The sequence below is a fragment of the Cucumis melo genome, chromosome 5, assembly GCF_025177605.1.
Source record: "Cucumis melo cultivar AY chromosome 5, USDA_Cmelo_AY_1.0, whole genome shotgun sequence".
Taxonomy (NCBI): Eukaryota; Viridiplantae; Streptophyta; class Magnoliopsida; order Cucurbitales; family Cucurbitaceae; genus Cucumis; species Cucumis melo.
In genome coordinates, this window is record NC_066861.1 from 29,707,883 (window position 1) to 29,829,778 (window position 121,896).

Below are 121,896 nucleotides of genomic sequence, written 5' to 3' on the forward strand. Positions count from 1 at the left end.
CGCTATCGTGATAAATGATATTTTGACTATTGAGTCTTCGTCATGTTACTGATATTTTTTTTCAAGTTTGTGACATTGAGAATTTATTTGAAAAATTGATACTTTTTTAATGTTGATTTTTAATAACAGATTATTTAGAAAGTTAGATTTACTTTCAAATTTTCAATTTTACTCGATTGAAATGTTTGTTTAAAATGGATAGAAATTGAAATACCGACGGATTTAGTATAAGTCTAAGAAGGTTCGAATCCCTCTCACATATAAAATAAAAACTATTTAATATTCATGCAATAATCGAGGAGATACAAACCCACGTTTTTTAATGTTAAAAATTATTTTAAATGATAAATCTTTTAAAAATATTTATAAATATAATAAAATATCATAATTTATTTATGATAGATTATTATTTATATATAATTCTATTATAAATCACGATAGTATGCTATATTTTTTAAATATCCTTTTACATTTTCTATACTTAGAAGTTGTTGGTTTAATTATTTTATTTTGTTTTATGCTATAGTCATTATATATTCTTATTTTCAAGGTTTGCGGCTGTCGACGGGAGATATTTTTTCTTCTTCATGTTATATTATTATCTCTTGGGATTCACTACGAGGAGAATAATTGGAGAGGACATAAAGTTGGTATAAAATGTCATTGATTTTCCATTCCTTTTTAAGAATTCCAATTCAATATATCCTATTTGTTGGACCTTATTTATTGTTGTTGTTATGTTATTCTACTACATGCACTCAACCAATAATATATATATCATGAGCTTTTTAACATACAAAATGGAACTATTGATATAGCAAAATTTAGATTCAAATTTTATATATGTGTTTATTATTATTTAGTTATTTGAACCTCAAATCACAAACTATATTATGACTTACCGACAATTATGGTCCACATAAACTACAATAATCATTGATTATAAGGAGATTAAAGCTTGGGTTTAGATATCCATTATCACTTATTTCTCTGGCTAACGTGGAATTTTATTTAGGTTCTTAACAATATGAATAGTAAAAAAAGTGGTGTTATGATAGAAATTAAATCGACAAGCAAAATTGAAGCGTAGATACCAAGATTTACATGATTCACTCAAACAATGATACTTTGTTTTGTGATCATTCAAAACGTCGGCTAATAAATTTCTAAGAAATTTCTCTAACTTTATTAAATTAAAGTAGTATGATAATGTCATAATATATCTAAGTAAACTAATCAAATGACTCATATATCGTACTTTATATATTGTGTGACAACCCTTTCAATAATATATACAAATTTCTTCATACATTTTATACAATGAAGTTGAAGTTAATTAGTGGTCATTTACATTTATTTCATAAATAAAATTTCATTTCAAATGTCGGTAGTTTTTTTGACATAGTACTCTATTGATCTAGCTATATATATATATATATATATATATATATAAAAGCATATAAATTGATCATCCAATCAAAATATGATAAAGTGTCAAACCCTTTCGTGCATTACATATTATTCAAAAGTTTGTCGGACAATTAAAAGTAAAAGCTTTCATCATCACTTTTTGGCTTTTCCTATGATGTAAACATTTTAATCTCCCTTTTAGCATGCTTTGATTCAAACAAAATATGGGCCAAGTAAAATATGACTTTGAGCTTTGCATCGTAATAACAATAAATCTGTAATTTTGAGAAGAAAAAAAACTTGTAAGATAGAAAGAATTAACCTACTGACCGAAGTGTTGGTCGCTACACAAGCTCCGTTACTTCAGTTAGTAGGCAGTAAAAACTATTTTAGCAAGTATAGAAGTTTTGAATGTGAATAAATTTATTTTTCGTTTTCTCTCGGATGTGTCCTTTATTTTCAGTGGTGGTTGATCTGGTTTTATCGTATATTTAGTTTCCATAGTTCACTTCTAAAACTGGGTAACCTTGAGATTTAGCCTCCACTTGGTTTTCTCGTGATCGACCTTGGATTGGACCAGCCCACTTTGCACGCCCCTTCTAGACTTCGGTTGGCTATGAGATTTTTTTTTACTCAAATAGTGTTGCCTTTCGTGAAAAGTTTGTTAAATCTTTATACTTTTGCTCCAATTTTTTTTTAAAATGTTGTCTCATTGAAAAGAAATTATGTAAGACTAAATAAGAAATAGATTATAAATGACTAACTTTTTATAAGTAAAGAATTAGATTTAGTGTACAATAAAACAAAATAAAATGAAAACATGACCGAACAACGTTAAATTCGGACAAATTATGAACAAAATAAAAACAGTTGATGTCAATCAATTCGACAAATTATTATCATTCTTATCTATATACAAATGTGATATATACTTAAAAGAAGAAATCACAATCTATCAAATAAAGTATCCCATGAATTGCTCACATTTTTTTCTTTCATTAATTTCTGGCCACGGACCTCATAAAGTTATTAAGGAATAAAGATAGAGGAAAAGAAAAAATAAACAATAAAATAATGTTAAGATACGTTGCAATCCTTCAATTGTTAATTACTGTCACCAACTAAATTAGCCATGACATGCATATATATATATATAAAAGATACCTGAAGGTGACACCTGCCTCGTTGGCTTCCACCAGACGGACCAATAGGAATGTGCCGACACAGCTCGCGTTCCGTTAACCCGTAATTTATCCATGTGACAAAACCAAAAAGGGCCCTTGTCAAATTGTTTTGCCGTCAGATATCCACGGTCACATCTCGGTGACGATAAGAGAAATAGACTGATTTTGGCGTGGGTGAGGTTGGCCGTTGGGGCTAGAAAGTCAAAAGTTTGACTGTGAGTTAGAGAGGTGTCGGTATAGTATTGGTTGATGGTGTGGTTCTTACTGTGAGGGGCAGCGTAGGGACCCCTGGATTTGCGGCGTCCTCATATGTTGGGATTCTCTTTCTTTTTGTTCTTCTGAACGATTTTTTTTGGTTTTAGATGGTGTCGCACGTGTGACAACTTTGGCTCCCGTGTTTGATTTCTTTCTTTCTTTTTTTTGTAACAACGACTGTCACCTTTATATTTGGAAAATAAATCAAATTTCTATAGGTAAAAAGTAATTGGGATTCTGGGGGAAAAAATGAATAACATTAATTATTACTAAATTATGTACGATTTTGGCAAGAGATAAATTATAATATGATTTTTCTATGGGTGTTGTATCTTAGAGGGTATGTGGCTCACCAAACACGAGTTGGGTTGAGTTGTTAAATATTACTAACTTAATGTTTGACCTACCAACTCTAAATGTAGGTAAAGTTGAGTTTTAGCGACCAAACATTGACTCACCTTAAGCAACGAACTCCACTAAAGACCACATTTGTCGACCAACTCTGACACAACCACACCTAGGTATCCAACCTCGAGATCATCTCAGGGAACCAACTAATAACCAAATCAATCGACCATATGTTAAAAGAAAAACAAAACATAAAAACAGGACTACCAAAAAGTATTTTAAATATAATTTGAAATTATAAATTTAGAGTATTTTACCGATCATCTTTTATAGTAATTTGATATTGAAATGTTTATCATATACATTTAGAAGACGAACTACTTCTTAGTTCGCCGTAGTTTAGGAAGACATGCTGCTTGTGTCTACTGGGTAGAACCGAATAACTTGACTATCCTAATGAACAATATTCTTTATGTATTCATGAAACTGACCTATTAATGAATATGTTCACATATATGTATATGTGGGTTTATGTTAAACTAGCTCAATTAATTTATGTATATACTATTGATTACTGAGTTATTTGTTCAAATTCCTTTCTTCCCACAGAAAGTTTGAAGCCCTATTGGATGTGATCGACTTTGGCAGTCCATTTCCATGGATATAAAATAGCCATACAAGTTGGGATTATGCTGTTTTGGGCTTGCACAATGGAAAGAGAATATTGTTCTGTTGGGCCGGCCCAATGGAGTTTCGGACCAAATTTCCGAATTATACTAATTATAATGGATAATAATTTTTTTTAATAATTATCAAATATATCGGTAATATTTTAAAGAAATTATTAATATAGCCAAATCTATTTGCGATAAACTTCTATGACTGATAGATCATCCTTATCATTTATCATTTGACAAACTTTATTATATTTGTAATTTTTCTAAAAATTGTTCTATATACTTAGTTATTTTGAATATAATTATTATATTTATAACTATCTCTATTAGTTAACTATATAAATGACCTAATTGATCTTTTTAACTAACTGAGATCCTCTTAAACATACCATTGATTCAAACTAAGATCTCAAACATACTATTGATTCAAACTAAATTACTAAACTGTATGACATTCTTAAATTTAAAAACCACGTAAAAATTATATTTATATACAAAACTTGTCTGCGAGTTTTGAAATAATGATGTTGATAGAAATACTGAGATTCTAAGTTTACAAAAATTTGATGGAAATATTGGTAAAATCCATATTTCAATAAATATATGCAAAAAATGAAAAAAAAATAGTAAACAAACATTTCTTTATCTGTAAGTACGTAAACATGTTTATTGTTTATATTATTCGTCATTTTAATACTTATTTGGTATATTTTGTGAAATTTTCTACAATACAGTAAAAAAACCAATTTATTATAACAATATCAAAACTATGAAAACGAAAAAATATCTATAAATATATTGACACGTTGATAAAGGTTTAATACTATGGTTAATCATGTATAGATGTAAACACATAAAAAAGTGAAAAATTAAATAAAGAAAAGGGTAATAATGAGAATTACGGCTCTAGGGCGCGTCAAATGTTGGCTGCTCACGGCTGGGCGCGCGTAAAAATTGCTATATATATAGCGCCTGACTCACAAGTCAAGCCCAATTTTTCGTCTCAGTGAACCCAACTTCTCACTGACGATCATCGAATCAAAATCACTCCTTATTCTTCTTCTTTTCCGACCCTCAGCAACCTCAACTCGCTTTCTTTCATCTCAATCGAGGGCAATAGCCAGAAGCCAGAAACTCACCGTTCTTCTTGACGGAGATCGTCGAATATTACGTGTTTCGGCGTCTATTTCCTAGTTGCAGCTACTAATTCTGTTTCCTCTTCTATCATAGAATTTCAGAGGTTCGTTTTCTTTAAGTTTCACTTTCTTCGCAGTTGATGCATTTTAACCTAGAATCTGTAACTTGATACTGTTATTCTTGTCTCCGTTGGTAGAATTGTTATTTATAATGCTATTAGCTGCTTATTTGCTCTTGCTTCATGTTCGTCTGGAACGGAGAGTTTATCTTAGTATTCTGTAGACGTATTGTTATTTTAGAGTTTATCGAGAATGATTTCTCTATGAATAGTCATTTTGTAGCATATTAATTGCGTTTTTCTTCTCTCATCCTTCATACTTTAGCACTCGGATATTCTATTCGTACTTCAGATTTGGTAAAGAATAATTTCTCTATAAATATGGAGTTATTAAGTTGAATATTAATGATTTTATTCTTGTCTCCGTTGGTGAGAATCGTAATTTACTATGCTATTTGCTGCTTAATTGTTCTTGCTTCATGTTCGTATGGAACGGAGAGCTTATTTTAGTATTCTGAAGATGTATTGTTATTTTAGAGTTCATCGAGAATGATCTCTCTAGAATAGTCATTTTGTAGGATATTCATCGCGTTTTTCTTTTCTCCAACGGAGGATATCAATTTAAATGCTACAAGTTATTTCTTCTCTCTTGCTTCATACTTCAGCACTCAGATGATCTGTTCGTTCTTCAGATATTGTAAAGAGTGACTTCTCTATAAATACGAAGTCAATGAGTTGAATATTGATGGTGTTATTCTTGTCTCCGTTGGTGAAAATTAATTTATTATGCTATTAGCTGCTTCTTTGCTCTTGCTTCAAGTTCGTCTGGAACGGAAAGCTTATTTTAGCATTCTGAAAACGTATTGTTATTTTTGAGTTAATCGAGACTGATCTCTCTAGAGTAGCCATTTTGTAGAATATCGGTTGCATTTTTCTTCTCTCCAACGGTGATGATCTCAATTTTATATGCTACAAGTTATTTCGTCTCTGTTGCTTCACATTTTTTAGCACTCAGATGATCTGTTCGTATCGTACTCCAGACTTGGTAAAATATGATTTCTGTATAATTCCGAATTCTTTGAGTGTGAATATTGATGGTGTTATTCTTGTCTCTAATGGCGAGAATTGTAATTACTTATGCTATAAATCATTTCTTCTTTTTAGAATTTTTAAAGATTAATTTCTCAAATTTGGAATTTTAAGCACTTAAGCTGAACACTGAAAGTTCTGCCAAGGGTTTCTGGTGTTTATTCGACATTGTACTTGATTATCTTGATTTTAAATTTAATGTACTAGTTAATTTGCTTGGTACTGTAGCTTGTAACTAAATTTTATTGGATAAACAATTCTCAGAAATTGGTGGTATTATACGGATCCAAAATTTGGACTAGTTAGATGACTTCCAAGTTTATAGTCACAACTCACCTTGTCACACTTGTTCCAAGTTTTGGATTTCTTTGAAAGTGAATCAATTTGGTAGTTCTTGTTGATAACTTTGTTCTTCTTTTGTGGTTTTTGTTTATAATATCAGCAAAGCGCTGGATGCGAATGGTTATTTGAATTGACCATTGGATTCTTCTTAGCAGACTAACCCCTAGGGTTCGAAACTCAGTACCAAAATACTTTTAATTCGAAGGAATTTATACATGCGCGACGTTGGAAGCAGTTGATTGGAACATTCTATGCAAATATTAAATAACTTAAATTAAATTGGAAATGCCAAAAAAGTTTGCGATTAAGGTAGTATTTCTTGAAATAGATTAAGCTCCCGACGTAGTTTCACCTGTTTTGCGGGCAACTAGAAACAACCTTTTCCCTCTTTCCTCTATAAATTGAAACTTATTGTTCTGGGAACATTTCAGCTTCTTTATGTTATACTTTGGTCAGAGTTCGATGGTTTTTCTTTAATTTAAATCCCCTTATTTGTAAGAGAGATTGATTTCCTCCATATTTCTGCGATAAATAACTCTAATCTGTATTATATTTTAGGTAAAGGTGTGTTAAGTTGATCTTTCATACGTTTTGCTGGGTACTATTAGGTAGCCAACAGTTATGGCAACTCTGAAAGACCTTCTTCCTGCTGTAAAGTCAGCAACTGTGACACACTATGATCACTCAAATGATCCATGGTTCAAGCAGCGGTTTAGTTCATCAGAAGCAGAGCAAACTTCTGTTGTTAAGGCCAATCCCGTGCCGCCTTACTTGAAGCGTAGTGGCTTTGTTCCACGGAGAGTAGAAGATTTTGGAGATGGTGGTGCTTTCCCAGAGATTCACATTGCTCAATACCCACTTGACATGGGTAGAGACAAATCATCAAAGCCTGGATCGAAGATCCTTCCTGTTACGGTGGATGCTCATGGAAATGTTGCATATGATGCTATTGTCAAACAGAATGAAAATTCTAAAAAGATCGTTTATTCACAACACAAAGACCTCATTCCAAAGATCTTGAAAAATGATGAAGAGAGTGATGAAGGTGAAGATCTGCAGAAAGAGATTGAAGAAACAACCGAGGAAACAAAGTCTGCACTTGAAAAGATAGTGAATGTAAGATTGAGTGCAGCTCAGCCTAAAAATGTAGCCAAGCAATCTTCAGATTCAAAATTCATCAAGTATAAACCATCTCAGCAATCAGCAGCTTTTAATTCAGGCGCCAAGGAGAGAATCATTAGAATGGTGGAAATGCCCGTCGATCCACTTGAGCCTCCAAAGTTCAAGCATAAGCGTGTTCCTAAAGCTTCTGGGTCCCCCCCTGTGCCTGTCATGCATTCCCCTCCTCGTCCTGTCACCGTGAAGGATCAACAGGATTGGAAGATACCGCCCTGTATTTCAAATTGGAAGAATCCAAAAGGTTACACAATTCCACTTGACAAGCGCCTTGCAGCCGATGGAAGAGGTCTTCAAGAAGTGCAAATCAACGATAATTTTGCAAAGCTATCCGAAGCTTTGTATGTTGCTGAACAGAAAGCTAGAGAAGCAGTTGCAATGAGATCTAAGGTTCAGAAAGAAATGCTTATGAAGCAAAAGGAGAAGAAGGAGTTGGAGCTTCGAGCCTTAGCTCAAAAGGCTCGGTCTGAGAGAACTGGTGCTGCGCCTCCTTCTGCAGTTCATTATTCATCTGAGAGGAGCACTGTTGATAGAGATACTTCTGAGATAAGCGGGGAGTTCGAGCGTGTTAGAGAAAAAGAGAAGGATTTACCAAAGGAATCAAAGGAAGAAAGGGAAGAGCGGTTGCAGCGTGAGAAGATTCGTGAGGAACGACGTCGAGAGAGGGAAAGGGAAAGAAGGTTGGAGGCGAAAGATGCAGCAATGGGGAAGAAGAGCAAGATTACAAGAGATAGAGATCGCGATATTAGTGAGAAGGTTGCACTTGGTATGGCTTCTACTGGAACAGGTAGAGAAGGAGAAGTTATGTATGATCAAAGGCTATTTAACCAAGATAAAGGAATGGACTCGGGATTTGCCAACGACGACCAGTACAATATATACGACAAGGGTTTATTTACTGCTCAACCCACTCTCTCAACCCTTTACAAACCTAAAAAGGATGCCGATTCCGACATGTATGGAGGCGCAGATGAACAGTTAGACAAGATTACGAAAACCGATCGCTTCAAACCAGACAAGTCATTCTCAGGCACTGCAGAAAGGTCTGGACCTAGAGACAGACCGGTTGAGTTTGAAAGAGAAGTTGAAGAAGCCGATCCATTTGGACTCGATCAGTTCTTGACTGAAGTGAAGAAAGGTAAGAAAGCTATGGATAAAGTTGGCAGTGGTGGGACGATGAGAGCCAGTGGTGGCTCATCGATGCGAGATGGCTACGATGGTGGCTCCGGTAGAACTCGCATTGGATTTGAGAAAGGACATTAGGAGGTACAAATCCAATCAGTTTTATCGTATCTGAATTGTATTACGAGTTGGTTTCTTTAATTTTCAAGTGGCAACCCAAAACTGTGAGTAACATATGGTATTCGTTTGTTTCCGCTTCTATTTTATTGCTACTTTATTCCATATTTTTCTCGAAGATCTCTCATTCATTTAGATTTAATTTCTCTTTGCGACAGGTGGAAAACTTGGCATTCCGATCAGGAGGATACTTTCTCGGAGAAAATTGTGCCAAATTTTCCACATATTTTAGATGCCTTCAGGTGACGCTTTTACTTAATATATTCCTTCTTTTAACATATTCTGTTGATATTCTTATTAACTGATGAATCAGTCACTTCATTATCTTGATTAAGTTAAGTTATTTCTTCTCTGTTTAGCATCGTTCTTTCTTTTCATATTTCCGTTTCCGTTTGTTCCTTTGCCCATAACTTTTTTTTTTCAAAACAAATAAAACCAACTCCTTTAGAAAATTGCTATATTGCGTTGGTCTTACTATCTTAGAAAGTCAGGATGAAAATTGGTAGTGACGTAGAATAAAAATTGGGACCCAACTACTGTTATATTGTTCCATCACTACATCAGTCTCAATTTTTATCCAAATTTTGAAGAAAATTCTCATTTTAAATAGTTTTTGAAACATTGATGAAAGGGAAAATGTATTTTTATTAGGAATATTTTCAAATATGGTAAAATAAACTAAAAAATTCATAAATAATAACAAAATTTTGGATTCTATCAACTTGATGAATTTTTTATCACTGTATCAATATCATTGATAGAAGCTTGATCTGAAATTTTGTTATATTTTGTTACATTTTGTAAATATTTTATCAAATTTACTATTTTTTATAATTGTTTTTATAATTTTTTTTAAATTGAAATTTCTGTGTTTGATTTTCATTTTTGGGATTGCGATACTCCCCCTTGCAGTCCCATGTACTTGCATGCATTTTGTGTTTCCAGAGGATGAGTTAGTGTATGCATCTTCTTTTCGAGGTTTAAAATTGCAACTAAACAAAACCTCTCCACGTAATTTACTGTTGTTAATTACATACAAAAATTTCGTCAATGTGCCTTATTTTCCCTATATTTCATTGAAATTTTCATGCAAACTGATGATTCGTTTCAATCAATTCTGCTTGCAAATTTGGTCATCCTTTAAATTTCTTATTTAGGTATACTATTACTTAAATCTTGATGCTATAAATCTTTTCTTTTTTCCAACCAATTCCACCTAGGATTTCGATTTGAATATCTGTTTTATGATTGGTGATCGATTATCTGTTTATCCTTTGTGTATTTTAATGAACTAACTCTTTCTTTAGGGGACAGTTCGTTATATTGAGTATCGATCAGTTCTTGATTCTTCAATGACGAATTGGATCAACAGAGAAACAACTTCAACCTGTACACGAAGGAAGAAGACATGAAGCAGATTGGGGTGATCTTTATTCTCTTTGTATTGCTCTTTATTGACGAAAATCCTTTTGTTTTTAGCAAAGTAACGAAGCAAAGAAACGATCGATGATTGTCACAACCCATCCCCTATCACACAGTTATAAAATTAATAAACCAGGAGATCAACGGCGAAGATGTAGCCAGGTATTCCCATTCGCCCATACCTTTACATAAAAGACTTTACGTTGAATATTATAGTTATGACAAATATATAATATGTTTATTGCTGCTTTTTGTTCTTTTTTATAATTTTTAAAATATAAATTGTTTGACTGATGTTTAATGACTGGTTCCTTGGTTTTCTGTTGTACCAAAACCTTAAACCACTATGTTTCTTTTTCTTGGAAATGTGAGTAAAATCTAAAAAACAAAGAAATTTTAATGTCTCATTTGACGGAAACTCGATTTTGATTTATTTTTCACATTGATTTTTTTACCGAATTCTGATTTTATGAACATTGGATTCTCTGTCTCGCCTAAAACTGTTTCCTTTCACCTCAAAGTTTGACTTTTATTGTCTTCACTCAACCATCGTATTTTTCATTGAACCCTTTCTTCTTCTCTTTTATTCATCACATTACAGTAACCCATTTGATCATAATCTTAGTTTTAAACTTTTTTAAACACATTGAATCCTTGAAATTATGTGTGTTTTTTTTTTCTTTAATTGTTTTGGATTATATAATTTTGTGTCATTTTCAAATAAGCAAAAAGTTAATACTATTTTCTTCACTAATCATTTAAGTTTTATTTTGCTATATTTTATAAATACTTTTATTTTATTTTATTTTTTTGTTTTGCCTGTATAAAAATTTCTCTATAATTTTTTTATAAAAAATTAGATTCATAAATAAGTTAGTAGTATTTAATTGTGAACTAAATGAATGTTACTTGATAACTAAAACTACTCTATTGTATCTTAACATGCTTTAAAGAGTTTATATGTTATCTATTTCAGTTTTGTTTTTTAAACTTTGAAACTTTGAGGTATAATATCGTTTTCTTTTCTTAATAAACAAAATATATATTTTTCATTCATTTTCTTTTTCTTTATTCTAAAAACAGGTTTCTTATTTAGAAGACAAAATTGAATTAGTTATAAAATCAGTTACCACGATTTTTAGTTTCAATTATTATACAAGATTAAAGTATGCGGATTACATAGGTTCTATTTGATATTTCAATTCCTTAAAATTTTTTATTTTATTTTCTTTTAAAGAAAATGAATCTTTTTAGAAGCTTCTTCTTTTTCTTTTCAATTTTTATTCATAATTTTAAAAATAAGCATCTTGTTTTAAAAAAGTTAATTGATTCTTAAAACACACCTATTTTTCTAAATTTAATTTGCAAAAACAAAAAAACAGAAATGAATTATAAAAACATACTTAAATGAGCCTTATTTTTGAAATGCTTATTTATCTTCAATTCTTAATTCTTCGCTAGGTACAATGGTAGGTTCAACAGGCCACCAATTATCAATATAAATGCCCAAACTGATTTGATATTGTGCATCATGAAGAAGAGCTCTCAATCTTTCTTTTCTTTTCTTTTTCTTTGAGCATAAATATGCATAAAGAATATCATGTTTAAGAGATGAGAATGACCGATGTAAATTCTACAATGTACACGTGAAAAGAAAATAATAGAAAAGAAAAGAATAGGACAAAGGGTAAGATAAAAGCATATAATCTTTGAAGAAATGAAATTTACTTCAAAATTTTGAAATTCCAACTTTCGCATTTTATCTAAGAAGATTTGCCATTAAAATACTTCAATTATGACAAATGTCTTCATTGTTTAATTTTACAAACTTTATATCAGCTAACAGACTCAATATTTTAAAATCTAAAAAATTGCTAAAAATAATTTGTAAATATAAAAATTAGATTTAATTAAACATTTCAAAAGATTGTAAACAAAATTTGTCAAAATCTATCACTACTAAACCTTAGCAAATATTGATCTATTCTTGATAAACTATAGAAGTTTGTTTCATTTTGCTATATTTATAATTTTTAAAAAATATTACCATATACATAATAATTATTCTAAAAATTGTTAATGGACCTTTTTTTTAACTCAAAATTCCAACATTAGATATCATACCCTGAGTGATTAAAAAAACATTTTCAGAAATTTAAAAAGTGATAAATTGATTTTAACCATTTAAAAGAATTAAAAAAAATCTGTAAGTTTTCATTTTTAAAATAAAAAACACTAGCCTAATACAGTTCAAATAGCTATTTGTTTAATTTAAAACATTACTCAGTCAGACACAACTAAGATAAATAAATTAGTCACAAATGCCATGTATTATTTTAACAACTTTTCCAAAGAAAAATGCAGTATATTTTTCAATAAATTTTTAGAAAAATAGAACATAATGTTATGGGATATTTTAAAAAATAGCAAAATCGTCCCTCTCCAATGTTATTTACTTTTGAGAAAATTCATGAGCATAGTTTAAAGTATTAATAACTAATTATTATTCTTAAAACTGATTATAGTCTCGATGAATAATGAAAGAACATTTGTACGTTGTTAAAAGAAAACAGTTGAGTGAATATAAGAGCATTCACCTGAGCAAGAGCAAGACCAAGGTCGAGGTTTGAATTGTCACATTCGACAGCATTCGTAGAACACTTGTACGGTTCTGCCTTGGTTTTACTGCTGCTGCTGCTGTTTTCCTTTGGGTACGGAGGGACAAATATGTCATTTTCAGCTGCCCACTCAAGACAAAAATTTACAAATGCATAGAATAAGACATTAAACAATGGAAACTGACCAAAACTAATTAGGACATCAAAACTTCTATTGACTCTCCAATTTCAAACTTCACAAACAAGTTTTTTCACTCAAATAATATGCAAAATTTGGTTAAATAGTATTTAATTATTCAACACAGAACCTTTAAATAGAGAGCGGGGCAGAAGTCAACAAGGCAGAATAAAGTATCCTTAATCTTGTAATCTCCCTCTCTCTTGTATAACATCATCATCAAGTTTATCCATAATTTACCTGCTGAACCTATCCATAAGAATAAAAACAATTAATAATTTAGATACTCTGTCAATTTGATTGATTTAAGTCTGTTTAGTAATCATGAAATTATAAGAAAATCATTACCAAAGTTGGGCTTTAGTATTCAAATTAAGGAAGTTCCGGTTTCTGTCATTTAGTATAATTTCATGTTAAATGAGTCATACTCATGCTGGAAACATTTACCCAATCTTTTGATTGGTTTTTATATGTGAAAGAGATTTTGTATCCATTTCTGTTAAAATGTTGAACAAAATTAACACAACACGGAACTTTTCAAACATTAGGAGAACAATCTATAATCAAAAGGTAAAACAGAAATCAACTCATTTTTACAAAAATATCCTTAATAAATATAATTGGTTTCCACTTTTCCCATGATGTTTTAACCAATAATACTGAATCTTTTTAAGTTTGTATAGTGCATTTTAATGAACGTACTTAACGGATCTTTTTTAGCAAATTAAATTAAAAGATTGATAAGAAAACAAGTTTTAAAATATTAATTGCATAATTAAGATCAACTAAAACAGCGAAATAATGGATGGTGGAGGCATGTTTACTTGTATATTATGACTGTCCACGAGAACCTGCATTGTGCTCTCATAATTTCGTAAAGATCTCTGAATCAATTTGCTGTATGTTCGGAAAGATCTCTCTTAGTCTGGCACTATAATTTGAAGTCTTCGCCTGCAAACAGACCATCAATTTTTGTTTATAGATATCATGAAAGGAAGTTGAATATGTTTGACAACTTAGACGAAATGCCAATTAGAAAGATCATCATTACTTTCAACCAATGCTTATAAAAAATCAAGCTAAATTGAAAACAAAAAAGGTATCCTCACTTGAAAATGATTTAGGCACCATCTGGTAACTATTAGGTCTTTAAAAATTTCCTATGTAAAACAATTGAATTCTTAGCCAATTTCCAAACACAAAAACTAGCTAAAAGAACTCATAGCATGTAGACAACAAGATGTAGAAACTAATAGACTGAAGTAGTGTTAATAAACTCAATTTTCAAAAAGCAATAAATCAAATTGTTACCAGATGGGACCTTCATTTAAATAAAATAAAATAAAATAGGGGGGGTCTTGTTCCTGAAAATTTCTTTATTTCTACGCATGTTAAAACTATTAGTTTGTAAAGGTTACTAAAATTCATAAGTGTCTGAAAAGAAGAAAACTAAACAAATAATTTTATCCTACAATCCCATATGTCCTTGAGTTCTAAAGTAATTAGTTTCATTCTTTAAAAACAGAAAACTAAAAATAAATTGTTATGAATTGAAGCCTCTACTTATCCCTCTGAAGTTATAGCTGAAATATGGAACATGCAGAAATCTAGACCAAGTGCCAAAGATATCATCACACAAGTGAATCATCCAGAGCTCAGAAGCTAGCAGTCATATCGGATTACCAAGTTGACAGAAAATTTTCTAGTGATGTGAGTATGAAAATGTTAGACCTCCAATCATACTACAGTACAGTAGGAGAAATAAAAGGAAGGCACACGTGTGAATGGGCTCAGCTGCAATATGCTATAGGCTGTTAGTTAGTCTGTTAGTCAGTAGGTCGGTGGGCGCTTGTATAAATAGAAAGTTGTTTGGCGGGAAGGGGAGTTAAGCTTTGAGAGAAGTTTAGTTTTGACTTGTTACTTCTTGAGAGATAGAAGAACAAGAGTGCCGTAGCTATTGAATTGAGTTTTACTCAATTCAATCATATTGTAATCATTACTACATTCATCAATAAAGTCGGAAATTCTATTCTATCGGATCGGGTTCTATCAGAAAACTTACACATGGATTGTTCTCAAGGTATATGGTTGTCAGTTTTTCCCTCGAACCAGCAACATCCTCAGCGATCGTTTCAAGTGATTCAATTTGGTTGTCGTTAAGCCATAAATCTTCTAAACTGCCAACATTGACCCAATGAGAGGACCAGATTATCAGTCTAGAAAAGATAAGCATGTTGAATGAGATGGATCATGGAGCAAGGGAATTTGTAATACCATGTCAGCTTTTGAATGTCACTCACACTCGTTAGCTTATTTGATGAGACATCCAATATCCGTAGATTGACTAAGGTTGAAACACCTTCAATTTTTGAAATTCCATTATGGCTTAGATACAGTTCTTCCAAAGCAACACAGTCCTGATGAGTTAGGAGAAGAATGAGAAAAGTTGTTCAGAGTGAACAGCAATGATTGAATGCACCAGGATGTTTATCTTGCAAATTGAAACAAGAAATACCTATCACATTCAGATATCATACCTCAAATCCTGTCATTGAAGTCAAACGGTTGCTTTGCAAACTAATTTTCTTGAGACATTTCAGTCCACAAAGGTTTACTGCCTTAATTCGGTTACGCCCTAACCATAGCTCTTGTAAATTGGTTAAGTTTTCCATATTCTCCATTACCTGTGAAGCAGTGTAGAAACTTAAATCACAACATTATTATCCAAAGATCTTTGGGAAAAAAAGACTCTAGTGGAGATGAACAAAAAATTTTATTTGTTTAATTCTTCAGAAGAGAATAATCAACTATTATTTTAAAGCTTTTTTGATTCACCATGTGCATTGCGTCTATAATTGCATATAAAGAATACAATAGGAAATAACGCATGAATGACCTACGGAACTTCATACGAACAATTATAATAATGACAGCTCTTTCTAGAAAACACAGATAAAATTCATAAGGTAGACTAATTGATATATGAAATATGTTTAACAAAAGATTTAGAGAGCAAACCCGCAGTCTATTGGAACCAAGCTCAAGAATCTGCAACTGAAGGAAGTGATCTAGCTCTTCCATTTTACTAACTTCATTCTTTGATACATAAAGTTCCTTCAGTGTATTGGAGACCGTCGACAAGCCATGTAACGAAGTGATTTCGTTGAAAGAAACATCAAATACCAAAAGCCTCTTGAATATGCTCGCATCAGGTATCTTCGTCATTTGATTGTCTCTGAGAATAAGTTCCTATAAAACAACGACGATAAATGCAACAAGACTTGTTTCACTTTAACGATCGTCGAGTTACATTTTAGATTATGCGATTAAGTGTGAAAAGTCACCGAGCGACATTAGAATATAGATATAGCTTTGAAACTCTCACTGTACGCATTCACACAGCAAAAACTGCGCGAAAATAGCTCTGTGATAATGTAATGCAAAGAAATATTGTGTCGATTCTGAAATAATTTTCACAAAAACTTGAACACAACGAAGAAGAATGATTGAACACCTCGAGCGACATTAGAATATAGATGTAGCTTTGAAACTCTCACTGTACGCATTCACACAGCAAGAACTACGCGAAAATAGCTCTCTGATATTGTAATGCGAAGACGTCGATTTTGAAATAATTTTAAGAAAGACATGAACACAACAAAGAAGAACGATTGAATACCTCGAGACCTGACAGTGCGTTCCAGCGAGATAGCGATTCAACAGCAGCATTATTGATGAGATTCTGACGAAGAGAGAGCTTCTTCAGGTTCGAGAGCTCTCCAATCCGAGGGTCCAAATTCGTAAGTCGATTCGCAGTCAGGTCCAATTCCGTTAAACTCGAAGGCAACTCGATAGAGTCGAGGTCATGGAGCTGATAGCTGGTGAGATCAAGAACCGTAGAATTAAGATCATCCTCCTTCGATTCCGAAACCGGCGATGGTTCGCTTACGGCGGCCATGCGAAAACTTGAGACGTAGACGGCAAAGAAGCTTGAAGCTGAAGCTTGGTTCGCGGAAAAATGGAGCTTCTGCTTTGCGCTTGATTGATTGGGAAATAGGAATTCTGAATTTGCGTTCTTGAAAGGGAAAAGATCTCTTTTGGTGTCCAACGAAGGAAAGTTAGATGGGCCCGAATTGTCGTGAGGGCCCAATTTATGTAATGGGCTTTCCGAAATCAGATCCAACAAGCTAAGGCCCAGACAATTAGTATGAGAGTTGGAATATAAATTTTGCTCAAGATTTTATTCGTATGTTGCTATATCTCCTGTTTGATGCAAAATTGAGTATCTTCGCAATCTCTTTTGTTCATGTCGAAAAATGGATCAACGATCAAAATTGCATTTTTTTTTTGGAAAACAATCCAAATGTCTTGCAAGACGAAGTGAATCTAATACGAGGGTGGTGTACATTGGTACTCTGATGCTCAATTTAATAAAGAATCAAGATGAATGAAAAAGTAGTAGAAAGTAGTCGTGAGTACTTTCGGCGTATTTTTTATGAATGATTTCGATTTGCTTATATGGAGTAATAGACTTGGTATATTTTGTAACAATTTGACTTCATATTGATCCCATATTAGTTCATGAACCAAATGCTTTAGGAAGTTACATTACCACCATTTATAACAATAATTGACGCCTTATCTACTCACCAAAATTTGCCACAAGGCCTAAAGTCCATCTCCAAACCTATCCCGTGTTTATAACTAATTTTTAAATGGTCAAAATCACTCTGAAAATACTTATTTAATCACGAATAATAAAATAATATTATTAAAGATTTATTTTGAATGATTTAAAATATTTTTCATAATAATTTTAAAAACGATAAAATTGATTTTAACTATTTTAAAAATCACTCACAAATTAAACATGTCAGTAGTATCTATTCTCAATACATCAAGTAGATTGGATAAATGTCACTTGATTCCATACCTATGATTAACATAAATGGATTTCATGCGTATGATTAACATAAAACAACACTAAGAAAAAATAAACGAACGCAATCAATAAAAAAATTGATACGTTTTTTAGAAAAGAATATGTTGTACGTGTCGTTTTATGAAAAGATAGATGACTAGCTATGAACTCGAATAATAATTCGATGGATTCTACTACCTAGGATAGGTCTTAAGCTTTTATTACGTGGATCAAATTACTATTTTGATCTTTATGGTTTGAGCCTTGTTCTAAGTAATGAAACTCTAAGTATAGAATTCACATTACCTTTTATCAAATCAAAATTTGTTACTTAAAATCATATATAGAAAGTAAAATAGGTGAAAATTAGAGAATCGTAATTTGGATCATTCAATCAAACTATCATGCTCATGTTACTTCAATTTGAATTTTCAATGACACGTAATCTTGTTTGAAAATTACATATTTGAATGATATAATGTATGAGTATTTGAATAAACATCGATTGACATATACAAGTGAAAAATACTTAATGAATGGCTTATTGGCCATATAGTACTTAATATGCATTGCAAACATCGTGATTGTTGTAAATTTGAATGACGTGTATAAACTAAAATGATATTCATAACCTCCTCGATGTTTATTTGCTTAATATGATATTTTTAAATCTTCCGTTTTTTTTTTCTCATTCTTTTTGCTAAAAAAATATGACAACTCAATAGAAAATTTGAGGTAAGATTGATGAAGTTTTTGTTTATTTAATTATTATTTTAAAAAAGAAGAAATATGATAAAGATTCAAAACTCTATGCCACTTCCCTCCCCATTTCATCAAGTGGTCGTGCTAGAGACAGAAACAGTCATAGATAATTATGAAGAATTTGAAAATCGACTATTACATCTAGGGGTGAGCATGGTGGGTCGAAAAATCGAAACAAACAACCGAAACCGAAGGAATCGAGGTCGAGGGTTGGAATAGTACAATCGGCGGTCGAGTTTCAGTTCTAGAAACTCAAAAACCGAACTTTCGGTCGGTTGGTTTGAACCGACCCATGTATTTTTTTTAATATATATATATATATAATATTATATAATTATAAGTTTAGGTTTCAAAAAGAAATAAAACAAAATAATGTCATTCTTAATTTTTAAAATCGTCTATCAAAAAAAATTTTGCTCCAACCGTAAACTACAATTCATAATATTTGTAAAAGAAAATTCAAAGCTCGAAGCAAAAAAAAAATTGAAAAACAAAAAAGGAAAAAAGAAAGGAAAGAAAAGAAAAGAAAGTATGAAACATAAACACGAAAAAACGAAGGAGGAAGAAGAAAATCGACCAAAACTGATCGACCAATTGATTGTTGGATCGATCGGTTTTGTTGGAAAGTTTGAGGATGGTTTAGTCGGAAAAACCGACCCCTACCACCCACTACTCACTTCTAATTACATCACCACTAAATAAGAAAAATAAGAAAATGCATTAGTTATTATATTATTAATATTTTGGACACAATTATAATTTTGCTTGTAAGAACTTATTTTTTTTTTTTCTTCCTTAAATGAATAGAAAGCAATTGATAAATCTTTTCCATACGTTTACGTGTCAAGATAAAAGATCGTGGAGATTAGAAACTCATTCAAATATTTGAACACCAACAATTGGCCACATGGCAATCATATAAACTAAATCCCTAAGTTTAAGTTCATCTCGATTGAGAGTTATATAATGAAGTTTTAGACGTTATTGTTTGAGGAAGTTATGAGTGTGGGGAAAAAGTGAAGAATTATTATAGAGAATGACAATGACAAGATTCTTTTTGTCCAGCCAAAAAATTTCTTTCAAAATTTAAAACAAACTTTGTTTCTATTGCAACTTTTTGTTAAGGTTTTTATAACGTTGATTTGATATAACTATTAGTTTAGATTATAATAATCTAAAATTTAGAGTTTAAATTAATATAATCATTAGTCTAAGGTTTAAATTGATATAATCTTAAAATTCAAAATTTAATTTGATATTAATCATACCCACGTAAAAAATAATGTTACATTAATGCCAAATAATTAAGATTGGAAAAGTTACAACTACTTTTACTATGAATTATTCTATAGTATTATATCTAGGTAGGCTTGAAAAATTTTACACTCAATTGCTAAGCTAGAAGACAAAAGGCTAAGAAGAAATAATACTCTTCTTTTACATATAGAATAGAGGTGTGTGTGTTTCACAAGGTATTTAATTATATGATTTCAATCAAAATCTTCGTGATTATTTATGTTTACTTATTAATTTTGAAAGAGTACACCAAATTGGAAGAAAAAGGACTTCAATAAAAACGTTGCATCAAATACTTTCTATTGTGAATTTATTCAATTTATTTTTATTTTTATTTTGGAGTCGGAGAATCGTTGAAAATGACAAAATATTTAAAATATTTATATTTTTGAGCAAAATCAAATATAATAAATTTTTTATTTCGAATTTTTTTAAATAGTTTATTTTTTATTATTATTCCTTAGAAAACAACCGTGCATTTTTTTAAATACATGTTTATTTTAAATAAAAAAAGACAGAGTATGTTATAAAAAATAGTAAAATATTAAAACTATTTATAAGTAATTTTATTATTTATGCTATTTATGATGATTCTTCGTAAAAGATTATATGCTAAACGTTTTCTTTGTCCAAACATTTCAAGTACATAAGAAAAGAAACACGTGGGGAGAAAAAACTACATTTTGTAGCTTATGAAAGATGACAGTAATTTTAAAAATATTTTTCTTTAATGGATTATACAAAATTAAGTCTTTTTTAATATACATATTGAAGATTTTATTCCTCATTTTTGTTATATATACATAAATACATGTAAAAAGCTAAAACACCATTTTCTTCCTATATTTTAGCTACGTGGAAAATTGTATTGAAAAATATTTACTCTTTATAAAAAATATTAAGTGTAATAAATTATGTGTTTTAGTGGTGGAATCGTAAATAGATTTTTTTTTCTATTTATGAGAAATCTCCAGATTACATTATATTTTAGTATTTATGTTTTCAACTAATTAAACTTTGTTTGTATACTTTGATGAATTTTATATCCTAAATTGTCAAAAATAACACAGTGGACAAATTATTTGCACTTGTAACAAAATCAAATTTAGTGAAAGATAATTTGTTTTACCAAAAAAAACAAAAAACCATCATCTAATTTTTGTGCTTTACTAAATCCTCAATTAAGGGGTTCTAAAATAATTTACAACCATTATAATTAATTTAAGAAGCATTATTCAACCATCATAGGAGCACAGATATCAAGAAAAAAGATTTAATTAATTAAAGATAAAAGTGAGATTCATATATAATAATATACCATATTATAATTGATAAGCATAAATCACAAATTTCAATTTTTAAATGTTGGTAAAGTGAAAGGTAAAATTCAAAAAGGAATATCAAATGGTTATTGATTGGTCTCTTTTTATTTTTATTTTTATTTTTATTTTTTGTTTTCCACACCAATTTAATTTATTAGTGAAAAGCTAAGGAATCTCTGGCTAATGGAAATTGCTTTACAAAGAGTTTCTAACAAAAGCTTGACTTTGGGTTCTCCTTTAGAGGCATGCTTAGCTAAGTAATGATTATGTCTCAAATGTGTAACAGTTTTAATTTCACTTTAAACTGAAAAAAGAAACGCTTTAGTGAAAGAGCCCAAGTTGTTATCCAAAGTTGAAATTGCTCAATTATTATATCATAATGTTGCATTAAGGAAAAGAAAAGTGTAATTCTTCATGATGGTTTTTTGTTGTCTTTTGGTTAATTGGTTTTTGATTGGGTTGGCAGGTGGAAGCCAAAATCTTCTTTGGATAATTTTTTTTAAAAAGAAAGATTGATATTTAATACAACAACGTCTTGCCGACTTAGTGTATGTTTGGGAGTAATTTTGAAATGATTGAAATCACTTCGAAATATGGGGTTAATCATTGAATGTCGATTTTGATGATATATGAAAAATTGTATTGTAAAGTGTAAATTAATTTTGAGTGATTAATAATGTGTTTTTTTTAGTGTTCTAAATGTAACAAAAATGAATTTAATTATTTCAAAATTACTCTCAAATATGTATTTAAAATTTGTTAGTGATTGATTTTGAAAAGATAAAATTAAGATCACTTTCTTCGTATTCATGAAAAATCTGTGAGATATATTTTTAAGAATCTACTTATGGTATGAAAATCAGGCATAAAATCAAATAATTGGTTGTTATCGAATGTTTAATCAAATGTTTTAAAAGTAGTTTTTTTAGTTTTCAAATTGCATAAAATTAAATAATTTTTTTTTTTCAAAACTACGTCTGTTAGCTTTTAAATTTTGACTTAGTTTTTCAAACCTGGTAGAATGTAATTTTTGTTTTTAGTTTTTTAAAATCAAATATATAAACTTCCACCTTTAAATTTCTTGTTATGTTATCTACTTTCTACTGGGTTTTTCTAAAACTCAATCAACTCGTGAAGACTAGAAAAAGTAGTTTTGAATTTAGCTAATAATTCAATTTTTTTTAATTGAAAAAAATATATATGTATACATCATGGTGTGAAATTGAGAGGAAATATATTTAATTTTTACAAACAGAAAATAAAAACCAAGTGGTTACCAAATGGGCATATACACATACACACATCACTCACATATTTTCTATAAAAAAATTTATGAAGTCACTAATATATAATTGCTCAAATCTAAGTATGTTTCTATAGAGTTCTACAATATTAATCTACCGAGAAGTAGAGTGTACATTGTTAGTATAAATTACTCACAATTTTTTAAATATTTATTAACCATACTTCCATAGTTTTCTCTTATTTCAATATGATTTCGGTTCATATATGTACTCTCATAGATTCGAATATTTTCCACGAAAACTATGTTTATATATTAAACCTCAAAATAACTAAATTATTATTTCTCACCTAGATATAAATTCATCGGTAGTAAAATTTGTAAACAAAATTACCCCATTTCAAATTGATAGACTTCCCTTCCTTATTCATCTCATAATTTTTTTTTTTGGGTTTTTTCAAAAATAAAAAATTTTGACAAATTATGTACATTCTATAGAACAAAATCACTAAAAAAAACAAATTAATTATACTTCATCTTTTAGTATAAATATTTTTTCAAATGTTTTACTTTTAAAAATTTATAATATATATATATATATATATATATATTATTTTCGTATTTACATGTAAAATTTCATCCTTTTGTATTTCATTGAAGCTTTCTATTTCCGTTAAATGTCTCCAAAAAATAAATGAAATCTTTTAGATTAAAAGAAAAAATACTAACAAAAATAAAGAAAAGCCCTCGGGATCCTTTCCACCACTAATAAAACAAATATTAATTTATTTATGAATATTGAAAATAGGAAAAGAAAAAAAAAACAGACTTTAATAGTGAAAGTGGCCCGCCCACCCAAACGGTCCAGCACCCGTTTTTGCTTTATTATTAAAAATTACCAATATTATTAATATTTAAAAAAGAAATACACATCTTATACTTAGTGGGTGAGAGAAAAATAAAAATGGTTGGTCTCTCTCCACGACTTCATATTCAAAGCCAGCTTTCACTCCCATTATTGTACTAACTTAAAATCAAATTTTCAAATTTTGGCTCTTCTTTCTTATTATTATTATCATTATTATTTATTTATTTATTTATAACATCAATAATAATAATAATAATAATAATAATAATAATAATAATAATAAATTAGTTAGTATTTATTTTGTCTATGAAATAATATACATGGAAACAATATACTACTTAACTTCTCTGAAGTTGACAACTTTATTTATTTCCTTTTTCTTTTAAGGAAAAAAATGGTCTCTTCTCCTTCTCCCCTTCTACACTTCTTTATTCTATTTGTCAAAATTTTAAATGAACTTTTTTTTTTTTAGTTTTGGTTATTGACATTTATGATTAAAATGTTTAAATTGATTAGAAATTATGTTACGAAAATATTGATGAGATGTAGGTATATATAGATATTTTTTAAAAATGTTATAAAATCTTTATTTTAAATTAATATTTTTTATTGATTATACTCGTGTTTTATTTTATGAAATAATAAAAGTGTTGGATTTAGTCTTTATGTCAAAGTTGTACTTGTGAGAGTATGAAGACAATGTTAATGAAAAATGTTGATGTGTCAATAGAAATTTTATTTACAATAAAATTAAGGTAAGTAAACGAGAGTGTACAACAACTTGAAATAGCTTTAGAAGTTAACTTTAAACTAATTTAAATAAAAATGAGTTTTTTAAGTTTTTTTTTTTAAAAAATGACCATTTTAGTCCTCAAGTTCATAACAATAATAGACCTATTTGGTCGTAGAGTTCTCAAAATATATCTTTTTAGTCTACGTTTTAATAAAATGTAGGTTTAAAAGATCCAAAAAGTATTTTATGTTTGATTTTTCTATAAATAATTATATGATATTTAAGTATTTTTAAAAAATATTTTAGAAAGGATATGATTTTTAAAAGTTATTTTGTAATTTAAAATGTCATATAATTATTTAAAATAAAAGTATAAAGTAATTTGAGGGGTCTAGATTTATTTTAAAAACTTAAGGACTAAAAAGATATATTTTGAAAACTCAGTGACCAAATGAGTTTATTCTTATCCTATAAATCTAGATTAAAAATATCTATTTTTAAAACTCAATAACCAAATGCACATATTCATTAAAACTTAAGAACTAAAAGGTAAATTTTCTAATTTTTTTCTTAAGTTAGTCCAAACCGTTCTTTAACTATTTAGAGAAGATAAAGACAATAGATAATTTGAATTTTATTTAGAAGATATAATTTGAAATTCCTTTTATTGACAACAAAGTTCACAACTTTTTAATGGTAAAAAAATAATTTATTTATTTATTTTTCATTCGTAAGAAAAATGATAAATAATTGACCAAAGACTAAATATTACAATATAATTGACGATGAAAATTGATGGGTCTTTATTTTTGTTTTGGTGATCACATATTTGATATATCAACTTTCAATATCGTATAGGCCCCCGGAACTACCAGACACCACGACGTCGTTCCACTAGGCGAAGACTTTGAACTGAAACCACCCACCAAATAGTGATTCATTATTCTTTTTTAATAAAAAATAAGAAGACTATTATAATTTTTTTTTTCTTCGTCAGATTAATTATTAATATTTCTTTCAACGAAGACCTATGTACAAAAATCAATTCTTGTTATTATTGCTGTTGTCTTGTTGCATGGAAATTTCTTGTTGAGAAGTTGATTCTGCTATATTCATTTGTTTACAAATCAATATGTCCATCGACACAATTAATAAGTTATAATAGACTATGGAATTTAGTATGTAATATACTTTAATGAGTATAGAATTAAAATATTGATACCGACAGACATCGATTTAAAATATTGATATCAAATTATTTCGACAATAAATTTATAAAAGTTATTCGGATTAATTAATAGTTAAAGTTTTTTCTACTTCCAATCTAAGTTAGTGATGTTGTTTTTAGTATCTATATTTACATTAGATTAGATGTATGACTTTTTGTGGGTGTGTTTTATGAGGATTTATTAAAAATACGAGAGATATCGATGAATTTTGTGTATTGATGTCGGATCGAATTTTTCGATTTACAAATATATCTCTTGTTGACAGATCTTTTAATCGTTTGTTATAAAAAAACCCATTGTTATTGGAAAAACAGAAACTCTAAAATCACCCTATCAAAATAAGTATACAAGACATATATTCTTGATCATCTTATCTGAAGTTAAAATTATCTCCCTAAAGTTATTATACTAAACCCAAAAAAAGTCTAGAATCATCCAGTAATTATCACCATGCATCTACTACACCTTATTATATTTTCTTTTATTTCTTCTCGAGAGTTCGGTTTTCTTAGTACAACATTTGAATCGATCTTACTTTAGCTTGTTGTAGATTTAAATTAATGCATGTCTTATCAACTATGAGACAATTTTTAAGTCATCACCTACGTATAAATTAATTATGAAGTTTTTTTTAAAGGTAATAATAGCAATAAGATTATACACATTTATGACTTGAGACTTCAATGTGATTTAACCATCCAAATTGATTGATTTTTCTTCTTCTCGATTACATATTTATGTTTTAAACTTTCCAAACTGTTACCTACTTCTAAATTAATTCTAGTTGTAGTCTTATTTGACTACCAATACATTTCATAAAAAGAAAAAAAAAACTTTAAATTTCTAATGATTGACCCAAAAAAAAGATTATTTACATAAAAAAAATTAATTTCTTATCATAATAATTCCAACCTACGAAAACATACATACATACATATATATGTGTGTGTAATTCAAATAAATAATAGTCACGATAATTTAATGAGAATAAACTGATCTTCCCAGATATTTACAAAGCATTAAAATAAAAACAAACTCAAAGCGACAACTTCATAAATAATTCACATAAGGATATATAAGATGAGAGAATTTGAGTACAAAGGTTGTACCTGAACATTTAATACTATTTTAAATAGCAGTAAGGACACATAAGAAGAATAAATTTTATTATGTTTATGCAATTCAATTATTTAAAATAATTGTTTTAAAAAAAATTAAATAATGCCATAAATTATATACAAATTTTGTTGCTGTTTCCTAAAAAAAAAAAGGAAAAAAGCAAAAAACTATAATTTTTGTGAACTTTTAAAATGGGTTTTCAATTTTCATTTTTGCTTCAAATTCGATCAAAAACTTTCAACACGTTACTTTTGATTTTTTCCTTCATTTTAGTCATTAGATTATAATAATAATGATCACTTTAAGTATATATGTACACCGTCTCGTTGAAAACAAGCATGATAAGTACAATAGTCAAAGTGACATTTCTTAAACGTTTTGAACCAAGAACAAACTGCGAGAGCATGCTCTTTTTAATAACAATTTCATCTTTTGTCGTTTCATGTTTTTTTTTCTTCAGAATTTGTTAACTAATCCTGGTAATCCTTTTCTTTTCTTTTTTGTTTGCCCTAATGAAGCACTTTGGCAAATTCTTTTACAACTAATTTTTATTAGTATTCAAAAACATCGCATAATTTTCAAAAATAATTTAGCAAAAAGTAAATAACAATCGAACAATATTTACAAACTTAATTTTGTTACAATAATAATAATAATTATCGAATACGACTGGTTAAAATATACGTATGAAACAAGTTCGTATTTAGACTAGTAAATAGTTATAATAAGTTTAAAATACTAAACCGTCAAAAGATTACCATCTTATCAAAGTAAACCAAACTCAAGCGTTCTTAACTTAATTTTCAATTTCATTAGTTCCGATTTGCAATAATTTGACACGTGTCAATTTATTAGGTAACGAAATTCATTCTGCCAACTTTCTCAAGCTGGCTGCCGAGGACGGCATGTGGTATAAAACGCAGCACAAGAATTTCTCTAAGCTTTAATTCATTCATGCATTTATTTTGTATTCTATTTATTTATTTGTTAAATTTTAAATTCTGTTTGCATTTAAGATGGAAAATGAAAGGAGTTGGGGTCAAGTTTCTTCCCCAATTGAATTTGGATATTAAATTTTGGTTTCTTCGTAAGGTAATTATTCATCCGTAACTTGTAAATCAGTAATATATTTATTCGGGTTGTTATTCAATTTCACATCGATGTTATTAAAAGTGAATTGAAAATGTACATTGCATTTGTTAGTATTTATTGGTTCTTATTTCTCTCGTTTTTCTTTTATTTATTTAGAAATAATTTATTACAACTTTTATTGGTAACACTATAGCAGGATTTTTTGGATAAGAATAATGTTAATTGCTTGATTTTAATCGAGATCGAGTAAAAACAACAGTAAATCACTAATAAATAATGTTAAGTTTTATTTTAATTATTTTTAACATTTACGTGTATTTAATTTGAAAGCTCAAAATTAATTCATATGACATAATTTAATTATATTAACCTTGAAATTTTTATACGACTTGTGTTTTTAAATTTTTTGAACATACAATAATTATGAGAAGAATAATTGAATCTTTAATCTCTAAATAAGAAGACGATATTAATTACCGTAAATGGACACTTATTTTCATTCTTTTATCTGTATTTGAGAGTTGAATTTTGATTGATTTTGAAGTATTTGAATCATTAACAATGTTTATTTTAAAGTAAAAAAATTAGATTCCATTCTCTTCTTAAAATATTTGTATTTTGTTTTTCTCTGAGGTAGAGAAAAAAAATCTATATGAAAAAAGAAAAACAAATTTGCACTTTTTCCATCTTTCGTGTGTAAATTGTCAAAAGACTCAACTACTCTTTTGTCGGATTCGTTTAAATAAAACACAGCCTCCTACTTTAGATATATAAATACTTTTTTTCCTTTCCTCAATAATCCGAATAGTCTCTAGAAAATAGTAAAAGTAAGTTACTATTTTAATAATCTTCTGTTTGAAAATATTTTTCCAATTTTAATCAATCTAATTTTAACTCTTCTACTCATAATGTATATATTTTTTTTATTTGTGATTTTCTAAAATTTAAGTACGTAAACGTCATTTTTCATTTTTATATTTGTTATTTTTTGAGAATATTTGAAAACTAAAAAAAATAGTTTTGAATGTTAAAGTGAAAATAAAAAAACATAATAATTACCGAACATTCTTGCTAGTTATTGTTGATTTTGTTTTTGAATATTTGTTTGTTATATAATAACATCTTTATTTTAAAATTTGAAAACATATTCACACGTGGTATTTGATGGCACGAAAAATATTTTAATTGTTGTTTAGCTTGTTTGATTAAAAATAAAAAAAAGGCTAAATTTAAGATTTATTAAATTTATGGTAACTAGAATTGGACATTTGAAATTATTGTAACTCAATTTTACTTAAACTACGAGACAAATTATAATTTAACCATAAAGTAACTTTTTTGTGGCAATAGTTTAATTTTATAATATTAATTTTGAAAAACGTTCCTATTAACGTGGTAGAATTAAATGTTAAAATGAACTTAATTCAGTGATGTTAAGATGATGTAGCATTTATAGTTTGAAGTTCAATCTTCCTCTCATATTCTACTCAAAAAGATTTATTCTAAAATTCTTACGTCGTAAATTGTTTGAAATTTGAAACCAGACCAAGGGAGTCAAGGTAGGAAAGTGTAATCGACTAAAAACTATTTTAATGAATATTATTCTATCAACCACACTTAACAAGTTTTCTTTAGAAAATATTTCAAGATTAAATAGTCAATTATTTTGGTAACTCTACAACATTAATAAATATTAATATCTACCTATTGTTAGGTAAGAAATAAATACGTGTGAATTGGTCATAGATATATCATCAACTAATTAAAAAGTTAGAGGTTCGAATTCACATTCAACATATTGTTAAAATAAAAAATAATAATAAAACATACCTATAGTATATTTACGCTAAATAATTTAAAAAATAATAAAAAAAAACAACAAGTTGTTTACCTATAATTCTAAAAGAATAAAAACGAGTAATAATTTATGTTAACGATCTATTAAACTTTTGATTTTGCTAATTTAGTTATTACATACATTTTAATTATACGTATAATAAAAGAGTTTAAGTAATATATCATTAAGTGTTTAAATTTACTTCGAATTCAAGAAACAAGAACCGTTTAAAATTGGTTACGAAAACTTTTAAGAATAGAGTTAAAAGTAGATTAAAAGCACGTTGGGAGTGATTCCAAAAATAATTGAAATCACTTTTTAACATTTTTCAAAATCATTCACAAACGTGCTTTTGTAATTTAAAATCAATTTTTAGGGTACATAAGTTTTGGAAAGTTGCTTTTTAACTTATTCTCAAACATACACAGTAAATTGAAGTAATTAAGTCGAAATTTAATTTTAATTTGTGCTTATCTCTAAAATTATAAATTTAATAACGTAAGAAATTTACACATCCGACTCCATGACATATGTGCAATGTTTTTATTAGGCTTTTTTTTTTGTCAAAATTAAGATATTCTCATTAGCTTGACAATTTTTCTTACATTTTTAATCTTTTCTTTTTCTCTTTTTACATTTTTAATCTTTTTTCTTTTTACATTTTAATATTTTTCATTTTTTTAACATTAAAATATTCTCATTAGCTTGACAATTTTTCTTACATTTTTAATCTTTTTTTTTCTTTTTACATTTTAATATTTTTCATTTTTTTAACATTAGCTTGACAATTTTTCTTACATTTTTAATCTTTTTTTTTCTTTTTACATTTTAATATTTTTCATTTTTTTAACATTAAAATATTCTCATTAGCTTGACTATTTTTCTTACATTTTTAATCTTTACTATATTTTTGTCTCATGAGCGGTTGACCCAATCTACTAAACATAAACACGAAATTGGAGCTTAATTTTTTCGTTAAAAATAATTTAAACTATATCTAATAAGTTCATTAAAAAAATACACTAAGTATATTAGAACCTATTATAAACAATGAAAAAAGATTCCTAAACCAAAATTCTATTTTGATTTTTGTAATAATGTATGTTGAACAGGAAATTTTGACCAATTAAATCACGCCACGTCATCACAGCAAAATTGAGATAATTATAATTTGATTGGATTTAGGTAGTCAAGTTTTCTCATACCCAACCTAGTTCAAGGCCCTAAAAAAATTGGGCCAAAGAAATAATGGACCCGAGCTTGCGCAAATAAGTGGGTCGAGTTCGAGCCCACCAAGCAAATGGATCCAAGCCCAAACCGATTGAGCAAATGGGTCCGAGCCTAAGCCTGTCAAGAAAACAGGTCCAAGCTCAAGCCCAACAAGCAAATGGGTCCAAGCCCAAACCCAACAAGCAGATGGGCCCAGGCCTAAGCCCGCCCAATAAGCAAATGGGCCCAGGCCTAAGCCCGCCCAACAAGCAAATGGGCCCAAGCCCACCTAAAGCCCATCGAGATTCTCTATAAATAGAGACCTTCTCATTCATCTTGAGGGGGCACTTTTTGATTGAAGAGAAGAATCGAAGCTCTGAAGAATTGAAGACAAAAACTTCTGAAGACTCTCAAGACGCGCAAGTTATCATCAACCTCAAAATCAACCTTCTGAAAGATCGAAGACTTGGAAGATCAAACTTTCCTTGAATTCCAGAAGATTGAAGCTTGAATTGACTTGTAGTTACGACTTCTTGAAGATCAAAGACCACGAAGTTTTAAATTTTACTTTTTGTATTCGAGAGAAAGAATCAAAGGAGTAAATATTAGAGATTGTATCCACAATACTTAAATCAATACAAAGTTCGATTCCACGAATTAAATTTCTCCTGAAATCTCGTGTGAACAATTTGGCACGCCCAGTGGGACCATCTCTACCTTTCATCTCTTTCTCTTTTCGAAGAACATCCAAAGAAAATCATGACATCTCAAGGCAACACTTCCAAAGCTCTCAGTGACATCGGCAAACGGCCAAACACCCGTAGCCGCTCAAGGGAGATTCAGTCATCTGAAGATATGCCTCCTTTTGAAGTTGCAAAGAATATTTGGGAGCAAATCTCTAAGCCACCAAAAGGTGGAATTGTAATCAAAGAGAATCCTGCGGTTGATGAACACAACTCGTTGTCTGAGTGCGCAAACGAGGAGGTTCCACAGCCAAATATAATGTCAGTTATGGTAACTAACGTGGATACAAGTGAAAATAGAATGGCAGAGCTTGAAAAGAAGGTGAACATGCTCATGAAGGTGGTGGAAGAAAGGGATTATGAGATTGCATTTCTAAAGAATCACATTGAAAGTTGTGATGCTGCTGAATCAAGTCATAAACATACTGTCAAGAATACTGACAAAGGGAAGGCAGTTATGCAAGAAAGTCAACCACAAAATTCGATCTCAATTGCATCGTTGTCTGTTCAACAATTACAGGAGATGATTGCAAGCTCCATCAAAACGCAATATGGTGGACCTGCTCAAACTTTCTCCTTGTACTCCAAACCATATACGAAGAGGATCGACAATCTCAGAATGCCGAATGGATACCAACCTCCCAAGTTCCAACAGTTTGATGGAAAAGGCAACCCAAAACAACATGTTGCTCACTTCATCGAAACATGTGAAACTGCTGGTACGCGAGGAGATTTATTGGTCAAACAGTTCGTTCGAACTCTCAAAGGAAATGCCTTCGACTGGTACATCGATCTGGAACCTGAATCCATTGATAATTGGGAGCAACTTGAGAGGGACTTTCTCAACCGTTTCTATAGCACCCGACGTATCGTCAGCATGATGGAGTTGACAAACACAAGACAACAAAAGGGAGAACTAGTCATCGACTACATCAACCGATGGAGAGCTCTGAGTCTTGACTGTAAGGATCGACTCACCGAACTGTCTGCAGTGGAGATGTGCACCCAAGGCATGCATTGGGGACTTCTTTATATTTTACAGGGAATAAAACCTCGCACGTTTGAAGAGTTGGCGACTCGTGCCCATGATATGGAATTGAGTATCGCCAATAGAGGAGCAAAAGATTTCTTGATTCCAAAATCGAGGAGTGACAAGAATGAACTTGATGACACTAAAAAGATTGCAAATAGTGTCATAAAAGAGTCAATGGTTGTTCATGCAACTCCTTTGAAATCTTTCTCTAAAAGAAAAGAAACAAAAATTGAAAGAAAGCATGATGGCGATGAAAAGCGACAGTCAACTCTTAAAGAAAGACAGGAAAAAGTTTATCCATTTCCTGACTCTGATGTTGCAGACATGTTAGAGCAGTTGCTAGAGAACCAACTTATTCAGCTACCAGAATGCAAACGACCAGAACAAGCAGGAAAAGTAGATGATCCTAACTACTGCAAGTATCATCAGGTCATTAGTCACCCTGTTGAAAAGTGTTTCGTGTTGAAAGAGCTAATTCTAAAGTTGGCTCGTGAAAAGAAGATCGAGCTAGATATTGATGAAGTAGCTCAGACGAATCATGTTGCGATCGAGATGACTTCAAATGTTCCGCCATTAACACAACTTGATGATCAAAGAAAAAAAAACTTGATTTAATTTGGGACTTCTGCACCTATACTTGTTCTATTCCAACAAAGGATCGTGACGATAAACTCCAAAATAAAGAAGCGCATGGTAAAGATGATGGCGAAGGATGGATAACAGTCACTCATCAAAAAAGGGAGACAACCAAATTCCATTCAAAAGGAGTCGCGATCCCATCAAAAGTATGCAAAAGGAAGCATCTCCTATAAAAAGAAAGGAAGAAGGAACAAGAAGATGTGGAATCCTAAGCCCATAAAAGGAAAAGATGAGGACTTCCTCCAACTTCGACGATCGATAACTTTGGCAGAATTCCTCCCAAGAAGTTTCCTTGAGGATCATCCAGAAGAAATACTTGAAGTCACTGCATGTCATGCTGCCAGCATAGTAGAAGTCGACAACAATTATAGATCTTCTAAAGAAGTCAACAATTCAAATGAAATTAATCAAAGGACCTCTGTCTTTGATCGTATCAAGCCTTCAACTACTCGATCTTCAGTCTTTCAAAGATTGAGTATGGCCACGAAAGAAGAGGAAAACCAATGTCCAACGTTTATTTACACTCGAACTTCAACTTTCAAAAGGCTGAGTATCTCCACATCGAAGAAAGATCGACCTTCAACATCTTCTTTTGATCGTCTAAAGATGACAAATGATCAACAACAAAGAGAGATGAAATCTTCGAAGGCAAAACCATTTCGTAAAGAAAATGATGACGATAAGATTCACAGTTGTGTCCCGTCACGCATGAAGAGGAAGTTGTCTGTTGACATAAATACAGAAGGTTCCTTGACTGTGAAACCAAGATTTATTATCTTCACCAATCCTACAAACGAAGGAGATGAACAAATTCTTGTTGAAAATAAAAGTTGTTAAATATGCAAAGCTCCTTATCGCAAGAGCTTAAACTGCATGGTGCTTCTAGCCCACAAGAGCTTAAAAGGTGAATGGCGGAGAAAAAAAAATTTGAACTACGTTATGACTTGACACCTATGTTATAAAAAGGGTACGTAGGCAGCTTAAAATTCACTTTAAGTTCAGTCGCACGTAAAAAAAAAATATTATTCTTCATTGTGATGATGTAAGCGCATAGTAAATGATGCGTAAACAGTATAAAATGAAATTTAGGAGCAGTCACACTAGAATAAGAACATTCTCATCACCATTCAACAAATTCTTGTATTTACAAGAATACAACTAAAGAAAAAAAAAAGAATGGGGGCAAAGGGGGCAAAGTTAAAGCCTCCACTTGAAGTTCTTAAATTCTTCGCGTGTAGCGTTTAGGCTCTTTTGAACCGTAGCTAGCGCCTCTGTGGCCTCTTTTGTGACAACATAGATGTTTAATTGTTTACCTTCGTAAGGTGCGGTTTCGCCTTTTCTCCAAAATGTTGACCAGCGAACTCTACTCCTCTTTGATATGTTGCAGACAAGGATCTTTCCATGTGTTGTGCCCAAGAGGATCTTCATCTTCATCTTTTCCCATGTGTTGCAGCCGAGAGGATCTTCATCTTCATCATCTCAAATATGTTGCAGCCAAAAGATTTTTGTCTCAAGTATATTGTTGCCGAGAAAATCGTCGTCTCATATATATTGCAGCCGAGGATGTCGTCGTCTCAAATATGTTGCCGCCGAGGAGGTCGTCCCCTCAAATATGTTGCAGCTGAGAAGATCGTCGTCTCAAATATGTTGCAGTCAAAAAGATTTTTGTCTCAAGTATATTGTAGCCGAGAAAGTCGTCGTCTCATATATATTGCAGCCGAGGATGTCGTCGTCTCAAATATGTTGCCGCCGAGGAGGTCGTCCCCTCAAATATGTTGCAGCTGAGAAGATTGTCGTTCTTAAATATGTTGCAGCTGAGAAGATCGTCATCTCAAATATGTTACAACCGAGAAGATCGTTGTCTCAAATATGTTGCAGCCAAAAATATTTTTGTCTCAAGTATATTGTAGCCGAGAAAGTCGTCGTCTCATATATATTGTAGCCGAGGATGTCGTCGTCTCAAATATGTTGCCATCGAGAAGGTCGTCCCCTCAAATATGTTGCAGCTGAGAAGATTGTTGTTCTTAAATATGTTGCAGCAGAGAAGATCATCGTCTCAAATATGTTACAACCGAGAAGATCGTCATCTCAAATACGTTGCAGCCAAAAAGATTTTTATCTCAAGTATATTGTAGCTGAGAATGTCGTTGTCTCGTGCAACCCAGAAAGTCGTCGTCTCATATATATTGCAGCCGAGGATGTCGTTGTCTCAAATATGTTGTCGCCGAGGAGGTTGTCCCCTCAAATATGTTGCAGCTGAGAAGATTGTCGTTCTTAAATATGTTGCAGCTGAGAAGATCGTCGTCTCAAATATGTTACAACCAAGAAGATCATCGTCTCAAATATGTTGCAGGTGAGAAGATTATCGTTCTTAAATATGTTGTAGCAGAGAAGATCATCGTCTCAAATATATTACAACCGAGAAGATCGTCGTCTCAAATACGTTGCAGCCAAAAAGGTCGTCGTCTCATATATGTTGCAGCTGGGAGGATCTTCACCATCATCATCATCTTCAATGTGTTGCAACAGAGAGGATCATCATCTTCATCTTCAATGTGTTGTAGCAGAGGAAATCATCAACTTCATCTTCTCACAAATGTTGCAGCCGAGAAAATCATCATCTTCATCTTCTCACATATGTTGCAGCCGAGAGGATCATCACCTTCATCTTCTCACATATGTTGCAGCCGAGAGGATCATCATCTCATTTTCATCCTCTCACATATGTTGTAGCCGAGAGGATCTTCACCATCATTTTCATCTTCTCACATATGTTGCAGCCGAGAGGATCTTTATCAGCATGTTCATCTTCTCACATATGTTGCAGCCGAGAGGATCTTCATCATCATCTTCATCTCACATATGTTGCAGTCGAGAGGATCTTCATCATCATCTTCATCTCACATATGTTGCAGCCGAGAGGATCTTCATCATCATCTTCATCTCACATATGTTGCAGCCGAGAGGATCTTCATCATCATCTTCATCTCACATATGTTGCAGCCGAGAGGATCTTCATCTCACATATGTTGCAGCCGAGAGGATCTTCATCATCATCTTCATCTCACATATGTTGCAGCCGAGAGGATCTTCATCATCATCTTCATCTCACATATGTTGCAGCCGAGAGGATCTTCATCATCATCTTCATCTCACATATGTTGCAGCCGAGAGGATCTTCATCATCATCTTCATCTCACATATGTTGCAGCCGAGAGGATCTTCATCATCATCTTCATCTCACATATGTTGCAGCCGAGAGGATCTTCATCATCATCTTCATCTTCTCACATATGTTGCAACCGAGAGGATCTTCATCATCATCTTCATCTTCTCACATATGTTGCAGCCGAGAGGATCTTCATCATCATCTTCATCTTCTCACATATGTTGCAGCCGAGAGGATCTTCATCATCATCTTCATCTTCTCACATATGTTGCAGCCGAGAGGATCTTCATCATCATCTCCATCTCACATATGTTGCAGCCGAGAGGATCTTCATCATCATCTTCATCTTCTCACATATGTTGCAGCGGAGAGGATCTTCATCATCATCTTCATCTCACATATGTTGCAGTCGAGAGGATCTTCATCATCATCTTCATCTCACATATGTTGCAGCCGAGAGGATCTTCATCATCATCTTCATCTCACATATGTTGCAGCCGAGAGGATCTTCATCATCATCTTCATCTCACATATGTTGCAGCCGAGAGGATCTTCATCATCATCTTCATCTCACATATGTTGCAGCCGAGAGGATCTTCATCATCATCTTCATCTCACAAATGTTGCAGCCGAGAGGATCTTCATCATCATCTTCATCTCACAAATGTTGCAGCCGAGAGGATCTTCATCATCATCTTCATCTCACATATGTTGCAGCCGAGAGGATCTTCATCATCATCTTCATCTCACATATGTTGCAGCCGAGAGGATCTTCATCATCATCTTCATCTCACAAATGTTGCAGCCGAGAGGATCTTCATCATCATCTTCATCTCACATATGTTGTAGCCGAGAGGATCTTCATCATCATCTTCATCCCACATATGTTGCCGAGAGGATCTTCATCATCATCTTCATCTTCAAAGCAGTGCAGCGAAACCATCATCATCTTCATCTTCAAGGCAGCGCAGCGAAATCATCATCAACTCCATCTTCAATGTGGCACACTCGATAAATCATCATCGTCTATAGAACAATCATCGTCGTCTCCATGCAGTGTAGTCGATAGAACAATCGTCGTCGTCTCCATGCGGTGAAGTCGATAGAACAATCGTCGTCGTCTCCATGCGGTGAAGTCGATAGAACAATCGTCGTCGTCTCCATGCGGTGAAGTCGATAGAACAATCGTCGTCGTCTCCATGCGGTGTAGTCGATAGAACAATCGTCGTCGTCTCCATGCGGTGTAGTCGATAGAACAATCGTCGTCGTCTCCATGCGGTGTAGTCGATAGAACAATCGTCGTCGTCTCCATGCGGTGTAGTCGATAGAACAATCGTCGTCGTCTCCATGCGGTGTAGTCGATAGAACAATCGTCGTCGTCTCCATGCGGTGTAGTCGATAGAACAATCGTCGTCGTCTCCACGCGGATCCTCAAATTTGTTCAAGCGCATCATCTACACACTTCACTCGTATGGAAAAAGAATTTGTGGAAAAAAAAAAAGGTTTAGCTTCACTCCTATGAAAAAGAAGGTAAGTAAGTAAAAAAAAATTGTTAAAAAACATTGGGGTAAAAAAAAAAAATTGCAAAAGAAAAAGTTTGGAAAAATGGGGACAAAATGGTTGAATTTTCTTTTTAACAAAATTGTAGAAAAAAAAAAAGAAAGAAAGAAAAAGATAATAAAAAAAGAAAAAAAATTGACAAAATTGAAAAAAAAAAAGAACAAGAAAAAGATAACAAAAAAAAAGGAAAGAAAAATGGAAAAAGATAAACGGTGATAAAAGAAAAGGAAAACGATAAAAAAAGAAAAAAAGAAAAAAAAAAAAAAAGAACTACATCTGCCGCATAAAAAAAAAGAAAAAAAAAAACAAGAAAGGAAAAAAAAAAGTTGTAAAAAGAAAGGAACTAAAAAAAAACTTGAAAAAAAAATGTTAGAACAAAACGATTTAAAAAAAAAAAAAAGAGAAAAGAAAACTTTTTCTAAAAAAAAAAAAAAAACAAAAAAAAAGTTAAAAAAGAAAGGACAGGAAGAAAAAAAATGAAAATGAAATAAAAGTAAACAAAGAAAAACTAAACTAAACTAAAAGGAGTAAAAATGTAAAAAAAAAAAAAAAAACATATATGTATATTGAAAAAAAAAAGATGAAAACGTGAAAAAAAATGAGGGGAAAAAGTAATTGAAACAAAAAAAGAAGTAAGAAAAAAAAAAACAAAAAATGAAAAAGAAAAAGAAAAAAAAAAAATATATATATATATATATATATATATATATAGAAAAGAAAAGAAAAGAAATAGAAGAAAAAAAAAAAGAAATAAGAAAAGAAAAAAAAAAAAAGAAAAGGAAAAGAAAAGAAATCTCTCCAAAATTAAAAAAAAAAAGGGGGGGTTTTTTCTCTCTTCTCTGTCTCCTTTTTCTTCTTCATCTGTGCTCTTCCTTACCAATTGAATGAAAAAAAAAATCTGTTTTTTTTTTTCATCTATCACCTCTTCTTCCAAATCATGAAAAAAAAAAGAAGCACATCGGATTTTTTTTTCTCTCCCAAATAAAGAAAAAGAATTGGATGATCAAACACATATGCAATGAAAAAAAGTTAGAGAAGATGAATTGGTGTGAATTTTGTTTGCAAGCTTCTTCCCTATTTATAAAGGATGGAAGGTAGCAAATCAAATCTTTTCTCAACAAACTAAATAAAAATCTTCTTAACAAATAGTTAGATTAGGTGAGATTATAGGAGAGAATTCCTAACCTCCTCTATTCTTTTCCTTTATTAAATAAATAAAAAAAAAAAAAAAAAAAAAAAAAAAACCTCTATTGTTTTTTTTAAAGATTAATTAAGAAAAACAAATGACATTCTGTATTTTTTAAAAGCATTAAAAAAATTTCAAGTCTTATCCCTCCCATATCCTCTTCATAATTAAACCTTAAAAAAAAAAAAAAAACCTCAAATCTTGGAAAAAAAAAAATCCCCCGATTTTCTTTTCTCATCTATTAAAAAAAAAATGTTTAAATTTTATCCCAAATCATAAATGGATTTGAAATGAAGTAAAAAAAAAATGGCAAACTTTTCAAATTTTATCCCAATTCGCTAAAAATTCAAATTAAGAGAATATGCAAAAAAAAAAAAAAAAAAAAAAAAAAAAAAAAAACTTTGACTTAAATTCATATTTTGATGAATTGGCAATATTCCAATTTTATAAATGTTATGTCTCAATTCTTCCATTAAATTCATTGGTAAAAAAAGAAAAGGTTCAATTTCATTCAAGTTTTGGCTATATTCCAAAATAAATAAATAAATTGTGAATTAAAATCAAAATTCACTACAAATTTGATATTGGGCTATATCAAAACTTCATTTTTAATCAAACTTATGTCCAAACGCATAGTTTGATTAATTCGACATATTAACTGGAGCAAAAGTCAAGAACAAGATCACTTGTATTTTTTGTTTCAGCTTATCATTTTCGAGATTCATCCACCCATACACGTGTACAAATCTCGAAAAGGGGGCATTTGTTGAACAGGAAATTTTGACCAATTAAATCACGCCACGTCATCACAGCAAAATTGAGATAATTATAATTTGATTGGATTTAGGTAGTCAAGTTTTCTCATACCCAACCTAGTTCAAGGCCCTAAAAAAATTGGGCCAAAGAAATAATGGACCCGAGCTTGCGCAAATAAGTGGGTCGAGTTCGAGCCCACCAAGCAAATGGATCCAAGCCCAAACCGATCGAGCAAATGGGTCCGAGCCTAAGCCTGTCAAGAAAACAGGTCCAAGCTCAAGCCCAACAAGCAAATGGGTCCAAGCCCAAACCCAACAAGCAGATGGGCCCAGGCCTAAGCCCGCCCAATAAGCAAATGGGCCCAGGCCTAAGCCCGCCCAACAAGCAAATGGGCCCAAGCCCACCTAAAGCCCATCGAGATTCTCTATAAATAGAGACCTTCTCATTCATCTTGAGGGGGCACTTTTTGATTGAAGAGAAGAATCGAAGCTCTGAAGAATTGAAGACAAAAACTTCTGAAGACTCTCAAGACGCGCAAGTTATCATCAACCTCAAAATCAACCTTCTGAAAGATCGAAGACTTGGAAGATCAAACTTTCCTTGAATTCCAGAAGATTGAAGCTTGAATTGACTTGTAGTTACGACTTCTTGAAGATCAAAGACCACGAAGTTTTAAATTTTACTTTTTGTATTCGAGAGAAAGAATCAAAGGAGTAAATATTAGAGATTGTATCCACAATACTTAAATCAATACAAAGTTCGATTCCACGAATTAAATTTCTCCTGAAATCTCGTGTGAACAATGTAATTTTTAAAAATAATATAAAAATAAAATAGGTGGAAATGAAATGTCAAAAAATAGTGTAGCGAAATCGTGTACCTAATAACGACTAGAGTAAATCGTGGACTGAGTACATGTCTATGGAGCGAAATTATGAACATGAACTGAAGTCGGGTGTGGGATATACGACTTCACACACATGTCAATCCTACACGTGCGACATTCAACTGGCGGAGAAGGACATCATTCGTGATAGAGGAGAGGGCGCGACTAACTCTTGCGGCTAAAGCCAAGCAAAAAGGCGTGGCTTGAGGTTGAGAATCGATGCTGGGATGTAGATGGAGACAAAAAGTGATTGCCAGCAGCGGCAACTCCTATGAGAAGAAGATGAAAACGAAGAGGAAGGGGAGGGGAGACGACGCTGATGAAGGAATGAGAAGAAGATGAAAGATTAGAGTTAAAATAAATAAAGTATTACACGATTGACGTGGATTAATGGAAGTCACACCATGGCCTTCTAAATTATACCCCATTTCTGAAATAATTTTTCATAATACCATATTCTTGTCATTTAAAAAGAAAAACATTATCCCATAAATTTGCCTCTATTTTAACCCTTTTGAAATGTTATTAAATTAGATAATGTTCAACACTAGAATAGAATGATGGTGGGAATTCCGAGAAGAAATCATCTAAAACTTTAAACTTGGAATTCATGTCACCTAGTAACTTGATATTTGGGCAAAGGTTGACGATCATGATGTAAGTAATCATTGGCCAAACCAATTCCAAAATTAATTTTCACAAAAGAAAAAAAAAATAAAAAAAGTAATTCGAATTTTCGATTCATTTGGAAGAAAATTCCAAATTAATTAATGTTATTTCCATTCTTTTAAGAAAAAAACAACCCCCAAAAAAGAAATATTAGCCTTTATATAAATTATATTAGATATTTATTATTATTTTTTGGCTTTACTTAACGAAACGAAAGACAAATCTCACACCCACTCGTCAAAAAGGCGTTTGCACAATACACAACACCTTTATATTGTTGTAATTAAGAACACGGATTCTTACCGCGAGTGAGATAATATTCCTCACTAAGTACCATTAATTCCCTTTATATATCGATCTCATTGTAACCGATTAAGTTCAAGCACCACAAAACTGAAAAAGAGAAAAGAAAAAAAGAGAATTATTTCTCTCTAAGACGAGGAAGAACAGAGCGGTAGTATTACAAAGTTGTTGATCTGAAATTCTGTTCGTTTGTTAGAAATGGAAATGGAGCCGATTCGTCCGGCAGTGAAGAAGAAGCTATGGAACGTATTACGAGCGGTTGTGTTCATGTTGAGGAAAGGATTAAGCAAAAGCAAGATCACATTCGATCTTCATTTAATGCTTAAACGAAGCAAAATCGCCGGAAAAGCAATTGCGAATCTCGTCGAATTTCATCACGGATCTGCTTTCAGTTGCCAAACAATCGATATCGCTAATTCTTACATCTCAACTCGTGATTACGAATTCAGTTGCAGTAATAGTCCTGCTAATACAGCATATCCGTTCCGTTACTTCAACAAAAAACTCCGTAAACAACACTATTTCCCTAAATCTTACCGCTACGACGATTTCTCCACTGTTACCGCCGTTCAAAGAGTCCTTGATATTCTTCATACCGATCAGAAATCCGAAGCGTCGCCGTTAGTGCCGTTGCCTGGATTTGGAAAAAGTCCGCTAGTCGTACGGCAGTTACGTGTTACGGATTCGCCGTTTTCGTTAAAGGACGACGGCGATAGTCAGCTCGTTGATAAAGCCGCGGAGGAATTCATCAAGAAATTCTACACGGATCTACGGCTGGAAAGAAGTTTAGCAGCGTTTGAATCGCCGTATCGGAACACACTTTGCCGATGAAGGTTCTTTTCGTTTCTTTTTCTCTTTTAATTCCGATCGGCGTTTAATTGGCGATGAATAGGCGGGTTTGGCTTTACAGTTACATTACACATCGTCATAAATGAACGTCGAATCGACGTGTTTAATGGCCTCGAGAGACGTGAGATTCATTTAAAGCTCGAGCAGTTCATATCTATAAGTTTGGATTATTACTTTCTTTTTCTTTTTAGTAATTGTAATAAAATTTAGTTTTGAATCTTTTTCTAATTTTAGAGTTTAATTATACAGTATGTATTTCAGTGATGACTCGAAATTTGAGTCTACAATTTACTGAAAATGTCACAGTGTAGTTGTTTGAGTTATTTCGAACATTCCTTCTCAAGAATCTTTTACTTTTGATGGTCACCATATCTTATATTCATGAGTTTGGGATCAAATAGAAAGTTTTATTTTATTGTATTTTATGCTCGATTGAATCAAGTGGATTGTTTTGACAAATGTAGACATTCATGGATCACTATCTTGTGTCTTATGCTTAGATTTTAGATTTTTTTTCGGCAAAATATGAAGTAAAAAAAAAAAGGAGGATGGTCAAAAATTACAAATTTTACAAAATATAGAAAATTTTTCGATTCTATCAACAACAAATATTGATAGAGACCAATATGCTTCTATCATATTGATAGACCATAATTAATATGCGATAATAGAAGATTATCAATGTCCTATCATTGATAGAATATAATAGAATCTAAATTTTTCTAGATGCAGTAAATATTTTAGTTTATTTTATTATAATTAAAAAAAGTTTAAAAAATCGAAAATAAATCTAATAGACTTTTTAGATAATGAATTTTGAAATTTATGTATATATATATACATATATATAAACTCAAATAGTATCCATACCGATAGTTAATTTGTAAGATTATTTTGTCAATTTTTTCGAGATCTAATTTCAAGTCCAACTCAATATTCTTCAACGTGTATGTTATACAGCGAAAATGAATTCATATTATAACAAAAAGAAAAGTGGATGAATAATAATATATATGGAACAATGTTCCTTTAAAGATAAGATTTGAAACAAAAGATGTGTATCGATATGTAATGGTTCAAATTGGTCATGGTTAGTATTACTATAATTTGTAAAAATAAAGAGCAGATATTAGAAAACTATAGATATTATAAATGAGACATTTGTAATTTAAAAGTTTAGAATAAAATAATAATGAAAGGGGACCAAAAATCTTGATATATGCTTTCAATATTTTGAAAATGATTTATTTTATTTCATCCACTACTTTTGGATCAACTAGGAAATGATTGAATTGAATTGATGTTATGTGAATCATATATATCTTTACATTTAATTTCAATATGGTAGATTTATGTATAAATAAATAGTTTATGAAAAAATCTAACCGTTCATATCTATTGAACTATGGATATAGGTGTTATATTCTTTAACTCGGTTTTTAAAAACAAATTTATTGAACAAACTAACAACAACGTCTTCAATAATACTAGAATAATACTAGAAGAGAAGATCGAATTCCTAACTTACATACGTGTTTTCGATTAAAATATCATCATTATTTACTAAAGTTATATTTTATGATATCGTTTATTACGAGATGAAAAAGATATTCTAATATTCTAAACAAATGATGATCGTCATAGTTTATTTGAGAATTATAATCTTATACGTAAACGAACCTAAATTTAATGTACTAAAAACATACGTGTCTAAAATATTCACAATTCATCTCAACTTCGACACAAGTTCGATCGATACTTGTATATCATCGTCATACTTTAAGAACATTCACACATACACTTAAAAGCTTTCCCTTTCAATCTCTTTCTTCAACGGTACCCCATATGTTAATATTTCTCTCTCCTTAGATTGCTTTTTTCATGGTCGTTGAAAGGTTGCCTTTGGAATTTATTATAGGTCTCTTTAGTTCTCTCTTTTGTATAGTGATGTCTCCAATTTAGTATACTTTTTGTGGTTCTAGTTCCATTTTGTTGCGTGGTTACAAGGTTATATGTGTTACAAACCGTTAACAAAAGTTGACGTATAATTTATCCATCATTCTTTTTTATATATCCCTTTAAAACACTGGAAGTGGACATTTTGAATTGAAAGAAGTAATATTGAATTATTAATTTGAATTTATCCGTCAGGTATCGTTGTAGATGTAATTATATAGTATTGTAATAACTCGTATTATTCGCTCACTTGGTACAATTATTCATGGTTATCATCTTAAAGATACACACTGTTGATTGAACAAGAAAATTCTATTAAGTTATGCTATCTATTTAGACCACGACAATTACAAATAACTTGATTTAAATACAAAGACACGTGTACCTTATAGTAGTAGTCATGTCGTCATTTGACATTATATGACACGACTATAGTCTTGCTTTTAGTTGCATGCACCATTCAAAGTTTGATAACTAATAAATATTTCTTTCATAAGTCGTCACATGTGTTATCATCAACTCTTATGTAAAAGTTTCTTTATCTATATCATCATTATTGTTCCTATTAACCATATCAACTTTTCATACAACATATAATGAATTGTTAAATATTTGAATTTGTGAAAAGCAAATTATATAGAGCATATCCTCTCTACTGTTTTAGCTTTTGCATGTAAATGTTATCATTAGATTTTTCCAATTTAAATGTGCTAAAAGTTCAAAATTGCACTTTCTTTCCAACCTAAATGATTAATGGGTTAAAAGTAAGATTAGACATAATAATTATGAGTAAACAATAAGCAACAAAGTAAAGCTAATTACTAATGTTTGACGTCTTACTCAACATGAGTGCAATTTAAGTTTTGTCTAAGTTTTAGCAAAAAGACATTCAATACTTTTCCCATCTTCTTAATTCCTTAAAATTGGTGGATAATTCTTCTAAAAAAATAGTAATAATAAGTAAATCTTAGACCCAATGCTAGTTTTTTTTTAATGCATTTTTACTATAAAATTTGAAATCAAATTTGCATACTTTTTCATGAAAATTATTATTAATGGTAAGGGACGGTTTGAGACGAGAAATATGTAAGATTATAATAACCACCTTTAGTTACAGTAAATACTATTTTAAAATCTTCAATTAGTTACCGTAATCACTATTTCAAAATCTCTAATTTGCGACAATATTTACTATTTGTTACAGTGTTTACTATTTCATTCTCAAACTAAAATAATCTACATCACAAACACATGCTATTATAACCTAAATTAAATTAATTCACACCGCTAACATAAACTATTATAACTACAAATATAATAACTCACTTATTACCCCAAACATTCTAAGAGAAGATAGATTTTAGTCCCCATCGGTCCCCAAATGCAAGAAAAAAAAACATATTTATCGATACATCGATGATGAACGTTGGACACTGTTTTTAAAAGATAAAGATTTTTTTTATATTCTTTATAAGTAGCCATAAAAACTTTAAAGAGCTATTACTTACAATACAAAATCTATATTTTATATAATTTAATTGGAAAGTAAAAACAACTAACTTACTTAATCCCATTAAAAAGATTGAATAGAAAGATATTGTCAAATTCACTTACGGTTTATTTATTGGAATAGTTGCAAATATAACAATTATATTTAAATTTAAAATAATGAAGTATATTATAGTAACATTTAAAAAAAAATACAAATATAGCAAAATCTGTCAAAATCTATCGATGATAGGAGTATATCATCGATAGGCTTTGCTATGTTTGCAATTTTTTAAAAATATTGCTACATACTTAATAATTATTCTAAAATTTGCTACCCATTATAATTACCCTCGTATATTTTTGGTAATATAACGTGAGAGTTGAGTGAATTCAATTATCCTTTTACGGGTCTGGGCTGGTAGTTGGGCCCAATTTCTCCAACCAGTTAAATAAGTTCATGGGCCGCATAGCAGTGGGCTTAGTAGTTTTAAATCTATTAACGGAATATTTAACCATCAACTTGCATGGGGATGTAGCTCAGATGGTAGAGCGCTCGCTTAGCATGCGAGAGGTACGGGGATCGATACCCCGCATCTCCATTTTTTGTTCTTTTTCTATTAATGGTTTGGTTTGTTCTATCTGTTGTATCTAAAACACAAATTGTTGATATTATCAAACATTGTAATTACCTTAAATGATCCTAATCAAATGATATAGGCATCACATCCACCGCAAAATATATGTAATTTATTCAAATCTAATATTAAATACTACATTTGCTTCCTATGATTGTGAATTTTTCTCGCACCACAATTATTTCAAAAGTCATGTTGGTCACAAATTAACCCTAAATAGCACTGAAAAAAGCAAAAGAGAAAAAATGAAATCAAGCCTAAATGCCAATACTAAATTACTAATAGATAGTATCCCTAAACTTAAACAACAAACAAAATTTCTTAGCCTAAAACATATTTATTTTATGCAATTTCGTAAAAAAAAAAAAAAGAAAATTGAGTGGTGACGTGGAACCTATTCACTGGTGGAACACAATCGGCGCCAAACTCATCACAGCATAGGATCATCTCTACCGAGTTTTCTTCAATTTCACTCGTCGATCAGAACAGACTCCTTAACTAACGACTGCCTCGTCGGAAATTCTCATTTCCTCGTAATCGTCCGTCGCACTCGGTGGCTGATTCTCCGAATCTCCGATTAATTGATTGAGCTCAAAATTTACCGCCATTGTAGTGTTTCCGTAGAGCTTCAAGTGGCATTTGACGAAACAAGATCCCCGTCGGTGCTATCTGAACGTACGTCACCGTTTAGAATCGCTCACTTTGGTTCATCAAATCCCAGGCTACAGCTTGGTTGAGCTCGGCATTGTTTCTGATCCGAGTTTCGGCTTTCTAATGGCGTCTTGGTTCAAAGCTGCCGAAGGTTCGACGTTATTCAGTTTCTATTGCTTACATATGCTCGTAATTTCGTTGATCTGAATCTGTTTTTAATCAATTTTGGATTTGTATTGAATTGTAGCTTTTAATTTTTTCATAGATTCTGAAATTCAGGGAATTCGAGTTTGATGTGTTACTGTGTAAGAATTATCGTCAGAGTAAAAATGCTATTGACTTATGATGACATTCTGAGTTGAATTTCGAATCAGTGTTATAATTGGAAAGTTATGGAGAGTGCATTAGGTCGGCTGCTGGGTTCTTTCCCCCATTAATTCATTTAAACTTGCGTCCAACCTGAGTTCACCTTGTTTAATAAATGATGAATTTAGGTTTTCGTTAATTTTCGTTCTGATGGAATCATAACAAGATTCTTGTTCTCGAGGTTAGTCGTGAGTATTCAATAAAGAGATCCCAAATGCAGATATACCAAATTAAACTTCTTTTTTGTAACTTTCCTTCATCTTTAGTATATTAATAATTGTAGATATTGAAGCACTGATATAACTAAATTTTGGATTACGTTCAAGCTTTTGAGTTTATTGGTGATTTAATAGTAGATAGATGTCTAGGAATGAGGATTACAATTTCAGAAGTTCACCGTGGGAGTTAACACTAATGTTGAGAACCATGGTTATAATTCTAGGTTTCATATCAATTAAAGTTTTTGCATTATTTTATTTTGAAAAGGAGACAAGTTTGTATATTATTAATAAACTCAAAGTACAAGAAAGTTATATATTGAGAATAATAGAGAAGCCTAGAAATGGGGGGAGAGAGGATCGGTAGGTGCTACCGGACATCTCAACTAGGTTGACACGCCCATAGCACCCTCATCAATACAAGAACAATACTAAGGTCATGAAAAGACCCATTGCTCCTGCAATCTATCGATTTGAACTCTTTACCATATAGCTTTGTTGGTGGTTAGGCTTTACAACATGATAGTTTAGAATTAACAATTATTATAACATAGGAGTGATTTAGGCAAATTTCAGATTATAATTAATAGAGTTATGATGGAGTTTAATTTCAATTGTTACTGAAGTTTAGGTGATTATTGTATGAATTTATGATTTATGATTCTAATAATCTAGTTTAACGTTGATTCATGCATTTTTTTTTTCTTGGGTTGCTTCTTGTCCTTCTTTCTTGCTTCCTAAAAGTTAGTTGAGGTGTGAGGTTTGAACTTTGAATGAGCACAACCTTGTACTCTGTCAGTTGATTGTTACCATTGGGTGTTAGCTATTACCTTAATTTTGAAAAGTCATTTAGAGTTTATTTTTGTTTTCATTACTTTCACTGTTGCACATATCTATATATAGTTTTTAGGAGAAAAGGATTTTTCATATTGTTATCTCTTGGAGATTATGTCCATGTTTTTTTAGAAAAACAGAAGTTGCACTTAACATCTTTTGTTTATGCAACCTTATGGTGATCACTTGGAGGTTATATCATGTTTTTTTGAGAAACTTTGAATTTACATATTATTGTCAATCGGAGATCATATCTATGTTTTTCTTATTTTACTCTACCTTCCCACATTTCTTTTTTAGATTTGTAATGGTCTTATATACCTCCTCTTATTCTCCGGAGCTGCCGGGGAATATCCTTCCCATGGATTAGTGAGAGTGGGCTAGCAAGAATTGGGCAATGAGTCAACAAAATCGTAGTTGTAAAAAGATGTTACAAATACCTGCCTATTTACCCATCTATGTGTAGATTCCTTTTCCATAGAAATATCTTAGATGTGTCATTTATTTTTGTCAGGATTGTTTGAAGTCGTAGATCGGAAGGCAAAGCTTGTTGTTAGTGAGTTATCAGAAGAGCAGTCTCATGCTCAAACAGCAGGTATGCGATGCAAGCTCGTTTCTTTCTATGTTTTTATTTCATTTTAATTTTAGAATTGATTGTATGCTTGTTTGTTTACTATAGAAAAAAAGGATGATTACCAAAGAAAAAAAAAAGAAAACTGTGCTAAATAGAATTATTTGAATCAATATAATCAATTGTTTTACTAAACACTCTAACAAACTATTTCATATCTAAAATTGTCGAGCTCTCTGATACCTGTACCTTGAAAGTTGAAATAATATGCTGCAGCTAAATGCTGGATTTAGTGAAGCATCCAAATACATTGTTATATTGGATGGTCAATCCTCAATGTCCAATAAAATTATCGACATATATATTTGTTTATATTCAGCTGTAATTCTATTAGAATATATATTCTTAAATAAAACTTTGAATTTTGGGATGTTTTACCTCTGACTACGCTGCCTTCAGAGTACACAATTCAAGCATAGACAAAATTTTAAGCAAAAATTTGATAAATTTTGAGTTAAAAAAATAGAACTCACAAATATTAAAAATGAAATTGGTTTCTGGACTCTTCTGATAAGTTGTCATTTGTTATCGTGATGTTAGTCATGAATCTGCTTAATTTCTGTTTTCATTTTCTATTGAATGAAGCTTCTAATGGCCAAGGATCTCAAACCAGGAAGACAAAGCCAAAGAAAAAGGTGGGTGGGTTAGACTCGCTTATTTTAATAGATAGTAACATTATTCATCATTGTCCCATATAAGCTTTATAATTTTATTCTTTTCTGCGATTGAATAATTTTTTGGCACAGAAGAAAGTATTCTCCAACGACCTTCCTATAGCAAATGCCACTCCAGAAGAAGAATCAAGCACATTAGCATCAAAGGCAGATGTGGTCTTGTCACCTGGAAAGGAAGGAATTGTTTCTTCCACTGAAGATGACCGAACGACATCTGACAAGTCTACGACCCAAGTCAACAAAAGGAAGCCAGATGACAATGACAATACTATTCCTGTGTTAGAAATTCCATCAACAGATGGCCTGGTAGTTGAAGCAGGAAAACAAATTCCTGATGGCATGGACACTTCAGCTGGCATTGCCGATGTCGAAGTTATTGCACCAACTTCTAAAACTGAACTAACTAATGTGAATGCCTCGGATGTTCATGAAGAACATTTACTGTCAACACCTAATAAAGAAGCTGTGGTGATCAATAAAGAGCATCAAGATGAGGAGCAGAGCAATAAATTGGGAAGTGTAGAAACTATCTCAAAGATAGATCGAGAAATGTCTGAATCTGCTCCAACAGAGTTCCAGGATAATGGCGAAAGTCAAACAAAAGATGATTCTAATAAGGTTCAATCACCAGTCAATCAAAAGCATCAAGAGAATTCAGCTGACAAGTCTTCTATAAAAGTGCAGGACCAACTTGAAGAGGTATAATAGTGGTTCTATGAGTAGTATCATATTATTTGTTTCCTTTAGCTTTGAGTGTTATTCCTCTTTCTTTGGCTAGTTTTGTTAAAAGTTCATTTAGTTGGCTTGCAGGCACAAATGCTACTTAAAACTTCCAATTCCACTGGTCAGTCAAAAGAAGCAAGGCTAGTTAAGGTTTGTTCTTGCTTCATGCCCCATTCATGAACTTCATTTTGTTGTGTATATGATCAGAATATGACAGGTGTAGAATTGGGCTCAGTACCCTTGAATGAATTACTTACTCTAAAATGATATTTAATGATGATTACATATGTTTTAGATTTTGGAGTCCAGTGTTGGAAAAGTGGGGAGAAAAACATATCCATTATCACAATGATTTATGTTAGTGATATATAATTAAATTTACCTTTAGTTGGTTCCCCTTCTGTTAGTAGGGGTGTTTTGGGTGGTTGGTTTTTTTGTATGCCCTTGTATTCTTTCATTCTTTCTCAACGAAAGTTGTTTGATTAAAAAAAAAAAATTCACCCACAAACTTAAGCTTTTGGTCAATAGGCATGGAAATCTTGTTATTATTATTGGAATAATGAAGTAACCGTTGTTTGACTTTGTTGCTTACATGCTACGGTTATCTGCTATATCGTATCATTTGGTATTCCTTATATCTTATGTTTGGTCTGTATATATCATTATTGATATGATAATATCATAAAGGTAAAATTCAACCAAGTGCATGTTGCTCTGCAAATCTTAAACTGCATACCTCATTAATGTGCAAGGCTTATAGAATACAATTGTATCTTGGAAAGGTTCTTTTTCAATAGTTTTTTCTTTAATAATCGGATACCTAGAATTCAATGGATGATTGACCGATTTCTTTCTGGAGCATAGGTCTGTGCTGGACTTTCATCACGACTTCAAGAATTTAAGTCTGAAAATGCACAGTTGGAGGAACTTCTTATTGCAGAGGTGAGAGCTATCGCATATGAATTAAGTGAACTCTTAGGGGGTGTTTGGCCTGAGTTTGTGGAGTTGTGAACACCACTCCTTGTTTAGCTCCAAGACATCACAACCCCACTCCTTGCTCCAAACTCCATCTTCTGGTCTTGAATTCATATCTTCATGTCTATGCCGTACCATAGTCATTATTAACAATAATTAGTGTTATACTGTTCTTGGTACGCTCCAGCTTGTTATTTATTTTCCTTCTTTTCACTTGTTAAGATTGTCATCTGACAGAGAGAATTGAGTAGATCATATGACGCTCGCATAAAGCAGCTAGAGCAAAATCTGTTGGAATCCAAAAATGAAGTTTCTAGAGTTGAGTCAAGTATGGCTGAAGCTTTGGCAGCAAAGAACACGGAAATTGGGGCTCTTATTGGTTCAATGGATGCACTTAAAAAGCAAGCTGCCTTATCTGAAGGAAGTCTTGCCTCAATGCAGGTTTGTCGGCCACTCTGTTTTTGTTGTAATGTATGATGAGTTGTGACTGTGAAATTAGTAACTCATGCACATATACTCTCCTTCTAACATTACCTTTATTTTCTTGTGCAATTTACTAAAAATCAGTTGGTATTTACCAATTTTCTAATACTCTTCTTCTTTGTGTTTGCACTTCTTTCGAACTGCAAATCTTTTATATACCATTAGGATATATAATTCATGTCTAATAGCTGCATTTTAATTGAAACAACAGAATAATGGAATCCACATTTTTGTACCACTTGTTATTATCACAATTGTATCAACACTCCAAATAGATTTTTTAAAGAATTTATTCTTTTAAACTTTTTTATACATAAAAAATAGTTATATTATTGGTTTTTTGGCTTCAGAAAGTTGGGTCATGAAAGCAAGCATGGGTATTTTTATAAGATAGATGTGTATTTAAACCAGTTTACATAAACCTTGAATAATCTTATAGAACAACTACGTTACCCTATTGCATTTGATATAAAAAACTCCTTAGACATTTAACTTATAATTAGTGACTACCTTTTTAAACTTGTGAACTCAAATGTTCGGGTTTGCAGTTAGCTCCTATGATAATTGGGGCCTATCCAGGATGGTTTCAAGCATGACTTAATAATTCATAATTTCCCTTTCTTCTAGTATTATGCAGTGTTCCTTATAATAATACTCTATTTTATTTATGCCTATAATTCTCATGCAATGGAAAATCTTTATTGCTTTGTACTGATTATAATATTTGACTACTGACATATATTGTCCTTTTGTTTTGTTACATGATTTTTCCAGGCAAATATGGAGTCAATGATGAGGAATAGAGAACTAACTGAGACTAGGATGATGCAAGTGGGTTAGCTCTTTATTTATTTATTTATTTATTTATAGTAACAACTTCTGTATTTCTTATTTGAATATTTTTACTCATCTAATATCCATTGTTTTATAGGCTCTAAGAGAGGAGCTAGCTTCTGCTGAGCGTAGAGCAGAAGAAGAACGTTCTGCCCATAATGCTACAAAGATGGTATATGTGCATAAGTCTATTGCGACCCTTTTTTTGTGTTTATGTGGTGTGTGTTTTGTCCAATTGTCTTGAAATAGATGATCATTGGTATTTACAGGCTTCCATGGAAAGAGAAATGGAACTGGAACATAGAGCCATGGAAGCGGCATCTGCTCTTGCAAGGATCCAGGTAAAGCATGAAGTTGTCAAATTGGACTTATAGCTATAGTTGCATGAGGATTTAGGTCTCTCTTTAACCTTTCTTTTTCTCTTTAAAATTTCTTTCAAAATATAACTTTTCCTTTTTCTCTCTAACATATCGATCTCCTATCATTTTGTCCTCACTCTAATAATTTCCCCCCTCCTATGTCTCTCCTCTCGAGCTCTCCCAAAAATTTTTAAAAATATAATCATATTGATAACAATGGAAAATTATATTTAAAAATTAAAACTTCTGTACTTATTTTGATTTTTTAACCTGATTAATGGATTTTAATTTCTCAACATCTGCAAATTCTTGATAAAAAATTGAACCACGATTCTATCCTTTGTGTCTCCTTAACTTGTATATGTATCATTTCCTGTGATTATTGTTCCCCTTCATTCAGAGAGTAGCAGATGAACGAACATCAAAAGCAACAGAGCTTGAGCAGAAGGTAGCGCTGCTTGAGGTAAGATAGACATAGATTCATTATTTTATGAAATACCAATGCTAATATAATTTTCAAGTATGCATTTGTGTTCCTTAGTTGATCAGATTTAATCTTCATATAATTAGTAAGTCTCTTCCTTTAGGTCGAATGCTCATCTTTAAATCAAGAACTGCAAGATTTAGAAGCTCGTGCTCGCCGTGGACAAAAGAAATCACCTGAAGAGGCAAACCAATTGATTCAGGTAAATATCAAACTGATGTTGAATCTGGTTTCTGGGATCCATATGGTACTTCTATTTACCATGGGCTGGAATTTGCTTTTTACAACTTAATTGCTATATGGTTATGGGATCAGATTCCACTCCATTTTCTTTTCATGCATAATCTCTTTCGAGATAGAGATTTCTGGCTCATGGGGACATCTTCCAAACCTAGGGTTATATCTACACATAGCTAACTAATCTGACAGCATTATCATCAATGCGGTTATTATCTTTTGGAGGCTATACTATGCACTGCACATATATCTTATCAAAAGTAAAAAAAGCATTTATTTTCTTGCAAAAGCTGTGGTATTGTTTCTCTCTCTAAATTGCATTTGTCTAACTTATCATCTATTTTCACCTCCACTTTTGAACATCAAGATGCAAGCCTGGCAAGAAGAAGTGGAACGTGCTCGGCAAGGTCAGAGAGATGCTGAACTGAAACTTTCTTCCATGGAGGCAAGTGTCTAAGGAATGTTGGCAAATTAGCTCATTGAATTAAGTGTAATTGCATTGACCCTGTCCTTTTTATCTTCTCAATGTCAGGCTGAATTGCAGAAAATGAGAGTTGAAATGGCTGCTATGAAAAGGGATGCTGAACATTATTCACGTCAGGTCCGTAATTTTTTTCCGTTTGATCAAGAAATTGAGTATATCTTTTCGATCAAATACACTTGGGTATATTTGTTGATGTCTGCTTCATTGTTTAGCATATTATCGTGATTAGCATTAGCAGTTATTGTTAACCTAACAAACTCACTTCACATCCACGTCTAGTATCACTTTTCTGTTTATTCTTATTTTAGTTTTTGAACCGTCAAACATTCTATTTTAGTCCTTTTAACTTTGGACTTCAAAAAACCATTTTAGTCCACGCTGTAACTTTCCAAAAATTATATGATAGAAACCTGCCAGTTTAAAAACTGATGGATTAATGATATTGACCAAAAATAGTTCTTTATACAAAATTTAGGGAATAACACACAATATTTGGGCTCTTATGTTTAATGTCTCTTTGTGTGGTTTTGGTGACAAGGCCTTTTTTTTGTACCTGATTGGAGGCCCTTTCTTTAGTTTGCCTCCCTTTGTGGGTGTTTTTTAAAGCCTTGTTGATATTCTGGACTTTGTCTTTATTACTGTTCCCTTAACTTAATATTGAAGATGTTCTTTGTCCCTTTTTGTTCACTTTTGACTAACCAAGTCATCAACTCACTGATTATAGTTTCAAATGACCAGGAGCACATGGAGCTTGAGAAGCGTTATCGTGAACTAACTGACCTATTGGTACCGAGTTTAATTGCCCATGCACACTACTATTTACTATGAAAGGATGTCTAGAATTCTTCGGTTTCTTACACATGAAATTATATGTTTATGGTAGTACTACAAGCAAACACAGTTGGAAGCTATGGCAAGCGAAAAAGCTGCCGCTGAGTTTCAACTGGAGAAGGAAATAAACCGCGCTCAAGAGGCACAGGTCTGCTTTTCAGTGCTTCATTCATTTTAATTAATAATAATCTGTGTTTCCCTATTCGCTATTCATATTATTTGTTGAACAAATAAACTTTATCTTTTATATTTTATAGAGTTCATTAAACCAAGAAAGCATATATTTAGATTATAACTTGGCTGCGTTATTGAAAAGGTAGAGGTAGAAAGAAGTAGAGCCTCCCGTCGAGCTTCTTCTGCATCTTGGGAAGAAGATGCTGAAATAAAATCTCTCGAGTATGTTCCTTGCCTTGGTTATTTTTAGATCCTTCAACTTTCACCTTTATCATCCTACAAAGAAATATTGTCTTCTTTTTTTAATGCCCAGGACACATTAAATATTTGAACGTATTGAAGAAATAATATTGACATCAGGTTCTTGATGATATAAAATGATATTTATTACTTAATCACATGAAACTGCTTTATATCTTAGATGAATGAGTTGTTAGTCTTGTGATCTATAACTGTCCCAACCTAATGCTCTCTGGCGTGAATGAAAAACTACTTTCTCACTGGAAGGAAAAGGTGATTGTAGGTCCTCTTGTTGACATTTTGAATGTTGGTTTTGGTGATTTTTAGCTGTTCCATTCTATACTTGTTATTCTTTCATTCTCAAACTTTCCTTACCAAGTAACTATTTCAGGCCCCTACCGCTGCATCACCGATACATGGTCGGGACAAGCGTACAGGTAAATATCCTCTTAATTGCAATGTTTATCTTTCCTTTCACTTGGACTTAATCGTACTTTTCATGCAGTTGCAAAAAGCAGCCAAACTATTAGATTCTGGAGCAGTCAGAGCAACGAGATTTCTGTGGCGGTATCCAACTGCAAGACTAATTCTACTCTTTTATTTGGTGAGATTTTTTTCCTCGTTGTCTAAAAGTTGTCTGGAATGATGAGCAAGGCTAGGCTATTATCGGAGTCCTCATCGTAACCATGAAAGTATATTTGCAGGTATTTGTACACCTTTTCATGATGTATCTATTGCACCGTTTACAGGTATGTTTTTAGTTTTCTCTCTTTCCTAATGTTTCTACCTTTTCACCCAACCCCATCTATTATCTGAATCTGATTCTGGATATTGTGAAATTCATGTAGCTTGTTTTCGATATACCTTCATCTTAGTGAAGGAACCATATTATAGGATAGAAGTAGGAATATTATCGGTAAACTAAGTGTATATTCATAATAGGCTATATAGAAATTGTTATGATAATTTGTTATAGGCTGAGGGTGACAGAATGGCAGTGAGCAAATGGTCGGTTTCATTACATTTTGAGGAAACCCTAGAGAGGATGGCTCCAAGTACCTTTGAATTATTACTTGGTTTGTCACGTAGTTATTTTATCTTTTATATTGGAACTATTAGCTCAAGGGATGTGCACGATAGAGAAAGTCACGGGCACGATTTCAAAGGAAAGAAAGAGCTGTATTATTGTTTTGTTTGCTTGGGAGTTTTTCACTTCAAAAAAATTTCGAAACTAATTGTTTTGGGACAAATGGAGGTGGGGAGAGAGTCTCAGTTGAGCTAAACGCATATTCCTGCTTTTAAATGTAATTGATTTTTTAATATTAGTTTTGAATATTGATTTTAAAAATGATTTTAGAATCGCTTTCAAATATGTCTTGAAACCTAAATTGATGATTAAAATTGAGCCACAGATGTACCTTATAACTTATCAAACAACTCAATTTGGTGAGCCCGAGTGAGTTAACTTTTTCAACTTTTTTCTTTTTTCTTTTCTTGCTAGCATGATGTTGTATCTACACGTGTGTATTTTAACACAAAAAACGTGGTGAGTTTTTTGCAGGCTCAAGCGGATACTATTACTGCTAGAGAAGTTGCCGAATCCATGGGCCTAACAAATCCTAATTTACCATAAGACTCTTTCAACTTCTTCTCTAATTTTTATACGAGCAGTTCAATGACAAATAGCTTTTGATGTGAAGATAAGAAAATTCAACTGAAAAGTTGAAACTCTTGGGTTCTCTTCATCTATTGTCAACTGCATAATGAATTAATTATTTTACTATCTTTTTGGTTGTTTCTTTACAGAAGAGAAGCAATCGATTTAGAAATAGAATGGGTGATATATAGATGAAAGAAAGTCTTTGCATCTTTATACCGCACTGGAAATTTCCCTTTTTGTTTATTTTTATTATGATAAACTTAATTTTTTTGTACGTTTTTTTTTTCTTTATGAAATAGAGGTATGGATTTGTATTACTTGTAGGTCTGATTTTTTCAAGTTCAACAGAGATTGGGACCTTTAACCCCTACTTTATTTATGCTATGCTCAACTTTGGTATAAAAACTTGAGTTCATATAGGATTTTAGTCGTGAGTTTGTGTTTATGAAAATTTTCTTTGTTCCGAAAGTTGAATTTATTAACGTTGGAAATCATTTGAAATTTGTGTTTTTCAATTTTCATTCAATTTGAGATTTGGACTTTTTAGCCTAAATAAAAATATGTTAAAAATATTTTCAGTTTTTAAAACTTGGTTGTCTTTGAAGACATTAATAAAGAAGATATAGGATAATTATAATGGGTAGGAAGCATAAGAATAATAATTAACTATATAAAAATATTTTTAAAAATTGTAAATATAGTAAAGTTTATTGATGATAGATTAATATTTACAACATAATCTATCAATGATAGATTTCTATTGTTAATAAACTTTTGATAGATTTTGCTATATTTTTAATTTTTAAAATGTTAATTTATTTTATTATATTTATAAATTGTCCTATATATTATTTCTTTATATTCTACAAACAAGCCCTTTGAAAGTTACAAAAACATCACACCGTTCCATTAAAGAATTGATTTTTTTTTTCATTCAATTTGTCATAAAATGTTTTGTAAAAGTTAAAATGCTAGTTTATAATAACTTGTTGGTTCTAAAAGGTATAAATATTTCCAATTATACGAATAATATATCATTTAAAATATAAATTACTTCAGGTGATTTGAACAATCTTTTGTTCTCGATACATACAAATGAATTAAATTATAAGCCTTGGTGGCAACAAAATAAAAGTTTATATGCTTTCTTTAAGAAAAAAGTGTGTCAAAATATAAAAGAAAATAAGATCAAGTATTAAGAAAAAAAGTCAACGTGAACCGACAACAAAAAGGTACGAAGGTACGAAAGATTTGAACTTCCAACATCGCGGACAAACATATAACTACAAACTAATTTTTCATTAGAGCAATAAATAAACTCAACAAGCTCTATTAACATTAGACAACATAAAATTACTTGCTTTCTATGTTAGGGTTACGGCTTTAGGGAGAGTGAATCCAACCTAAAATTTGGGCAAAAAAATTTTCCTCAGTCCTCAGCCATATTCCCCACCTTCTGCCTGCCCCCTTCCAGACTTAGGCTCAAGTGAGTATCTTCATTGCTATCACCATCCTTAAACTATTCTCAAACCATTGGAAAATATCGTTGTTGCTCCTTTAGCATGGCGAATACCCAAATTTCAAGCTCAAATCAAAGCTTATTTTTTGTAAGTTTCTAGATCAACATGAGTATCTTTGTAACGCTGGCTCAAATACGTACCACATCGAATTGGAAGAAACCTCACAAAAAAAGCAGCAGCAAAGTAAGAGTGTTATTTTTGGTGTACGTCCAACAAATGTTGTAGGTATTAAATTGTTAAGTTAAAAGCTTTAAAAGGATAAAGGCTTGAATGCATGAACGGTGTCCACAAATTCGCATATGCACCAACATTAACTCATTAGCAAAACTATGAAGGTAAACGGAAAGAAGATGGGACATTAATCAGATTTAGAAAGAAACAGAGTAGGTTACATGTTTTGATTTTGGCTATCCAAGGGATGAAAGCATTCAACATGTCAATACATTGAAGAGTTCAACATCAATATTAAATATACATTGATGTTTTCGATATTGTTTTTATAAATCGTTAAATAGAATTGTCATCTATTTTATTTAGTTTAATATGAATAGAAATACTAAAAACAATAATATCCATAATGTAGTAAAGGACATGTGAAATCTCAATATTGATATCGACAGTAATCGCTGAAGGACAATAGCGAGTACCACAGTGGATATGCTTTGACACTGCAAGCAGCAAAAGCTCACCTCGGGCTAGAGGCAATGGCCTCAATAACACACCAATAACTAAAGAGGAAACAAGGCCTGTGTGTGTGTGTGTATGCACCAAAACTTTATCGATCTCATGTGTTATAAATGTATTTGTTAGGCTAGAAAAATATTTAATCAGTATATACTTACTTGGGAGGGTTTTCGTCTGACTTGCAGGTTGGCAAACATTCGACAAGACAATCTGGATTAGGTTCCACAAAAAATGCAATCTGCTCCCATGAAAAAATAATTTTTTGCTATCAGTAATCAGATGAAATCCCACGTAACAAGCAATACACATTTAGATAAATAGTGGAACTAATGGAGAATATTGGGATGAGATGTTTATAATGGTATTGGATAATCCATTGATATATTAAGCTAAGGTTGGTTGCAAGGCTTACAGAGTATCTATCTTGACCAGTAATGAGAACTCTATGTAATGTGGACCTGAGATCATACATATATAAAAAGGGAAAATGTTAGGAATAGGAACTTAGGATAAAAGAACCAATGAAGTATGTATACTTAAATGGTTGATTTTATTAACTACTTTTGTTATACAATACGATGCAAATAAATTCATCATGAAATCTACAAACAATATAGTCATTCGATATTCTTGAAGGCGTCTGAGAAGGTAAACAATTCATTATTGCACATTGAAGAAGAATTGAAAGAAGGTTCATAAGAGATAAGAAAATATCACATTTGAAAGTGCATCGTGTCTTAACATATACATTAAAACTGTAACCTGTATAGAATGAAATCTCAATTCATAGCTTCATTTTGCTATGATGTAAGCAATTTAAATAAAATGAAAAAGTTAACCTAATATTGAAGCTGTAAATTAGAATAGATCATGTAAAACAGGATCATACAATTAAGGGCTATTAGCAACTAGTATATAATTAGAGTATTAAGGGCTATTAGCAACTAATATATAATTAGGGTATTAAGGACTATTAGCAATTAGTTAAGGAGTTTGTTTGAAAAGTTCAGTTACAAACTACAATAAGTGAGGAAAGTGGTAGGTAGGCAATATTTGTTGAAATATATTGGGGCTTGAGAGTATTCCGTTATTTCTATAGTTCAATATACCTAGGTTCCATCACATACTTCTTTCAGGATAATGTATCTTACTTGAATATGCAGTTGCTCCAGCGCTCAAGCATGTCTCCAAGGTTCACCACAAAAGCTCTGTCAAAAACCAAACGGACTGAAATCAAAATGCCAGAAAACAATCTTTTGTTTACTCTTTCCCAAAACAGATTGGCTCTCTTTAATATATTATCATCTATTCAAGTTTTGAATGAAATTTTAGATCATAAGTAACATGATGCACACTGAAGAATTCTGTGATATACTCGCATCCTTTCAAACTTTACATGGAAGAGTATAAAATTCAAATGATATCGAACATATGAACTAGTTCCTAATTATCCATAAAACTTACCCTTTGAGTGGTGCTACATATTTCCATATTTGAGGTTTAGCATCTTTATCCTTGCAAATCTGTACTAATTACAAACACATTAAACTGGTAATCCAATAATGCGACATTGTGATAAAGGTTAAACAGCATCCTCGCGTACAATGGAATTCTTACTTGGAGACCAAGGTTCTCATCTGTCGCCAATAGTGTGATTAAACCATAGTCTGTATGAGCTCCAGCTCCAAATATTCCTTTTGCAGGGTCAGAAATCTGGCCTGATGCACAAAGTGGACTGTTCTATTAATTCTATGGCCAGCATACACCTTTGGGCCAAAAGTAAAAGAAACAAAAAGTCTGTATCCGACCTTCATAGTGTAACAAGCGCAAGATTGCAATAGGCTCGCCGAGCATTTCGGGCTTGTCAAAAAAATCTTTCTCAAGACCAAGTGCAATAGCAATGAGCCTTGCAACTACTCTTGCAACCTCTCTGATTTCACATTAAAAAATAATAATAATAAATCACATTTACGAGGGTGGCATTAGTGGGTAGGGGATGGCTAACAAACACATGAATTTGTTTAACTAATCCATTGAATTATGCAAATTATCAAAAAAGGCCAAATATTAACAAACTAAGAACTAGATTTCTAAAATGCAAATTAAATAATAATTGATATGAATTGAATAATGTGAATCTTTCAAGAATTGATTGCTACATTTCACCTCTCTCATCTGGTGACTGCTTATGTCAATTTCCAGATTGGAGGTGATCATCAGTCGGAGACGTTGGTTTTGGGCTCAGACGGTGCTAACCACCAGCTTGTCGATTTAGATCAGTGATATGTAAATAACCGATTTGAAACTAAAAATAGGATAAGGATTGACAGAACTCTTTTTGCTAGTGATTGGACGTTCCACAGACTTGTAAAAACAAAAATGTCATCATTCACCCAAACAAACAAACAAACAAACATTTTATGACAACCATAACTTGTAAGGTGAAGATATTCAAAACGAATTTGTACAATCACTAGGAACCAGAACATACAGTGCTTGTGTATGAAACTTCTTCATGATCTTGCTCCAACCAGGTAACAAATCTAAAAGATAACAGAACCGTCATGTATAAACCGTCATGCTAAGTTAAAAGAAAAATTAAGCACTTCAATGATATATACCTTCTGCAGGCAATACATTTGGACCATAAAATTGCCTTTCTCCATCTGAATCATCTCCAGGATTTTTTCCCTCAATTCCTATATAATACCCCTCTTTGTAATCTCCTACTAAATAGAAAAAAATATCAATATACAATGAAGAATATTGAATCTCCATCACTCAAAGAAAATACATGAATTGCACAAAATATACCTCGAATTTGATTTTCAGGATCAAGCAATTCATCGAGAATAGGAGTGTAGCCTCTATGATTCTCGTTTCTCAGAAGCTTCATTTTATCACTCAGTGGCAAATCGAAAAGCCTTTTGCTCTGAGCAAAAACCTCATCCATGAATTCCTCCGTTATTCCATGATTCACAATGTAAAAGAATCCGGTATCTAAACAGGCCTGAATGAATCAAAAACTTGTTCAATCACAGTACAAATTCGATTTCTATACACAAAATACAAAACAAAAACGAAAATCAACTAATATCTATCACGTAATTGTAAATAACCTGTTTGAGTAACGAAACCGATAAATTAACATCTGAACTCGAAAGGTCGATACAGTTGAGAGCTAAGAATTCTGGATTCGGAGCGCTTTCTGTCAGATTTTCCATAGCCGCCGAGAAACTTGATAACAAAATGATAGATAGCTCCTATTGCTCAACAAAAGACATGGAACAAAACACCATTAGAATCGGCGAAAAGAACGTTCGATAGGAAACAGAGCAAAAAGTTGAAGAAAAACAAATCAATCATTGTAATCTGTAATGGTGGGGTATGTAGGGATTACTGTGATAAAGTACATACGAAATTTGTAGCCGCTGGTATTGGCAATTGATGAGAGCAATTTCACTTGATTATGAATATAGAGAGTGGCACTTGCGAAGATGGCAAGTTAATGATGAACGATGAGCAATCAATTTAATTTATATGGCCACTTATTTATTCATTCATTTTTGTGTTATTATTATTATTATAAATTCAAGTATTATCGCCAAATATTGTAATAAAATAAACTCAAATATTTAAATAGCAAAATTTTGGATTCCATCGACTTTTATTGCTGTCTATCATATTATATTAATGTTTATTATTGATAGAATGAAATTCTGCTATATTTTGTAAATATTTTGTCAAATTTGTCATCTTTGACAATTCTCTTATTATCTACAAGACATCTATCTTTATACTTAGTATCAATTCTCTAAAAAATGGTCAATAGAGAGTTGCTTCAATTGGTATTACTTCGAATCTCTAATTTCAATTGTAAAAAACAAAAGGATAACTTTCTGATAAAATTTTGTCCGAACGACGATCTCTTTTAATATATTTCTTTGTACTTTAAGAGAAAATAAGTAAAGAATTAGATGCAAGAAAACTCAAAGAAAGTTCACGTCGTTTGATTTGTTCCTAAAAAAGAGAAAAGAATCTCTCCACTTTTTCGGTAGAGAAAAAAATACTAACAAAATATGATTTTTGGGCTATTTTATAAAAAGTCAATAAAAGAAATATTAGGGATAGAAAAAAAAAATTGAGACTATTAACAAAATATAACAAATATATTTAAATGACAAGAAGAATTTTGACATATTTTGCTCTTGAAAAATAGCTTTAGTTTATTGTTTTATTTAAAAATATCCCTTAATTAATTTTGAACCGAGAAAATCAATTGAGTTTTGAAAATTTTTAGTTTTTTCCTTTAGAATTTATTAGAACTTTTTGTGGCTTTGTATGGGAATGGTTGAGCATATTAAAGTCCTTTCCTTCTAGAAAAGAAAAAAAGCATAAAGTGGTATTGAAGAAAAATGGAGGCAACCAAGTTCATGATGAAGATGAGAAGTGGATTTATATGGAAACTTTTTAAGTTTTTGGGTTTTAGATTTTATTAATTTTATGAAATATTTACTTTTATTTATATGAAAAAGGAAGAATATTATTTTAGGGGAATGGTAAAAAAAAAAAAAAAAAAGAGAAAAAGATAAAAGTGTGTGTGGTGAGTTTTTGAGGTGAAAGGTAAATATTTTTTTTTTTATTATTATTCATAAAAAAAACCTATTTTCAAATAAAGGTAAATACGTCTAAGGCATTTCATTCTAAGTTATCCAAATTTTGAAAATATGTTTAAAAGGTTAGGAGGTAACTTTTTATTTTTTATTTTTATTTTTATTTTAACCATCGTGACAATTGAAAGTAGAAATTGTTAATTTGAAAAAATCATCCACTTCTCTAATTAAAATAATCTTTTATTTCTTAAAAAAATATCCTTTAAAAATCTAGAGAATAATAAAAAAAAAAGTACATTTTGAAAATTTGACCAAAACATATTGTAAAAAGTTTGGAGAATTTTCTGTAAATATTTTTGTATATTTTATTTTAAATTAAATTATAAATTTAGTCTTTTAAAATAATTTGTGTTTATTTAGTAGATGAAATTTCAAAATTATAAAACAAATTAAGATAAGGGTTTCATTTATTTATTAAAATTCACGTAATAAATAAAAAGAATTAAAATTTTGGATTTGATCGAACATGAAATTTTGTTTTACTTTTTATAGCTCAATTAATTTTTCAAAATTTTAAGTTTTGTTTTTAACATAGTTTAATTTTGAACGCCTACACATCAAAATTTACAGACTAAATCGAAAATTTGTCAAGGATTTATCGTAGCTAAACTTACTAAATTGATAAATAAAGATTCATTTTCAATAATTTAACATTTTTCATTAACTCACTCAATTGTCAAATAAAGTCTCCTTTTTCATTAACTCACTCGATAATATGATTGAATATATATATAAGTTTAGTGTTTAAGTATTTGATAAATTCTTAAAATTCAAGATTTAAATTGACATAATTATTAATTTATGGTTTAAATTGATACCACCAAAGTTTAGTTTAAAGTTATAAATTGATCTTTACAGTATCTCAAACATTGAATATTTATAAAGAATAAATAATTCATTAGCTTATAGAGTAAATATCCATTTTTCTTCTTAATTTCAAAAAAGTGGTCAAAACTTAATTTTAGATTAACTTTTGTTTTCTTTTCCTTCTCGGTACAAAAACTTGCGGAGACGTCGAACTTTCTAACTCTAGAAGAAAGAATGCAAATCAATTACTAAATTATTTCATTATATTATTTAAATTACGATCTTTTTAATTAGTTTACGTTTATGATTTTATGATTAAAAGATTGAGGTCTCAATTTTTTTAATATATAATAGAGACAGAAGAATTTGAACTACACTGATCAATAATATTCTCGTGTATCAAATGAACTATATTGCTCACTTTAAACTTTGCTGGAATTTGATCAAGAGTAAGTTAGCTATTTGTGTTCAAACCATATATATGTTTTGAATATGATATCCACAATGTCATTTCAGTGAAAGTGCACAAAAGTCTTCTTCAATATATATTATAAATGAAGAGAACCTTTTTGGATGGGACTAAAGTTGCCACTAACTAGGGTTAAGGATAGTATTGCTTCTTTAATATAAGTTTACATCATTGAAAGCTACAACTTTTGAAAATTATATAATATATTGGAAAAATGTTAGTACATAGCTTTATTATATTAGTAAGATAAATGGAAAAACTATCCATAAAATATATACTAGTAAGTGAAATTAATCCCTTCAAACTTACGATTAATTAAACACAAAATTATAATAGCTAAATGCTCAAATTTATTTCATTGTTAGAATTTTTACATTCACGTACGTTTGAAAGCTCAATTTTTATATCTAAAAAGTTTAAGGATAGTAATTTTAAGTATACTTTAGGTAATCTTCGTAACTTGCTCTATTGTTGTTATTATTATTAAGAATGGATTTTTCGCTTGTCTAAATTTATTTTTTCTTATTTATTTCTTTGGGAAAGTTTTTCTCTTGAGTAAAGAAAATTATTGTTTTCATTTCTTCGAATATGTTAATTTTTATTGGTCTAATCTTACTTTGACAATGTTAAATTGTTAGTGAACAAATTGAGGACAATATTGAAACAATGGTTATGGAAGTACTTTTTACAAATAATTTATTTTAATGGTAATAGTTTTTAGGGTAATGAAATTATCTTTTGGCAAAAAAAAAAATATATATATATTTTAAAAAATATGAATGATGAACATAGTCTAGAAGGATTTAAAACAAATTATTTCTTATAAAATAGTCTACCAATACAATGAAATGAAACATCATTTATGTTTTTTAAATTATGTTCATTTTATCGATAAAATATTTTTTTAAGTCGTTTTTAAAAAAACTACATGATTTATATGCAAAAAGGTTAATAAGAATTCAAACGTTTAATCTTGAGTTACGTTTATATAAATTTTATTGTAAATCATCATTCGTATTTTTATTGGATGCTAATTTACAATACTTAATCATTATGTGTTAGATTTAACGAATTACATTTAAATGATATTTAGATTGTTTTAAATATGTAACTATGAAAGCAATAATTGATTATGCTTACCACACCTAATTGCGTTATATTATATTTTATGAGTAATAGTAAATAGCACTTCTAAACTTTATCTTATTTATCATTTTCGATTATGATTACATACATACAAAGAAAAAAAGAAAACTAAATATTTATCGAACAAAATAATATAAAAAGTCTCATTAAAATAAATACTAATCTTTATTATATTAATTAACCTTTTAATATTTAAGATTATAAAGGTATTTGGTCATCTAATAAATGACTTTTACAAAAATAAAAGATGAGAGATCTAAAATATCACATTCACCAAAGTCAAAGAATAATCCATGTCTTTTAGTTCTTTTTTTCCTTAATATGAATGACATGATATTTGGATAAATAATACTTTTATGTGTGTATATATCATTAAAATTTTCTAGAAACTCTCGTGACATAATTTGAAATAACAAAATTTTGGACAAAATGAATAATTCCACATTATTTCCTTTTCCTTGACTTAAAGGGGCGGCCACAAAGTCACTACTCACTATTGAACGTCTTGCCATTTGATTGTGACACGTCGCCCCACAAAAACAGCGGCTTTAATGTAAAACATAAATAGAATTAAATAAACTATAATCTTCAAACTAATAATAATAAAAAAAATAATAATAATAATAATTTAATTTTAAAGAAGCATATTTTCTTTTTAACTCTATGTGAGGAGTGTAATTTAATGTTTACTTTAAAGTTAATAATATAAATTATAACAGCATTAAATCCTTCGTTGAAAATTGTTACTATCGAAAAAGCCAAGTTAATTTAACTTTAAAATCTCATACACGTGTCGATTGAATAATGTTTGAGTGCTCTATTAAAATAGTAGACTTTTTTTAACTTCCAATATCGTCAATCAATATATAATAGCGTGTTTGTAAATAATTAAAAAATATATATATCAAATAGAGCGAAGGATCAAAATTAGAATGGAAACTTTAAAAACCTAAGTTAAATTTTTAGATTCTATTAAGTAAGCCGAAAAATTAATGAAGAAGAAGTTGTAGAGAGGTCGTGAATTCTGCTCTTATTTGACTAAAAGAGTTTATGAATTTCACGATTAAAAAATATTGTTTTTATATTTATTTTTACTGGTCATTCATATTATTATAATTTCTTAACTTTATTCCATAAACTAAATGTGTCCGATTTTAAAAGAGAGTTTGGTGGAGGTTAGACTAACCTCATTTCAGCGAAGTAACTTTAGAGAGAAATTAAGAGACAGAGTTATGTTCAATTAGTAGCTAATTCCAAATTTGGGGAAGAGTCGCAATCACAATAATTAACAACAATTAATTACTTGTAATTTGTCGAACAAACCTCACCAACAAAAAAGGAAGAAAAGAAAGAAAGAAAAAACCTCTACCGTCGGATCAAAGTCGAATCCGGCGGTTGGCCAGCGACAAGGCACCGACAGAGAGGGCAACAGTCGGCGACGGTAAGCCAGGAGGAAATACAAGATTCATGGTACACGTGTCCGCAGGGGATTTGTTTACCGGCTTCATCTGGCCGGAAATCGTCCAAACAAACGGCACAAACATCGGCCACAACAGTCGGGAAATCCGCCACGGGAGAATCGGAAGGGGTGATCTGGCAGCTGCAATCGAGGTCGTCGGCTCCGGAGAGAACTGTGTCGAGGTCAAAGAGAAATTCGATTGGATATGGCGACGGTAAGGTTACTGTGGGTTCAGTCATGACAGCAGCGGCAGCCATTGGAGAGATTATTGAGAGAATTTAAGAGAGACAGTGGGTTAGGAAGTAAGGAAATGGAGGAGTAGATAGGGGGTTCTATTGGTGTGAGAAGGCTTTGTTCTTATACACTCTTTTTTTCTTTTTTTCGTCAAATATTTTACCCAATCAATTGTATAATTTTCTCTTTTTTTTTCAGGGAAAAATAAATAACTAAAGTTTGAATGGTGATGAAGAGAGAAAAAAAAAAAAAAACAATTTGATGATAATATTCTATTTCACCCGATAGTCTACTTACTAAGGAAAAAAAATTCAGGGCTATTTAGACGAAAATTATTTATGACTAATAATTATCTTTTTTGTGATCCGTAAACTTATCCGATATTCGGAGAAAAATTCATTATGATTATAATAATTATCTCTTGTCATTCATGGGAGAATACCTACTTCCTTCGATTTATCATTTTTTGCATTCTTAATATGAATTTTAATTAGTATTTAAAAATTAAAAAATAAAATTTATCATTCTTCACAAAGTTTTGGAATGATGTTGGGTGTGTTTGGATTGCATTTTCAAGTGATTAAATTAAAAAATAAATTGTTTTGAAAAAAGATCATGTGTTTTGCAATCATCTAAAATGAATTTATAAAATAACGTGGTTTGTGATAAACACCTAAAACCAATTTATTGTGTTGTGTGGAGCACATACGATTTGTCTAACCATGATCATTGGTTCTAGTCGTCAGACATAAAACACTTGGTAAGAAAGGAATGTATGATTTTTCTTTAAAAAAAATCTTAATTTAAGTTTAAGGAATTTAAAGAAAAAGAAAGATTTTTTAAGAAAAACAACCCTTATCTTAAATATTTAGACGTCGTTTTAACTAAATTTTAAAATATGAAAAAAAAAATCAGTAACGGAGGGCAGTTTATTATTTGTTACATTGTTCAATATCAATATTTGAAGATAAAAGAGATAAAGCACCGGAAATGACTGAGCTAGTATAGAGATGATCGGTAGCTAGATTTGAATTTTCTTCTTTGAACATACATGCATGGATCAAATCCTTTTAAAAGATAAAAAATATTTTAAGAAAATTCTTAAAGATAAGGAATATTTTTTATCTTTCTTAAAATATAAATTGAAATCTTTTATCTTTCTTCAAATAAATTTAAAAAGATCCTAAACATATGGAAGATCTTTTATCTTTCTTTAAATATAAAAAAAGATATTTTATATTTCTTTGGATAAAAAGAAACTAATTCTATATTTGAAAAAAAAAGTAACAAATCTAACTATAACCAACGTTGATAATCAGTATTGATGGAATTATCGAGGTCTCAAATTTATAGAAATATTGATACCAATTCAGAAAAAATTATGAAAATAAATGAAATGATTATAACTAATTAATGAAATTTTACTTAACTTAATTAGACTATATAGTTTTTAACCACAACATTTAGATGTCTATTGCACACATCATTTTGAGGTAAAATGATGTAAACATTTAATGAAAAATTTGAATGATGTTAAAAGTAAATATATGTTATTTCGTTTTTCATAATTTTTTTTTAAAAAATTGTGCGTTATATTTTCAATTAATTAGAACTATAGAGTAGTTTTTACAATATGCATTTTATTTTATTATTAGGGAATCTCTCCACGATGGGAGTTTATTATTTATTTATATTGCCCAATACTCGAGAAGGTGTGATTATTGGAGGCCGGAGGATTATAGGGTCCTTTTTTTTATTATTATTATATAGTTTTTTTTTTTAAAAAAAAGTATTTTCCTTTAATATATTAAAATATTAATTATTATATGGAACCTTGATAATTTAATTTTGTACTATTGTTGCTCTCAAAATATTATTATGAAGTAACGAGTTAACATGATAGATTTTCGATTTAATAATTTAATTCAATTTATTTTCTATAAATCAAATTGAAATAGAATTAATTTAAACATAAAAAATCTCAACTTTATTCATTTAAAATAAGATATTAATTATGTTGCAAGAAAATATAAGATCAAATACAAAATTACACAATACAATTTGATTCATAATATATATATATATATATATATATTCAATCATCGCTCGTTTTTCGAAAAATAAGGAACAATAAAAAGATAAAAAAAAATATATGAAACTCAATTATTGAGAAGACATATTATCAATTTTTTTTAAAAAAACACATTAGATTGTTAATTTATTGTAGAGTTTCTCTAGAAGAAAAGATATTGTAACTTGTGATTGATTTTCTTATTCGTCCATTTAAAAAAAAAAAAAGAGAAAGAAAAAAGAAGAGGAAAAAAGCCATCTGATTTGTTATAAATTGTAATCAATTAATTTAGTCCCATGTGAGTTTATTGAATTGTTTGTATGAATAATTTATTGTTTATTTTATCTCTTTTTTATTCCTAAGAAAGTTTAGGTTAATGTGTGTGGTTACATCTAATCACATGGTAATTTTCAAGGAACATTTTAATTGAGAATATTTTTTTGCTACAAATAAATAAAATAAAAGAGAGATAATTTGATGCCAATGATATGTATGAATTAGGGTTTTTTTTATAGAAAATAAATTATTTATACTTCATAAAAAAACAACTACTAAATATTTTGTTTATTTTACTATTTTTTTATAATTTTCTATAAATAATTTTATTTAAATAAACTACTATGTTAAGTAAAGTGAGACCATATTAGAATTGATTAACTCAAATTTTTAAAGATATCTATAATATATTGTTATACGGATGAAATATGTACGTACAACTAAGTTACAAATGTTATTTCCTTCTTTTACAAACGTTTTAAATATTCATATTTGTTCTTGATCAATCAATAAATGAGATGAGGATCGAGATTAAAGAGAATACCTTTCCAACATTATTCATAATTTAATTTGTGGTCAGTGTTGATTGATAACTATTTAAATTTTATAGAAAAAAATAAGTTTTAAACCTAAAAAGCAATTTTAGAAGTTTACTTTGTCTTTGAAATTTAACAATTTTTTTTTTAATAATGGCTTAAAAAGAATCGAAAACTAATTACTAACTTGATAACAAACAACTCCAATTTTAAAACAATAAAACCAACATTAAATAACTACTTAATAATCGATTAATCAAACACTTTTTGGTAGACCAAATTAATCTTCCATTAAAGATAATTAAACGAAAAAGAAAAAAGGAAAATTAAAAAAAAAAAAAAAGAAATAGGGCATATTTTTCATTATATCAATTATCAACCATTCAAACAAGAAATTTACATTAATTTTCTATTACATGTGGAGCTAATTCAAAGTCTTTACTATTCATCTCTTTATTTGTAAAGGAATTTTCGCTGAGAGAATATTTCCACAGACAAAAAAAAAGGGCCCATGAAATTGAGTGGACCTCAACCAGCTGGTTGGTTCAAACACAAATATGCCCAAAGTCCATCTCTTTAACCTTATGGTCTAACAATGAAGTAGAATTTAATAAGACAAAACCGAAACACGAATGTTAGAAAAATATTAACATTAAAATAAATAAAGTACAATGTATAAATAAATTAAAAATAAATTTCTACGTTCTCTCCTCTTTCTCCGAATTTTATGGATTTTTCTTTTTCGATGTGCATGTCTTTCAAAAACTCACAAAATGTCACTATTACATAACCACTAAGGATTGATATCTTCAAGACACATTATATAAGAGTTGGATGAGAGGAAGACTGACACTTAGCTAAAACATCAAATAATAAATATTCAACTCAATTCTAATTCATTTAAAATCTCTTCTAGAGAATAGTTTTAAAAAAAAATGGAAATAAACTAAAATATTTACAAAATATATTAAAGATTCATATATGAAAGACACTTAATAGGTTTTTTATAATATCTATTAGTGATATTGATAGACACTGATATCAATGATAGAATGAGAAGTTTTGTTATATTTTGTATATATTTTGAACAAATTTTTCATTTACAGTAATTAAGAAAAAGTTTTAAAACGTTTAATGATACATTTTGACTCAAATGTCGTCGCATATTTAATATTCTTACCGTTACAAACGTTTTTTACAATTACGAATATTTTTCTTGTAAATCTATAACGTTTCTAATTTTCTAGATTTCTTTCCTTTTTATTTATCATCTCTTTCATCTTTCTCTAGGTAGTAGTTTTCTCTTTTTTTGGTTATTTCAACTATTTTTCAATAAGTGCTCAAACACCTACCAAAATTATTGTGTTAGCCTTAGAAAGTAACTGACGTGAGACAATTAGTATCAAAGTCATGATAACAATCGTAATTTTACGATACAATAATCGGTTTCTTTGGCACTTAGTTTTCTACAAATTTAACTAAATTATATTCTTTATTATTAAATATATAGACATATATAACCTATAGTGTTTCCCAAACTAAGGCTAACAAATTACGACATGTCGTAAGCTATTCACGACGACTTCTTCCTTTTAAAATCGTTTTTATAGTTTTGTTTGTGATAACGACGTTAGGTTTGACTATGCAATATAAAAATTGATTCTTTCTCAGGCATATTATGATTATTATCCTCTTGCAGTTTAGAGGGATGGCAATTGACAAAGTTTGCCCTTGACCAACTTGGCCAATTAGATTGCGACACATGGACTTCTTCAATAATTTGTAATAACTTTTGAGTATGAAATAAAGAAAAATCAAATCTTTAACCCAAAGACTATGTCATAAAAAAAAGGGAAATATAAACTTCAATCCTAAAGCCTCTATCATAGAAATAAACAAATAAGTAAAATCTTCAACCCCAAAGACTCTATCATGGCTTGGAAAGATTTTCTTTAAAATAAATATTAATATAGAACTATTTAGAATAAATTACAACTTGGGTCTTTTACTTTTGCTCTGTCTAATTAAGATCTGTTATTTGAATGGCTTAAAATTAATATATTGAAATAAATTCTTAACCTCTAAGTTTTGAAAAATGCCAAATAATTATGTTCAAAAGTTGTATTGTATTTCATTTTTTAAAATTACACGAATTTATTAAGTACAAGATTGAAAATTTAAATTTGAAAAAAAGTTCATGACACAAATTTGATGAAAAAGAGACAAACATGAAAAATTAACAAATTAACAACTAGCAATCTTTTTGTTTCCTCATTAATTAAACCACTATTGAAATTAATTAGCAGAAGATTACGCATCTTGTCGGTTGATTTCATTATGCAAATCGTTCTGTCATCGAGCAAGAAAAGTATTTGATTAATTTTGTGTATATGTCAAAGTTAATTGAGAATTTGAGGTTTTTTTTTTGAATGATTCACAAAATTTGAATATGATTTAATTGAGAATTAGAGGTGAAATTTGATTTTTTTTTTTGTCCACTTGGCGACAATCCTTTTTGTATAGGTCTCACATAAATTAATTTGTAATTAATGAATTTGGGAGAGAAATAATGTTTGAATTAGTAGTAGATAACTTTTAAATCAAAAAGAAAAAAAAAACTTTTAAATAAATTGACAACACAAAGGAGTCGAATTCAATTAAAACTTTTAATAATGTTTGGCGTATGGTTTTAACAAATCTCTACTTATTAAAATTATGCCACAATTAAGTTGGGAAAGTTTGAATTTGTGCAAATTAATACAAGTTATAGACATAAAGGTAGGTTTGTGCTAGTAAATTGATAGGATTATAGGTATATACACGTGTTCGTGAGTTTTATACGCGTCTATTTATATAATTTAGGCTAATTTAGATTATAAACACTATTTCATGTTACAACGTTTTTTTATTCACTTTTCTACCAATATTTTCATAAATTAAGTTAAAATTAAAATCTAAAAGTATGTTTTAAAAATCGATTTTCTACTTTTTATAGTTCGATGAGTTTTTCTTTTAAAGATATCCAAAGGCGAGTATAAAATTTAAGATAAATATATATATTAAAAGAAAATGAATTCGTTATCCACTAAAGACTTTAATTTTTTTAAAAATTAAATTTATAAACATTAATTTTCGCTTGTAAATGTTTCTTTAAAACGTAGAAGAAAAGAAAATAGAAAAATTGGACCAGTGAAGGAAATTAAGTTCATTCAATAAAGTTTCTACAATCATATTATTACTGTGTCATGAGATTCGTTAGAACGATAAACATTAAAAATTTGTCTGCTCTTAGTAATCGTTGAATACAAGTTGTTCAAAATGTGAGTTTTTGAATCTTACCACATTTTGATTGAATAACGATAACCGAATCCCAAATCTCATATTCAAATTTAGCACAAAACAAAACTAACCAAACTAAACTTGTACGGTTTTGGAAGTCTCCGTTTTGTCGCCGGGGGCGATATGACGGCGGCAGAGAGGACAAGAATCGCCGACGGAGAGCCAAGACGATATACAAGATTGATGGTAAACATGGCCACATGGGATCTGTTTACCGCCTTCATCCGGTAGAAAATCCTCCATACAAACCGCACATGCATCGTCCGTAGCCACGGTCGGTAAGTCAGCAACCACCACGGGTGGGGGCGCTACAGCGGTGTGTAAGTAATAAAAGTCATCAGCTCCGCTGAGGACCGTGTCGAGATCGAACATTGATTCAATGTCCATGATGTACCTAGCTGCATGATTAGCTGATGTAGCCATGGAGATCAGTATTTGTTTATTTTTGTTATAACAGGAAAAGGAAAACTATCGAGAGATTTGTAAGAAGATTTCAATATTTTCCTTAGCTACAATATGAGTATTATATATAAGTAGAAACGGAACCCAACTCTGACTTTTTTTTGTTAAGTGATATTAATTCGGTTAGCTAAGGATGGGAATACGTCTTTGTCATTTAACAGTTTAAGTACGCAACTAATTATCATCATCCATGCTAATTATTTATTAGTGAGCCATGATCTGAAATGATAAATTCCAATGACAGAAAATGTAATATATATTATTATTATATCCATACATGAAATAAATCATAATATAAACTAATTGATATATACTCATGTTTGGAAGTTGAATGCATCATCAAATTTTTGTAGTCGATATTTATTATACTTAAAGTTAGGTAAATTGTAAAAAAGAACATAAAGGTAAACAAAATATTTACATTTTATAAGATTTTGGGTTTGTAGCGATTTGTTTTTCTATGAAGTGTAAATAACTTTTTTTTATAGTTGTTTTTGAAAAATCTCTTAAAATAACTAAATAAAAAGTGAGAGAAAAAAGAAAAACAAAGTTGGATGTGATAGGCAAAAATTGGATTCTTTTCTTTTTTAAAAATAGAGCTGTATTTTATTTTTTCAAATTTTTTCCAATATTTGTCGAATTAAAATGGTTGTTTAAATTATGTGTTGTTTGATTAGCCCATGACCCTAAAAATATATAGTTGTAGTTAGAAAATAAATTTATTAAAATTGAGCAATGTTATCAATCGATCATTATTTTAAATATTATATAATTTATAATACATTAGTTAATTAGTAAATGCACTTTATTCTTTTATAAAAGAAATGAGTTTATTATGCTAAAAGTTATATATTTAATGAAGTTTTTACTTTTGCTTAGAAGAATCGTCCAAAATAGAAAAAAATGTTCACACAAAAATTAATGAATTTTTTCGTGATTTTTTTCAAGTTTAAAGAGTTTGGTTTTTCTTTCTACTTTTGAAAAACTTTTTTTTTACTCTAATTATTTGTTTTAAAATTTAAAATTTAGACATATAATTAAAAATATATTTCCAAAATTTTAGGATTTAGATTACAAAATTAACACGTTTATATAACCTATATCTATATTACATATTCACAAATAGTTGCTCTTTCTTTTAATTACTTATCTTTATATATCATGTCAAATCATAATATATATTGAGTTTAATAAGTATGTTACACTATTATAACCAAGCATGGAAAGTTGATGTACCAAAATGATACAATAGAATATAAATATTTATAACTTTTTTAATCAGGGCTCTTTTTAGATTCTCCTTTTTCAAAATTTATAATATTATTCAATCAATAGTTAGGCTGAATTTGTAAGTGGGATGGTCCTGTTTAATAAAGTGGGGGTTTTAGGGTCACCTTCCTCTAAAATTGATTTATTTCTAACATATTTAATCGATAAATGGATTGAATTTGTGAATAGAATAGTCTTTTTCAAGGACAGTAATTGATCCATCTCAATGTGATATACTTGATTAATATATTATTAACACACCACCTAATAGTGATATACACATTTTATATGAATAAACATGCATGTGACTAATATACACTACTGGTTGAACATACTTGTTTGATATATTATTAATATACTCGATGTTTATGACATTGTTTTTGTTAACTATTGTGGTTAGAGATTCATTGGTCATTGTGTTTGTTAATAATTGTGCTAAAGGAAACGATTACTTAATATATTTTCATTGCCCAATATTTACAATTCACAAAATGAAACCTTCTCTCCCTAATCCTCCTATGGCGTTTCTCTCTACCCTAAAATTTCTAACAATTGAGTATTTAACTAATCCATCTCCTTAAGAAACAGAAGATTTCCAAAATGATCAAATTGATGAGGGTAACTAAGCTTTCTGTTGATGGAAAAAAAATGGCCGATCTTTAGCGATATTATTGGTGAATTGTGTGAAGATCCAAAAAATATTTAGAGGTATGTTTTTAATTCTCTTAATTTATTTGTCACACAGTTGAAATTTTCTTAATATACTTGATAAATAAATTGGTTGAGTTGGCAAGTCGGGAGAGTGCTTTTTAATAAAGTGGGACGTTTTAGGGTTCACTTTTTTCTTAGATTGAATCAATAGAAATAGGGTAAGTTTATCGTATATATTAAAAAAGAGACTTGAATTTGTGAGTGGGACAATCAAAGGACCGTTTCATGATGGAGATATAACACAAATTAAATGTCTTCTGTATGTAACTTGCTTCCTCGTTCAACCACTCATTCATATATTATATATGAAGTTTCTTTTATACAATATGATAGGAAAATGATTGTAAACGGAAAAAAAGTTAGAAAATGTTTTTGTTTTATTTCATAAAATATTTTGATATCTTATAATGCAGCATTTTTTATATTAATGTTTTCAGCCACTCTCATGCATAAAACTTGAAAAGATGAACTTTATTTTAAATTCTCCCAATGGACATCTCTCTTCTAGAACCCTAATTGCAATTGTTGGAAAAGGATGAATAGATAATGATTTTCTAACCCCTTTTAGGAAAAAAGAAATTTCATACCTATATATATATATGTATATGTAAGAAATCAAGTTCTTCACCACAACATAAAAATAAATTATTGATAACTGCATTAATTTTAAACTCCATTACCAAAGATGTTTAATGGTGGACAGTAAAAGTAACTAAATTAGATTCTACTCAAATTTAAACCTTCTAAAAGAAAAAAAAGTGGGGGCATTAGTACAAAATACTCATAATTAATAACAAATTTTAATCTATTAGTTTATTGATTAAAACATATACTACTAAAAGATTGGATCTCTAGTACTCTACCCTGAGAAAAAATCACTCTAAGATACTTTATTAAAATCAATCACAAATTCTAGCCAATAATTATATCCTTTTATTAAAAAATATCCTAAACAAAATATAATTAATTAGGCCTTAAATAAATAAGAAATATCTATATATCTTATCATTGATGATTGAACTGACGATATATATATATATATATATATATATATATATATATATATATATATATATATATATATATATATATATATATATTCCTTTTGGGAGTATTGAGACCTAGAGACAATTGTTAGTATAAAAAGTTTTTTTTTTTTTTTTTAAAAATATGTATAAAACAATTTGAGAAAGAATCTAATTATTGGTTTATATGATATGATGTGTGTTGATGGATCATTGGAATTAGCCAAATTGTTTATGCACTAATAAACAATAATTCCTTGATTTTTTTTTCCTCTTTGATTAATTTTTTAAGCTGTCGTCAACGAAAGATTTCAAGTAAAAAATCAAATTTTAGCACAGTGATAGAGATTAGATATTGAATTATTGTATGATTGAAACTTACTTTAAAAATCGAAGAAATATAGTTATAAAATATAGTAAAATAAGTTATACAACCAAGATTATTATATATATATCAAATTACATCAAAAAAAAAAAAAAAAAGCAATTAGTGGATGACATCCATCTTATCTTTGTATTATGAAATAGAGATTATGTTTCTTCTCATGGATAAAGATGAAGATGAAAGTTGAAATACTACAACCAAAAAGCAGCTTCAAGATTTCCATATAATTCAAACTATTACAATATACAAATAGTGAAAATGTTAATTGTTTTGTTAAAAGTCTTATAAAGTAAATAAAAAATATTAAAACTTAAAGAAAGAAGGGGGCTAGTGAATTTAATAGCATAAAATACAAATTTTATATTTTTATAATAATTTGGAGGAAAAATCAACTCTCGAACCAAATTAGACTTCAAACTTGATTAAACTAATAATTACTATATATATTTAACTCGCTAATTACAAGAATTAAGCTAATGATTTGGACACATTTATTTTTTAGTGTATTTTTTTTTTCTAAATTAACGTTCCCTCTTTTTAGGGTTTAGGGCCTTTAAACACTCCTAATTTAATTACGAAATATTAACTTTTATTTTTCTGTTCTTTATCTTATATTTAAATATTTCTTATTTATTTATTTATTTCAGTATGCTTCAAATGTAACAATTTAATAAACCTTTGTATGCATTATGTTTCAAATTTCACGATTTAATTAAATCTACGTGCACCAGTAGTCATTCTGTCACTATCACTATAAGAAAAAAAATGCATCTGTTGATATAAAAAAGAAGCGTAGATGAATTAATGGTCGGTAGATAATGCTTTTGTCGACGGAGTATATGTTGGCATACAAAGATGTAATAAAGCTACACTAACGACGTATTAAAAGAGTTGGAAGATAGGTCATTTTTGCCGATGCTCATTGGATACTCATCGGCATATTTATTGAGAGAAAATTAAAAAGTGAAGAGCTGCCAACGAGGTTAAGTTGGGACGTCGAAAGATGTTAACATAAAATGGTTGGAATATTCAGTTATATGAAGACAATTAAAAAAAATTAGACAAAAGAACTACTGGCAAATTAAAATTGTCAAAATTATTGGTCATCGGAAGATTTAACATAAAATGGTTTAATAAGTTTTCGTGGATATCTGTCATGGCTACCTAGTGCGTCGAAACATATAGTATCTCTCAATCGTATAGTAAAGGCGTTGGGAGATAATGAAATGTCGATGACGTATTGCCCTGTCGACAATTATTCTTATTTGTCGATGCTGTATTTATGGTGTCAGCAGAGATCAACTCCATACATTTTTCTCTTGTCACACTATCGACAATTCTTTTCTGCTGGGAGATCATCAAGCAATGCTTTTTTGTGTATCTGTTGACACTCCTAGGGATAAACATATATGTTTTTTCTTATGGTGTATAATTTAATTTACTAATTAAAAATTCGAAGTGAGTATGAAATATATCAATGCTACATATGAAAATATTTTAACTTATTTTGTTTTACCTAAAACTTAAACAATACTCGCCATTTTCTTTAATATTTCTAGATTTATTTTACCATTTTTATATAAAGAAAATAAAATTCTATTAAGTTTTTCTCATTATTTCAAAAATTGGCTTTAGACTTTGATTTTTCTTCCTCTAACACAAAGTAAATAAATAAAAGAAAAGAAACAAAGACACATACACATTTGATGAGTAGTATTTATGGTATGTTATATATTATTTCAACTATTACATAGTTTTCTTGCTTTCAAAACCTTATAGTACATACATACATATTAATAAAAATATATAGTTAGTATGTATTTTGGTAATTTGATTTTGATTATATCGGAGTCATATAGTATATATATGTGCTGGTTAAAAGATGTATATTCGTTGAAAAGATTTTAAAGATTGAAATAATCATGTTAAAATAAAAAATGAAGAAAAAGAAAATGATAAAGAATACAAAAAATGAAACTATTTACAAAATACACCAAAATTTTCAAATAACTTTGCTTTTCATAACAATTTTCCTTATAAAAATTTCTAAAAGTTCTAAAAAACTCAATTTTCAATAAAAGGAAACGCTCAATTTTGGATTTCTTAACAATTTTATTCTCTCTTCACCCTATATTTGACTTTCTTCTCCGTGTCCTGAAAACCCGAATTTTATGCAGAGACACATTCAGTAGTTTTTAAATTTTGAAGAATCTTTAACGTAAATTTCAAAGTTAAGAGACTAATAGCTTGTTTTGGTAAGAAATCTGAAAGAATAATTTCGAAAAACAATAATTTCGAAAAACAATAATTTCGATGAAAACGAGGTGATATTTCTTGCTTTTAAACCCAAATTTAGTAGCATATTTAGCTTTGATTCTAATTTAAATCTTGTTTTAAATGTATTTGATAGTACATTTATAAAATGTAAAACTAATTATAATTACTCACTCAATATTTTGATGGGATATAAACCCTTATTAATTAACTTAAGAGCATGATATAAACCCTTATTAATTTAACTTAGGAGCATGTCTTGTTCTAAAAGTTTTATATAATGATTATTTTCTTTAGTATCACACAATTTATAATACATTGCATATTTGCATATGTAACCACTTTCTAATATAATTTCTATGTTAAAATTTAAAAAATTCAAAATCTAAATACACCGAAGAATACGTAACGTATAAATTTTGTTTACACATTTTTCACTGTTCGAATCACATAATTTAATAACAACTTTCAAAAGTATAATCCATATTTCTTACCAAATATGTTATATACAAAATTTCAATTAATTTAATTTAATTTTTTGGTAACTTCTAAAAAGATTAAAATTAACTTTGTCATTTTCAAAGTCACTCTGAAACATACTTTTAATCATTCAGAACTAATTTTCAAAGATGAAAATCACATTTTAAAATATAAAAAATTTACATTTAATTTAATGTCGAGTGATTAAAAACATATTTTAAAAGCTAAAGTGAGCTTACTCAACAATAATCGATATGATAATTATCTTTACTAAAAAATATTTTAAATGTAAAAAAACAACTTTAACAATTCTAAAATCACTCCCAAACATAAAGTTTATGCATTGGAATCAAATAGTTTATTTCAAAAGCACTATATATACAATCCAATAGTAACAAAAACAATATCAACGATGTAAAAAATCAACATTCATCTCTAAAGATACATTAGGGTTTGACTTTCTAAGTGTTTATAAACATCTACTTATATTGATAAACACTCTTTGAAACACTTAATTAAGAAGTCAATTCAAACATAGACTTTAACAATGTAACATGGTTTTCTTTATAAATACAGAAATTTGGGTTCATTTAATAGAAGATCTGGGAATATAAAAGCCTTTGATCTTTTTTCTGCTCATAATTTATTCTCTCATGGAAATATTTGATATAATTTCCCATAAAATTCTTAATTCATTTTCATTTTATGCAATTGCATGCCTGCAATCTGTCACTCTTCTCATAATTACTGCCTTATTATTTATTACCATTCAAAATTTTATTTATTTATTTATAATATTTTAAACAAATATTTTTAATAAATTAAAAATATTTCTTTAAGCCTAAAAATTAAAATTTTTAACTTTAGTAATTAGCAATAATTTCAATTTTTGAACAATTTAGTTCTAATTTAGATTATTTTATAACGTAGATTTTGTATTTTATAAAAATATTAGTTTATTGATTTATTTACATAAGAAAGTTTGTTAAATCTTAAAATTAATTTTTATTACATGGACAAAGTTATTGTTATAAATTTCAAGTAGGAAGATTAAATGTTATTACATAGTCAATTTTAAGGATTAAATTATTTTAAAATTAAAAGTATAGATTAAATCGTTAGAAATCAAAGTTTATGGACTAAATTATTATTTGTTTAAGAATTTTCTATCGATAAATTTTAAATTTGATGATGCAACTTGCCTTTTTTTTCATGAAAATTATTGTTAATATTTAATAAATTTCAATAAAAATTAACTATATAATCAGAGATCAAATTTATTGAAAATGCATATTTAAGAAAAATGAAACAGTAAATAGTATTTTAAAAGATGAAAAATTGTAATTTTCATTTTTGAAAAAAGAAAAATAAAAAAAATGGTTTATCTTTTTGGGTTATATATAGTGTCTTCTTGGAATGGGATTTTGAGTAAAGCATTGCCATTTTATCATTTGTATGCAAAATGGACAATAATTTTGGCCTGCACCAAGAGATTGCTGAAATGAGACAATCGTTATTCAGTGATGTTGGTTTTCTTCTTTTCTTCTCTCTTTTATACTTAATTTTCTTTTAATTCTGATCTTTGAATTACCATTTCTATTGTTTTTGTTTACTCATATTTTGTGTTTCTGATTTTCCAAAAAACTAGTTTCTTGTTCTTCATTTTGAAAAAGATTCTTGCAATTGCTTAGAAATATTTATGGAAATTAAGTAATGACAACATTTTGTGGATTTTTCTTTCTTTCTGAAATCTTGATGTAAATTATTTGTTTTTCTTATTCAAAATTTAAAAGAAGAAAATGTATTATTTAGAAAAAAAGTTATGATCAAATAGCATATTTCTTAGTTTGGTAGGAAAACAAAAAAAAGGAAAATGCTATCAAATTAATGGACTTTATGTTGAGACCAAATTTAATAAATGGTTAAAAATATGTTTTTTGAACCCAAAAGTTTTACTTTATGGTTCTTTTTTAAAAAAAAAATTTAGTTGTGATGAAATTATGAAGAAATTACACAAATCAAAGTTAAATTGATTGTTGTTGTAGGGAATTTTGAGTGACCAATTTGTGCAAGTTGAGCAATTAGGGTTTGATGATCCACACTTTCTCCAGAGGCTTCTCACTGTGTACTTTAGAGAATCAACCCAGTCTATAGCTTCTTTAGAAAATGCACTGTAAGCCCTAATTCAAAATCTTTTACTTCAATTCTTTATTTTGTTTGTTTTTTATTCTGAAAATTCAAGAGTTCATATTAGAGGGAACACACATATTTTTAAATATCTCTTTTAGTTATTCTTATGGATATATAAAAATGGTTAGACGTTTCTTCTTCATCTTCATCTTGTATTGCTGGAAAAAGAAACTAATAATACGAGACTTTCTCTTCACACAGGGAGCGACCTTCTTGCAATCTCAGAACACTGGAAAGGCCACTTCATAAGTTTAAGGGGGCTAGCGCTAGGTTTCTTCTTATTCCTTTTTAATACAATGAGAATTACGAATTCACTCCCTAATTTTGAAGTTTATGTACTTTTTGATTTATTAAAATTCAAAAATTTAGTATACTCATTATAAAAATATAAAAAAAAAAAAAATTAGAATTTTCTCATTAGATGATAAATTCAATTTCATATTTAGTAATTTAGTAATTATATGTTTTATTTTATTTTTATGTATTTTGGATTTATGACAAAATTAAATGTTTGAAACTCTGCTATACAAAACAGAAAATAAAAAAAAATTTAGAAATCACGAACTTAAAATAGTCTATATGAATTCTTCCATAGTCCCATTGAAAGGTAAAATTTTATTTTCTTTTGTATTCTCAATTATGGTTTATTAACTATTCCATTATCGCTTATTTATGTAGCATTGGTGCCATTAGAGTGACCCGTGAAGTAGATCTTGCCCTCCAAGCTTGCAGAGAGGATGACGTGCCCGGGTAATGTTACTTTTTAAGACTATTTTCAAAATATAGTATAATGAACTATAATATTTATAAAATATAGCAAAATATTATTGTCTATTAACGATGAACTACGAAAGACTATTATCGGTTTTTATTTGTATTTTGATAGATAGATTAGTCTATCGTGATCTATCGCAAATAGATTATATTGTTTTGCTATATTTGTAAATATTTTCAAAAGATTTATCAAGGTGTGATCATTTTTTTTTTCCAAAAAGAGTTTAAACTTATAAACACAACAAAAGTGGAAACATCTAAGAAGTGGGGAATAAATCGAGCCTAAAAATTGCTTTTGGGCTCGCTTTTGGGCTCGCTTTTGGGCTTTCTTGGAGCCCCGAATAATGCTCTGATGGGTAATAAGGAATTTTTGGGTTCCATCCCACCACTTCTTTAGAGCATTGAGTAATGCTTATTTGGTCTTGTACACTTTCTTTAACCTTGAAAATTAGAGTAATGAAGTATTAAAAAAGAAAAATGAAAAAAATGGCACTTTTCGAAATAATTTTGTATTTTGATTTGGATTTTTGTTTATGGCCCCAAGAAATGGTGAGATGCATTTTTTTCTACTAACTTATTATTTATTTTCTAGAAATGTTATTAAAATCAACCCAATTATAAACCTTTTAAAACCTTATTTCTATTTTTCAAATTTAGCCAATAATTTAAGTGTTATGCTAAAGGATGAAATTCATGAAAAGAAAAATTGAAAGAAAAAAAAAAGAATTAAAAAAGGTTATAAAACATACCCTTAGTTATTCAAACATAACCTTTTTTTATAACGGAATCTCTCATCTCAAAAAGATAGTTTACATATTCACCAAAAAAGGAAAACTGAGTGCAACGTTCTAACTCTATGTTACTTATCAAATAGGGCTAAAGCTGCTGTGGAACGGATAAATAATGAATACATACGACTACGTCGTAGGCTCCAGGACTACTTCCAGGTCTCGCTCTCTCTCTCTCTCTCTCTCTATACATACATACATTCATTTGTGCATGTGTAGATAGGTGTCTGCATGTGTATTGATACATCTAGCATTACACATTATTCTGACGATCTTGTTACTAAATCAGCTAATGCGACAAGCTGGACCTTCGGAGCGTGCTGTTCGTCCAAGATAGATTCAAGTACTACACACATTGAAGAAAATAAATACTTCAGACTATATAAAATGCACTTCCATGTTCCAATAAGGTTAAGGTTTAACCATCTTGTTCTCCTTTGTACTGCTTCACTTTTTCTGTGCATGGCGAAACACATATTTCATCATTCTAAATCAATTTAATGTGTACTTTATATTGTCATATGCGATGTTCGGAATAATCAAAATCATGTTTCACAAAATGATTTTAGCTATTTAAACTCATTCCTGACCACACCCTAAAATGAAGATGCATAAATATACAAGGAATCCACAAACTTGGTTTCATTTTTTCTTTAAGAAAATAATTAAGAATCTCAAAAATCATTCCTTACAAATGAAGAGGGCCAAGGCAAGCAATATCTTCACAATATCAGGGGACCTTGGCCTTATCAACTTCGACGGTATAAAAGGTAAAAGATACTAAAAGAAAAACAATAATAATAAGTAAAAGGAAAAACCTGTAAAGTTGTTGAATCTGCTTAGCTGTAGTTAATCAGTTCTTCCTCCACTAAGAAAATTGAAAACCTGCCTCAAATTTCCTCTGGAAGGCCTTGCATTTGTTGCAAATTTACAGATGTATACGAGTCGTCTTCTCATTTCCAATTTCGTAATATGCGTGTTGTCAAAAGATTTCCCACAATCGAAAGTTCCTGGTGTAATTTAACACAGTTACTAATGAACTAATATATGAAAGCAATATATTCTTCTCTTCTTTGAAATAAAAAAATCAAAGTGCGAATGAAATCTATTGGAAATAAAAAATATTGTACAAGTAGGAAGCTAATTGCTCTCCTTTTCTCTCTTGAAGAAGAGGTGGTGAGACCTAAATTGAATTTGAAATCGGAAAAAAAGTTCCTCTTCTCAAATGTGAAAAACAACACTTCTACATTAACTTAACACAAAATCTAGATTAAGGAAGTTCGTCTTTGATAAGAAGGGATTGAGTATTTAAAACCTCTTTTCAACTTCACCTCATTCACATTTTGAGTCAAATTTTGCTAAAGACTCATTTTCCAAAGAAAAACACCCTTACATCTTAAAATATCCAAATCCCTAAAAGGAAATGATAAATTAACTCTCCTTCTAAGTTCTAAAAGAGGAAGGGGCTGAAGGGCAGATGAAAAGATGAAAATAGCATAAATGTATGCATTTGGTGTACTTTAAGATAGTTTAACAGAAAAAAATTCAGCCAGGGTACCTTCGTCGTCAAATAGAGATGTCAGTATTGCCAAACAAACACATATGCTAATATCTTCTCCTGCAAGTAAACGAAAGAGTTCTCTTAGCAAAAGTTTCAGAAATGTTGCATCAACTTATGCTTGATATCTTCATAAACCATATCATTGACTAAATAAATAACTTAAAGAAAGTTACAAAGACCGATTAGCCCAACTACTCAAAAGAAGAGAACTAACACCTTCCCCCAATCTGCCCAACCCTCTTCAATAGATTTTCATCTCAAATAGGTGAGTTTATTGTAGTTGTAGTTAAATAAAGGGTATTCTTACCATTGCTACAGCAAACCAGAAGTCTTTTCCCTTGGTTAAGATTCAACTTTGCAAAATCTACGGCAGAAGCAAGGTTTCGCGACAGGGAAAATCGATCCAGTTTTGACATCTGAAAAGAAAAAGCTGTTAAATAAGTTGAATTGGTGCTGCAAACTTAAGAATGGTTACGCTCTCTTTTTCCCATACTCACCATCATAGGTAGATGAAGATATGCACTAGCAACCGGAAGGCAAACAGATAAGGACTCTTGATCGCAATTTAAAATGCAATCAACATTGCTCGCAGTCACAGCTGCACACACATAAAACAAAAGTAATCAACAGATAAGTGATGTCAAGAAACAATAATGTAATTAGTGAACCGCATAAAATACACTCCTACATTTGTTGCCAAACTCATCATATTTCCACAGAAAAACCAAGAATAGTCGAAAATGAATTTGGAAAATGGCTAAGAGTGGAAATATTTTCTCATGTAACCATCATTGATCACTTTTACGGATGTTGAACATTGCATTTTATTTTTTGATATATGGTTTAGCCTTTCGATTATTAAGATAATAAACCATCTTTAGCGGAAAAATAAGTAGCCAGGCTTGAAGTTTTCTTTCCTTCTGAACCTTCTTTTCCAATAATGATAGAAAAAAGGATTCTACTCTATATTAAGACCAATAATTATCTACTGTATTATCCTTAATAAAACAGAAATCCTGTAAATACCATTTTGAGATGAGCCTACTGCAAGTCTAGTTGAACCAAGCCAAGATAATCCACAATTTCCGTCAGAAGACTTTGCATCTAGCTCAGCATCAGAAATATCAAAAGATAACATTTGCTCTATAGGTGGGACTTGAGTTGATGATCCTTTCCGAGATTTAACACTGATCTGAGGTGCATCGTTTCCCCTTAGTGCTCGATATACTCTGTCCTTTTCAACTATTTCAGCTACCTTCTGATTACAGATATCAGGCCCAGAGCTCATAAGATCATGTGCGTGATTCCAAAACAGATTTGGAGTCAAGCCTCTTGCCCAACTTTCTTCATCGTCTCCTGCTCCAGAAATGTAGTTCCAGCTAAACTCTGTGGTGGTCCTTTGTTGAACCACACCAGTAGAGAACGAAGCAGTAACAAGTATAATGGGGGTGAAATCCCAGGAATCATGATCTGGTACTTCGTTCAACCAAATAACCGATCTCTGTGAAATCCACAAGGGGCGTAATGGCTTTCTCAAGATTGATGCCAATGTGGTAACATCAGCTCCACAGTCATCTAACTGTTTCGTCCATTCTTCAAGACGTTCCTCAATAGCAGCTTTCTCGGTCTCAGAAACCCAAAGGGGTAAATGCAAGGAACAGTCCCAACCAACAGTACATTCTTTTCCATTTTCAGCAAGCACAGCAGAAGTGGAAGGCTCCTGTTACAAAAGACATGGTACATAAAATATATAAATTTTTTCATTTAGAGTTTCACCCTTGAGATAGGGATGTAAGCGGGTCAGTTTAGGTTATCAGTTTAAGAAAGACAAAAAAACTGGCATAAAAACCAATTCAAACTACTTGCTGACCCATCAAACAGACGTTCAATCAATTTCAGATTAACACCCGACTAAGAGGGAGTGAACTCTTGATCCTAGACCTGAAGAATCATAGACTGCCAAATGATGAAAAAGCAAAGAACAAAATAGCCAATACTCACCCCTAGCTCCGATGAACTGCCGTGGATTTTCTTTAAATGTTTGCTTATAGACCGATTCAAAACACAAGTCCAAATGGGTATTGTTTTGGACATGCTATCAGGAAAGCGCTTTCCTCTTCGAGTGGAATCAACTATAATACACCCTCCCTTCTGTCCTACCCATCAAACAAAAAAGCGAATCACATAAACACTTCAAAAATGCAAACAATCCCCCGAAGCATTCCTCGAGAATTCAAAGTCGGAAAAATTAATAAGCCAATACAGAAAATTGTATTGAAAGGAAAACAGACAGGGGAAAAGAGGATGTACCAGCCAATTGCGCCACATGAAGGTTGAGGCGGGAAGTATTGAAAGACCAGTTGTTGTTGTGGCCGTCGGTGGACTTGAAGTAGCAATTGGAGTGAAACTTCGGGGAATACCAAAGGCCGCAACGGAGATTTGCGAGAAGAGGAAGCTCCGGCCATAGCTGGGAGATCTCGCCGACGAAAATAGAGTCCTCGTAAATTGATCTGAGAGCGTTGTAGAGAGTATTATCTCTACGTTTTATGTTTCTGACGGCCTTGTATATGCTCAGCTTCGCGCCGTCCTCCATGAATAAATCAAGCAATGGCAGTGCAGAGCGTCGTCGTCGAGGAAGATGAAAGGATGCAACTCAACTTTGTACCGCCGGCGCCAAAATTTATTTAACTCCGAGCCGAAACCGAGGTCCAAGCCAAAGGGGAAGTCAGGGCTGAGCCGTAACGTAAGCCCAAACCGAAGAAGAAAGTCAGGCCCGTTTCAAAACCGAAGCCAGGGCCCAATTTCAAGCTCAAGCCCAAGCCTGAATCAGAATTGGCGGGTGATCCGTACCCGGTTTATGTTTTGACGGGGATCCGATGGTATTTGGCTGAATACAGCGGAATTTTGAGAGTGATTCTGGTAAGCATTTTCCCGGTGAATTCATTTTGGTATTCAGTTCGCCGGACAGTGGATAATCTCTCTGATTCCATCTCTAAATCGGATCGGTAATCTTACGGTAAGCTCTCAGTTTCGCTCTAATCAGCTAAATCATCAGCTTCAAAGACTAGCATGAATCAGTGACCTTGGATGGTCCGAGAATCTTTGCTGAATTTCCGAGCTCAAGAGCATTTCTCTTGCTCTTACCAAACAGATTTTTCATTTTTTTTAAAAAAATTTCAATTTCGGAATCATGCTGCTTCTTGTTTTGTTTCAGTATGAGGATTTTGCATTTATTGTGAATCTGATTTTGCAGTGAGGTACGTAAAATGGTGATAGTGATAGCTGCATTGCTTCTCAGTGTTTTGTTGGGAGCTCTATTTTTAATCCCACGCGACCGTAAGTTGGAAGAAGTGTATTTGTTTCATTTCTTAAGTTCTTCAATGAATAAATTCACATCGATTTGAACAGACACTGCTATTTTCTGAATGCAGGAAATGCACAGAAGGTCCAACTAAATCCTATTAACAAGGTACTTTGGATATGAAGGTTTTTTTACTACTTTACTGGAAATTTGAAGATTTAGTTGTCTTTTAGATTCAATTTTATAAATGAATTGATCAATTCTTTGCCAGCTGAGAAGCTGGGACGTGAATGTTTTTACCTTCAGTAGCATAGGTAAATTATTTTGGCTTGTGCGATCTTCTATTTCCAGAATACAGCTAAAGTTAATGTATTGCTTTATTATTGTTTTCAAATGTATAATGTCCAATCTATTTAACCTTTTCTGATGAACAAGTGGGAAAAAAGATGTCGAGTGAATTGATTGATTTGCTAGTCCAAGTGTTTTAAATGATTGTGCTGTTGTACTAACCAACTGCTTATAACTAGGGGTACTAATGCTTTGTGGCTTTGATTATGGATATTGATTAGGATTATAAATACTGAACTTGCACAATCCACAGGATGTTTTTTTATCACCGCTTCCATCAGTTGAGAAACAGAAAGGAATCTGTAGTTTACAGGAGATTTAGTGAAACAATTTGTGTCTTCATTCACCATAGAAACAAAGTTGTACGTCGAAATTTAATTCAGTGCCTTTTAAGTAATTAACTCTCTGTGGGATTCCTTTCCGTTATTGCTTGGATTGCTGAAATTTAGTATTGTGATTTCAAATCTCTTGGTTTAGCATAAGTTTATCTGTTGGTGATGTGCAGTTCCGGGATAGGCCTTAGTTTTTTAAATTTAAGGATCTGCGTTGATCTTATTTTTCATTAAATTCTAAATGTTGTTTCTTGCTTTTAGTCATCTAAAGTCTACTACAGTAAAGATGAAGTCTCGGTTCATAACAAGAGAACTGATTGTTGGGTCATTATCAAGAACAAGGTATAATCATCTATCTTCTGGTTTGATATCCAAGCTCTTAGCAAACAAAAGTTGGAGTTTGCTTGTATATTATTGTTGTACTTATAATCTTTTTTCGATTATCCTTGAGCAAAGGTGTATGATGTGACCTCCTATGTTGAAGAACATCCTGGAGGGGATGCCATCCTAACACATGCTGGGGATGATTCTACAGAAGGGTTTTATGGGTAAACCAGGCTGACATCACCTCATCTGTTATTGTCATGTTAAATTGATATTTCCAAACAATCTTGATTGAATGCTCTAGAATTGTTTTGGCATAAATTGACAATAATTAAGATCACCATGCTTGATTCACTAAACAAAGACCATTAAGTGAGAGAATATTGCCTATTAAGTTTCACTTGCAACTAGACAGCATTCCCTAAGAAAGAAACCAAACCTTTTCTCTTGATTTGAACTACAAACTATAGGTTCATGTTGTAAATGGATTCATTCGCAACAAGACGACATTTCCCTTGATTTGAACTACAAACTATAAGGAACATGTTTGGTTTTACTCAACATACACATAAGCTATAATATTAGATTCCATCATTGCAACAATCTTCTAAACATGTTAATTTCAACCTCGATACTTATTATGCAGGCCACAACACGCAACTCGAGTCTTTGACATGATTGAAGACTTCTATATTGGAGATCTGAAGCTGTAGCATACAAGTAATGTTTGATTTTGTGCTGTTAATTCGAGGACGTATTTCACATTTCAGATCTGGATTTGCCATTGCAGGGAATGTATGTAAAGATCTGAATTATCTAGTTAGCATTCTTGGAAAATTGTAACATCTATAGATGGTGGACACTTAATTTAAATCTTCCCCTTTTTAGATGTATCTCTTTACATTTTATATTAGTTCTTGTGGATATTCTCATTTCCAATTCGCCAGAGGGGAGAGACTTTTCATTGTAGTCTTGTTTAATGCCATGGTTGAACTAAAATCTTGAAGTTTCTAATTTGTATTTCTATTGTAGCATTTGGTAAATTGCTTTTTTATTCTTCAAGAATTGATCTGGTTTGTGTAATCTGATTGGGTGGTGTTGAGATTCTTGAGACCCATCTGACTATAGATTTGCTTTTGTATGCAATTGTTTAAATTCAAGTTTATTTTTATTCACCAATTAATGTTTGCAATGTTCTTAAAAATAGACAATATAGAAATAAAAGTCTTCTCATCGTGAATTACTCGTTTTAACTAATTTTTATTAACGTTGTTTTCAAATATTCCCCTAAATTTTTAAATGCATTCCTTTTAAATATTTTTCAATCTAAACGAAGTGATTTAAAATCAAATAATTTAAAATTTCCTGAGTTCTTTCCTTTTCCTTTTTTTAGGGAACTTTGTCAAATGGAGGGTTTAAGATATTTGTTTTAATTAATTATTATTTCCATCAACAAATGTTTTTTATATATTCCAAAAAAAAAAGAAAAGAAATATTAAACTAAAGCACTATATATATAGTTAAAACCCAAGGCTATTAAACTCTCTTCAAAAACCTATGTTAGAATTTGGCGGTGGCCAGTGAACGCATCAAAAGAGAAAAACCCTAAACTGATTGTATCGACGCTATGGGAACGCCGGAAACTTCCAGGGAACCTTGCCCCGATCGTATTCTCGATGATATAGGCGGCGCTTTCGGCATGGGAGCTGTCGGTGGTTCAGCTTTTCACTTTATTAAAGGTCTTTACAATTCTCCCAAGGGATCCAGGATTATCGGCGGTACTCAGGCTGTCCGAATGAATGCGCCGCGCGTCGGTGGAAGCTTCGCGGTTTGGGGTGGTTTATTCTCTGCTTTCGATTGTACCATGGTCTATGTCCGCCAGAAGGAGGATCCATGGAATTCAATTATCGCTGGCGCCGCTACCGGAGGTTTTCTTCAGATGCGACAGGGACCTGCATCGGCAGCTCGTTCGGCGTTGTTTGGCGGCGTTCTGTTGGCTTTGATTGAAGGAGCTGGAATTATGCTCAACAAAGTTCTGAGCCAGCAACAGAATATGCCTGTTGTGATTGAGGAGCCTGCTGGTATGGGTGGTGTGCCTGGGTATCCTACAGGCCAGCTACCTGGCCGTGCTCCTCCCATGTCTCTGCCACAAGCTGAATTAGCAAGTATTTCTTCTTCTTCTTCTTCTTCTTCTTCTTCTTCTTCTTCAGATTCTGGTAATGGCTCGTGGTTCGGAGGTTGGTTTGGCGGAGGTAAGAAGAAGGAATCAGAAGTATCGAGTGGAGGAAGCGAGACGACGATTTTGGAGAGCTTCGATGCACCGCCTGTGCCAAATTTTGAGTTCAAGTAAAATATTTTTATCTGGGGTTTTAAGGCTTGTGATAAGCTGAGATTTTTATATAAGTAGACAATGAATTCAATTGTAGAATGTATGGTGTGTGTTATAGCCTTATAGGTTACTCCTAATTAACGATTATCGTGCAATCAGCTGACATTGTTCTAAAGTTATCAAATTATCATTCGGGTTATGCTGAATTGTACAATAAGCTTGTAGGCTTTATTGTTGGTATTATTTTCTGTTGTAAATAAATTACCACTTTATGGGTCTGATTCATATCTTTTTTAATCATGATCGTGAATATATTTTGGTTGCTAGCATGCTTAACTCAAAAGAAAGCCGTGTACTGCACATTCGATTATCGTGAATATATTATGGGTCTGATTCAATTTCTCCTTCTCGTCCTTTAACTGCTTGGATTTGAATACGTTTCTATTGTAGCATCCATCGATAATAAAGCCGTGTACTGCACATACCCAACAAAAGAAAAGGTTGTAATAGTTTGGATTTTTCAGGTATGCATTTGTTTTAGTTCAACAACGTTTGATGTTGGATGGCATATGCTTAAACCATTTAAATGGATGCATCTATTTTGTGCTTGTGGAGCATGGTTGGAATGACTCTCTTAGCAATACGCCTTTTGTTGAGTTCAAACATGCCTTTAGTTTCACTTGGCATGTTGGTTGGTTTGGTTCACTTGTGTAATAGAAATGGTGTTGGTTTTTGATAATTGATAGGTTCATTGTGCATGAATTAGTTATAGAAGTGCAGATACTTTTGATGTTAATTGGATATCTCTTCTTTTTCATTTGTTTCAGTTAAATCACATTGTAGATTGATTACCCCTATCAAGTGGTTGTGGTTGTATGAATGGTTTAGAAGTTGAAGACACCCATTGTTTGTTTTTCTGATGGTTTATTTTATATCTGTTGATGTTGATATCTAGCATTATGATGTTAATATTTTTTTCTCTGCTGCATTTCATAGTTGGCTTCAGTATGGTGTTGCAATTTGATAATTGACCTATTCATTGTGCATGAATGAGTTTGCATGTTGAAGTTCTATTTTTCTATTTCGGAAGAAATTTGCATGGACGATACCGACCAGATTGATCGACACCATGAATTCAATAGTACAGGTTTTGAGGATTTGGAAGGTTTGAGAATACCTGTTCTTATTGAACATACAGGTTAATAAATCCTCCTTGCACTCTAGGTAGGAACGATGTCGTTACTTTCTTCATTGACTTGATGTCTATTTGATGTCTGTGATGATACTTTTGGTGCATTACTTTGACAGTTTGCATTTAAAAACTCCAAAATGGCATTTTCTTTTCATCCATTTTTTCTCCTCATGATATAAGACAAAAAAAAAAAAAAAAAAATTCAGGGTTTAGCAAACATTCTCAAGAATTTCTCTTAGATACGAACCCATAACCCATAACTGATGATAGAACTAGAATAAATAGTTTCTATTTTCTACTTACACGAGCTCATATCCTTGCTTTTTAATCAATATCTAATTCTAATCTTCTTCCTCCCCAATGGTCTAATATAAAACAATAATGCGTGCATTATGAATATTAACAGACTTACCAATTCCTTAAAATAAAATTAAAAATAAGATTGAAACAAAAATATAATTACAAACCGTACAAAAAGAATATATTTCTAGATTTTACATTGGAATCACATTTTACCCAATCTTCGCTTTCTAGCTTGAAGCTAATAACCCACATTTTACCCAATCTTCGTTTTTAGAATTTTTTATTGAATGAATGGTACATGATTTTACATCGACAAAAATCAAGAAAAGAAGAAACAAATTATATTATTTAGTGGTTCATTTTGATATTTATTGTGAAATTTCTATTTTGTACACTTTTGATCTTTCTTAAATGACTTCTCAATGTTTAAAAATTCTTTTCATTGTTGTTTTAATCGTTGTTTAGATTTTCAGACTTCACCTAAATTTAGTACAGTATTTGATAGTGTTAAATACACTCATTTTATATGTTACTTGTTAATCTTTCTATATAGATAAAATGACACTCATTTTGTCGATCGAATTTTCCTCTTTTTTTTTACTCTATTGAAGGTTTACAATTCCTTAATTGTGCAAAGTGCTAGACTGTTAATAAAAAGATTAATGTACAAGAATTCGAAAACAAAGAAGGTAGGTTTAAGCTTAATTGTACATTCGAAAGCAAAGAAGGTAGGTTTAAGCTTAATTTTTACTCTTTTTATAATGATATTAGGGGATATGGTTTATCGATCATTGTTCAAGAAAAGATATTTTTAATTATTATTAAAGTAAATAATTATTAAACACCTGAAGATGTCAACATGATTGTAAAAAAAAAAGAAAACGAATATTTTGTGTATATTGAGTTTTGTACTATTCATTTTCATATTCGACTTTCTACTATATATCTTTGGAAAAGAATAGTTAGATAGTCAATGTATCAGATAAAATTTTGAGAACATAAAAAAGTAACGTTCCTAGGAACCCCTTTAACTTTTAATTCCTAAGGACAAATCTTCAAATTTCTCGTTTTTTTCATTTTTATAAAGAAAAAAAAGGATGCCATTGCAATTCACTCTTCGATCTCTATATACTCAATCCCAAAAACTAACCCCCACCCTATCCCTTCCCTTCCTCTCTTTCCTCCGCCGCACAATGTCAACTTCCGGCGACATCGTCAGCCCTTCAACTACCCGCGTCGGTTGGATCGGCACCGGCGTTATGGGCTGCTCCATGTGCTCTCACATCATTAAAGCCGGCTACAAACTCACCGTCTTCAATCGCACCATCTCAAAAGCCCAACCCCTCCTCGATTTGGGGGCTAATTTAGCCTCTTCCCCTCTCGCGGTTGCCGCCCAGTCCGACGTCGTTTTCTCCATCGTCGGTTACCCCTCCGACGTCCGCTCTGTTCTCCTCGACCCCACTTCCGGCGCCCTTGCCGGCCTTCGCCCCGGCGGCGTCCTTGTCGACATGACAACTTCCGAACCATCACTCGCCTCTGAAATAGCCGCGGCTGCAACCGCCAAGGGCTGTGGGGCAATCGACGCTCCGGTATCAGGCGGCGATCGTGGAGCGAAGAACGCCACTCTGGCGATCTTTGCCGGCGGTGATGAAGGTGAAGTCCGGCGATTGAGCCCGTTATTTTCTCTTTTAGGGAAAGTGAACTACATGGGGGAAAGTGGGAAAGGTCAATTTGCAAAGCTGGCGAATCAGATCACTATCGCTTCAACAATGGTGGGACTAGTGGAAGGGATGATTTATGCTAAGAAAGCTGGGCTTGATGTGGGTTTGTTCTTGAATGCTATATCAACAGGAGCAGCTGGATCAAAATCTCTGGATTTGTATGGAAGTAGGATTTTGAAAAGGGATTTTGAACCTGGGTTTTTTGTGAACCATTTTGTGAAGGATTTGGGAATTTGTTTGAAGGAATGTCAGAATATGGGGCTTGCTCTTCCTGGATTGGCATTGGCTCAACAGCTTTATGTTTCGCTTAAAGCTTATGGGGAAGGGAATTTAGGGACTCAGGCACTGATTTTGTCTGTAGAAAGGCTCAATAATGTTTCACTTGACGACGGCGGCAGCAGGGCCAATGGTTCTTCGTGATTATGCCGCCATTACAAAGACCACTAATCGTTGTTTCTAAGCTATTTGGTTGTACCAATGGAGAAAGAGATCATCCATATAAGTTTCTACCTTTCCAAATTGTAGTTGTTTTATGGCCATTTGTTGTTTACTACAATTATAAATAAGGAACTTATAAGGTTATGTGAGTTTCGATTTCGTGATTTTGGAGAATTCTGTTTATAAAGTACCGTGTATTGGAAGATGATGAATTATTATGAGGAGAATGAAGACAAGAGAACACCGAAAGTCTATTCAATTCTTGCTCTGTTCTTCCCATCTTTATTTTATTTCATAGATAAAAGGTATCTAAGAATTCAAGATTTTCATTACGGCCCCTACAACTTCAAAAATTTCATAAATAAATTGTCAAAACTAACGTTTCCTATAATTTGCATTGGTCTCATTGAATAAAGACCAAGTAGGCTTTGTAGTTTTATAAACCTCTAATTATCATTTTAAAGATGACCGGTTCAATCTTTCTTTTAGCAATTGTTAGAACTAACAAAACGACTAACTTTTGGCCATCCGTGCATGCAAAAAGAAAACTAGCATGTAAACAAACTTGAAAAAACGGACCATAATAAGGAGGAAGAAGATGATGGAAATATTTCCTGTATCTCAAATTAAAGATAAACCTTTGTATGAAAGATAATATGAAAAGGCACTTGGATGTGTAGTTTACAACATCCAAAATTCAATAGCAGTACAAACGACCATATTGCTTATGCTTTGTGCCTTGTTTATTTGCATAGCAACCACGAAAAATGATCCTTAGAGCATCAATTTTTTACCCTCCCTTTCTCTTTTGGCTACTACTCTTTTAAGGTTCATCCGACCAGAAAACTCGACTCCATTTTTTCTATGCTCTCAATAACCATAAATTAAAAAAAGAAAAAGATTGGGAGAGAACTCCTGAGCTAGGGTCTAAGGCATCAGAAAGTGATAACATGCAAAGGAGAGCAGAAAATTCAACAAAAAATCTAAAGCTTCTGCTACTCCATAATATACTATCTGTAATTTGATCCTTTTTTTCCTTAGGGCTCATCGATCTCGAGATATTGAGAGTGAGAGGCTGCAAGTAGTGCAGCTCCGATACCAGAACCATCATTTGAATGCTCGACGAAGACGTTTGCAGCAACCTCATCTCCGAGTAGCTCCTTCAGTGTATTTTCCATGGTTGTTCTGAATTTTGTGTAGTGCTCATACAACCCTCCATCCAGTGCTACAACAGACTTCTGCTTCTCCCCAACCCGGATGGTGTCTCTTCCCAGTTTTTTCAGGATGCCTAAGATACCAGCAGCAGAGAGACGGGCGCCTCGTGTTGCAACTACGTCACAGAGCTCCACTATGATTTTTCTTGTTTTCAAGGAGGTATTAGATATCTGGAAGTAAAGCAAAAGGCATAGGGTGAGTAATTTTTTTTTAAAGAAAAAACTTCTTGAAGTCATAGATTTTCTGGGTGGGTGTCTAACCTCCAAGACATCCTTCAGTTTGCTTGCAACAACTTTGAGATCGGGCGACGTGTCGTGATGCATGGCAGACATGTGAGGAGTCCTGCAAATTTTTTTGAGCAACAAAAAGTTACATTTGCAAGTTGAAAGAGAATTTAAAGATAACACTAAAATGAAAATAGCGTACAGGATGATTTTTTTTAAGCAGTCCATTCAAATATGAAGTTTACTCTTAATAGGTAGAGAAGATGAACATTTACTTTTTTACAACAGTCAATTACAATAATATAAGCCAAACATGAAGCCATAATATAATCTAAACTGTTTATGACGAAGAAAGTTAAGTTTCGGGTTTGAAAAATTAGTTTCAGATCCAACATCAGTTTGAAACAGAGGGGATGACGATGAGTATCAATTATGGGATAGCCAGTGCCAACTAATATATAAACTAGCCACGATCATTTGGAATGTTATCAGTATCACACATCATGAAACTCCAATATCAATCTGGATGGTTATGGGGAAACGAAATATGATCATGGAAAATGGATTGTATCTTTTCACAAATAACACACCTAGATGGTATAATGTATACCTCAATATAAATGGAATTTTCAGTTTGGGTGGAACAGTTTCGCCAAAGATAGCCGCTTCTTCAGCCATCTTGACCAATACTTTACGTACAATTTCTCCCAAGTACATACCAGAAATCAACTTCTCGAAAATCTGCAAATATAATGAAGATAATTATTCAATACATTTCCGGAAAACCATATTTCTTTAAGTGATGCTTGAGATGAGGTTTGTATTAAGAATGGTTTTACCTGTTCTCCAGGGTTTAAACTCTCAGCATCCAATGCATGATCATATTCTGTAAGTGACAGATGAGAGGACCGGAAGTTACCCCATTCCATGTTAATTACCTGCATTAATATATTTTACCCCCAGGTATCAATATATTGATAAAGTCATGCATAAACCTTCAGATTGTACCATTTATTATTATCAAAGAACTAACAGCAAATCTCAAATCCATTATCCATTTTTTCTGATTAAGGAGAGTGCAGGGGAAGCTTGTAGGATTATTACTTGCCAGAGAACGAATAACAAATCTCAAAATTAACTAACCATTTCTCCTGATTTAGGAAGTAGACCGTGCCACTTGGGAATTGCATGGGCACGCTCTACATAAGCTGCATTTGTTCCGGTGCCTAATATCACAGCAGCAATTACATCGTTATCATGGTATCTACCTCCTGCTAATGTTCCAATCGTGTCGTTTACCTAAATCTCAGAAAGGAGAAAGTCAGCACAAAAAATACATGCACTCACGCCCACTGCACCCATCAACTCACTATGAAAAATAGTCCAATGATAATCAGATAATGCAAAATTGAACATCAAGAATTAGCATCAGAAAAAAGAATTACCAACGCTGTTACACGCATGTCGAGTTTCAGTTTTTCCATGGCTTTGGTTAATTCACCGACCACATCTTCCCCAACCTGAAATAGTATCAGCCAAGAGAAAACAGAATGTCAACTTTCAATAAAGATCTAATACTGTACTGAAAATCAAAGTTTCAGGTGCGTGGAAAACTGCTGAAAATCAAATTTATAACAATCATTTACTCATTTAATCTTTTAGACAATGAACAGCCAAGATCTAATATAATTTGTTTAAATGTGAACTTGTATGGAAAACAGAATCTAAATCAGAGATCCATCGAATCTCTTAAGAAAGTAACTAATGTATATTGATAGCATGGCTGTGGCCCATTTTCAATGCATAGAACAAGCATGGACATTTTACACAAGTCAATAAAGTAATAAACTCATTGATTATCTTAATTTTCACTTAAATAAATCTTCTAATTCGAAGCATTACATTGCCAGCATGACACACTTTATAACTAAATATGAAGTCTAGCGCTTCTATATAAGTTGTGGCCCATTTTCAATGCATAGGACAAGCATGGACATTTTATAACAGTAAAAAAAGTAATGGACTCATTTATTATCTTAATTTCCACTTAGAAATCCTCTTCTGATTCGAAACATTATATTGCAAGCATGACAGATTCATTGCTAAATCTGAAGTCTAGCACTCCAATAGTAAAGCCACTTCATCTTTCCTCACCCCAGTGGTAGGAAAGAATTCCATAACAGGGACAAGAGTATAATTCTACCTTATAACAGAATGCAAACTTTTTTTCCACCGATAATGACAGTATGGCTTTGGTGCCACTTTATAGGACAATGTTGAAACAACAATATTAAAATAGATTAAAAGGTCCTAATAATGGGCAGCTATGAACATTAAAGAATAAAGCTCAAGGAATTAGGATTAACCGTGTCTTCAATGCTGAAGCCTTTCGTCCATTTAATAAGTGTCCCTGATGATATTGATGTTTGCCTAACAGGGAAGGAGAAGGTAAAACCCAATTCCCTTTGCCTACCCGGTGCTGGGTGAAAGCCTTCACCTTCTTCAGCAACAAACTTCGCAAGTGCTTGAGCTATAAAATCAAATAGAGCCTGACAGAACCAGCACCAGATACTTCAGCATATGCTCCATCCTAAGGAAATCCAGAGTATAAATTCAAGAGGAGAATACTAACTTCTGAAGACCCAACCATCAAGTGTGGAGGTATTGAAACCTCCTCAAATTCTTGCTTGACAACCCGGTTCTCCTTCCCTCCCAACTGCACACGCAACACTCGAAAATTTGTACCGCCGAGATCCAATGCATAGAAGAGCCCTTTTTCATCTCTAAATTTATGGGGAAAATGTCATTTCAAAATACATCATCAAAGGTGGTATATGCCATATACAATTAGATTCAACTATCCCAACAAATTTTTGTATCCCAGTGAACAGTGCATCTTGCATTTGAAGTGTATCCATAAAATTGCTTTTCTAAATAAAAAGAGTCGATTGAAATAAATAAAAGAGGGCAGAATTAATCGAGATTTGAAACAACTTCAAAAACAAAAATGAAGATAAGAGAAAATAAATGAATAAACCAAAGTGTAACACTCATACAGGTCATAGCAACAAAATGAAAGAACAAAAAACTCAACAGACCAATAATTAAAATGGACAGCATAAATACTACATAAAAACCTCAAGATAGATCTAGGGAAGAATTGCATGAGATAATACATATAAAAATTAGAAACTTCGAACTTTAAAAATCGCAAAATGCACATCAAATGCTTCGTCATCATTTGAAGGCATTTGCATGAGCTTAGGAAACAGTAACTTCGAAACGAAAGGATAAAAACATTAACATAATTTTTTCGTTCAAGATCGACAATTGAACCATTTCAACAAAGATGGGAACTTGTTCAAACAAACGAAAGGCTTCATTGTATTAAAACGTCTCGAACAAATAGATCTAACAAAATTAAGAAGACAAATAAAAAAAAAGAACAGAATAAAAAACAATTTGGTGTGTACCCGGTCGGGAGATTATCAACGTAGCTGATCAGCATCTTGAGCTTGCTACCGCCTTCGGATGCAAGGCCGGCGTGCATCTCGACGGTCATGGCGTCGGCCACCTGCCTGAGTTTTCCAATTGGGGTTCCACATTTTTCCTCGAACTCTCTCAAAATGGCCATTGCTCGCGCCCACTTCCCGGAGTTTCTCATTCGGTGCCGCACCACTAGCGCCGCTGCAGCACAAACCGCAGCCGCACACACCACCGCCGCTCCCACCGCAACCTTGCCCATCTGACAACGAACGGAAACACCCCAAATTCTAATTCAATGAGAAGGTCAGGCGCGGAGGCAAAAGCCGCACACTTTGTCGTTTCAACTCTTTTCAATCACGCAAATTCTTGATTCATCAAAAAGCTTCGTGTCAGTGCCTATGAGTTTGAAAAATAAGTTGAAATGAAGAAAAATGTATTATTTATTAACAGAAAAAAAAAAAAAAAAGGAGAAGTAAAATTAGGGATTTTGAAGGAAACCCAAAGAATTTGAGCGAGTTTCCAGTAAAATCGACTTTTTTCTCGGTGATTTCAACACCTAAGAGAAACCCAGAAAAGTGATTAATCGAAAATCATTCTACCTTTTCTCGAGGGAAAAATTAGATTGTTTATGGACATGCAAACTCTTATCCTGGACCTTCAGTTTGATTTCAACTTTGATAAAATTTACAAAATCTTATTTTTCTACAAACTTTTCTTATATTATAGTTATCCTTTTATTTCAGATAAGAATATGGATTCCACTTACAGAATTGTCTCTAAAGAATACGAATGGAAAATTTTTATTTTGAAGAAAGGAAATAAAAATGATGACGATATTATATAATATTACCTCGGATCATATGCTTCTAAAATGATCGCCGGAGAGGACAAAAAATTTAAAATAAATAAAAAGCAACAAAATGGAAGAAAAGCTTCTAGACACAATTGGATTCATATCATCTAAATATCGAAAAGGTTAAATTTATATCCGATTTAAACATTTAATTTATCATAGATTATTTATTTGTTATTTCATACGTTACACAAGCATATGTTGGGTGGAGTGGATTCAAATTTATGGAACTCATTTAACTAATTTTCACACATTATATACCCACAAACCAATAAAAAATACAATATATATACACAAGTTAATTAAATTTCATATGCCTTATTCTTTTGATTATCTAAAAATGTATTGAAAAATGTACTGATAATAAGCTGGTGGTTTAATTCTAACATCAGGGGAAAATAAAGGAAAACGACCCAACCAGCTAATAGTACCATTTATTCGCATTTTAAAATTGCTTCTTAAATTTTAAATTAATAAACAAAATGCTCGTTCCAACTATAAAAGGTAAAAGAAGAAGAAGAAGAAAAAACTCATTGAGTTGCAAATATGGACTATAATGATAATTATCCGTGATTTATGAATTATGAGTAGTTTTTTAGAAATTATTTGATTGGATATGATTTGAGTTATGAGAAAAAGATCATGCAACAGTAAAAGTCAAATAAGTTGCATAAAAAAGCGACCCTCCTTCTCATTGGACTTTGAAAATGAGGATTTTTCCCCCAAAAAACGTTTGACCATACAATTGAGTCCGTTGATTGTTTTTTTTTTTTTTTTTAAGAGAATTGGAGTCCGTTGATTTGACTTGAGCTTCTCTCTGAATTTTATGGCTAAAAGCTATTCATGAATTTTCTAACCGAAACTTCACGCAAATCTTTGTATTACAATTACAAGTTGTGGGGAGAGATTGAAAGCAATCTTACTGAAAATGAAAGGAGTGTTGAAATAGGTGAAAAAGGGAAAGCCGAACAAAATGAAAATATAGAATGTAAAATCAGTAGAAAAGATAGATCGAAAATACTCCATTAGATTTTGAATTACATTAAATTTTATTTTATTACAATCCAACAAATATCACCTTATATATCCACGACATTTTATCAACTTCAACTAAAAAAAAGCATTTTTTTATGAGATCAGATTTAATTACTGTCTCTACAATCTGAGGTTTGAACCTTGATAAAAGAGAGTAATAAATATGTCGGTTTTATGTAAAAAATCACATAATTAAATTTCAACTTGCAAAAATTGTAACACATTAATAATTTAGGCAATATCTTGAAGAAAAACATGATAAAATAAATATCTATGGAAAGGTAAAGTATAAATCTATAAAGAGATTCTAAGAAAGGTTGAACTTATTTTTCCCCTAAAAGAAGAGAAAAAGTGTAACTGAGATATCTATGTCCACTTTCATCCAAATCTAAAGAATACGACTCTGATTGCAAAATATTATGACATATTTAATATATTAATAATTAGGCAGCTAAAGATCAACCCTATAGTTTCTAACCTAAGTTAAAGTTCTCAACACCATATTCGTTGTAAATGTAACAAACAGATCATTCGTAAATTAGTCTTCTAGCTCCCGTAGACCCAAGTTCAAGTCACTTGTTTACATTTTTCGTATTATTTTTAGAATTATAAAACCATCTAACAACAAAAATTTGGATCTATCACTAATAATCATGATGATTATGTATTCTAATGTTTCACTAATGTTTTGAATCTCTACAAATGATGCACAGTTAAAGGCGTGATTCGTTCTTAAAAACGAATCAACGTAATTAGTACATTCTTATTATTAATGGAATACTTAAAGAGTGGACATAGCATACTTGTGAGAAAAGCATACCACATGTCGTCATAGGAAGTTGTGAAAAGGCAACTTCATATAAATATTTGAAACTGTAGAGGTTCCTAGCAAAAAGATATAATTCTATTTTAACGAAACTATGATGATAGTAAGCGGTGTAATGGATCTTAGTTCCCCCACATCAAGATATAGCTTAAGTTGTAAGCAAGTTAAGCCATTATATATGCAATCAAGGTCAAGACTATTGGAAAACTATATTGAGAATGTTGGGATGCTTGAAGTACAAAAAAATTTACGACCTACACTTAGCCCATGTTTACTAATTTGTAATGAAAATTGGTGTAATCATAATAAAATTTTATTGATAACTCAATCGTTATTTGTCACAATTGCAAAATGTAATTGGATTGCTTTCAATCATATTAACTTAAAATTTGTACAAAAGCCCTAATTATTCAAGTAACCCCGAATAAATCTATATATATTTTCTACAAGTTTGGTTGATGTTTGGATTGATCTACAAAGGGTTGTTCTAGGTGCTTCATCCCTAAGAAGGCAATATGCTCTATTGTAAGAGACTTTATCCTAATTACAAAATATCAATGGTAATGCTAGTTTCAATATTGATGTGATATTCACATGCATTGTACCGAACAACAATTTAGGTAACGTTTCCTTAAATTATAGAAGGCCAACTCTTGAAGGGCTATCCAGGAATAGGGGACTTTGGCACACAGGCCTTCAGTTAGGTCCTTGTCACTCAATATCTAGATCCAAATAAAAACCAAAATTCCTGATTCCAGACGTTCTCAGAACAGTGATTTCCTTTTTCAACTAACAGATTGTTAAGTAAGACATAGCCACGTTTCTATGCCTGGGGCATCCAACCCTCCAATCTTTTCCATTTCCAATGGTTTTGATATGCCAAAAAAGTATAATAATTCTTTCTCCCAACTTTTTCCTGTCAATACTAGATTGGTACTCACAAGAACCCAACACATGGAGAAGAAATGGGTAGGACGAATATGCCTAATCATAGTGATCAGAATAATATGATTTGATATTTATGCCTAAGAGCTCTCAGTGCACCACTGTATAGAAAAATTAAAGGTTGAAAGACACTTTTTAAACTCTCAACTTTTAGCAAAGTGGCGATTTGTTCATTGGATTTTAATTTGTAACAACTGGGTTCTCAATCATTTGGTAGTTTATGAACAAATTTAATCCATAACCCGTTCATTATCTTAAATTTCCTACAGTAATCGTATCTCAATCATTCAAAAAAGTTCAATACCAAAAGCATATCAGCTATAAAAATCTGGTGGAATCAGTATCAGATTCGAAACTACTATTCAGAGAATTCTGTGGAAGAAGGAATAACAGGTAAAAGAAAATTTCCAAATGGAGAATCAAGGACCTTAAAATTACCAGTGCAACCATCTTGTTTGGCCTCTGCTATGGCAGAACTCTTATCCTGTAGTATCCGAAATTCACTCCCACTAGCAACAGGAAACTGTGCAAGTTCAAGTCATAATTATAAGCTAATGCTTGATAAATAATCATGATAATTTACTGTGATGGCAAGACCAAAGAAATAAAAAATCTCACAGTTGAGCCTTTAGTTGATGCTGAAACTCCATGTCTCTCTATAGCAGCTGAAGATAAAGATCTGCGATAGAGAAGTTTTACAAATGAACTCAACTCAGAATTTTACAAAGATGCAATCCAATCCAGAAGTTGATATAATCATCCAAAAGGAATATATCAAAATTCCACACTATTTAATTTCATTCAATCCTTCAAATCAACTCTACTTCTCAAACTAACAGCTACAAACCTAAGAAACCTCAACGATTGAAAAGTGTAAAGTTCATTTCAGTCTCTGCAATAGCCTACAAAACTATTAGCAATAACTAACATCTACGTTCGTAATCTCGACCTTCAAAATAGTAAAACCCTCATATCTTTGGAGCTTCATCGTTAATGGCTCACGGCAAGGAAAAATAAACTGAGACGAACAACAAAAGAAATTGTCAATTTACACGACGGCGGTGGTCATGAAGGAGATGCAAGAATTACCGGCGCGACGGATGATGATCGATTTTTCGCCGCTTGATCTGAGATGAAGGCGCCATAATTTCCCGGTCGTTTCGCGGCATCGAAACTTTCCGTTCCATTTCGAAGCAAGCCCAGTGGATGCGGGCTGTGCCGAAGTTTACGAACAACTACAAGAAGATAAGTTTGAGCCAGGCCCATTACTTGAGCCCATTAACCGAATCCCAATAAACGGAAGGAAAGCCCACTATGTTGGTTCTCCATAGCCGCTCAAAGGTGAAGAGGCCCAACAGACTCACTAATGAGACAAAAGGCCCAACAAACAAGCCCTTGGTCTTTTTCTCTCTATAAAGTTACAAAATTATTAACCAACTTCATAATTGATCTCTAAACTTTCAAACGTTTCTAAAATGTCCTCAAGCTTTTTGTTTTTATGTAGTTGCAAATGTAGTAATTATATTCAAAATAATTAAGTATATAGCAACATTTAAAAAAAAAAAATTGTAAATATAGCAAAATCTGTCAAAATCTATCAATGATAGGAGTATATCACTGATAGACCATATAACAAATGTAGGTCTATCAAAGCATCGATAGACTCTATCACTGATAGACTTTGCTATATTTGCAATTTTTTAAAAATATTGTTACATACTTAATAATTATTTTATAAATTGCTACCTATTATAATTACCCTTAATTTTATGGGTTATTTTAGATTAAGAGTGACAATCTGAATAGAGGTAAAACGCCATAACTTGGAATACAATAATCATGTGAGAATTAAAAAAGGGAAATAATAGACCCAAGGAAGAAAGAACAAGAAAAAGAGAAATGATTGGGCAAAATGGCCCAATATACCCCCCTTGACCTCGAAGGGTGCTACTTCGTTTCCTTTGTGGTGGCACACTTCCTATGGACAACAATCTTAAACCCTCCAAATCTTCAAGTCTTATTTCCAAAGCTCGAGATTCATTCCTCAGTAAAAAACAAGAAACCATAATACCATGAAAGGTAAGTTGTCCTTCCTTCTAAAAACTTGTTATATATGATCATAAACCCTAAATATACGAATTTAGCCAATGGAGTTCTAGTAGCACTCACCACACACTGATGTTCCTGTTTTCTTTGGCTTGTAGGCCATCTTCCTTCTCTAAATACAAATCCATCATTAAAGCTGGCACATGAAAGTTAGAGGAGTCTTTGTATCTAAATTTTGTTATCAACAAGCTCTTCTTAACAAAATTAAAGTAGACATGATTAGGAGGCCCCAAATGTCAAGGAGAGAGGTGGTAGAGAATAATGGGAAAGACATTAAATGAGAGGTCTACTTTTCTGTTTTTTCCTCTCTAAAATAAGTTTGTGTTCCATTCCATCTACTACTTCCCAATATATATAAATGGTTTCCACACAACAGCCATGTGTTTGCGAGCCATCAGTTGGTACTCAGGGGGACATATCATGACCTGTTTTGTGACGATTTTACTATATAATAATTGCTCTCTCTACTCCCATCTACTCATGCTCTAGACTTTAATATATATGTTATTATGAATTTTTCTTTTATATATTAATTTAGTATTATCATTATGAATTTTATGTCATTTTTTCTCCATACATTTGAGTGTTCAAGTTATCTTACATATATACTTCGACTATTTTTACAAGACGACCATTTATCAAGATCAAACCTTTCGTCGCTATATAACCATTAACTAACTCTCATATGTATAGTTCACTTAACCTAAACTTTTTGTGCATTGTTTTAACTTTAGGGTTGGTAAAATCATCCGTCTCAAATTGAGTAAGCTCTAATTTTTTATTGATTAATTAGTGAAGAATATTCAAGAACTACAAGTTGAGTTTGTACATACTATGGGAAATGTTGCATGTTAGGTGGACAAAACCCACTCTCTCCCAACAAATTTATGTGCATGTGTTTTTTAGGAAGGGAGGCAGAGAGAGAGAGAGAGAGAGAGAAGTTTCAAATTTTCTTTTTTTCTTTTCCTCTCTTCTCTCTCTAAATAGTACAATATAAAAGGGTAGCTTAGGGCAAGACATGATGGGAGAGGTTAGTTGTTGAGGGAGAGAGGGAGAGAGGGAGGGAGGGAGGGAGGGAGGGAGGGAGGGAGGGAGAGAGAGAGAGAGAGAGAGAGAGAGAGAGAGAGAGAGAGAGAGAGAGAGAGAGAGAGGAGAGAGAGAGAGAGAGAGAGAGAGAGAGAGAGAGGAGAGAGAGAGAGAGAGAGAGAGAGAGGGAGAGAGGGAGAGGAATATATATATATATATATATATATATATATATATATATATAATTAAGGGGGAGAAAGTGAAATAAAAAGTGAAAGAGTTTAAGATAAGGGAACAAAGAGAGAAATAGGAATAGTGAGAGTGTTCACTCAAAAGGACACCATGTGGTTTACATTATGGTCTAAAATCATGTTGTCTTCTCCCATTTTTTCCTTCATATATGTATTTATATACCTTATTATTTCCTTTCTTTGTATTTGCATATCTCTAAGAAATGACAACCCATACTCTTATTCTTCTATACACACACATTATTGTTCTCATAGTGTTAGGAAGAGGTTCCTCTAAGCACATTTCTTTGTCAATTCTCTATCATAAAATTTGCTCAAGAAAGGTTCCATTTGGATTGACTAGAGAAAAAAAAAAAGAATTTTAAAAAATTAAAAACTCATTTTTATTTAAACTCTTTTGATAAAATAAAGTTTCAAATACACTTTAAAAGCTATTTTGAATAGTTGTCAAATAGTCAAATTTGTTCTAAAACGAATTTTTTTATAATAGCGCTTGAAAATTGATCCAAACCAAGGTGAACATAACTTTGGTATATAAAACTCCAAGTAAAAGATAAATTAAAATATGTCAATAGATAAGTATATATGAGTTGTCAATGACATTATATACCTATATCATTTTAGTGGTCCATTATTGAAATTTGGCCATAGGTTATTTCTAGCATAGACTCACAAATTAAACATTAAACTTATATAAATGTTGTAATATTCTTTGCATTTAGTTTCGTTCCATTTATCACTCATTAATATGAAAAAGAAAAACATATGCCTAAGTTTTAATTTCCAAAATACCAAAGTTACACTAAATTAAGTCGATGAATTCATCCTCGCTCATGCTTCTTCTATAACATTGCCTAAAGTTCTAGTCTTTTAAGAAAATAAAGCAACATCATTCTTTTTTGAAGTTGGTTTTTTCAAGCCATCAAAGTCTCTTGTAAGAAAAAATTGATCTCAGACGAAGTGTCAAATCCAAACCGTATTAAATGCTATATACCACTTATCTTAGTTAAGTTAGATGAGAATGTAGGTAATTTCTCAGGGGTAAATTTTGAAGATAAACATTGACAAACAAATTATAGAAATGTTTTATATTAAAAGAATATATATATATATTTATTGATGAAAGTCGAAAGCTAAGAGATTTGATTCCAAAGGCAAATCCCATCGATCAAGATGCTCAGTCACTTCACCATCTCTAAGATATGAGAATTAACTGTTGATTTGGACTAATCATAGACTACCTTTTTCATTCACAGTCTTATCTCATCAAAAGTCCAATAATATAATAGAGACTCAAAACTATGTTAATATTGACATTTTAACTATATATATATATATATATATATAGATACATACATATATAAAAGAAAACATGTTTTTAATAATTAATTGATTAATTGTTCTGTTTATTGAGTTTTTATCCCTTCACAATAGGGTACTATAGACCTAAGTACATATAAAGTATTAAGTTGTATATGTATGTGTGGATATTAAGATTCATATATATTTTTTTTTTTGTTTGGATTTTTTCTTCGCAATCTTTAACTAGAATAAACATCTAAGGTTAGAGAATTATATATTTACGAGGAAGATCAAGCAAACTTAAGGTGGTGTTTGATCAATCGTAATGGGATAGAGGGAGTTATATAGTAATATAATAATAATAATAATAAAAAAAAAAACTCAAGTTTTGGTTGAGCGTTTTAGGCTCGATTTGTAATATAAAACTTATCTCCTTCCAACGGTTTTTAATCCAACCTTCTTTTTCATTTGTTGTCATTGTTCGCTATTTCATTTTCGTTCTCTATTTGATTATTCACGTTTTCCAATACTAATCTAATTTATAGTAATTCATATTACATTCCTACTCTTCAAATAACCTCTAGAGTCTAATGTATTATTTATTCGATATAACACTTCAATTGTGGGTAAATATACACTATTCTTTTATTGGGTATAACAATTAAAAATTGTGGGGCTATATATATATATATATATACTTTTGATTTAGGTGAATAGATTAAAGGAGTGTGGGGAAGGAGATGTGATTTTTATTGGGTGGGTAATTGTGTAATGCCAACCATATAATAGTCTCCTATTTTGATAGGCCCTTCAAAACAGACAACAAACTCTTTATCTCTTCCAAATTTTCATTTTTCTACTTTCAACACTTCTTTGTTGCTATGATATTATTATTATTATTATTTGCCATGATAAACAATTGACTAGACATGTTAGGGTAAAACCCTATTTTAGTACAAGCTAGGAGCAGAGTGGTACCCAATACAAGATAAACATTGAATATTATATGTGATCTCAAAATGTGATAAGAATCAATGTCGGACCATTTTGACAATGTGACACTCAAGTTTCATCTTTATATTACTTATAAGAAGGAAATATAATTGAATCTATACCAAGTAATTAGTTTATTATTCTTTGAAATGTTTCATCTTCTACTTCTAATTAACTTTCTTTTATTTATCGTTTATATCAAATGATAGGGTTGGAATGGAATTAGTAGAGAGAAAATAGAGATTTCTCTAGGAAAAAGTCGAAAAATTGGGACGCCCTTCACAATTTAAACACAATAGATCATCAATGTGATCCTTTACGAGAAAATGTATGGTTTTTCTTTTCTTTTAACAATATTTAGGATGGTCGAGGGATCAAACTTCAAACCTTTATAAATTTGGTACTACGTACAAGACTTAAGTTTACGTTAGTTGATTATAGCTTATGCTTATATAAAACAAAATTTTACCTTCGAAAAGTATTCAAACGGTAATCTCTTAAATTTTTTAAGAAGACAAGAGATTCAAATCTACTACTTACGTGGTTGAATTTTTTTTTAATAAAAAAAGTGTTAAAAATAAGAATCGAACTGAAAATTTAGCAACTCTCATCCAAGGGACGTTTGTCTAATTTTTAATCTTTAAAAACCTATTCGACAAAACTAACCGAGTATTTATGTCCCTACTTCAAGTGGCCGAATGTGTTTATAGCCTATTTTATATTATATTTGGGGTCTAGTGTTTCTAAGTGTTATAACCTATCATTAACGGTACACCGTCCTATGCATTATCGAAACCCACTAATAATTATAATAACCAACTCATGCTAAAGCGGTGCACATAATTTCTAAGTGATGAAAAGAACTAAGTGAAGATGCCAAGGGGAAAAAAAAGGTGGAAATGAGGGGTATAATGGGAATGGAGGAAAACAGTTAGAAACATATCCTTGATGTTTTTTTGTGCACGTACTGACCTATCATAGGTCCGTGATGGTGATAGGTGCTACTATGGATACGTTAGATTAAAACATCCAACCAGTCTTTTGTCTAAGTGAAGAAAACTTGTGAAAGAAATAGACCAAACATGTCTGAATTTTGGAGACACTTCCCTCAACTTCAATTTCTCCTTTGCATTAATGCCATTTCCCCCCAAAAAAAACTTTTAACCTCCCTTTTTCTCTCTCTCCTTTTGATAAGGCTTTTCTTGTAATAAAAGTCTATTCTAATATTCCAAAATACTATGAATGGGAGAAATCAACGGAATTGATAACGACGTTGCCTTGATTGTGGAAACATAAACTATTAGAAATAAATGATAGACCCAACGAGAAGGAAGAATATTAACCAATTAGGTAAAAAGTTCAAATCATATCACTTTGATACTATAAAATTAATTGTAAATAGATATTTTTACTAAAGTTTGGTTGATCCAAGACTTCTATCCTTGAGTTATATAATACAAGAAAACTGTTCATATTAAACATAACTATGATAAAGATGTACATACATACAAATGAGATATTAATTGACAAATTAATATATGTTATAACATACCATGATTATAGATTGGTATTACGGATTAATAAAATTAAAATTAAAAATATATATGTTCATATGGATTTTAGTTTCTTTTATATGGATGGGGATTCCAAAGGGGTTAAAGAAAAAGGGTAGTTTTCAAGGTGAGAAATGCAATTGTTTTACAATTTGGTGTAAATTAGGAAGAATCAATTATGTGAGGGTGGAGAAAGTAAGGGTAATTCATCACCCGCAGTACACGTCAGCAAGTGGGACCTACAAGCTTGGAAGTCCCAGTCAGTGGTGCCAATCACATACAACATAAGCCCAGCACAACAAACTTGGGCCGACAATAGGCCCAACCAAAGCCCACAAAACCCAACCCCTAATCTAAACGCAAGCCCAACCGCCACCGGCATACCCACGCCGTAAAACGCGCCAAGGTTTATATTCGCCGCCGCAGATGGCCGGGCGCTCCCTCTCAAAACGCCGCATCCAACGGTCTGCGGGCAGTTTCCAAGTTCACAGAGACCCAAAATAGGGAGCGCCACCGACGTCAGCCGGAGAATCTCGCCGTCATCGGTAAACATCCTAGCCCATTTATTCCTCATCCCTGTCGCAAACGACGTCGCTCCCAACCCCATCATCGCCGCTACAAACACTGCCACCACAGCGGAAAGCTTCGCCTTCTGTGGCCGACCGCCGCCGAGCTCATTCCCGACGCGGGTGGAAACAGCAAAACCAAGAGACGACGGAAAAATATAAATCAACGACGTCGTTTGAATCAACACCCCCATCGACGCAACCGTTGCTTTGGGGTCCACGAGAAGTCCACACAGCACGATCATAATCTCGTACCACCACCACTCCAAGCAAACCGATATACAGCTCGGCGCAGCTAACTCCAAAAGCGGCTTCCAGCCACTCAAACATTCCCGGCTCGGCGCCGTCCACGTAGGAGCATGAACTCCCGAAACGACGACGTACGCCACCAAAAATACCAACACTAGAAAATTCGTAGCCGCCGCTGAAGCCGCCACCCCGGCTACTCCAAAATCAAAATAACTAACCAACAAGAAATTGATCGGCATGTGACAGAGAGCCCCGCCGAGCGAAGCTAAAGTTAACGGGACGGTGATGCCCTGAGCGCGAAGGTAAATTCTGATTGGGTTAATGAAAGAATTGGCGACAAGGTCGGGGAGAGAGAAAATCAAATAAGTTTGCGCCATTTCTGTGATGCTTGGATCTTGACGGAGGAAGAGTAGGATTTTACCCATATTTACCCACAGTATAAAAATGGGTATGGAAGAAACGAGAAGAAAAATTACCGCACGGTGAAGGGTTAAAGAAAGTAGCTTCGGACGCTGGGCTCCGAAGGCTTGAGAACAGAGCGGTTCCATGCCTAAAGCTAAACCGGAGAGAACAGAGTAACCGGTGATATTAGCGAAGGCGATGGCGAGTGAACCGGCGGCGAGTTCCATGTCACCGAGCCGGCCGAGGAAAATCATGGAAATGATTGAACGGGAATAGATTATGAGAGCCGTTAGAGCAATGGGGAAAGCCAATGAGAACAAAGATTTGGCTTCGGAGACAATTTCTGAACACGAAAATAAGTGCTGCGGCGGCGGTGGGGGCAGTTGTTTTTTGGGGAAAAGATCGAAGAAGTGAAGTAATTGGGAGGGCGGCGGCGGTGGTGGCGGCGGAGGGGGGGAAGAGGGATTTGAAATTGAAAGACACATGACGATGATGATTAATGAAGGGGAATGATGTGAAGTACTTGTGTTGTGTGGGAATCAGGTACATGAATTGGAGAGAGATACAGAGAGAGATCAATCTCTTTTGATGGCTGCTTGGTTTTTCTTTTCTTTTTTGTATTTTTTTTCTTAGTCTACGAAATGGGGAGCTGGATAAGGTATTAATAGAAGGAAGGAGAGAGAAAATTAGATTCTTTACATTTTTATATGTTTTCCAAATTACACTCATCTTAACCATGATGCATTATCATCATGTCATCGTTTCTTAGTCATATGATAAATTGAATGTTAAAAAAATATCACATTTTAACCATTGATTATAATTTATTGTGTGACAAATTTATGGTAATTTGTTGGAATATTTCTCTTCATCAGTCAGCAGCACATACCTTTTTCAAACACGTTTGAAAAGAATGTAATTGTCCTGTGACTGAGTCGGCAATTGTGGACTCGATGGTTGTTCTTGTTACTTTTCTTTCTTCATTTTCCCTTTTTATGTTGTTATGTTAATATATATATATATATATATATATACACGTATATATATAAATTAAAGAAGATGTACCATTCAGATTTGTCAGCTGTGTTCTGGTAGTTGATTCAATTTCCCATGGACAGAAGAGAGAGAAGGGTGAGGAAAATTTTAAATCTGGAATTTGATTTATTTGGATTGTTTTTCAAAATAATCAAAATTTAATTTTCTTATAAAAAGTTTCTTGAATTATACTTTGAATATAATTGCCTTTTAAAATCATAAAATTACAGAAATTAACTTTTTTTTTCCCAAAATTTTTGGAGTTAATATAAACTATCAGAATTGTTACTATACTGCTAAGTTGATATTAAGTACTGCGAGAATAGTGGTGTGATCCTTCTATCTTACATATTATAAAAATGATAATGATTTGGTATTTTTAACATTACATATGATTAAAGTTAAATAGATGATATTTGTATTAAGTAACTCAAAAATTGTAGAAGTTTAAATCTCTAGAAGAGAAGTAATAAAACAATTAATTAGAATTTCAATTACAAAAGACAACAACCTCATTTTATTTTAGATTAGTTTTTGCATTTTTTTTTTCTAATCTAATAATGTGAAGTGAGTTTATTAAAGTCAACAAGGCATATATTTAATCCTTAAAAAGATTCACTTTGGTGTAAGTTTAGGTGGGGTTCCATCAATTTTCACTATTTACAAATGATTGATCCTTGACCAAAAAAAAACCCATTTTTTTCATAAAATGAAAAGAAATATTAGTTTCAAATTGAAAAGGGTTAGTTGAGACAATAATTTTATATGTATACCTTGTGAAAAAAAGGACTTTTTCTATTGTATGGTAAAAATAAAAATCAATTAGCACAATTGGAATGTTTCTGAAAAGTTGGTCTTATTTCTCCACAGGACTGTGTCCTTTTCTTAGGGAAAAAAAAGTTATTAATTTTTACTGTACATTTACCATATAGTTTCCCTTTTTTTCTCATCCTAAACCAATCAGTTGACTATGATATTTTGGGAGAAAAATGCAAAAAAATATTGGCTACTTTGTTTATGAACTTTAGGGTTAAGCCATGATGGGGGGATGGGCTATGGGCCAAGAAAAAGACAAAAATCAGATGTATCTTTGATAAACTTAGCCTTCTTAAAAATATAAACCTTACCATTTAATTTAGTTTAATGTGAATCCAAGTGAACTATATTATACAAACCATTTAGAATTTGGTAAAGTAAGCAAAGTTTATAATATGATCAATCAAGATATCTTCGTATCTTACTTTTAATTAGAGTATCAATCGATCATACATGGTCAAAGGTCAAGAAGTTATAATTAGTTTTGAATTTTTACGTACAAATAGATATTAATAATATGAATTTAAACAACAAATTAAATTGATTGAAAGTTTTAGGTTTAAGTGTTTGAACGATTAGTTCTAGGTTTTTCGGTCTTTTGAGAAAAAATGTTTTAGTAGATGACAAATTTTCGTCATCTTGAAATTTGTAATGAACATTCAAGTAGGTCTTATCAACTTGTTTTTGTGAAGTATGCTAACTTGGAATTGAAGAACTACTTTCGGCCATTATCTCTTGGTCTCCGATCAAAAGATAATCCAAATCATTTAATTGTTTTTTTATTTGAATAAACGTCAACTTGATTTCTAGAGTTTTAGACTTCTTTTTAGTTAGACCTAATTTATAGATTGGTAAGGTTTCATATCACTCAAAATAAAATAGTGTGTAATTGTACCAACCAAAACGGATGGAAGAACTTTGGGTGGTTTTTTTCTCAAAATACAAGCCACAAGAAAAGCCACCACCACCAAAAAAAACCATCCCATAGAATTAAAAAGATTTGAAAACTTGACTACAAATTTAGGCTTTGTTGGGTGTCAAACACACACCCAAAAGGGACAGAATAAGGCTGTCTCCAATGCATATTTGACCAAGGCCGAAAAAAAGAATAATGCTACTATAGAGAGAAAATGATCATCAAGTGATTGAAGCAAAATTATATTATTATTCCCCATATATTTTTGATATAATCTTAATTTGATATGCATCCTATCACAATCACAAATAGTTACCAAGTTGGTGTCCAAAGGGGAAAATGGAATGGCGTGATGGACGCAAAGAGAATATGGGAATTTTCTTCTTTTGAAGACATTGAAGAGCCTGTCACTTTCTCACAGGCATTTCATCAAACAGATGGAAGGAAAGGAGACATAAGTTTTTTTAGTGCCCTAATGCTCCACTCCCCTCCTTCTTCATCATAACCCTATTTAGCTAATCTCTACTCTTTCTTATATTGTCGTTTACCCAAAAAATAAATTAATAAATAAAATAATACCCCGTCCGTTCAAAAACGTGTTTAGGTTTAAATACTACTTTGATTTGTACTAAAAAAAACTTTAGTATATATATACTTTCAGTTTTTGTTTTTAAAATATTAATGTTAGAAAAAGTAAACATATTAAAATAAGTAAAGTTGAAAGTATATAAACGAAAAAAGATATCTTGATAGTACAATGTTTTAAAACTATGAATTCATATTAAAAAGAAGAGGTAGAAGTTGAACTTAAAAACGGTAAGACGACATAGAAGGTTTTATATTCGAATCCCTACAATGTTATTACCTTCCTAATCAATAATAGTGATTTTTACTTGTTAGGTTTTCTACATATATTATTTTAAGTCTATAAGCGAAAGAGAGTGATAGATGATATATAATAATATTTTGGTTAATTGCGTATAGGAAAAGGTAGAACTTTAAAGGCAATAATTAAGTAAATAGCAAGAATTTTAAAGAATTACTATTACAAGAAAATCTACCACTGAAAATCAATGATAATATTGTAACTTTTAAAGTGATTGGAAAATTTTGAAAATAAAAAAGGAGACCACATAGCAAAATGAGAAGAAAAATAAAAGGCAATCTGACAAGTATGTTTTTAGTAATCGGCGTGTCTTTCTACGACAGTAACACCTTGTTTGTTCCTTTTTCTCAAAATATTTACAAATACAGTATGATACAAAAAAAATTAATATAACAAAATTTAAATCGATATCTTTCCTAATAGAAATTTATTAGTAATATATCATAAGACTAATAAGAGTTTATAACAATAAAATTCATCACATAGTTGCCATTTTAATAACATGTTGTATATGGACAATTGTGTGGATTGATATACTAACTAGTTTTGGTTGTTACTAATAATTAATGATGTTACAACATATATACAAAACTTAAAAGAATATATATATGTTTGATAATTAAACATTTGTTAAATTTGGTTCTGTTATTAAAGGTGTTGCTTCAATTGTAGTGTTCATCATCCCTAATAAATTCAATATTCTTGCCAGCTAAATACCACATTTTTCATATGTATGATACTTTTCTTGATCATAAGACTTTTAAAAGTTTTACTTTGAATAAGACTCCATTTAATCCTCCATTATTATTGGATCCTTCAAATGTATACCTTTAATGTCTCTAAATTGTTTTTTTTTTATAGAAAAAGAAATACATTTTTCAATGGTTACTGTATGTTTACACACAATGTTATAAAATGTGAAATCATCTTTTTCTTTTCTTTCTTTTGACCCAAACTCTTTTGGTTCATGTATACAAAGGAAGTAATTAAATCATCATCTCCCACTTGCATGCCACTAAAATAATATACATATATTGGTGCAAGGTTGCTTTCTAAAAATTAAAACTTTAATTCATATCTCTACGATTGTTATACTATGAAAGCTCGAATTATTACGACCACTCGTTAATATTCTTAGGTTATTTGCATAAATACCGTAGTTTAGTTATGTCATTAATATTTATTTAACTTAGGGAAGGAGTATTAATTATACAACTTTAAAGGGATGTTAATCTTAAAATATTATACACATTATTAAAAGGATATATATAAATGGTATGGGATTAGGACAGAGGAATGTTTGGCCTTACTAGATTTGCACTAAAGGACACTGTCCAAAAGGGACTTCTTATTATGGCAAAGTTAAGAAACCAAAAAGCTTTTTTTTTCTTTTTCTTTTTCTTTTTTCTTTTTATGAAAAATAAAATTTACCAAATGGGTAAAAACAAAATTAGCAAAAAAAAGAAAAGGAAGAGAAAAGCAGTAGTGGTGTTGTAAAGCAGAGTGAAATGGAGGGGAATATGTTGATTCTTATTGGATGGATGGTGGGTGGGTCCTAGAGAAGTGGAACCCAGAGGGTTTATTTTAATGGTGATGATGGGCTCAGCCTAGTTGAGTGAATGGTGATCATGGAGGCACATGATCCAGCTGCCTAACTTTGCTGTTTATGACTCATTCAGGGCCTTCATTGTTTGACTCATGTCTACGTTTTCATTTTTATTTTTTTTTTTATTTTTTTAAAAAAGAAAAGAATAATAATTTTTACCTGTTATTTTATTGAAATGAGAACAACAAAAATTCTAAAAGGCAAAAAAAAAAAAACCCGTCATTTTTAGTTTATGGGTTACTAAGATGAATTTTAATTTTATTGATGATCTCCCCAAATTGAGAAACATTATTGTAGGTGAAAATTGATAAAAAAAAAATTTGTTAAAATTATAAGGTGTGCATTGGTAACAATATAATTTGTTTGGCATATTGTTCTTTAAAATTATATTTTAAAAAGTCTTTGTTATTTTAACACAAGTAAAAAGTATGTAAATATAATTATATTCCAACATCTAATACTATACCATTAGAATTTTCTTAAGAGAAGTTATTTTAAGGATAAAACATTGAGAAATAGACAGAATTATGAATATAACAAAATATCATAATTTGTAATAAATTATAATAAATAATATTTGATATTTTAATTTTTTTTCTATTTTATAAATATTTCCATTAATTTCTACAAATTCTTTTTCGGATATAAAAACGATTAATATTTTAATTATTACTAGTATTCTGAAAATATATTAGGACACGTGGCAATACCCCAGGACATTGGAAAAGGGCCTGCCAGAAGGAAACATTGGGCTTCCTTCTTTACTTTTCTCTCTCTTTTAAGAATATATATATATATATATATATATATATATATATATATATATATCCTTTTTCATTTTTTAACTTGTCTTGTATTTATCTTCAAAACTGAGTTTGAATTCTGAAGTAATACTATTTCAATTTTAAATTTGAAAATAATTATTAACAATGTTTACTTTTTTTTTAGACATTGAGAGTTCGATCTCTTGTCTCCGTATTACTAATGCTAAGAGATGCATATACGTGGTTGAAATCCTGTATTAAAAGATATTAAAACTCAAAATAGAAAGATGGGGTAGGTGATAGATTGAGCACTTTTATCAAAAAATACCACCTTCAATCATTAACACATGGTGTAATTAACTTAATTAATCACTTTTAATTAGTTTAGTCATGGAGCTTCAGAATCACAGTAGCCAATCCAAAGGCAGCCTCAGAATTTGGTTATGTTAAATAATATAATAATTAACCTAAAAACAATACATTTGCACGTGATATGCATCAGATCCTTTCCTACACAGCCAATGCCAAAGCCAGCTAATTCACACAGCTCATCTAATTCACTTCCAGAAACCTCACCAAATTTTGTTTTTTATTTTTGAAAAGAACAAAAGTCAAAAGGATGATAAAGTTGTGTTCGGTTTGAATAAAATCATTGGGATATTAGGCAAAATATTGAAAGAGTATTATGTAGTTGTATCACATTTAGAAGATTTAAGAAAGTGACGACTTTACATCTACGTAGCTCATGGTTTTTCTCCAATTTTAAAGCTTTTTCACGTAAGTTCTATGTGTCTCTTTTAAATTATTTTTCTATTTATTTATGTAGCAGCGTAATGGGAGATTTTTTTCAAACACAAGTTTCATAAGACAGAAAATATGAAATGGTTTACGTGTCATTAAATATACTGTTGATTTGTTCGAGAGATAATTTTATGGTCGGAACTTATCTTTTAACACTTTGAATAATAATATCTTCATCTTTTGAGGAATCTTTTTGAACCTTTTGAATTGGTATTAAGTTTTCTGTTTTAATTATAGTTTTTTTTTTCTTTCTTTCTTTTGATGTGGGAAAAAGGTTTGAAAGTAAAAAGAGAAAAATATGTGTTGAAACAGAGAGCCATATCGCACGTGGGGGGCAGATCTGTGCACATGGAGATGTAAGGACACATTCTTCTGAGCCATTAATTAAAAGGAAAATAATAATAATGATAATAATAATAATAATAATAATAATAATAATAATAATAATAATAAAAGTTGAGTTTAATTTGATTCTTTATTGCTGGAATTTCTATATATAGAAATAAACATTAAAAGGAAGGGAAGTTGATTTTTTTTTTCTGTCATGAAAAACTATGATCTTTGTGTTCTGTTATTCTTTTTGGGGAATCTGCTTTGGAAAGTGTGTCATGTGTGTGTTTTATATTACAAAGCTTTCAACAACTTTTAGACTCATGGCCTCACACTGCACATGGTGTTCTGGGTTCTGGGATACTATGACTACTGTGTTTTCGTTTCTTGTATGTATTGTCGAAGTTAGTTACACTCGAGGCCAAATATTGAAAGTCGAAAATTCGATTCTCCATCGTACAAAAGAAAGTGTCATAGTTAGCGAATAATTTCTATAATAGAACATTCAAAAGTTATGGTTTTTAATTTTTTTTCTTCGTAATGACGATGATATGTCCATTCAACTTGAGTAATTCGACTTCTCCACAGACACACATGTATAAATTTCATGTAGATACAAAACATGTTTGTATAGAATGATAAATTATTAGGTTATTTGGAAATACTTGAGTAACAACTATATTTGTTTGGGCAGTTTTTTTTCTTCTTTAAAATCTTTTATGTGAATGTTTT

General features: G+C 31.1%; 13 protein-coding genes and 1 non-coding gene across 54 annotated transcripts; 8 read left to right on the forward strand and 6 right to left on the reverse strand.

The window, feature by feature from the left end:
- Positions 1-4,876: 4,876 nt before the first annotated feature.
- LOC103498019 (SNW/SKI-interacting protein-like) lies at positions 4,877-12,146 on the forward strand. 9 transcript variants are annotated; one of them, XM_008460474.3, is made up of 5 exons: positions 4,877-5,114; positions 7,059-9,022; positions 9,134-9,217; positions 10,283-10,559; positions 11,859-12,146. In XM_008460474.3, the coding sequence occupies exon 2, from the start codon at positions 7,122-7,124 to the stop codon at positions 8,937-8,939; it is 1,818 nt and encodes a 605-aa protein (XP_008458696.2). In that variant the 5' UTR covers positions 4,877-5,114; positions 7,059-7,121; the 3' UTR covers positions 8,940-9,022; positions 9,134-9,217; positions 10,283-10,559; positions 11,859-12,146. The 9 variants fall into 9 exon arrangements, with proteins under 9 accessions (XP_008458696.2, XP_016902182.2, XP_008458692.2 ...); XM_017046693.2 differs by having other exon boundaries at positions 10,290-10,559; XM_008460470.3 differs by having other exon boundaries at positions 7,059-8,942.
- A 731-nt stretch (positions 12,147-12,877) lies between these two features.
- On the reverse strand, positions 12,878-17,374 carry LOC103497998 (protein phosphatase 1 regulatory inhibitor subunit PPP1R7 homolog). Of its 3 annotated transcripts, none has more exons than XR_007821037.1 (8): positions 16,873-17,374; positions 16,212-16,442; positions 15,731-15,877; positions 15,468-15,610; positions 15,256-15,370; positions 14,018-14,144; positions 13,324-13,442; positions 12,878-13,102 (listed from the first exon to the last, which is right to left on the reverse strand). XR_007821037.1 is itself a non-coding variant. In XM_008460451.3 (7 exons), exons 1-6 carry the CDS (start codon positions 17,149-17,151, stop codon positions 14,058-14,060), a joined length of 1,002 nt encoding a protein of 333 aa, XP_008458673.2. In that variant the 5' UTR covers positions 17,152-17,374; the 3' UTR covers positions 13,197-13,442; positions 14,018-14,057. The 3 variants fall into 3 exon arrangements, 1 of the variants encoding a protein (XP_008458673.2); XR_007821036.1 differs by having other exon boundaries at positions 12,878-13,137; XM_008460451.3 differs by lacking the exon at positions 12,878-13,102 and having other exon boundaries at positions 13,197-13,442.
- A 24,346-nt stretch (positions 17,375-41,720) lies between these two features.
- Positions 41,721-42,947, forward strand: LOC103498040 (uncharacterized). Its single transcript, XM_008460495.3, has one exon. It carries the CDS (start codon positions 41,967-41,969, stop codon positions 42,597-42,599), a length of 633 nt encoding a protein of 210 aa, XP_008458717.1. The 5' UTR covers positions 41,721-41,966; the 3' UTR covers positions 42,600-42,947.
- A 3,643-nt stretch (positions 42,948-46,590) lies between these two features.
- On the forward strand, positions 46,591-46,663 carry TRNAA-AGC (transfer RNA alanine (anticodon AGC)). Its single transcript has one exon. It is a non-coding gene; the product is annotated as a tRNA-Ala (tRNA).
- A 498-nt stretch (positions 46,664-47,161) lies between these two features.
- On the forward strand, positions 47,162-57,932 carry LOC103498050 (golgin candidate 1). Of its 9 annotated transcripts, none has more exons than XM_051084884.1 (22): positions 47,163-47,501; positions 49,283-49,363; positions 49,985-50,034; positions 50,146-50,772; positions 50,884-50,946; positions 51,661-51,738; positions 52,009-52,212; positions 53,029-53,085; positions 53,186-53,260; positions 53,358-53,429; positions 53,848-53,910; positions 54,035-54,133; positions 54,536-54,613; positions 54,701-54,769; positions 55,391-55,438; positions 55,536-55,631; positions 55,800-55,879; positions 56,289-56,334; positions 56,403-56,501; positions 56,602-56,646; positions 57,310-57,353; positions 57,459-57,932. In XM_051084884.1, exons 1-22 carry the CDS (start codon positions 47,474-47,476, stop codon positions 57,508-57,510), a joined length of 2,154 nt encoding a protein of 717 aa, XP_050940841.1. In that variant the 5' UTR covers positions 47,163-47,473; the 3' UTR covers positions 57,511-57,932. The 9 variants fall into 9 exon arrangements, 8 of the variants coding, with proteins under 8 accessions (XP_050940845.1, XP_050940841.1, XP_050940842.1 ...); XM_051084885.1 differs by having other exon boundaries at positions 50,149-50,772; XM_051084886.1 differs by having other exon boundaries at positions 49,301-49,363.
- Positions 57,933-58,827: 895 nt separating this feature from the next.
- LOC103498063 (2-oxoglutarate-Fe(II) type oxidoreductase hxnY) lies at positions 58,828-63,346 on the reverse strand. 5 transcript variants are annotated; one of them, XM_008460532.3, is made up of 12 exons: positions 63,179-63,346; positions 62,881-63,024; positions 62,576-62,771; positions 62,383-62,490; positions 62,253-62,304; positions 61,570-61,691; positions 61,379-61,479; positions 61,226-61,284; positions 60,913-60,969; positions 60,174-60,219; positions 59,920-59,999; positions 58,828-59,237 (listed from the first exon to the last, which is right to left on the reverse strand). In XM_008460532.3, the coding sequence occupies exons 2-12, from the start codon at positions 62,983-62,985 to the stop codon at positions 59,156-59,158; spliced, it is 1,008 nt and encodes a 335-aa protein (XP_008458754.2). In that variant the 5' UTR covers positions 62,986-63,024; positions 63,179-63,346; the 3' UTR covers positions 58,828-59,155. The 5 variants fall into 5 exon arrangements, 4 of the variants coding, with proteins under 4 accessions (XP_008458754.2, XP_008458763.2, XP_050940847.1 ...); XM_008460541.3 differs by having other exon boundaries at positions 62,383-62,487; positions 63,179-63,345; XR_007821038.1 differs by having other exon boundaries at positions 59,216-59,237; positions 60,871-60,969; positions 62,383-62,487.
- A 4,875-nt stretch (positions 63,347-68,221) lies between these two features.
- Positions 68,222-68,572, reverse strand: LOC107991276 (RING-H2 finger protein ATL5-like). Its single transcript, XM_017046032.2, has one exon. It carries the CDS (start codon positions 68,570-68,572, stop codon positions 68,222-68,224), a length of 351 nt encoding a protein of 116 aa, XP_016901521.1.
- A 14,253-nt stretch (positions 68,573-82,825) lies between these two features.
- On the forward strand, positions 82,826-85,466 carry LOC103498077 (pseudo histidine-containing phosphotransfer protein 5). Its single transcript, XM_008460561.3, has 6 exons — positions 82,826-82,902; positions 83,423-83,550; positions 83,769-83,837; positions 84,246-84,317; positions 85,216-85,288; positions 85,419-85,466. Exons 1-6 carry the CDS (start codon positions 82,840-82,842, stop codon positions 85,464-85,466), a joined length of 453 nt encoding a protein of 150 aa, XP_008458783.2. The 5' UTR covers positions 82,826-82,839.
- LOC103498092 (uncharacterized protein C3F10.06c) lies at positions 85,097-89,349 on the reverse strand. Of its 3 annotated transcripts, none has more exons than XM_017047050.2 (8): positions 89,001-89,349; positions 88,692-88,846; positions 87,717-88,410; positions 87,188-87,288; positions 86,998-87,106; positions 86,688-86,747; positions 85,948-86,139; positions 85,097-85,475 (listed from the first exon to the last, which is right to left on the reverse strand). In XM_017047050.2, the coding sequence occupies exons 1-7, from the start codon at positions 89,281-89,283 to the stop codon at positions 85,979-85,981; spliced, it is 1,563 nt and encodes a 520-aa protein (XP_016902539.2). In that variant the 5' UTR covers positions 89,284-89,349; the 3' UTR covers positions 85,097-85,475; positions 85,948-85,978. The 3 variants fall into 3 exon arrangements, with proteins under 3 accessions (XP_016902539.2, XP_008458793.2, XP_050940848.1); XM_008460571.3 differs by having other exon boundaries at positions 85,097-85,585; XM_051084891.1 differs by having other exon boundaries at positions 85,097-86,139; positions 88,692-88,841; positions 89,001-89,345.
- Positions 89,350-89,564: 215 nt separating this feature from the next.
- Positions 89,565-92,009, forward strand: LOC103498106 (cytochrome B5-like protein). Its single transcript, XM_008460589.3, has 6 exons — positions 89,565-89,706; positions 89,944-90,026; positions 90,122-90,159; positions 90,933-91,013; positions 91,128-91,219; positions 91,642-92,009. The coding sequence occupies exons 2-6, from the start codon at positions 89,957-89,959 to the stop codon at positions 91,706-91,708; spliced, it is 348 nt and encodes a 115-aa protein (XP_008458811.1). The 5' UTR covers positions 89,565-89,706; positions 89,944-89,956; the 3' UTR covers positions 91,709-92,009.
- Positions 92,010-92,524: 515 nt separating this feature from the next.
- LOC103498112 (mitochondrial import inner membrane translocase subunit TIM17-2-like) lies at positions 92,525-93,609 on the forward strand. The gene has a single exon (XM_008460602.3). It carries the CDS (start codon positions 92,623-92,625, stop codon positions 93,343-93,345), a length of 723 nt encoding a protein of 240 aa, XP_008458824.2. The 5' UTR covers positions 92,525-92,622; the 3' UTR covers positions 93,346-93,609.
- Positions 93,610-95,900: 2,291 nt separating this feature from the next.
- On the forward strand, positions 95,901-97,127 carry LOC103498120 (probable 3-hydroxyisobutyrate dehydrogenase-like 1, mitochondrial). Its single transcript, XM_008460614.2, has one exon. The coding sequence runs from the start codon at positions 95,917-95,919 to the stop codon at positions 96,958-96,960; it is 1,044 nt and encodes a 347-aa protein (XP_008458836.1). The 5' UTR covers positions 95,901-95,916; the 3' UTR covers positions 96,961-97,127.
- Positions 97,128-97,577: 450 nt separating this feature from the next.
- LOC103498127 (hexokinase-1) lies at positions 97,578-106,806 on the reverse strand. 17 transcript variants are annotated; one of them, XM_051084892.1, is made up of 13 exons: positions 106,652-106,729; positions 106,512-106,580; positions 106,181-106,241; positions 106,001-106,085; positions 101,891-102,162; positions 101,050-101,200; positions 100,784-100,966; positions 99,857-99,937; positions 99,561-99,710; positions 99,257-99,355; positions 99,028-99,158; positions 98,454-98,535; positions 97,578-98,363 (listed from the first exon to the last, which is right to left on the reverse strand). In XM_051084892.1, the coding sequence occupies exons 4-13, from the start codon at positions 106,010-106,012 to the stop codon at positions 98,016-98,018; spliced, it is 1,509 nt and encodes a 502-aa protein (XP_050940849.1). In that variant the 5' UTR covers positions 106,013-106,085; positions 106,181-106,241; positions 106,512-106,580; positions 106,652-106,729; the 3' UTR covers positions 97,578-98,015. The 17 variants fall into 17 exon arrangements, with proteins under 17 accessions (XP_050940849.1, XP_050940860.1, XP_050940857.1 ...); XM_051084903.1 differs by having other exon boundaries at positions 101,891-102,268; positions 106,652-106,728; XM_051084900.1 differs by having other exon boundaries at positions 101,891-102,299; positions 106,652-106,728.
- A 6,013-nt stretch (positions 106,807-112,819) lies between these two features.
- Positions 112,820-114,630, reverse strand: LOC103498204 (protein DETOXIFICATION 51). The gene has a single exon (XM_008460724.3). It carries the CDS (start codon positions 114,493-114,495, stop codon positions 112,966-112,968), a length of 1,530 nt encoding a protein of 509 aa, XP_008458946.2. The 5' UTR covers positions 114,496-114,630; the 3' UTR covers positions 112,820-112,965.
- Positions 114,631-121,896: the final 7,266 nt, after the last annotated feature.

Bases quoted from the DNA above. Each gene is read 5' to 3' on its own strand.
- LOC103498106 (XM_008460589.3), top strand. From the start codon at position 89,957: ATGGTGATAGTGATAGCTGCATTGCTTCTCAGTGTTTTGTTGGGAGCT. The intron at 90,160-90,932 runs GTACTTTGGATA...TCTTGCTTTTAG, and splicing joins AACTAAATCCTATTAACAAG to TCATCTAAAGTCTACTACAG. The intron at 91,220-91,641 runs GTAAACCAGGCT...CTTATTATGCAG, and splicing joins TCTACAGAAGGGTTTTATGG to GCCACAACACGCAACTCGAG.
- LOC103498204 (XM_008460724.3), bottom strand. From the start codon at position 114,495: ATGTGTCTTTCAATTTCAAATCCCTCTTCCCCCCCTCCGCCGCCACCA.
- LOC103498112 (XM_008460602.3), top strand. From the start codon at position 92,623: ATGGGAACGCCGGAAACTTCCAGGGAACCTTGCCCCGATCGTATTCTC.
- LOC103498092 (XM_017047050.2), bottom strand. From the start codon at position 89,283: ATGGAGGACGGCGCGAAGCTGAGCATATACAAGGCCGTCAGAAACATA. The intron at 88,411-88,691 runs GTGAGTATTGGC...CTTTTGTAACAG, and splicing joins GCAGTTCATCGGAGCTAGGG to GAGCCTTCCACTTCTGCTGT. The intron at 86,140-86,687 runs GTACCCTGGCTG...AAATTACACCAG, and splicing joins ATCTCTATTTGACGACGAAG to GAACTTTCGATTGTGGGAAA.
- LOC103498120 (XM_008460614.2), top strand. From the start codon at position 95,917: ATGCCATTGCAATTCACTCTTCGATCTCTATATACTCAATCCCAAAAA.
- LOC103498063 (XM_008460532.3), bottom strand. From the start codon at position 62,985: ATGGAAAATCTGACAGAAAGCGCTCCGAATCCAGAATTCTTAGCTCTC. The intron at 61,692-62,252 runs GTATGTTCTGGT...ATGTGAAATCAG, and splicing joins AAGTTTCATACACAAGCACT to AGAGGTTGCAAGAGTAGTTG. The intron at 60,000-60,173 runs GTAAGCCTTGCA...TCATGGGAGCAG, and splicing joins CTGGTCAAGATAGATACTCT to ATTGCATTTTTTGTGGAACC.
- LOC103497998 (XM_008460451.3), bottom strand. From the start codon at position 17,151: ATGGCCGCCGTAAGCGAACCATCGCCGGTTTCGGAATCGAAGGAGGAT. The intron at 16,443-16,872 runs GTATTCAATCGT...GTTGTTTTATAG, and splicing joins ACGCACTGTCAGGTCTCGAG to GAACTTATTCTCAGAGACAA. The intron at 15,878-16,211 runs GTTTGCTCTCTA...ACTGCTTCACAG, and splicing joins TTGGTTCCAATAGACTGCGG to GTAATGGAGAATATGGAAAA.
- LOC103498050 (XM_051084884.1), top strand. From the start codon at position 47,474: ATGGCGTCTTGGTTCAAAGCTGCCGAAG. The intron at 53,086-53,185 runs GTGGGTTAGCTC...ATTGTTTTATAG, and splicing joins CTGAGACTAGGATGATGCAA to GCTCTAAGAGAGGAGCTAGC. The intron at 55,632-55,799 runs GTCTGCTTTTCA...GTTATTGAAAAG, and splicing joins ACCGCGCTCAAGAGGCACAG to GTAGAGGTAGAAAGAAGTAG.
- LOC103498040 (XM_008460495.3), top strand. From the start codon at position 41,967: ATGGAAATGGAGCCGATTCGTCCGGCAGTGAAGAAGAAGCTATGGAAC.
- LOC103498019 (XM_008460474.3), top strand. From the start codon at position 7,122: ATGGCAACTCTGAAAGACCTTCTTCCTGCTGTAAAGTCAGCAACTGTG.
- LOC103498127 (XM_008460627.3), bottom strand. From the start codon at position 106,749: ATGGAACGGAAAGTTTCGATGCCGCGAAACGACCGGGAAATTATGGCG. The intron at 102,163-105,989 runs GTCCTTGATTCT...GTTCGTTGTCAG, and splicing joins GTTGCACTGGTAATTTTAAG to ATGGGCAAGGTTGCGGTGGG. The intron at 99,717-99,862 runs GTAATTCTTTTT...TCTGAGATTTAG, and splicing joins ACATGCGTGTAACAGCGTTG to GTAAACGACACGATTGGAAC.
- LOC107991276 (XM_017046032.2), bottom strand. From the start codon at position 68,572: ATGGCTGCCGCTGCTGTCATGACTGAACCCACAGTAACCTTACCGTCG.
- LOC103498077 (XM_008460561.3), top strand. From the start codon at position 82,840: ATGGACAATAATTTTGGCCTGCACCAAGAGATTGCTGAAATGAGACAA. The intron at 83,838-84,245 runs GTTTCTTCTTAT...TTATTTATGTAG, and splicing joins TTTAAGGGGGCTAGCGCTAG to CATTGGTGCCATTAGAGTGA. The intron at 84,318-85,215 runs GTAATGTTACTT...CTTATCAAATAG, and splicing joins AGAGAGGATGACGTGCCCGG to GGCTAAAGCTGCTGTGGAAC.